Raw genomic sequence first — 144,179 nt, 5'->3', positions numbered from 1 at the left:
ACCATAACTGCTGCTGAAGCGCTTTCAACACATCTCACTCTCCTAATGTCCAATGTTTTTTTCCCCTTTTATCTCCAATAGGAGATCTCCTTTCTATAGGATGCAACAGCAATCACATACAGATGGGAGACAGAGCCATTCTGTGCTGTTCAAATATGAGGCATGTCAATGTGAATGACAACGTCAACAGTTTGTAGAACTTTAGCTTGTTTGCGCTGGAATTTTTGGAGTGAAGTTGCAAAGAGGAAAACTGTCCTCAAATTAACCCAGTGGAAATCCAGAGGAGAGACAAACATCTCTGCTCTTCCTGGATAGTCCACACCACCCTCAGTCTTCTTCCAAACCAGCCCTACCATGAACAAATAATAGGATCTGTTCTGCAGTCCAGCAACCATGTCCAAACTGTGGTACAGTGCATCTTTTGATTTTATGGGATTGTGGCATGCAATTCCCCCACCCTGTGTGTATTCCTCTCCCAAATAACAAGGCAGACGTTCACACAGAGGGGTGCTGCCTGGCACCAAGCCAGCCGGTGTCTCCTCTCTTGGACTCAGTTGGAAAGGACAGATTTATTTTCGGCAGGTCCGGTGGGGGGTCTGCTTTTTGGGCACCTCTACTCGACAGCGGCTCCGCTCGTCCAGCCAGGGCAGGTCAAAGCTCCTTCAAGGGTGAATAGAGAAACACAGGGGTTTAAGTTAGGAAGCAAGCACTCTGATCGTATTCAAGTGATGTTTAGCTTGGTGTAACTCAAGAACCAGTGCGTATGACTCAACTCACCGTCTTGACAGCTTTGGCAGAGGTCGGCCAAACACCGCCACTGGAAGGTGGGGGGTGATCATGAGGGACTCCACTGAGGAGAGAGAAATAACACTTTCATAAGCAATGAGTACAAGACCCTGCTCAGTATTTCTACTGACTACATTTAATCTCAACTGACATTCCTTATGGGATAGTTGATTTATGTCCATATCTAAAAATCAAATCAAATTTGATTGGTCACATACACATATTTAGCAGATGTTACTGCAGGTGTAGTGAAATGCTTGTGTTCCTAGCTCCAACAGTGTTAGTATCTAACAATTCAGTGCATAGGTGGACTTACCATCCTCAGCTTCTGGGTAGAAGGAGAACACTTCTGGCTCACTCTCTTGGATACCCTTCCTCTTGTTCATGCGCTGCTGCAGTCGCTGGAACATCCGCTGCTCACGGATCCGCTGGATGTCCCATCTATGGGAGGTGAATGAAGGAGAGTGAAGAACACAGCGACGGAAGGTAAAAATAAGGGACACACAAAAATAAGGAGAAAGGCAGAAAAGAGGTATGCCAGAGAAACAGACCGACTCATAGCAAGAGTTGGTCAGACGTGCAAACGAAGCATAGTGAAAACTCCAGCCCTCCCTTACCTCTTCCTTCTCTTCTCAACCAGTTCATGCTTCAAGTGGCGCTTCAGGAAGACATTGTCATCCAGATTCTGTAAGAGAAAACAGTTTCTTTAGACCTCCTGACCATGGGTCCAATCTGGACTTCCACCAGCCTAGGGCTTCACACAGCGCAAGACAAGTACCCACCTCAGGGATATCAGATGCCTCCTCCTCTCCCAGGGGCTCCATAAGGTTTTCCTTCCATGAGGGAACTGTGTACAAGAGGGAGAAGGTCATTCCACACCCATGCAATTTTACAAATCCTGTTTAGCACACATTTTCCAAAAGATAAAGCAACAAAAATAAATAACGTGGCCTATTCCAAAATACTTAAGCCCAAGTCTCAGCCTTCTTATGCGCTGTTCATACTTATTTTGCGCTTTCCCCTATTTATTTATTTTCCAAAACAACCATTTCATGACAGTTTGTAACACTCACTGGCCACAGGCTCCTCCTTCTTAGGCGAGGGCTCTCGCGAAGTTGGTGACGGGGGAGGCACATGCCAGCGACACAGGTACATGTCTGTGGTGGACAGGTAGTCCAGTTCCTCAGTGGCGGCCGAGCTGGTACCAGGAGACCCATCTGAAAACTCTTCCCCGTCCAGTGGCTTCTCTTTGGGGAGAAGCGCCTCCTTGTGTGGGGACTGGGAGGCCTTGGCACGTCGTTTGGCTGCCCTGGGGTCCTGGAAGAGGAAACGCCTATTGGAAAGAACAAAACAACAACCTTTAGAGGAATTGCGTGAGGGACAATAAGGGGCTTAATTAAAAAACAACATTGCTACCTCTAACTGAATGTGGAGCCCTACCGTTTGTGGCCCTTGCCTCCTCTGCCAAAATTCAGCGTTCGGGGTATATGGCTGCTGCGGCCCTCAGACAGCCCCTGCCCCTCTGGCGTCGCCGCCTGGTTTTCCTGCTGGCTTGGGGTGCGGGTGGGGCGCTGGTCACACCCATCCTTCTTACCCAGCTGCAGACGGCGCTCCATTCGCTCCATCCGCGCCATGAGCTGCGGTAGTGAAAAAACCTGTCACCTCAGTGGGGCTAAAGTGAGGTTTATACCCCCTTATGATTTGGCATTTAAATCGTAGCCTATTCTTTTCAACACTTGTGAGATTTACTGTGCATAAGAGTACAACAAAAAGATATTGAATGTGTTTGAGGCTGATTTAGTTGACTTCAATTACATTACACTTCATAGAAACAATGATGTCATAATAGTGCTGCACTGCTATTACATCCCAATACCACTGGTGGCATTGTGGAGCTATCCTAGGTTGGAGGGAAAATACCTGCTGCTGCTGGTTATTCTGGAAAATTCTATTTTTCACCAAATATACTGACCAGGATTGACAATTGAAATGTTATACATTTGTGTTTGGAGTGTTTGCTAGCATACCATTTCCTTCTCGACTTTGAGGTCATCTATCTCCTTGCTCTTGGACTGGAGCTGCTGTTGCTGTTGTTCAATGAGTTCCAGTTGGAGGAGGAGGATCTGGCGTATGCAGCTGGTCTGTGTAGGGGAGTGACCAGGTCCTTTCCTAATATTCCCTCTTTTGCCCTCTGGGCTGTGTTCTGATGACTGTGCTACCGTAGCAGCCCCTCTGACCTCCCTCCCACCCACTGCATCGTCCCGGGGCTGTTTGATAGTGTTGAGCACTGCAAGATCCGTCTTGCCCCTATTGCTGTTTGTCTGTCCTAGTAGTGTCTTGCTCTTGACTGGTGTGGTGCCTTCGCCCCCCATCGGTTTGCCCTGGGGAGTTTGGGCTCCAAAGCTCACCCAGTTCTCCTCTTGCCCCGACCCAAGCCCAGGGTTCTGTCCAGATCCAGGCCTGCAGGTAACGTGTCCCTGTCCTGGCACCACCTTGGCTTTCCCCTGGAGCTGCTGGCCGCTGCTGTTGTGGATACTGCCCAGCACATTTGGGACTCCGATGACATATTCACTTGGCTCCCTCCTCAGGCCGATGAAGGAATCGGGTGTTCCTCCCGATGGTGCTTTGACCAAATCAATCTTCCCTACTGTGTCCAGCTTATATCCTCCACTTGTGAAAACAGTGGATGTCATTGTTGTGGCAACCCCACCGCCAGAACCCTTGCCAACCAACGCCCACCAATGTCCTCCTGACAGGGGCGTTGGTGGCACAAAGAACTTGATCTCACACCGTGGATGCCGTTTTTCCTCAGCTGTGGGCTGTCTAGATATCCATGCAAGCCTGAAATACAAGGGTGGGATGTCAGATGGGCACACAGTTAATTCAACATAACCTTGTGTCTATCAGGCATAAACAAACTAAAATCAAATGTTGAAACAAACAGGAATCAGCCACATTTTAGCCACTTAGCTAGTAACGTCAGTGTTCTCAATCTCAGGTAGCTACTAACTACAATTTCCCAGTCACACATTTCTATACGCCATGAATAATCTGTATGATATTGACACACTAACCAACAAGCTGACACAATAACAACAAAAATCGATCTACCCAGAGATTAGCTGACGTGCATCTCAACAACACAGGCATGCCTATCAGACGAGGTAAGTTAGTTAGCTATCTTATACAATCATTAAATAGGAGTTGCGTTTACTCGGCTACCTAATGATGTGTATAATTGACCTAGCCGGTGTTTGAAAGAAAACAGATGATTGGAGAATACATTATGCAGCGACTGGCAATTGCTTGGTTACAAGGGAAACAGTTCTAGAATAACAAACGTTTCAGCTGAGCTGCAGTCGCATAGTTGGCTAGCTAGCTGGTTAGCCAGTCCTCCATTTTAGGTCCGCAGGAAAGAGCAAAACAATGACAGCCACTTTGCCTTCAACCAACCCGGTCTCATTTGACGCCATTTTAACTTTAAACGCTTTACAAAGTTTCGTTTTTCTCTCGAACGTTATAACACATTGTGCTTTACACCTATGACTAAATGCAACCTGTCTATTTGATATTATCTGTACTCATTCGAACTCACCTATCGCCTTGATGTCCCTCTTCTCAGGTCGTTTGAAAATAATGATATTGCGCATGCGTTCCCTGTATGTTCACCTCTGATTGGTCAATCGGCGAGCGGTTGCACTGAGCTCAAAGGATTTCCCAATAATAAAAATACCAAGACAAATGCATATTCCTACCTAATTTTTATGATTGTTGCAATTTGTTGTAGTTAATATATTTTGTACAATCATGCAACCATGATTAAATTATTATGGTCGAGAGAGTTCTTGTCATATTTTCTCTATTCACACTGGGATTAGTTGGAACCAATTGTCTACTGGCTCAGTCACCACCAATGATTTTTGTGGAATGGATACAGCATATGGCATTTAATCTGCTTGCTTGATATTAGATTGGGCTCTTCACTGTTTGGGGAGAGGCCAATTCTGGGCTCCCTAATTCACTATCTTGTAAGGGAGTTATATTAATTGAAGATTAGTTGAAGATAAACCATTACATGTTACCACTTTTCTTATAAATGAGTTAATATCTCTCAACATCTTCTAGACTAGAGACCACAGGCTGTTACATTGGTGTTAGTCACTGTGGATCAATGCTGCTCTTTTACCACAAGAGGGAATACTTTACTAACTGAAACGGGTGTCAGTCCCACCCAAAGATTCGGTCCCACCTTGTGATGCTCACTTCAGGCAACAGTGTTGTAGGCAATGGGTTTATACCAATTATGTATATAAACCCTGTGTCATTGGTTGTAGGTCTATCACATTCAGGTACAACACCTGTTTTTAGGAAACAGTTTTTCATAAGCATGCATGGATAAGCCTACTTCAACAGCCAAAAAGCTATAGCCTACTAAAATATTTTAACAATAACCTATTAATACAAAGAAACGTTAAAAAATAAAAAGTTATGCCTCCACGGTGCTAGGTCGTTTTTCCGAATAGGCTATAGCCTAGGCCTCTAATATGGAGATATAAAAATCCAAGATTATGTTGCGCTTCTTTCCTCACATGTCTCTATACCTCTCCTCTGAGAAGTGTTTACATTGATGTAGCCTATGGCTGAATGATGCTACAATCTAAAGTGGTATTTTGTCCACGAAAATAGCAGAGGATCGGCTACCACTCAAGTATGCCTGGTCGTAACAGCGCCCCCGTCACGTGGACAGGCCCGGTGACCATGCATATCCGCTGCAGTGTTTATTAATGCCGACTCTCCTCTCACGCTCCCGGGCTGGCAGAGCGGTCCTCTGTGCTACAGCGCTCACATGGCGCACGGGGACCCTGCGACAATATATGCACCTAAGGATTATATATATATTTTTTACATAATGCTATATAAAACCGAGAGGCAGTTAAATAGTCTTTACGTTGTTTTATTTATGGAATTCTTCTCAAGAATGGTAATGAACTCTGCCAGGTTTTAATGTTTTCTTCTGCATGGCATATGGATGCTGATCCAATTGAGGGTAGTGTGAGAGGTTTCCTCTATGCACTGTGCATTATGGCATCGTACAATGTTGTTATTTGATAGGAATAAATGAATTATAATTTTGCCTACGGTTATTGGGTAATTTTAAAATAAACTTGATGTCCCTAATATTTTGGGAGAAAAATAAGGACACATTGGATACGATCGTAAAACACTACAAGCTGGACTAATTACTTAGTATTTTGAGTATGAGACATGCTTGATTATATACCAGAGAAGAGAGCCATAACATTTGCACCATTTGACTATACAGTTGCCCAATGTCTGCAGTATGGTTGAGCCCACCCATTTACTGTCGGTGAGTCACGCGAACAGTAGGTTAGGAGGCTGCAAGACCTACTTTCACTTCAGTCACGTCTTCACTGAAACTTTTAAAGGATTCGAGTTTAACAATATACAAGTGGCGCTTTAGATGATGGAATGTTTAAGCAATTCAAAACTAGATTAGGCTTTTTCTAATTTTACAAAGGCTATGAAAAATATGATAGTCCTGTTGGCCAACTGTAGTCTACTATATACATTTACATTTTAGCAGATGCTCTTATCCAGAGCGACTTACAGTTAGTGAATACATATTTTTATTTTTTTATACTGGCCCCCCGTGGGAATCGAACCCACAACCCTGGCGTTGCAAACGCCATGCTCTATCAACTGAGCTACATCCCTGCAGGGCATTCCCTCCCCTACCCTGGACGACGCAGGGCCAATTGTGCGCCGCCCCATGAGTCTCCAGGTCGCGGTGCAGTGCCTTAGTCCACTGCGCCACTCAGGAGTACAATGTTTATATGGCTCCTCATGTGCAAACATGCATCTCTCATAAGTAGGTGTGGTTGGTAATAAGATATGGGCATAGAGGCCCTCCTCATTCACAAGGGGTAGGCTGTATGCCATGTCTCTCTCTCTCAAACCTACTGGAAGGTAGCTCTCCAGGAAGCGGGTTGGAGCCGGTCTCTACACACATAAACAGACAGAGACAGGCAGACACAGTTGATACATTAAATTAAGAAATAGTCCATTCACCTGACCATGCATAGGCTATAACAACTTTTTTTGTGTAACTTGACCACTGCTATATTTAGCATGGGAGGTCGCTGTTAGGTCACTGTTACATTTTGTGGCTCCGCAACACAGCAACATAACACTACACTTAAAGAAACAACAGCAATTGAATGGGCCACCGAAACATTGGTTAGGTGTGGGACCTGAGTATTGAAAAGGTAAATTGGTAGCATGTTGAAAAGTATAGCCAGAATTATGAAAAATGTATGCACTCACTAACTGTAAGTCGCTCTAGATAAGAGCGTCTGCTAAATGACTAAAATGTCAATTGGATCACTAAAATGTCAAAAATGTCAAAATAAAAATAAATTTGAAAAAAATAATGGTAGGCTGAATTCTCAACCTCATCAAGCAAAATATTTACATTTTTAAGGTGCAATGCCCAATACAGCGTGTAAATTAAGGCTGTCCAAAGTCATCATTTGGAGTGTCTCATAAAAGCCTTTATGGCAAGGTTCTCAAAGGAATCAAATCGTGAAGAAACCTTTTTCATTATGGTCTCATAAGTCTCCATGGCGTGCTGACAGTTCTTTCAAACGTCATTCATTCAAGGCGAGCCGGTGATAAAAGATCAACAGAGACGGAAACACGGAACTGCTGCAGCACAACGATGGACACTGTGCAAAAAACGTGCATCTCCCGATCATCCCCAAATATGGAGTTTGGCAACCTGCTCTGGGTTGCTTCGTCTCATCTCTGAGACAGATCTTGGAGAGCTGCTGACTATAGTACAGACCTTTATTGAAAACCAACTTTTCTACCCCAATAGATGAGATAGGCTTTTCAGGTCATGCTGTCTGGGAAACTAGCATGATGGGCACCTTGGCTCTCCAGGCCAAGGGCACACCTGCCCAAATAGGCAGACGGTGACAGGTAGTAAGAGATGGCTAAGAGGATAAGGAAGTCACAATTAAAGAGACAGATAGCATTACAAATATAGGCCACTTATCTCCCTGTGCTTATTTACGGTCACACAAGTGCTCATTACTCACACGTAAAAGACATGAGTGGTCCTCTGTAGCTCAGCTGGTAGAGCACGGCGCTTGTAACGCCAGGGTAGTGGGTTCGATCCCCGGGACCACCCATACACAAAAATGTATGCACGCATGACTGTAAGTCGCTTTGGATAAAAGTGTCTGCTAAATGGCATATTATTCATGTATAGGTCTAATTTTGATAACGTGTGTTCTCTCATGTTAATCAATTTAGTCAATACATAACTAATGTTAGTTTGGAGTACTCAAGGTGGATTTTGTTTATTAAGCAAACCTTTTGTATTTGATTCCCAGTTGTTGCACTTCAAATGTTACACATTTATTTAAGTGATAATGCCCGAGATTAATTTATTCATAAAATTTTATCCTTCCACAAGATATAGTCCCGTCACAAATCTAGGGTTGCTACCCAAGCCGGCTGGTCATTCCTTCTATCGGTTCGGTTGCTAGAGACACGACCCAGTTGTTCAGTCTTTTTGATCTGTATCTATGGACGCCACCCAGTCGTTTGTTCTAAGCAAGTTTTCATCAAGGATCTCTCTGTACTTTTCTCTGTTAATCTTTTCCTCGATCCTGACTAGTCTCCCAGTCCCTGCCGCTGAAAAACATCCCCACAGCATGATGCTGCCAACACCATGCTTCACCGTAGGGATGGTGCCAGGTTTCCTCCAGACGTGACGCTTGGCATTCAGGCCAAAGAGTTCAATCTTGGTTTCATCAGACCAGAGAATCATGTTTATTAGGTGCCTTTTGGCAAACTCCAAGCGGGCTGTCATGTGCCTTTTACTGAGGAGTGGCTTCCGTCTGGCCCCTCTACCATAAAGGCCTGATTGGTGGAGTGCTGCAGAGATGGTTGTCCTTCTGGAAGGTTCTCCCATCTCCACAGAGGAACTCTGAAGCTCTGTCAGAGTGACCATCGGGTTCTTAAGTCGCTCTGGATAAGAGCGTCTGCTAAATGACTAAAATGTAATGTAAAATGTTCTTGGTCACCTCCCTGACCAAGGCCCTTCTCCCCCGATTGCTCAGTTTGGAGGAAGAATCTTGGAAGAATCTTGGTGGTTCCAAACTTCTTCCATTTAAGAATGATGGACTCCACTGTGTTATTGGGGCCATTCAATGCTGCAGAAATCTTTTGGGACCCTTCCCCAGCTCTATGGACAATTCCTTCGACATCATGGTTTGGTTTTTGCTCTGACATGCACTGTCAACTGTGGGACCTTATATAGACAGCTGTGTGCCTTTCCAAATCATGTCCAATCAATTGAATTTACCACAGGTGGATGTAGAAACATCTCAAGAATGTTCAATGGCAACAGGATGCACCTGAACTTAATTTTCGAGTCTCATAGCAAAGGGTCTGAATATTTATATAAATAAGGTATTTCTGTTTATCAAATAACCTTTTTTTGCTTTGTCATTATGGGGTATTGTGTGTAGATTGATGAGGATTAAAAAAAAACTTAATCCACTTTAGAACAAGGCTGTAATGTAACAAAATGTGGAAAAAGGGAAGGGGTCTGAATACTTTCCGAATGCAATGTATGTAGGCTAGCTGTTTGAGCTCCTGTTAGACAGATTCGATGTGGTTTCTCAAGGGGAGGCTGTGCAGTCTTGCCCTCTACCTGTGTCTACCTGTGTCCCTGTTATGCCTGATACAGAGGTTATTTCTTTTGGGCTATTGCCCGTGTATATTTTGTATGATATGGTGATTTCAACATGGGATCACCAACACCTGTAAATAAATCTACACTCTTAGCACTTCAACCTGCCTTGTCTTCTGCTGATTTAATGCCCTTTGGACTGCTCCAAAGTCCATATTTTACAATTACATAATCAAAATGTGTTGTAGCCAAAATAATGAAAAGGGCTGTCTGATAGCCTCAATAAATAGACAAAGGTTTGTAGTTGAACAAGTCGTTGCATAAATACATATAAAAAAATACTTGACTTGAAAAAACGTGTGACTTGGCTTGCTCTTAGAATACACGACTTCGACTTGACTCGACCCGTTTTACTTGGGACTCGGCTGAGACTAGGACATTGTGACTCGAGACTTGCTTGTCACTCGAATCATAGGCTGGCCAATCATGTAAAGACACTAATATAGCCTATATCGAGTGATTGATCTAATTGTCTGCACGGTACACAGTGAGCAAAGAAATCTCCTATAATATTGTTCCAAATGTCCGTTTTGAATGCTTCAATAAGCCTGACCAATTATTAATAGCCCAATGATGTTCCCATGCACACTATTGGATGCAGCTATTGTAGCTTATGGTACAATGTGAAATGGTAGGCTGTATATTGTAAACACATACAGCAAACAACAGGATAGAATAGTTTCTGTTTATTTCCTCAACAGCTCTTTCTTCTCTGACAGAAGTTCGCAGTGATCTGTGCCTTCAAAACATCCGTGGTAAACTGCCAACCCTGTAGGCCTAATTGACTCGTGCGCGCACCCTGCTGTCTCGTGGTGGCTGGCCAGATCAGTAACGTGATGAGTAAACGTGACGAAAACGTAACACAATTCTCTAATCGCCGGAAGCCGCGTCTATCCGTTAGCCTTGATCTACCCCGGTCTACCAGAGTTGCAGAATGAATTACATCCGCTCATTAACTTTTCACAGCATATGCACCACTGTAGAGAAACCTCCCTAATGTACTCAGGGGTCTAAAGAGCCATGGCAATAAATAGCCTACTGGATATGTTTTTCTGCATGCAATAAAACAGTTTCTAAGAATTCCAAACCAACTACCATGAAGTCTTTCAATAACAAGTAAGACAACAATGGTCACCGGTGGAGCCACGTGCGCTTGGCATGTATCATTGGCCATGTACAGTATATCCAGACCAGATGCAAACGGATAATAAACTCACATTTCTGTTATTAATGAACTGCCATAATAATCACTGATAGGATACATGAAGTCGAATGGCTCGTTTGGTTATATTGATGTTAAGGCTATGACTCATGCACCTCTACAGATGCAAAATGAATCGACATTTACATTTGACAATGAGTGACTGCATTGTAAGTACGCCTACGCCTAAACAATTTATATTTTGAAGTGCGCCTATGTCCGCTCGACAGGCTTGCACGCATACATAATCAAGTTATTCCTCCCCTTGCTTGGTAATGCGCTATTTCAATTCACATTGCTCTCGGACACGAGTACAGCGAAGTTAAAGCTGGAATCCTTATATAGTTGCTACATCCATTTTTGGACTTATACATTAATTATATATACCCATTATTTCTTGAAGAATATAACTTATAAATGCCTCATGAGCTTAGTTCAACTATCGTACCCCATCAGAACCCATAATACAGACCTGATTTTGGTCTGTCCTTGCCTCGATAGCTCTGTCTATGAATTTGAGAGTGGTTACATTGGTTCAGGCCCATGCCTCAGCTTTTTACCAAAACACAGGGGGTAATCCATTTGTTATTGTTTCAATGAAGGATTCTAGCTTTGAAAATTAACGACAGTCTACCGAACTTGGATAACTGCCTTCGGCTTACTTTCTCTCCCGAACTATATGCAGCACCAGCACAGCGGGTAGCATAGGCCTACTCATTTTGGGTTAAAAATAATTTTGTCACTGTAGCTCAGCTGGTAGAGCACGGCGCTTGTAACGCCAAGGTAGTGGGTTCGAACCCCGGGACCACCCATACACAAAACAATTTATGCACGCATGACTGTAAGTCGCTTTGGATAAAAGCGTCTGCTAAATGGCATATTATTATTATTATTATTATTATTATTATTATTATTATTATTATCACCGGAAGTGCATTTACTAGATGCGTGGAGGTAGCCTACCTCTGCAGGTGCCAACAGCCTGGGCAGTGTGCTTGTTAAAGATTGTCGAACAGTCCCCAGCTAGCACATAACGTTCTGAGAACCATACGTTTTTTTAGCGCTTGGTGAGAGCCTGGTTGTCCTATGGTTATTTTGCATACAAGCTTCCCACAACTTTCTTGGAATGATGCAGGGTAGTTGCTTAGCTTTGGCACATTCTCAGCACATTTAAGGAACCTGAAAAAAACAAACATACTTTTCTTGGTATTTCATAACTTTAACAGAACTTTCCTAAAAGTTTAAACATGCTTTGACATTGGTAATGTTCTCAAATAGTTCAGACAACATTAAGAAACAACGTTCTTCTGTGGAAATGTCAGTACTTCAGCATAACGTTTCCTACAGGTTTCCTTATGGTTCTATTTAAAGTCAAATACATTTGCGTGTGCCCTATCTGTGCTTGGAGTATAAAAAAAGTTCACCCAAAATAAGCTAGCAGTGTTATTAAACGTCTTATTGAAATATTGCATGAAACGTTTAACCCTTTAGACCCCAATAGAATTCTAGAATGCTGCTGTAGATTACTGAGAATTTTCAAGATAAAGCTCATTTTCTCACACATTTCAAACAAACAGACATAGCTCAAAAACAAAGAACAAATGACAACTACAAGTTAACTTGCTTTTAAAGAGCACAACCTCTTCTTTAATATGACACAACATTCATGTCGATAGGAATAACCCTCATTTTGTCTTCCATTGTGTAAATACACTCTCTATCAAAAAAGTATTAACACTCAACACAACAACAAAAAAACAATACATTTTACTAAATTACTCACTCAAAATGTACCAAGTATAATATACTGAACAAAAATATAAACGCAACATGTAAAGTGTTGGTCTCGTGTTTTATGAGCTGAAATAAAAGATCCAATACATTTTCCATAGGTACAAAAAGCTTATTTCTCTTAAATTTTGGGCACAAATTTGTTTACATTCCTGTTAGTGAGCATTTCTCATTTGCCAAGATAATCCATCCACCTGACAGGTGTGGCATATCAAGAAGCTGATTAAACAGCATGATCATTACACAGGTGCACCTTGTGCTGGGGACAATAAAAGGCCACTCTAAAATGTGCAGTTTTGTCACACAACACAAGGCCACGGATGTCTCAAGTTTTGAGAGAGCGTGCAATTGGCATGCTGACTGCAGGAATGTCCACCAGAGCTGTTGCCAGAGAATTTAATGTTAATTTCTCTACCATAATGTCGTTTTAGAGAATTTGGCAGTACATCCAACCGGCCTCACAAACGCAGACCACATATAACCACGCCAGCCTAGGACCTCTACACCCGGCTTCTTCACCTGCGGGATTGTCTGAGGAGGGGGGTGCTGAGGAGTATTTCTGTCTGTAATAAAGCCCTTTTGTGGGGAAAAACTCATTCCGATTGGCTGGGCCTGGCTCCCCAGTGGGTGGGCCTATGCCCTCCCAGGCCCACCCATGGCTGCACCCCTGCCCAGTCATTTTAAATCCATAGAATAGGTCCTAATTAATTTATTTCAGTGGACTGATTTCCTTCTATGAACTGTAACTCAGTAAAATCTTTGAAATTGTTGCATGTTTAAATTTTTGTTCAGTTCTACTTATAAATATTATTTACAAATATATCCAAAATGTGACCAGAGGACAATATTCAGAAAGTATTTCAAAACCCACACAAAGTAGGCTATTTGATTGACAAGGATTCTTACTTCTGTAACAACATAAAAATGCAAACAACTATTCAGAGACTACTTCAAAATGTAGGTAACCTCTCTCAATAACATTTAATACAGACCAGGCCTGACATAAAATGTAAAAATAGTAGCCTACTTTGACAACAATTCAGTGAATGCAACAAGTATTAGATAAGAGAGATACAGAGAGGCAACTGTTCAGAGACAGAAGATTTGTAGGACATATTTCACACTGTCACTTTAGTGTTTGCATTTAGCCTACAATATATCATGGAACTTCTAGAAGCACGGCCCCATCCTGCAAAGTAGCACAGAACACGTAGAGCGCCCAAAGGAGGTTTCAACACATCTCCCACACTTTGCCTTGCGTCCACTCCGGATGCACACCACACACCCTCTCTTGTGCCCTTCAAACTTCACCTGCTTTCAAATGAGTTAAAACCCGGGCCACACACCCTCTTGGCTCCCCTCTTCCTGCCACTGTAGCCATATCACAAAGTGAATGCACAAGCTGCTTTTTGAATCCATTCAGGGACCAGCGTCTGTGGTTTCTGGGAAGGGGCCTTTGCAGGGTCCCCCACACAATGTACGCAATTATGATGTCAATGTTGAGCATCCCCCAAAGCACATACTTGCACCATTTTCTGCCTGTGCGTCCAATATTGTAATAAGTCCTCAGTTGGTCAAGATGGTCAACCCTGCCCAATTTCTTGTTGTAATCCATTACAAGCTCTGGAAAAGATATAAGTGTCACGGTTCTATAAGACAGAACCCAGAAGCAGACCAGGACACGGTGAGTTGAACGAAGGTGAGAGTTTATTTACAGATTCAAAAGATGCAGAATAATCCAGGAGACGGAGCGGGTGGCGGAGATGAGTAGATGGAGGTGAAGTGGCAGATTAAATGATGGCACGGCAGGGGTTGGGTGAAGGTTCCGGGAGAATGACTGTAGACAGAAAAAACTGAGGTAAGTACAAGGCAGGTCAACAAGGTGCAAAAACAACAAAACTAACGCTAGTACTCAGAGGCTGATACGCTGACAAAACATACTGTTAATGGCTAACGATCCGGCAGGGAATGGATGTCAGGTCAGAGCTTAAGAAGGGGTGATGATCAGGACCAGGTGTGCCGAGGCTGATGAGAAGCAGGTGCGGTTAATCGAGAGATCACCCGCCTAGCAACGTCGCCCGGCAACCGGACAGGGTGCGTTCAGGCACCTACAGGAAACAGGAGATACCGAGCAGAAAAACGGCAACACAGGCAGGAACAGACTCAGGACGCAGGGTTCATGACAGTACCCCCCCTCCGATGAACGCCACCGGGCGGACTACCAGGAGCGCCAGGATGGAGGCGGTAGAAGTCACGAAGGAGGTCAGCATTAAGGATCTGACGCCGAGGAATCCAACTCCTCTCCTCAGGACCATACCCCTCCCAGTCCACGAGATACTGGAAACCCCGGCCCCGCAAGTCTGGAATCCATGATGCGGCGCACCGTGTAGACAGGACCTTCTCCGATCATCCGAGGAGGAGGAGGCGGAGGGGGCAACAGAGGGCTGAGGAGAACAGGCTTGAGGCAGGAGACATGGAAGGTGGGATGGACTCTGAGCGTCCTAGGCAACTTGAGTCGAACCACAACCGGATTAATCACTCTCTCCACCACAAACGGACCAATGAACCTCGGCGACAGTTTCCTTGACTCAGTCCGCAGAGGAAGGTCCCATGTAGCCAACCAGACCCTATCTCCGATGGCATAAGCGGGTGCTGGAATACGGCGACGATTCGCCTGGAGCTGATACCGGTCAGAAACTCGAAGGAGGGCCTTTCTGGCCCGATGCCAGGTCCGGTGGCAACGACGAATGTGGGCCTGGACAGAGGGAACCGAGAGATCCTTCTCCTGAGAAGGAAACAAGGGGGGTTGGTAGCCGTATAGGCACTGGAAGGGAGACATTCCAGTGGCAGAAGTAGGGAGAGTATTGTGGGCATACTCAACCCAAGGCAACTGAGAGACCCAAGAGGTGGGGTTGGAGGAAACAAGGCAGCGCAGCGTGGATTCCATCTTCTGGTTGGCCCTCTCCGCCTGTCCATTGGATTGGGGGTGAAATCCAGATGTGAGACTGACTGTAGCTCCAATGGCCAAACAGAAGGACTTCCAGACAGCAGAGGTGAACTGAGGACCACGGTCGGAAACTATGTCACTGGGAAATCCGTGAACCCTGAAAACCTCCCTAACCAGGATCTTGGACGTCTCAGAGGCAGAGGGAAGCTTGGAGATGGGCACAAAGTGGGCGAACTTGCTGAATCTGTCCACAATAGTCAGAATGACCATGTTCCCCTCAGAAGAGGGCAACCCAGTGACAAAGTCCAGGGCCACATGCGACCATGGTCGCCGGGGGATAGGTAGGGGGTGAAGAAGTCCAGAGCTGGGCCGATTGGCACTCTTGTTCTGCGCACAAACTGGACAGGCAGCAACAAACCTCCGAGTATCCTCTCCCATGGCAGGCCACCAAAATCGTCTGCGTAGAAGCGCCATCGTCCGAGCCACGCCAGGGTGGCAAGCCATCTTGCTGGCGTGGGACCATTGGAGGACAGCCGAACGGACCGACTCAGGCACAAACAACCGACCGGGTGGACCGTTACCGGGGCCGGGCTGCGTCCGAAGGGCCGCCATAACCTCCTCCTCAATCCTCCACAAAACGGCTCCTACGACAAGGTTCCGGGGAAGAATCGTCTCAGTCTTGGCCCCACTCTCCTCCGTCTTGGAGAACATCTGGGACAAGGCGTCCGCCTTGCCGTTCTTAGACCCCGGTCGGAACGTCAAGGAAAAATTAAAGCGTCCAAAAAACAACGACCACCTGGCCTGACGGGAGTTGAGACGTTTAGCCGATTGCACGTAAGCAAGATTCTTGTGGTCAGTCCAGACAACAAACGGTTGCTCCGCCCCCTCCAACCAGTGGCGCCACTCCTCCAAGGCAAGTTTCACTGCGAGAAGCTCCCGGTTACCCACATTGTAGTTCCTCTCCGCAGACGAAAGATGACGAGAGTAGTAGGCGCAGGGATGGAGTTTACCGTCAGTGGAGCATCGCTAGGACAGGATGGCGCCAACCCCCACATCAGACGCATCCACCTCAACGACAAACTGACGGGAAGTCTCAGGTTGAGAGAGAATCGGAGCGTTGGTGAATCGCCTCTTCAAATCCAGAAATGCTCGGTCCGCCTCAGGATTCCAACTGAAGGTTCTGGTACTAGAAGTCAGGGCAGTTAAAGGAGCGGCCACCTGGCTGTAATCACGGATAAATCTACGATAGAAATTCGCAAACCCCAGAAACCTCTGAAGCTGCAATCTCGTACCGGGCTGGGCCCAATCCAGAACCGCCCTAACCTTCTCTTGGTCCATCCTAATCTCTCTCCTGGAGATGTACCCGAGGAAGGATGTAGTGTGGGCGTGAAATTCACATTTCTCGGCCTTCACAAACAGGCGATTCTCCAACAATCGTTGCAGAACCTGCTTGACATGCTGGACGTGGCTGGAAGGCTCCTTAGAGAAGATCAGAATGTCATCCAGGTAAACGAACACCAAAAGAACGATCATATCTCTCAGGACGTCATTCACCATACTCTGGAACACTGCTGGAGCATTGGTCAGTCCAAACAGCATCACCTGATACTCGAAATGACCCATCTGTGTATTGAAACCAGTCAACCACTCGTCACCCTCTCTGATCCGGACCAGATGATACGCATTGCGTAGGTCCAGCTTGGTGAACACCGTAGCACCCTGTAAGGAGTCGAAAGCAGAGCTCATCAAGGGCAGGGGATACTTGTTCTTGACCATGATATCATTCAACCCACGATAATCAATACAAGGTCGAAGAGAGCCATCCTTCTTACTCACAAAGAAGAATCCTGCCCCCAGGGGTGATGACGAGGGACGAATGAGACCAGCAGCTAGGGACTCCTATATGTAGGTCTCCAAAGCTTCACGTTCAGGTCGGGAGATGCTGTATAACCGTCCCTTGGGATAGACAGCTCCAGGGAACAGGTTTATGGCACAATCATATGGTCGGTGGGGAGGAAGTGACAGAGCCCTCTGCTTACTGAACACCTCCCCCAAATCGTGATATGTTTCGGGGACCAGGGACAAGTCTGGGGGGTTAGCCTCAATGACCTGACTGGGAACAGAATGGGAACAGGCAGTCTTGAGGCAGTTAGCATGACAATCAATGCTCCAACTAGTTACCTTGCCAGTCACCCAATCGAACGTGGGATTGTGTTCCTTCAGCCAGGGGTATCCAAGGACCAGAGGAACATGGGGAGAAGGCAGAATGAAGAATGAGAACCTCAGAATGATTCCCTGACAACAGCATCTTAACCGGTTCCGTCCTCATCGTGATACGTGCCAGACTACTGCCGTTCAGAGTGGTCGCTTCAATGGCTTCCGGTAGTCGCTCCTTGGGAAGCCCCAGCTGTTCCACCACGTCGGCATCAATAAAGCTGCCATCGGCACCTGAATCGATGAAAGCGTTAATCGCTAAACTCTGATTCCTGTTCATGAGGGTAACCGGGAAACAGGGTCTGACAGGGGTATTGAGAGGTTGAAACCGGCTCGCTAAAAGTCCTCCCAAACTTAGCGAGCCGGGCAGTTTGACGGCCGCTGGGAACAAGTGGAAATGTAATGTCCCGAACTACCACAGTAGAGGCAGCGGTTGGTCTCACGTCTATGTTGGCGCTCCTCCTTGGTTAACCCGTGCCGCCCCACTTGCATGGGTTCAGAATCTGGAGGCAGGACCTCTCCACTAATCCTGTGTGGTGGACAATGATCGACGCGTTCTGGTCCACCTCCTGACCCGACTGGGAACCGAGAAGGTGATTGATTGGACGGGCCCCATTGCTTCTCCCTCCTTCTCTCTCGAACTCTGTTATCCACCCGAATAGACAAAGCGACCAAACTGTCCAGGTCACTAGGCTCCGGATAGGAGATCAGCTCATCCTTGAGTTGCTCCGACAACCCCTGATAAAAGGCCGCTTGCAGTGACTCTTCATTCCACCCACTCTCCCCAGCCAATGTCCTGAATTCTATTACGAAGTCGGCAACTCTGCGAGCTCCTTGGCGAAGAGAAAACAGGCGCTTAGCTGTGTCCTTACCTCGGACAGGATGGTCAAACAGCTTCCTCATCTCTGCCGTGAACTCCTGGTATGAAGCCATGCAGGTGTCCTGTCGTTCCCATATGGCTGAAGCTCACTCCAGGGCTCTACCACGCAGCAATTCAATGACAAAGGCTATCCTAGCCTTGTCTGTGGCATAAGAGTGGGGCTGTAGATCGAACACTAATCCACACTGCATAAGAAAGGAATGGCATCTTCCCAAATCCCCCTCATATTTATCAGGCGTCGGAACCTTGGGCTCACGGAAGGGCACAGCTCCAGAAGCAGCAGGCGAGATGGGTGAAACCGGTGGTGGATTCTCCTCCGGCAAACTGAGCTGAGCCTGGATCTTCGTCAGACTGGTAGAAAAGTTCCAACTGACAACGCTATCTCCTGTAGCGCTGTGCTATGTTGTCCCAACATCTTCTCCTGATGGGTAATGGCATGGCGAACAGAGTCCAGGTCCACTGGGTTCATTTCTGGCCGGATCGTTCTGTCACGGTTCTCTAAGACAGAACCCAGAAGCAGACCACTACACGGTGAGTTGAACGAAGGTGAGAGTTTATTTACAGATTCAAAAGATGCAGAATAATCCAGGAGACGGAGCGGGTGGCGGAGATGAGTAGATGGAGGTGAAGTGGCAGATTAAATGATGGCACGGCAGGGGTTGGGTGAAGGTTCCGGGAGAATGACTGTAGACAGAAAAAACTGAGGTAAGTACAAGGCAGGTCAACAAGGTGCAAAAACAACAAAACTAACGCTAGTACTCAGAGGCTGATACGCTGACAAAACATACTGTTAATGGCTAACGATCCGGCAGGGAATGGATGTCAGGTCAGAGCTTAAGAAGGGGTGATGATCAGGACCAGGTGTGCCGAGGCTGATGAGAAGCAGGTGCGGTTAATCGAGAGATCACCCGCCTAGCAACGTCGCCCGGCAACCGGACAGGGTGCGTTCAGGCACCTACAGGAAACAGGAGATACCGAGCAGAAAAACGGCAACACAGGCAGGAACAGACTCAGTACGCAGGGTTCATGACAATAAGTTCATACCACTTTTAAAAACAACTCCAAAACCCCATGCCACTGTCACTTTAGGCCCTGGCTGTGTGGTACAAGGGTGAATGGTGGGACTTGGGGCGGACACACTCCATGGAAACGTAGTCTCCTCTCCCCTCTTGGGTGTGCTCTCCCTCTTCCCCTCCCTCTTCCTCCACCTCTCCCTCTTCCTCCTCCTCTCCCTCTGCTTCCTCCTTTCCCTCTGCTTCGTCCTCTCCAAGTTCCTCTCCCTCCACTCTCCTCTTCCTCTCTCTCTCCTCTCCTTCACTCTCCTCTTCCTATCTCCCTCTACTCCTCCCTCCTTGCTCCACATCTCTATCCATCCAATCAACTCTAACTCCTCTTCCTCCCTGCCTTTTGCTGCTGAGCCCTGACTCTCCACATCACTTCCCTCACTTTCACTGACGTAGAGAACAGAGTAACAGAGGGAGAGGAGCAACAAATAGGATACAATTGTAGTCAGGAACATAATCTCTCTCTCTCCCAGTCTCTCTCTTCCTTCCTCTCTTTCTTTCTTTTTCTCAACCATTCACATACTCTCTTCCTAATAAGAGGTTTCCATAATAATTTATGTGATACAGTTACAGGCCTCCCATTCCACACACACTCTCTCTCTCTCTCTCTCTCTCTCTCGCCTGACAGACTAACTACAGAGTTCGCCAATGTTAGCTGATTAGTTACGAAGCTGAGACAGTTTCCAAATTAATTGCAAAGGTAGAAACAGGACAAAACAAGCAACTTGTTAGCTGGCTATATAAACACATATCCAACTCATCATATGAGCTCCACTGTGCAGGCATCTACTACCCTAACACGACAGCTAAGCTGTCAAATAATAGGAAAATTAGGCAATGTATAGCCTATGAATACAGTGCATTCAGAAAGTATTTATATCCCTTGACTTTTTCCACATTTTGTTACATTACAACCTTATTCTAAAATTGATTAAATTAATGTTTTTCCTCATCAATCTACACACAATACCCCATAATGACAAAGCGAAAACAGGTTTTTAGAAATGTTAGCAGACCATTATTCCTCCTCCACCAAACTTTACAGTTGGCACTATGCATTGGGGCAGGTAGCGTTCTCCTGGCATCCGCCAAACCCAGATTTGTCCATCAGACTGCCAGATGGTGAAGCGTGATGGGCAGAGAACGCATTTCCACTGCTCTGGAGTCCAATGGTGGCAAGCTTTACACCACTCCAGCCGACGCTTGGCATTGCGCATGGTGATCTTAGGCTAGTGTGGGGCTGCTCAGCCATGGAAACCCATTTCATGAAGCTCCTGATAAAAATGTATTGTGCTGACGTTGCTTCCAGGGGCAGTTTGGAACTCGGTAGTGAGTGTTGCAACTGAGGACAGACGATTTTTACGCGCTACACGTTTCAGCACTCGGCGGTCTCATTCTGTGAGCTTGTGTGGCCTACCACTTTGCGGCTGAGCAGTTGTTGCTCCTAGACGTTTCCACTTCACAATAACAGCACTTACAGTTGACCGGGGAAGCTCTAGCAGGGTAGACATTTTCCGAACTGACTTGTTGGAAAGGTGGCATCCTATGCCGGTGCCACGTTGAAAGTCACTGAGCTCTTCAGTAAGGCCATTCTACTGCCAGTGTTTGTCTATGGAGATTGCATGGCTGTGTGCTCGATTTTTTTATACACCTGTTAGCAACGGGTGTGGCTGAAATAGCCAAAACCACTAATTTGAAGGAGTGTCCACATACTTTTGTATATATAGTGTATTATTTTTAGAAAAACAAGGCCGTTCGCGGCCGCAATAGTAATTCAAAGAAAGGCCGCCGACGGCTGCTATGGGTTCTAAAGGGTTTTAAGGAAGTTATTAAAAAACTCTAAATAACCTAGAATTTCCGTTCTCAGACCGTTAATAAAACCTCCCAGAAAACTTTCAAGAAACCAGAGCAACCTAAAAATAAATGTTCCCAGAATAGGCACAATTTTTGCTTCAGTTCACAGAATACTTACTAAACATTCAATTTTACCGGTCAGGACACGTATGGGTTCGTTCCCAGAACCAATGGGAAACCACAAACGTATATTCCCACCCACAACTTCCAATGGACCAAATGTGCTAGCTGCGTATAATGGGAAATAGATACGATTTTCAGGGGCAGTTGCAGAATGGGGCTAGGTGATCTTTACATGTACCCACAGCAGCACAATGTGGGGGCGTGAGGACAATGTGCACAGAGTAGAATAGAGTGGGGCGCTGTAAACAGTCTGGCAGAAATTGTGCGCATGGTATGGAGGCATATCATGTTCCTTTTGATCCTACAGAGTTTTCCTATTACAAAAACCCTGGTTATAAAATGGTAATAAGAAAGGTGTTATGATACTGTCTGCATTTATTCTGGAGAGTTCTTGGACAGTTTTATTTTTGTATTCTGTACCACCATCCCCAACCCTTCCCATCTCTTGCACTGCTGCCAGAAAAGCTGAATGAAAGCTAATAGTTGTTCTTGATGATATTAAGATTTTTGAAATGCCATGTTCCTCGCTTCACAACAGGTTGCACTAATCTTTTAATTTGTTCTAGTGAATGTCTGTGGTCACATCCACATTCCCACCATGAAAAGGGGAGCCCTTTGTGAGCCAGTATATCAATTGAATGAATCCCACTGTAGATACATTACAGACATCCGTTCCCTCCACTATTTATAATGGATTTTTAAATTTAGGGACTTAGGCTCAAGTTAACCAAAGAAAAGGGTGCTTGCTTGATAACCATTATATACCATATTTTCTAAATAAGGTTAGCGCAAATTGTTTGTACATGAGTACAGTCAGGGGGATACGGCTCATAACACCACACCATCTTACAACAAAGTCTGTAAAAAAAAGATTTGGGTAGAGCAATGAAAGGACAGGTCAGCCCTCTCACTCTCTTATCCTTCACAAACATACAATTCATGCAACAACCCTCACAATCAGCTGGCCTTTTTTCTAAAATATATGATGGTGTAATGGTTGAGCACATCCTCCCTTTTCAACTGCACTCCACATTATTCTCAACAACAGTAGCCTACTCTTGAAAATGACACGTCCAATTTGACCCAAATTAGACACCATTTGAATGATGGATGGAACATGTGCCATGGCATTGCGCAATGGCGTTGCTCAATTTGGCTACATTAAAATATTGTGCATATGTCTGTCCTATCCCCTATAGTTAAAAATGGTAGCGTTAAAATAGTATTTTCCCACATTTCCCACGTTTTCGTAGGCGGAGTTACCATCCATGTGCACAGCGTTTTTTTTTAAATGCTGGAGATGTGTTTGGAGAAAAAGTGTGTCACTGGGACACGAGGCACTCCCCGGGGGTCACATGGTCCCGTTTTCAGCCGCGTGCGGGCAGGCATGCAGTGCGTTCTCGTTTGTTTCCTAGGGATGAGGGAGACTGAGCAAAACCAGGCCGATTTGGAAACTGCGGTTCAGACCTACACGGATAGAGCCAGTGACAGCATAGACGCTTTTCGTTATTTTTTCACTGACACTGCTCACAGAGAAGTGATTCTCATTACGCGGGAACTTGGTCGATAGCAGATGCCTCCTTTGGTACAGTTTATTAACGTTGGTTCTAAGTATTTTAATGAGTATTCGAACTCAAACAGAGCTATTATTATAAAGAGGAACATCATGACATCGTTATAACAGAGAATAGATATTAAGGACCTGCTTTCTGCCAAGAAATTATCCTCTCCTAAGCTGTTTTCTATTTTCACCGATATCTATATGAATGTTTTGGAGTTCAGGATGGCAACAACAGCAATGGACACAAATAACAACAATACAGGTAAATATTCAGGATTATTTTGATGTGCGTGTGTAATGGATACCTTATTTGGGGTTATAATGTGTTTTACGCATATTGTTTTGGCTACCTGGCTTGCTGGCAGTCTGTTGAAGCTCTTTACAGTTTGTTGTTTATTAGTCCGAAATGCGTAAATCAATGATGAGTTGTATTGTATTGATGTGCACCTGTCGATTAAGTAGAGCCACTTTTGTATATGGGACTTAAGTGGCATCCCTGTGATGCAACTCTAGATGGGGAAAAGTTCAGGGGGTCTCTGTACAGTTCTCCTCATACCAAACCTCTGCCAAACCTCAGTGCATGACTGATGAGGCTTGAAGTAGGCCTATTCCTTATACCGTGTATTTTGCATTCACTGGTGATTGTGTGTTATCGTTACTGTAGCCTATAGATTTTACCCCAACCGTTCGACATACATGTCATTGTCAAGGTCGAATTATTGGCCTCAGTAAAAGTAAAATGAAGAAATATTGTATCGTGGAGTTTGTAATAGCCTATAAGTTATCTGTACATTTCCTTAAAGAAGTATTTAAAATACTATATATTGTTTGATGGTGTACGTGTGGTAGGTAGAAAATCATGGGTAAGACAGAGTGTTCTAAAATAGTTCGAGGGGGAGTAGGTCATGTCAGGTATACAGACATCCATTTGATGCAGGCATCCGCGCATGTTTTTGCACAATTCACATGGCCCGCCAAGCTAGCCATGTGCGTTTTGTTTTCAAGAGCAAGCTCATTACATAATTTCTCGTAAGAGTCGCATGGGGTGAAGCAGTATTGGATGCCATGTGCGCACTGCTATTGGATAGCTGGCGGGTGTAATTATTGCGATTCGATCAGGACATCTTTCAGTCACGTGTTAGATTGAAAAGTGGGACACATTTATGTAAGGCATCGTAACTTATTGTTTCTGACATAATTACACTGGCATAACCAAATACTTGCTGTGTGATTGGGGCATTGCCTTTCGATATCGAAGTTGTCCAAAATAATGGGCCTACCTTTATTATATTATTATTAGGGCAAGGCGATAGTAGGTATAATAAAGCATTTATAGGTTCATTCATTCGAATATAGGTTCAGAGTAAATACATTTCCAATACAGAAAATAATATTGTACAGCTACAACATAGCAAAGTGAAAACATTGATAGGTACCAAGCTTTTCAGTTCTATTCAGCAAGTATGCTGTAAACTACATTAGAATATCTAACGAGTATATTGTGGGAATTGACTGTCTATTAGGTACCATGGATAGCGCCAGGCGGGTGGGAACGTGAGGCTGTCCTAGAAACAGTTGGTGTGTTCTATGGGCGTGTATTGCGCAGCCAGTCAGGTTGCCAGTCTTTTTTCTTTTTTTTATTGACTGAGGTTGCCAGTCTCGTTGAACACCCTGATGTCGGAGGCGCGCACGTTGAGTAGGGGCGTGACTAGAATGTACTCTAGCCAGCCTACACTAGTGCTGCTCCTCGAGCAACACAAGTCTGCAGCCCAACCTGTTTTCATTCTACGGCTCTCCCACGCATAGCTTTCGATTAATTATTATATTTCTTTCAAATACCTCACTCTGAATGTATGTTTACTCACTAAGACTAATTCAATATTCAGAGCTATATCTATTGATATTGTTTCATCATTTCACATTGACTTTACAAGTGTTGGTTTAAATGGCAGGTTATTGGTTTTGATACAAAAGCAATCTTATTTTCCACTCATTGATTGGTTATTGTGGGTAATACATTTTTTTTTTAGATAGAAAGACAGGAGGTGGAAGACAGAGCAAACGGGACTGAAAACATGAGGTGGAGAGAGAGAGCATTAATACTATAGCACCAGGCAGGACAAGCAAGTGCATGTGTTGTGGATGTTGTGGTGACACTTGACACAGTGACCCTATAAGACCTTATGTTCCTGTCCACAGTGAATTGTGTTTCTCCCCCAGGGCTGCCTGGCTGGATTCTGAGATTGGAATGTCTCAAAAAGAACAGAACAGGACAGACAAACATTCTCTCACTGTTTGTGCAATCATCCAGTTTTAAATGTCAGGCTCATAGAACAGAAGTATAGAGTTTGGTTTTATTAAGAACAAAACAATGATCCCATCATACAATAGGCCCCACCCAAACATAGAGTAGGTGGGCAGCTTGCCATCAATGCATGGAAATTAAATCATAAAGACGGTTTTCAAGGGCATCATCAATTAAAGCCTCAACAACACCAATAAAATGTCTTGCAAAGGTATCAAAGACTCTGTAAAACAACATATTATCTCCTCACAACAACACATTATCTCCTTACAACAACACAATACAGTTGATCTGGTATTAGAGCACAGGTTAATTGGAGTCAACAGGAAGTGCAGAAAGTCTTTTGGTTTGGCTTTCGGCAGGGACGCTGTGTGTGGCAAAGGGCGGGGCACACCATTTGGCATTTAAAAAGCGATTAGCCATTCCCGGTAGCCTTATGCGTGGCACCCCCCGGCGACCGGGCACGAGTTGGTGTGTGGGTGGCCAGCTGTGGCGAAACGTGATCCTTGGACAGAACTTGTGAGAATTAGCCTTCACAGCGGGAGAAACTGAGACAGCTGGATTAGAACAAGAGGGAGGGAGAAAGAGAATGAAAGTGAGAGAGGGAGAGAAAGGGAAGTAGGGCAAGTGAACGTTGTCAGGAGAGTTCCAACAAAGAGAGAGAGAGAGAGCGCAAGAGTATCTACATCCACTCGTGTGGGTGGCTATGTCTGGCCAATGAGACTGCACAACAGCAATAGCACTGTCTGTGCTATTGGGCAGCATCCAAAAAGAACATGCTCATTCTTCATGCTGCATTAGCGTCTTCCCATAATGTAAAGAATGTTCTGTAGGTGATGCTTGCTCACGGGGCACAACCCACACAGGACAATCTTGCTCTTATGGCTTCCTATAAATGTACTACTCTGTGGTCAGGGCATCTGTTTTGGAAAGAGTGGTGGCCTCTGAACTAGAAAAATAAACGGAAAGCCAGTCAGGGCAGCCTTTCCTGCCAAAATTTCCTGGAAAGCAGTGTTATTTTCCAGCCACTTGTCTTCTTGGACTCTCCCCAGCCACTCTGTTGCTATGGGTATCCTAATATTGCTACGGTTTCCTTGCCTTGCATAATTGTCCTGTGTAGCTAAGGGAACATTTGGAATGTACAGAATGACACAAAGTTGCAGCCAGCCCCTCCTTTCTTTTGTCAGTGAACATGAATGGGCGCAATATCAACCTAACCAGTGGGCGTCCTTTCTCTAACCCTCTTCCTCTTTACCTCCTCTGTCAGTTGACTGATGTCCAGTGGTTAGAGAGTCAAAGAACGGAGCACTAAATGTGACAAATCAAATGATCTCACTGTTTTTAAACCACACATCCATTCTAACAAGTTGTCCTCTCGCTTTTGCATTTGTCCACCAGGGGGCGTAATCTCCTACATCGGCTCCAGTGGCTGCTCACCGAACCGCACCAGCCCATTGTCTATGTACAGCGAGAACTCCTTCGGGGCCTCCTTCCCTCCCTCCCCTAACGGCTCCCAGGGCTTCTCCAATGCCTACTCCGGCAGTGGCAGCTCCAGCTCCTCCAATGGTGATGATGGCAACTCCTCTTCCAGCTCCGGAGGGTCCCCAAGGCCTAGGGGTCATAATGACAACAGCATCTCTCGCTGCTCCCCCAGCAAGTCCGTGGCAAGCCTTACCAGTAAGTAGACCCCCATACCAGAACCTATCTGTCACTGCTGGAACTGCAGCTTTAAGTGTTTTTGGAGCTTGGACTCATTGTCTGACCTCCTCTTTATGTTTGTAACAGAACTAAATGGGATGGTGCTGCTGTGTAAAGTGTGTGGAGACGTCGCCTCAGGCTTCCACTATGGCGTCCATGCCTGTGAGGGCTGCAAGGGATTCTTCCGACGCAGTATCCAGCAGAACATCCAGTACAAAAAGTGCCTGAAGAACGAGACCTGCACCATCATGAGGATCAACCGCAACCGCTGCCAGCAGTGCCGCTTCAAAAAGTGTCTGTCCGTGGGCATGTCCCGCGATGGTAAGCATAGCTTTACATGCTAAAACATGACACATATAGCCACAAAATGGCTAATAGATCTATTACACTCTCATCCCTGTTTGGACTGTTGACTTGATATTGGTCTCTTTCTCACTCTCCAGCTGTTCGCTTTGGCAGAATACCTAAGCGTGAGAAGCAGCGCATGCTCGCAGAGATGCAGAGCACCATGAACAACATGCAAAACGAGTTCCAGCTGGCCAGCCTGACCCACAACTCTCCCCCTTCTCCCACTTCCTCCTCTCCCTGCCCGGGTCTGACTGTGGCACCCCAACCCCAGCCTCAGGCCCTGCCTTTCGCCCCTTCCCCCTCTCCTCCAGCACAAGCCCCTGCTTCCCCTCTGCCCCTACCATCCACCCAAAGCCCGCCACTGTTGGCCAGCTCTCCGCCCCTGTGCCCCAGCCCTGGGGTGGACAGCACCATAACGGCCATTACCCGGGCGCACCGTGAGACCTTCGTCTACGCCCACGATAAGCTGGGCGAGTCCACGAGACAGCATAACGGAGAGGTGGACAACTGGGGCTCCAACTACTGTCCTGCAGGCTACCATCAGAACGGCCTCGACACAATCTACCACCACAACAACAACGTGGCCCTCCAGCACCATGGCTTCCAGGCCATGTCTGACAGACATCATCAGAACAACGGCAAGCAGTTCCACAACAGCAACCTGTTTGGGAGCCACCAAGGCATTGAGACCAGCAGCGTCCCCCAGGGGCAGAACTTCCCATGGAAAAACCACAAGGACATTGTGCTGGTGAGTCATTAAACAGAGCTACAAAAGATCTTGATGTTAAAGATTGTCAATAATAGTGTCATGTAGTCATAGCATATAGGAAAATGCTGATTACGATTCTCCTCGCTCCTCCAGGCATGTCAAATGAACATGTGCCCCCAAGCCGAACCCAACAAGACCCCTCAGGAGATCTGGGAGGACTTCTCGCTCAGTTTCACGCCGGCTGTGCGTGAGGTGGTAGAGTTCGCCAAGCACATTCCAGGGTTCAGTGCACTCTCAGAGAACGACCAAGTCACCCTGCTCAAGGCCGGCACCTTTGAGGTAGGCATCCGTGAAATATGTGCAAACACAGATATGCAAAGAAACTTCACACAGTGATCAACAAAAATACACACAGCTTGAGAAGATACGATGACTCAACACTCACTCGCTTTTCCCTTGCTTCTGTTACAGGTCTTGATGGTGCGCTTTGCCTCCCTCTTTAACGTGAAGGAGCAGACGGTCACCTTCATCTCTGGTGCCTCCTACAGCCTGGAGAGCCTGAAGGGCATGGGCATGGGAGGCCTGCTAGACACCATGTTTGAATTCAGCGAGAAGCTCAACTCCCTGGAGCTCACGGCCGAGGAGCTGGGACTCTTCACCGCTGTAGTGCTAGTGTCTGCAGGTAAGAACAATGAGAAGCCTTATTTTTTTATTTAACAACTTATCTAAGCAGTCAGAGCTCAAGTACTGTACTTCTCCAGCCAAAAAATCACCATGACCAATGTACCCTCTAAGCTGTGTGCGGGATTTCCGCGCAGAAGAAATATCAGCCCACGCAGAGAAGCATGAGATTGAACTTCACTCAACTTTCTAGAGTTTTCCCCCTTAGTTGACACTATCAACGTGTCCCTTTACTGTGGGAATTGTGATCGAATCAACACAATATTAGCCACTTTCAATGCAACATACCAAAACAAAACGAACTATGCAAGAGATTTTGTTGTAGGCAAAATGCATCGGAGTGGACACGCACGACTCAGCCCATACACGACACAGACCGGTGCGGCATAACCAATCAGAGCTGCAGTAGGCCTATATATAAATAGACCATTGCCATATATGGATCTGTGCCATTCACTTTGAACTGGACTGGGTTTACAGCATGAGCGGTGGTCATATCCTTTGCTAGTTAGTGAGTTATTACCCAAGTTATAGATCATTTGTAGTCAGCAATGGGGGAGTGATTGCTTCCTACAAGAGCACAAAACGTGTAGATTTCTAGAGTTGGATAAAGAGCTTTTATTTCCTTGTATTTTGAGAGAGGCATGAATAAGCTACGTAGCAAAAAGGCAGTAGCATAATTTGTCTGATTCTCTGTAATAAGGGTATGGGAATAATAATGCATTTTATTTTCTAAAGTAGTTTCATCAAACAACACAACAACATTTTCAGTGTTGCATGCCCTGCATGTTTTTTTCAAAAGTCTCATGGAATGTAGGCCTACATTGAACACCACACATTATTTAGGCTGAATGATAGAACAGCTAGTTCCATGTTAAAATGTTATGGGATGCATTTTCTCCATTGTTTTTGATGGTAGGCCATTCTGGTAGGCCTACATTATGATAAAATAGCCACAGTAGACTACTTGACCACTGTCTGATACTGTTACTTAAAGCGGGTACAGCCTCAGTCTTCTGTTCCTTGAAAGTTGCACAGAATTTTCACAATGTTCAAGTTTGCACTCAGCAGGCCTGAAAATTAGAGGGAACATTGACCATGACACTTGAAACTTAAAAAATCACTCACTATTATGTCATAGTAATGGTCTGTACTAACGTGTAAAGTAGTCTAATGGTGCTCTCTTTCTTATCTGTCCTCTTTCAGATCGTTCAGGCATCGAGAACATAAACTCAGTGGAGCTGCTTCAGGAGTCTCTGATCAGAGCGCTGCGTGCTCTGCTCAGCAAGAGCAACCCCTGCGACGCCTCTCGCTTCACCAAGCTGCTGCTCAAGATGCCCGACCTGCGCACCCTCAACAATATGCACTCAGAGAAGCTGCTGTCCTTCCGCATCGACGTATAAGAATGTCGCAACTGATGACAAGAAAACCCGTCTGGACTCGTCGCCCATCTCCACCTCACAGACAGTGGTGGTTGGGCAGCTAAGGGGTGGGGCAAGTTGGGGGAGGTGACAGGGGATCTTATTCCCCTTCAGGGACACCCGCCCGCCTCCGAGTTGACTGATGTGCGCATCAGCCAATGACATGGCCGAGAGACAGTGACTGACAACTGAGAGGGGTAGGGCCAATAGACCCATGGAGAGGAGGGAGACGAAGCCCTCTACATAAATTATTTTGGTTGGTCGCAGCTCAAAACTGCCCAGAACAAGTGCCCCCTCTACACCAGCTGGTCTGAGGGGGCCAGAGACCACTTGTCGGTTGAGGTGAACCAAAACCAGCATGGGGCTTTACTACCCCACATGTCCAGCTAGGCCTGGTTCCTTCCAAGAGGCTGCTATATGCATATTAAACCATCTGCTCTCTGTTTTATCACAACTGTAAATAATCAGTAAAATATGTGCAGTGTTGTACACTTGATTCATACTGAAAACTGAGTTTGTACAAATTTGTAAATACAAACATCAATAGGCCTACTTCAAATGTTTGGAAAATGTGTATAATATATTTTTTTTTTGTTAAGATGAAAGGCTCAAAAGGTGCAAAGTTATAAATGTGTGGGTACAAATGTATAACATTCTATTTGAGTGTATGTGTATAAAAAAAACAATATCCTGTAGTTCAAAAATGTTTTATGTAAAGAAGGCATTATAAAAAAAATACTTATTGGAATTCCTTTGTGTGATCTTTTTCTGTAGTACAGATCTTGTTATTCTACTTCTGTCTGGGACTGGGTTGGAGAGACATCACCTAGCTTTTAGAGGGCTGTGCTATGTAATCAATTAGCCAAACGTCACCCACATGTCACAACACTCACTGAGGATGCCGACACAACACTAAAGTGGGAATAACACTTTGTACAGGCCCTCCTGTAGCTCAGTTGGTAGAGCATGGCGCTTGCAACGCCAGGGTTGTGGGTTCGTTTCCCACAGGGGGTCAGTATGAAAATGTATGCACTCACTAACTGTAAATCGCTCTGGATAAGAGCGTCTGCTAAATGACTAAAATGTAGTGACCAAGGCTGCACATTTACTTGGATAAGGTCTTAGTTATGGAATCAATTTCTAGTTTGAGTAACAAAGTCCACTTTGACCTTGAGATTAATTTATTTGAAAGGACATGCTGACAGTAATAATAACCCCTTCATTAGTAACAGATTATTGCCGTAGTTCAACGTCTTGTCTATAATTCTTGAAGGGTAGTGGGGTATCTTCAGTGGAAACAGACCATGTGAGTGTCAGGTCTGAGTGACAGTGTAGTGCCGAAAAGCATGCTCTCTTCAGAAAACCAAAATGCAATCTACTTTCATAGAACACACTACAAGCAGGTGTAAATCTTATCCATTAATAAAACCACTCAAAACATTTCTCATGTTCCTGTTTAGTTTCCTCACTGGGTCATGACAGCAACCACAAAGTACTGTATATGTTCTGCATTGTAGCCAATAGTCAAATATATTGTAGCTAACCAAAATGCAGAATTGTTGCGCTCTATCTGCCCGGTAATTGTTACCAAGTAAGGGTATGATGCTAGTGCTTAGATGAAAAACATACATAATGAAAGACGATGATTTGGTTATCAAAAGTCAATGAACTACAGTCCTGCAGACAAATCGTAGGTTAGAAACTGTATTATGTAATAAATATGTAGGGTAGGAACATTTCCAAGGACACCAGGTTCTTCATTTACTGTATACAACCATTATACACTTCTATAACATAAACAAGTAATTGTCTGTGTAAAACTGCCCTGAGGGAAGCTAGGGAGCTCCCAGTCCCTAGACATGGGTATTACTGGGGACAAAAACTAAGTAGGACTGATGCTGTTTGATGAGACTACTGTATCACATTTAAGACAGAAAAACAAGATCCCTTTCACTTCGGTCCACAGTGGAATGGAATGTGATCTATGAAGAGGATTATCAAACCACCCAATCCCTCTTCAACCACAAAGTGAGGAGAAGAGAATGTAACCTAATTACTGCAGAAGCTGCTGCCACATGTATCAGAAGTGGGTCAAACCGTCCACATAACCAACTTTTCACAGCTCCGACATTGGCCCAGCCTGCTGCATCCCCGGGAGCCAATTGAAAGGCAGTTGGTGAGGAGTGAAGCATGAAGGGTAACTGTGACAGGTATGAAAAGCGAGAGGGAGAGCAGGCTCTCAAGTCCATGCGCCAAGTAGCTCAGACAAACCACCAAAGGGCCTGTCTTTTCAAGAATATGAGTGCAGGTTTTGTAAACAGCTTGTACGTAAAGTTACAAAGGCAGGTGGAAATAAATATAACACATTGCTTGTGGAAGCCATTGAAGACCCATCTTAGATGGACTATTTCTCTTCAGGCTTTTGACAGCCTTCAGGGTTGACTTTGTCTGCCAACCCATAGATTATCTAACCACGTCAGCCAACGGGGAGCAAAATAACTCAGCACATTAACAGGATCTATGCAGTGTACATAGTTACTACACTCTAGTGGTGAAATTATGAAAATATGACAAACACCATATCCTATAGGGGTGCTGATGACTAAAATAGCCTAAACTTTGATAAAGAAATAAAAGTTGCACTCTTCATTCGCCACAACGTTTATTTATTTTGACAAGTTGAGTATAGAGAGTAGAGTGCACAACTTTCACCTCTTCTTTAAGTGAAAATATTAAGAAATACAAATGAAAAGTTAACAGAGAAAAGGTTTGTTATTTATTTACATGGAAGTGGTAAGACAAAACAGAGCAACATTAGAAAAGGTGTCATGAGATATTTACTAGGGATGTGTAGCTCTCCTTTCATGAATGATTCAATCCGCATCTAGATACATGGACTCTGATATACATTTACATTTTAGTCATTTAGCAGACGCTCTTATCCAGAGTGACTTACAGTTAGTGAGTGCATACATATATTTTTTTTCATACTGGCCCCCCATGGGAATCGAACCCACAACCTTGGCGTTTCAAACGCCATGCTCTACCAACTGAGCACAGTCGTTATCTGACTGTCATATGCAGTTACATGCATAAAAGTTCAATAGCCTACTGAACTGATGGAGAGGACGCATCAATTCAGTCACATCACCGACAAACTGAAATGGTCCACCCACACAGAGAGTGTGGTGAAGAAGGCGCAACAGAGCCTCTTCAACCTCAGGAGGCTGAAGAAATTCGGCTTAGCATCTAAAACCCTCAAACTTTTACAGATGCACAATCGAGAGCATCCTGTCGGGCTGTATCACTGCCTGGTACGGCAACTGCACCACCCACAACCGCAGGGCTCTCCAGAGGGTGGTGCGGTCTGCCGAAAGCATTACCGGGGACAACCTACCCGCCCTCCAAGACACATACAGCACCCGATGTCACAGGAAGGCCAAAAAGATCATCAAGGACATCAACTACCCAAGCCACTGCCTGTTCACCCCGCTATCATCTAGAAGGCGAGGTCAGTACAGGTGCATCAAAGCTGGGACCGAGAGAATGAAAAACAGCTTCTATCTCAAGGCCATCAGACTGTTAAATAGCCATCACTAGCACATAAGAGGCTGCTGCTGCCTATTGAAATCACTGGCCACTTGAAGAAATTGAACACTAGTCACTTTAATAATGTTCACATATCTTGCACTACTCATCTCATATGTATATACTGCATTTTATTCTTTAATATTCTATTGTATCTTAGTCCAGGCCGCTCTGTGCTTGTCCATATTTGTATATATTCTTAAATCCCATTCCTTACTAGTTTTGTGTGTATTGGGTATATGTTGTGAATTTGTTAGATATTACTACACTGTCGGAGCTAGAAGCACAAGCATTTCGCTACACCCGCTATAACATCTGCTAAACACGTGTATGTGACAAATACAATTTCATTTGATTTGAACACATTATGGCCGGCAGGGATGTAGCTCAGTTGATAGAGCATGGCGTTTGCAACGCCAGGGTTGTGGGTTCGATTCCCATGGGGGGCCAGTATAAAAAAAAAAAAAATTATTCACTAACTGTAAGTCGCTCTGGATAAGAGCGTCTGCTAAATGACTAAAATGTAAATGTAAATGTAAACACATAGGAGGTATATTCGGAATAAAACAAACTGAGTGAAAAACATTAGTGAACTGGCGATTGTAACGTTTGAATCGGTTTTCTGATTGATGCATGCTTCATTTGGATTGGGCTCCCGCAGAACCATGCACTAGTATCTTAAACATTTGAACCGGGACCGATGCATATCAGTGAATTGTTACATAACTAATATTTACATATTAGAGAGGCAAGGGCGCCCTTTAGTGACCATGGAGAGAAACAGCCACTTCCTCTGTGTAAACTAGAGAGAGGATGGTCAGATGTACGGACTGGAGGAGAGGAACTCCAGCCACTCTGTCAGAGAGGGGGTCTTCTGGGGAGGCTGTGAATTCAAACAACATACATGTCTCACATACATTGTAATGGAATGGACAAATCAACAACATCACTTACATGGTCGTATGTAGCTGTCGATTTCCGATTTTAAAGCGATCTCCAAAAAAGTACTGACCTCAGAGGGTAGAACTTGAACAAAATAATACCTTTTTAAGGGTAGATAATAACTAGAAGGGCAGTGCTCCCTCTTTGCTAAAAACGTTTTTACTAATACCATTTCTATGTGACTCGAATGGCCCTAAATACATAAATTAACAGGTAATGGCGGTGAATGTGTTACCTGTAGGACAGCGTTGTCAACCAGTTCTCCGTCCCTGCGTACAGAGATGAGTGTAGCTGTGCCTCTGGAGGGGTAGCCCTCCTCCACCCCCAGGTTACACACCCTAGAGGCAGTCTTCAGGAAGACTAGCAGTCTCTGGCCTGGACGCCAGTCTATAGCAAACCTACACACAGGAGACATTTTCACCATGTCAAACACAGGTGTTTAAGAATGAAAGAAGATTGTATGTTAGAAAACTTCATGTGTCATTGTGCTTGGAATATGAAAAAAGTCCACAGATTTGAATAAGCTCTCACACACTGTAATTCTTGCTTAGAAGTGTTGGAGTATAAGGTTATGAACATAAACAGTGTTCCAGTGTGATTGAGAATGCATGGGAAAGGTCCTGGATATTTGCTGACAACTTCTACTCACATTCAGTAGAACTGAGTAGTTCAGAAGTAATACTGTGAAGATATTCTATCGGGGGTCATTAAAAACATAGTCTTTGATGGGTTTGTAGCTGAGCAAGTTATGGTTTATCTGGGATGCTATCTATATATATAATGAATATGAAGAATTGGGTGGGTTAAGATTATTAAATATAAAAGTACTAAACCTCTCTCTAAAAGCATCACTTATTCAAAAGTTTTACTTGAACCCTAAATGGTTCTCAAGTAGATTACTAAGAAAAGCGCATCCCTTGTTTAAAAATTGTATTTTTGCCTTTGTGCAGATTGCCATGTCTCATTTTCGATTACTTGAAAATGATATTTTTTTCAAAGTATCTCTCTTTTTCAAACAAGCATTGCAGAGCTGGCTACAATTTCAATTTCATCCCCCTGAAAAGATAGAACAAATATTACAACAAATATTATGGCTGAACTCAAATGTGCTGGTTGATAAAATACCTGTATTTATGGGAAAGATGTTTGAAAAGGGTATTTTGTTTTTAAATGATATTGTAAATTGGAATGGTAGAGTTATGTCTTTCATGGAGTTATCAGAATTGTATGGGAAGGTCTGCTCAATCCAAGATAACAACCAATTGATTACAGCATTACCCCAAAAATTGAGGAGGCAGAGGGATGAGGTAGGGAACTGGTCTGTCTGCCCAATATAAAAGGATCAAAACTGGTGGAGGAATGAAAATAGCATAAATAGGAAATTATACCAGTTTCATTTGAGGACCAGGATGTTGACAGCTGTGCCATACAGATTGCAAAATAGTTGGGAAGAGATTTCTGATGTACCGATTCTATGGTACAGGGTGTATGAGTTGATATATAAAACGATGCAAGATTCAAGACTTCATGCTTTTCAGCTAAAAATATTATATAGAATTCTTGCCACCAACAAAATGTTGAATATTTGGGGCATACAATCATCGAAGCTCTGCAGATTTTGTTGTAAGGAAACAGAATCAATAGACCATTTATTTTGGTATTGTCCTCAGGTAGCCTGTTTCTGGTCTCAGGTATGGCTGAAAATGCTTAACATTGATCTAAAATTGACCTTAGAAATAGTACTGTTGGGAGATCTGATAAAGTTAAAAAAATAAAGTAAAAATAAAACATAACAAAAAGTAAGTTTGAATGACACTGAGGGGCAGTGTTGTTACAGCTAATGCCTGTTTGCCTGAGGCTGATGTCGTGCAGGTGTTTGTACACATGCATATACACACACACACTCATTCAAATGCACACACGTGCACATACACAGACACACACACGTAAATAGTGCCATACATGCATTCAAACATATTCAGTTGGCCTTGCTGTTATGAATTTTGTTGTCCTTGATGTCTTTAGTTTTTTGCATTGTTGTTTTCTGTTTTCCTTGGTCTTTTTTTCTCTTTTGTTGGTTGTTGGTGCATTGGAGACGGGGTCTTGGGGGTGGGGAATGGGATGGTTGAGGGGCAGCTCTCGGGGAACTGTGGGGCTGGTGGACGGGCGGTTGGGAGCTTGGGCCGGTGGCTCGCTGTTTCGGGTCCCCGTTTCTGACCTTGTGGGAGATCTGTCGACGAGCCCTTGAGCAGGGCTTTGACACTGGTTGCTTCTGTGTGTCGCTCTGGATGGGAGTCTGATAGATTACTAATGTGATGCAGTTGTTGAGCGGCTTCACTGCAAGTATATTGTATGTTTTAAATATAAAATAATAAAATAGGTTGTTGAGCGCTAATCCGCATGTTTTAGTTTGCAGAAATCGCTCCGTTTGACTGTGTTGATCTGATTGATTGTATACAGCTGTTTTATATGGGTTTTTGTTAGCGTGTGTGTCTCAATGATCCCTCTCCAAGAGAGAGGCAGTGGGATATATTCAGATGGCTTCTTTTAATGCTTCAGATCATGTGGTAAGGCCTTCAAACAGCAACAGGATTCAGTCTCAGAAAGAAACATAATTCCACTTTATCAATGAACATCAAGGGTCTCGATTCTATCATCACTGACTGATCTTTGTAGGCACTGTGTGTGTGTGTACCTGGAGTGCAGGGCCTGGATCTCAGCCAGCATCTCTCCCTGGCTGGTGTAGCACTGCATGACCTCCAGCAGGGCAGCACTGAGGTGAGAAAGGCGACCCTTCATTGACTCCTCTAACAGCCCTGCAGTACCCTGATACACCTAGAGGGAGGGAGAGGGACGGGGGAGAAAGTGGGGGTTGTGACTAATGGTGGCATAATATATATATTTTTTTCTCAATAGGTGCCAAAAACTGAGAAATAATGTAGATTGATACTTACTTGGCTAAATCTAACAATGATTCTCATCAAGGAGACAGGGACAGGAAAGGGGCTCAGGGGGAGCTAAGGAGAAGAGGTGTAGGAACTAGGATGGAACCGGAACAGGGGAAGGAGCTATGGAAAAGAGGCGAAGGGACCGGAAACCGAACCAGGAGTGTATTCATTACTCACACACCGTAGCAAAAACTTTTGCAACGGAAACCGATTACTCCAAACTGAAAACTTTTTGCAACTAAAACAAGAGTTTCTATTGGACAAATTCAGGTAGGTCCCTCCCCATGTTGTTTGCTTCCGTTTGGTTCCTAGTGAATACCACCCAGGTCGGAGGTCAGTTGTGTTGTTTACCTGGAGGTGGAAGTGGTCATCAGGGCTCCAAGTGACGGTCAGTCTGAGGGGCTCCAGCTGGCCAGAGGAGGAGGACCCACAGGAATGTGGCCTCAGTTCCACACACAGCTCTGAGGACCCCACCGACAGCAGCCTACACTGCATCACCCCCCGTGTCTCCTCCACATAGCTCTGCAGGCTGAGGACAGGAGACAATAGGGGAGAGCGGTGAGTACGGACTGGAGCAGGGCAGTCAGGTACCCACCCTCGTTTGCAATTACCAAGGAGCTAGGTTAGGGGATCAAGGTTGATTTGTCTTTCTCACGTTCATTAGGAAATGGGAAATTGAATGAGAGTTCTAATAGCTGAGTGAACAACATGGAAGTGTGGTAGCGCAAGACTAGTCAGGGCAAATTAGTGGAGGTGGGAGAGTAGAAATAGGACACGTTTCTGCAAGGACGTATGATTGGTGGATAGAGCTGCTTGTCACTCACGCTTCTCTCAGGTGCTGCCAGTCAGCCAAGCGGTCCAGTGCGGCGTCTGTCTCCGCCCTCAGCTGGGCCAGCTGCCCCTCACACACACGCAAGGCATTGTGGGCTCTCTGGAGGGCCTCCCCCATCTGCAGACTGAGCTCTTTCTATGGGAGAGATGTGGAAAGACAGATTACACATCCAAAACATGGCACAGGACTATTAAACAAAGTAACCATACGAAAGACCATGTCTGTCGAATGTCTGCAAATTGTGAGGGAACCGATTGCTTTCTTTTTCAAAGATGTGGAAAGTCACCGTACAGACTAAAGTGTGTGTGTGTCCGTGAGTGTGTATACCTTCTTCTCTAGTGCCGTGACCAGGTGTGTCAGTCTGTTCCGTTTGTGGTGCAGTTTATCCATCCTGTCCTGTAGGGTGCTGATGAGTGTCTCCACCTCCTGGACTCCCTCTTTATATTCACTCTTCAGGGCCTTCCAGCGTCTGTGAGCCTCGTTGCCTGAACAAGGCAGACCAGTCATTTACAAAAGTACTACACTGGGGTAGACCTGACCCCTCCGAGTACTATTACATGGTACTCAGATGCCATGGAAGTAAGGATATCTTGAGTGGCATTATTGCTGATTATGTGTTGGGTGTGTCTGTGTGTTACCGGGGTTTGGGGGGCAGGGTTCATTAAGCAGCTGGTCAGTTGACTCCAGTTTCTCCAGAAGCTGCATCATGTCATCCAGCACAAACAACTGTCTGCCCAAAATCTTCTGTTTGCTACGACTCTCCTGAACAACAACAACACACAGATAGTACTTATAAAAGTAATTAATGCCATGCATATATTTTTCTTTGACCATCTCCAACATTTTTGACGAGTTGTTTGGCCAAGCATTTCAAAGTGTCTAAAGTAGGTGATGTGTTAACCTACTCACAGTTAGGTAGGGCACCATCAACTCCGCTTCCCCACCCTCCTGATGCTCTGCCCCATCGTACAAATCCAAATGTACATGGTCGCATCTTTCAAGCAACCTGAAAACGATGGTTCAGAGTCAAACTCCGAATAGCTAGTTAACGTTAATAAGAAGCCTTACCTCGATTCATAATTTGACGAAAGGCACGATATTATGGAATAGGGCTGAAATACATTATATAAGAGTATTCAATTTGATACAAATGTTTAGGAAACTTACGCTTGAACAGCCCCAGTCGCCATTTTGGTTTTCAAAATTGAGCGGCCGCCGTACAACGTGGAGTGTGATTGGATAGATTATTGTCCAATTAGGTTGAAAGTAGGCGGTGCGTCAAGGAAAAGCGAGCGACTTCTCTCATAGAAGACACCATTTATAAGAAAATCTATGTAAAAGCCTAGAAATGGTCTGCTTTTTCATTTTCCTTCATTTAAAAAATATATATTAGCAGCAGAGGCTCCTGACTACCGAACTCAACAGTATTTTAGACGTAAAAACACACCACAGTGCTGGTCTTAAACAGGTATGATTAGTGACATTTCAATCAGGATACTACCCAGCTAGCACATTTGGTTCCTTGGAAGTTGTGGGAACGTACGTTTTTGGTTTCACATGGGTTCTGGGAACTAAGTCATACGTTTCCTGACCTTAAAACTGAAAGGTTTTAAACGTTCTGAGAACCAAAGTGAACATTTTGCTTGTTCTGAGAAAGTTCATTTTGAGGTTGCAGGAAGGTTCTGAGAATGTTTTACTATGGTTCCCTGAAAGATTTCCTGGGAGGTTTTATTAACATTCTGAGAGTGGAAATGATAGGTTATTTGGAGGTTTTAGAATAACTTCCTTAAAACTTTAACTGAATGTTTTAATAAGACTTTTAATAACACTGCTAGCTTAGTTTGGGTTAACTGTTTTGAACTTCAAGCACAGATTGGACACATGGAAATGATTTTGCTTAGGCATTAATCATGCAAAAACATTTCATTTTTTATTGTGGCATGGCGTCAGTTAGGCTCAAACCTATGATCTTCTGTTCTCTATCCATGGAATTAGTCCACAGCACCACCAGGATGGAGCTAGCATGACATGTGTTTTTAACTCATACAAAGCGGTTCATTTTAGTGTATTCTAACACACCCCATTTCAAAGGAAACAAGCACTCATTAAGATCAGGTGTCGCCAATTAGTGCTCTTGGCCAACACACGTGAACACACTTAACAAGATAGAGAATAGAGAGAGTTTTGTTGGAGCCGAGAACGGAATGTATATGTTTTAAAGTAACATTCTTAGAACGTTCTTTGAGCATTACTAATGTTTTCTTGTGGTTTTTATGGAATGTTTTCTTAATGTTCTGAGAACATTAACTTTAAATAGAACCATGAGGAAACCTGCAGAAAAAGATATGCTGAAGTACTGAAATTCCCACCTAAGAAACATATGGTTCTCAGAACGTTATGTGCTAGCTGGGTATCTTGCGCCCAGAAAGTTCTGGGAAGGCTGTATGCAAAATAACCATAGGACAACCAGGCTCTCACCAAGCTCTAAGAAACGTATGGTTCTCAGAACGTTATGTGCTAGCTGGGTATGTTTTTTACAAGAGGGGGCAATGTTACATTAATAGACCGTAAAAAATTAAATTATAGGACCTTGACCTAGCCAGGTGTGTACGTACCCATGATATAATTATGATATGTGTCAGAGGAACACATTGCCTCAGAAAGTAAAGCATTTTGGTAAACTCCTGTTGAGAGTGTCTCCAGATATAGGCTTAAAGAAGTAGATTTGTTAATACCAGTGTTTTAGGTTGCTTCTAAGAAATTCCAAGAAAGTTCAATACCTAAAGTGCATCCTCTTTGCAAATATTTGCAGAAAATGCAGATATAGCCATAGAGTCCCTAGACTTTTCATTGATATCTTTGATTGGAATTCCAAATGCTAGATCGAGGCCTCTGGTGTGATGATACACAGTGTTCCACTCAAAGAAATATAATGAATTATTCTAGTTATGTGGTTCATTGTAATTTTTCTGTAAAGACCACAGTGGGTGAAGAAGGCAGTGTGGTGGAGGTATTGTATAGAGTAAAAAGATAACACAGAAAACACACAAGACAGAAGCGGGTTCCGGTTTTCTCGTCTTTTAATAACACATTCATATCTATGCTCTGTTTTGTTTACAAGGAGTTTAAAACAAGTCTTGATGAGAACTAAGAAATCAGGCAGGCAGAAATAGAAAGGCCAAGGCCCCAGAGGTGGAGGAGGGCTGCCAGCAGAGCAGAGCCCGAAAGATGGGCCTCTCTCTCTCCATGTCCTCCTCCTCCAGCTTCTCCGGAGACTGCAGCTAAGCAGGTCCTTTCTTTTCAAATGAATCATAAAAAATAAAAATAAAAAATCTAATCGTTTAGACATCATGCTGCTCTGAAAAGGTTTCACCGAGTGTTATTATGTTGCAGTTCACAAAGAGAGAATCCTAATGCATCCAAACACAAGAAATACAATCCTATGTCATTTGAAAAAGCAATCAGAAAATAAATCAAACAAAAAAAGATGAAGAATTTTGAGGCTAAAAACTTAAGTCTAATGAAAGAACAAAAATGCAATTGGAAATTAAATCTCGTTATCTTGTTGTTGGAGAAAAAAAAGACTTCAGTTAATCTCTCCCCCTTGACTTTTTCCTTTTCATAATCCTTTCAAAACAATTTCTATTAATGGAGAAAACGAAATCATCTTTGGAAGAAGTAAAAGTTTTTATTTTCCTTTAATAGACTATGAACTACAGTATATGGCGATGCCGCTACCCAGTTATTTATTCATTTACTTAATTTTAATTTGAGCATTTTCAAATGTTAAACTTTTTTTGTGTCCTTTTTTAATTTGACCATTTACCTATTTTTTCCTAAGAGGTAGATCAACAAAAAAAGTACATGGTTACAGGTATCGTGTCCGTTGATCCAGGAAGTGAAGACAAAGGGAGGGATGGTGGAAGAGGGGCAGAGCTGGAGGAGGACTGTGAGGGGAGGAGGGTGGGACACTGGGCCTCAGGACCCCAAGGTGAGGGCCTCTGGGGGAGCTGGTTATCCAAAGTGGTCACGGAGAGAAATGTGCAACAGGCACAGAGTGTGGTTTATCTACTGAGGGACAGAAGACATTTCAGGGCCCTCAGGTTCTCATTCAAGAGAGACCGAACAACCCTGCCCCACCAAAAGAGCAACAAGGGTTTAGTTTCCCATTTATTAACTTTGTTCCAATCCTCGGTGGCCCCTTATCACTCAAACCAACATGTCCCAGGCCTACTAGAGGATGCCCATAATAGACCCAGTCGCTCCCCACACATAGACCTCTCCCTCCCTGCTCCTGCACCCCACTTCACCCTCTGTATTTCTATTTCATTTTTACAGTCCCAACTCTAAGCCGGAGAGGTAAAATGAAAAAAAAAAAAAAATTAAAGTGAATGAAAAAAAATACTGTAACATGCACTGTTCGCTCTTGTCTGGTTGATAAAAACAATCTTATGGCTAAGTCTTGAGGTAGCGTTCCCAGTTATGTGTGAGGTTTGTTTAATCTTTGTAGCACCCATCTATGATGTCTCGTTTAAGTGAAGACCAGAGTCTACCAATGAGGAAAAAAACATTGTGGTGTGCATCTTTGTTTCAATAATCATAGCCGTCATTACGAGAGCTTGAATCTGTTGTCAATATGCTAAGCTACAAGCTTTGATGGGAAGTTTCAAAAGAGTTTTGTCATATTGTTGTGGGTTTGTTTTATAAGTGGATAATCAACAGTCCACATGCCAAATGTCGGCCATGAATACAGCTTGTCAACATATCACTCAAATTGCATAAAAAAGGACTTCAGTTTAGAGATGAGAGGAATTTTGTTTGTGGACACAATAGTGAGCCATTCGCTTTGCCACAGACAACGAGCATGGATTTCATGTTATAGTGTTTTAAAGTGTGAGGACCAGAGAGTAAGCCACTCAGTGAACAGACCAGGTGTCATCCATTCCAGATAAAACCAAATTCTTATTATTTGTCTTTTTGAGTATAAAAACTTGTGTTTGGCACAGTTATTACTTACGTCATGTAATGCGTTACATGTTAGTATTTTTTATTTATTTAGTAGCTGTTTAAGAAATCTGTGCATTTAAAAAATTATCAGAAAAAAATGTAATCAACTATTTTTCCAAACTAAAGCAACGGAAATAAATTGAAAAAAGTATATGTAATAAAACTAGAAACATCTGAACAGAAGTGAGAAAACGAACACAATCGAGGCCAGCGTAAGAGAGGGTGGAGGACTCTGTAGTTCCCCTCAACTCCAAAAATCTTTTTTTTTAAAGGTACTCCTAGTCCTGTGGAGTACAGAAAAGTACAAATAAAATCCTGGTAGTAAGAGAGTGTGTGGGTAGAAGGATCTTAAACCAGGGTGATGAGATAGTGAAAGAAAACTGGAGGAGAGGAGGAGGTTACTTGTGTGATGGACTATATGGTCTACAGTTGCATTTCCAGTGACCTAACACAAATAGGTAATTCTTGTACGTCAATCAATGGTACACTATTTTTCTGTCAGTCTCTAACATAGTAGATAACAGTCCCTCCCGCGCTTTCCCCAAAAGATTGGCCCATCTCCCATCACTCTTCTACACCTCCCTTACTAAATTGCATCAAGTTTTTAAAAAGTCCTGGAGGTTCTCGGTCATTTCAATATTTAGTTGTTTACATTATTCAATTAGTGTAACAGTATTTAACCAGATGTCATGTCCAAATAAAGCTTGCTGTATACAAAAAAAAAAGAACAAAAAAAAGGCTGCAGTCTGAATAATCCAAAATAGTGTGTCTTGGTGTTTGTGAAAAGAGCTCTATGGGTCGGAAAGAGACGGAAACTTCTGAGGAGCATTTGTACCCCACATGATGATGGAGTTATACGCTCATTGCCAAGGAGACCTCTAAACATGTCAGGTTAGCTCTTGCCATGGGGAAACAAGAAGTTGCCGTCTCTTGAAAAAAAATGGAAGCATAAACAGTTGAATAGACTTTCACCTGTCAATGGTAAGAAAGTATGTTTCAAAGCCGCTGGCCAGCCTACTGGGAGTGTTTAGTGAGTAGCTCAGGTTGTGGAAATGATGTCAATCAATGACCTGGCACGTTTTACTCTTCGGCTTTTCCATCATTTTTCAAGATTTATTTCCCCATAGTTATTTCAAAAATACAAAAGTCTGGTTATCGGTTTCCTTTTACATCTTATGAACAGGTTAAATCTATTTATTTTATGCATTTTTCAACTTCCTTGCTTTTTGCTCCCATTTTTAAAAGGTTATTGAATTCCCTCTGTCTATTGAAAGACAAACCGAGGCCATAGGTTATCTTTCTACTTTTTTCTGCTTTTTTACACCCCACCACTTCCCCCACAAAAAATGTAACACTTAAAACCAATAAACAAAAAAACACTAACACACCCAAACCCACACGCAATCACACTCACAGTTCAAGAGCATGAGAAATGGGGAGGGCTGAGGCTTATTGGTCAGTGCACAGAGCTAATAAATATTCACATTCAGTGTTTTCAGAGCAAGGGGACAGATTGAACGCCCTTCAGTCTTACATCAACATTTCTCTGGCACAGCACTAAAGATGGACTGCAACATGTAAGTAAACATTCTGCGCATTAAGATGATGTCATCATGAAACAGACAAGAGGGCCTTGGATACACAGTGGTCAAAGTCATATCATGGGAGTTCTGCCTCAAAAACCTGGCCTGTCATGTTGTCAGTATTCTAGTTCAGCAGTATAACAAATTATAGCTTGTATGACAAACATATATAATCATAAATAACCTTTTGAACATGTCAAAAACATAATTACTGGGACCTGATCATAACCCACACCCATGGTGTGGTATGGACCAACATGTGCCCAGAGACCCTCTTGACTAACAGCGCCTTCCCCATTGGCCAATACTCTGATTTTAAAGACTGAATGCTCCAATCATACTTCAGCAAGAGCCAGAGGTTGCCCCCAAAGCAAGCACGACAACACATGTCCTCTATCACCTGGCCATTGTTGGCTAATTTCACTTTCTCTTCTGGGGCATCACCTCTGGGTCATTCTGATTTTCAAAATAAAAGTCACACCAAAAAAACAGAAAAAAATTACCAAAGCAACAAGACAAAACCTAAAAAAAATATTTTTTCCCTTAAAAAAATAAAAAATATTCAGGACTATCAGCTTTATATAAAACACCAGCAAGCAAAAAAAAGAAGTTAGGAATACTGAGGTAACAATACCCTGAGGTAGGTTTTTATTTTTAATTTCATTTGATCTAATCTTTTCTAGTAACGGTGAGAGCGCCCCATGCTTCTACCCCTCTTTCATTAGGTGGGGTCTGGAAGCGTCACCGGCAGGCCTTCAGCGGAGGGGGGAGAGAGAGAGGAAGCCATTCCCCACTAACTGTTATTACCTTTCCATCTAGAGGCAAGGACTGTGGATCAACCCACCTGACCCATGTAGTCTTGGTCCTCAAAGACCAATCCTGCTTGGTATCAAATTATGGATTTAGTTGGATTTAGTTTTTGACGTTTTCGTAGATCCAATAAAACGAAATCCAGAACACACAGGGGGTTCCAAAGAACCGGTTTGGGTCTAAATTGGGTCTGAGCATGAAAAGGCAATGAGCAAAATCAAATAAGACCTCTTGTCTGTCAGTCATTGCAGGACTGCTACATATCTGGCTCAACTGTCCACAGTATTTCTCCTTGCCCTCAATTCATTCTCCCGAGGGACCGGGTTAACTCACATATCATATATATATAATATATATAAAATATGCCATTTAGGCGTGGGCCGCTCGCCAGCGAGCATGGCTAGCTAGTTTACGGTCGTTCTCGTCCGCGTCTCGGAGCTAAGCCTCTGCAATAGAACTGCAGGACTAGCTGCGGCCTCCACGCACTTACTGAACTCTCACTGCTCCAACCACCAGACTCCTATCGGGACCTCAGGAACAAACAGTGCCTCGGAAACGAGGCAGACCTGAGTCTTGAGGCGACCCCAAAAGGCAAGGCGATCGAGCGCAGCATTTCATTACATTTCATGAAGATTATATTTACAACCTCATATTTTCTTTTTTTTCTTCGTAGTTTTCTATGAAGGAGTCAAAGAGCAATGTTAACAACTGCGGCCCCTCTGCTGAACTTTCATTGGCTGACGAAGGGTCACCTGATCCATGACCCTGCCCCCACCGCAATGGCTTCCCCACCCCATCTCCCGGCTCCCGATCACTGCATTCTATTAATAATACCTCTGAATAAACATTTCTATACATATATCTTTATCTTTTAAAAAAAACCACCCTTAAAATATAGGACTGGCTGGAGATGGTTAAGAGTTCAGTGTGGGTTTAGTATAAAGTAGGCTGGCCCATCCAAGTGTGATCAGGGAGAGTAGTCACTCTCCATATGAGGAGAAACAAATGCCCCCCATTGGTGTGAGAGAGAGACCCTCTCTGAAACACACAAGGAGGCCTCTACCTGCCACCTCCTCTTAACAACCCACCATTCCCAGTCAGTCGCTCTGGCCTGGCATCTGGTGTCTGTTTTCTCTACGTTTATTTTTCCTCTCTTTTTTTCCTCTCTAAACTTTGTCCTCTCTCAGGCGTTTCCTCTCTCTGACTCAGTTTGACTCGCATCTCTCCCTGTCTATCGCTGGGTCCGTGTGTCGCTCTCTTTTATCCGTCCGTTCATCTATCCTCCGTCCGTTTTTCTGTCTGTCCGTCCGGTAAGGTCCCTCTGCCGCGTCACTTTCTCTGGGGCCGGGGCTCCTGTGCCAGTCCCTGGGAGGACCCCATCTCAGATAGGGCCTGTGGGTGTGGCCCCTGGCGCTCCCCCTGGCGCTCCCCCATACCTCCCTTCTGCTGCTGCCTGACCTGCGTAAGAATGTCCCTGATCTTCCTTTGGGCCAACTGCAGGAGGAACAACAACATATGAGTGAGCAAGTGAAGAGACTGAAGAGTACTGGATAAACTGTTGATGGAGATGATGAGGAGAGGTTGGGGCCTCTTCAAATCTCGGTAGGTTCTATAGCCAACTTCTATAGGCAGCTTATGAAAGAGAGTGAGGACTAGGAGATCCTCACCTGGCTTGCGTAGAAGTGGCCGATGATCTTGACAATAACCTGGTCATTCTCGTCTGGGGTCTGTTCGCGAGGGACCACCACCTCAGCTGCAGTGAGGTTCTGTAGCTCATTCACCTGAGGAATAAGAAGGTTTTGTTAGTGATTTGCACTTAGATAAAACAAACATGACTGTTTGTAGTGATTAGTGGTCCTATGCTCAGTTATTCTAGCTCAGAAGAGGATCGCCACAAGGAAATAGAGGAACAGAATTGATTGTAATACAGGGTACAAGCTATGCCAAAAAGACAACGTGACGCAACCTGAACAGGACCCAGAGAAGACCCTCTACACTCACCGTTTTTCCGCCTTTTCCGATGACTCGGCCGGCAGCGGCAGCAGCTACCTTGATGTGCGTCTCCAGCTTCACTTCCTCCTTCGGCCCAAAGAAGTTTTCCTCCTTCAGTTTGCCATAAATCCTGCCCTGAGCCTGAGGTGGCGACAAAGAATCAGTCAGTTTGACATCGAAAAGTAACTACACCTCTGGCTTGACATGTGACTTGAACAGGGATATGGAGGGAAAAAGAGAGTAGGAAGGAGAGGAAGAGGGTAAGACTAAAAGTAGGGAAATACAGGGTGGAGGAGAAGAAATGGATGGAGGAAGAGAAGGAAGGACAGGCAAGCAGAGACCACACACAAAGAAAGATGCAAACCCCAAGAAGAGGGCTCCCAGTTTTGAACACTGATATGAACACTATGACAAACAGAGGCTGAAAAAGAGATGTCCGATCATGCTCCCATTCTACTGTACCTTGAACTGGGCCTCAGGTGGGCCGGTTACGATGACCATTCGCATCTTGGAGTCTGGAGCCTCAGCTGGGGCAATCTGGAGGGGAAAAGATATGAAGGTCGACTTAAACCACATAGATAGAGGTCTGGAAGGGATTAGGGAGATGTAGCACATGGGGATGTGTGAAACTTACTCCTCAGCCTGAAGTGTCCCCACTTGTGCCAGCGATTAGCTAGCTTTTCACGTGGCGCCGACTGGTAAGACGCCTCAGAAGGGCGATCATGTGTGCTAGCAAGGCAGAGGTCCCGAGATTGAGCCAGGTATGGGCCGAATCAGAAGGAAGTGGTACTCGCTAAACAAGCAGTGTGATGTCCTTTACAGTGGTGCCATGACCCGGATCTACAGTTGCGCTCAGCTCAACGCTGGGGTCGCTGTTGAGTAAGTTTGAGGGGTGAATGTAGCACATGGGGATGTGTGAAACTTACTCCTCAGCCTGAAGTGTCCCCACTTGCAACAGTGAATAGCAAGCTTTTCACGTGGCGCCGACTGGTAAGATGCTTCAGGAGGGCGGTCACGTGTGCAAGCAAGGCAGAGGTTCCGAGTTCGAGTCAGGTATGGGAGGAAGTGGTACTCGCTAAGCAAGCAGAGTGACGTCCTTTACAGAGACATGATAAGTACAAGTATAGGTGTCTCAAAAAGTCATCGTTTTTTTCTAATCAGTTTCAGAGCGGTGATGAAATGCACTATTTACTTTAGCTTGGTGCATGATCTTTCCTCATTGACCAATTTCCTTGTTTGAGTGAATGTCTGTGTTTACTAGTAAATCTCTCACCTTGATTGATGCTCCAGCGTAGCGGCTCAGCTGTTTTATATGCTGTCCCTTCTTGCCGATGATAGCTCCTACCGCCTGGGCCGGGATGTACACATGGACTGTCTCCTGCTCAGGGGCCTGTAGGGTGACATGAAACAGTTACAACTATATCACAACATGACCACAGCCCAACCAAGATGTAACCCACTGATCTAGAGGTTATTACCACACCACAACCCAACCCTACCACAGACAGAGGTCATGTTTGTGAGAGCTAGCATCAGCGTTTGTAAACACAGCTAACTAAACTAAAGCTCAATGACTGCAACCTAACTAGCTTCGATAGACGCCTGTGCACTTACCCCAAAAGAGCCGTAGGGGGCTCCGGATGCAGAGTTGCCTGGTGGGGGAAGGGGCATGGAACCGGAAGGGGGGAAAAGTCCAAGCGCTCCCAGGTTCAGTCCGGGAATCAGATGAGTCTGTTGCTGGAGACAAGAAGCAGGTAAGTGCCAAAGGAACTGATCTGAGAGTGCTTGATAGTTTGAGTGCACGTGACAATGACTGTATGTGCGTTTCTCTCTATTAAAGTCAACAAATACAGGTGGCAACCTAAAGTGCCAGGGGCAGGGGAAAGATCTATGTGAGAGACCATTGTGTTTTGAAGAGAATTGAAGGCCAGTAACCTTATTGAGCATTGACTCACATTCATGGCGGCCATGTCATTGTCATAGGCCTCACGCACTTTCTTCATGATCTCTGTCTCGGCCAGACAACAGGCCTCGATGGGTCCCTTCACTGTGATGGTCCTCTCTGGGTTGTACACGGTCAGGTCCTGCAGTCTGCAGACAGGAGCGGAGGGAAGGAAGAGACAGGGTGGGAGAGGTGAAAGAGGAGGAGGAGAGGAAAGAGGGAGAGGTCAGGTGGAAAAGGAGGAAGATAAGAAACAGGAAGAGCGGGTAGAATAAGAAAGAAGATGAAAGAAGAAACAGAAAGAAAGAAGAAGGGGAGAGGAGAAAAAGGGAGAAAAAGGAACGTTGTTAATCAACCATAGTTGATCATTGGCGACTACAATAATGAACAAACAACTCAGTACATTTCAACAGTCTCAGTCATTGGATATAGTCATAGGTTTCCATCACATGGTGCATGATCTTTCCTAATTGACCATGGCAACTCTGCGGAAACATACCCAGGGACCTGTGTGTTTCATGATGTGTGTAGATGTGTGTGTGTGTATGTATGTTTTTAGATGTGAGTGACTAACGGGGAGATGGTGATCTTGGTGTCGGTGTCCTGCTCCACTTTCTTCAGGTTGCGCCCCTCCTTGCCGATCAGTCGGCCTACAAAGTTATTGTGAGCCAGGATCTTCAGGGGTACTTCCTCAGCACTGAGAGGATGAGGAGAACACAGTATGAGATTAAACACAGAATAAAATAAAATATACAGTTTCCTAACTGCATGCATAAACATCCAGCCTTTGCAGAATTGGAGATACCGTTTTTCAATGGGAAATGTTACAAAATAGCCGGAGGGTCACTTTAAAGTTTTCACACTGTGCAGGTTTGACAGCTGCTTCATGGACACTGCACTCACGTCTTGGTGTCCTTAGCCTCCTGTTGCATGATGTCCAGGATCATACGGCAGGCAGAGGAGCAGCCCTCAGGGGTGGAGTGGATGCTGATTGGCTTCTCAGCTGCGCCGGCATTCTCTTTGCGATGGACGTCGATTCTAGAAACAGGGACGGAGAACGCAGGAAAGTCCATTTGGCCATACAGTATGGTGTCCACAAACAGGTGGACAGGGCGGAGACAGCAATTTCCACCACTTTTGGTTTGTTTGAATTCAATCGAAAGCCCTTTGGGTTGTGCAATGCTCCCAGTACATTTTCATATTCACTTTCAAAGCCTTAACAAAGATGGGATGTAAAGCCTTATATCAGTAATGGCTTTGCTCTGTCTATTCTAGCAACATGTTCTCTTTTAGAGGCCATATCGGTGACTTGCACTCACTTGATCTGGTTCTCTGGTACTCATCTGTTACTTATATTGGTCAACTCATATTGGTACTCACTTGCTCTGGGTTTGTTTGGTGATGTTGCGGATGGTGGCACCCTCCTTGCCGATGATGGCCCCCACGTATTGGGTGGGCACCAGGAGTCGGAGGGGGATGTCAGCGTGGTGGTGTTTTGAGGGCATGCCCGAGCCTGGGGAACCGCCACGTGGGCCGCGGGGTCCGTAACCGGGGCGACGACTGTTGTCTGGGCCGCGTTGGGAGTCGACATCGGACGTCTCATCTGGGATGTAGGAGACGCGCAAGGAGTTGTTCTCAAACTCATAGCCGTTCAGCTTCTGGATAGCCCTGGGAGAAAGAGGTGGATGTTAGATTTCACATTTAATCATACATCGACAATATCAGCAAAACTAGAAATTGTCATTTATGAAATGGTCATTTATAAGGATGACAAAAGAGAAAGAAAGAGTTCCCGTGGCTAGTGTCTTTCACCCATGAGGTTTTCTGAAAACCTTTCTATAATGATGAGTTTTATCTGTTTTTACTAAAATAAAATAGAACCTGGACTTTGAAAGCCAACAGTCTCAAAACAATGCTTTTCTTAAGTGAAATATTCTACTTTGGCCATATTCATCGGCTGCATGTGGTGTAGTTCATCTTTAATTTATTTGATAATTTTTCATGTTGCAGCACAATCCCCAACTGCAGTCCTACTATCATACCACTAGAGGTCACTATATTTACAAAAGTATGTGGACACCCCTTCAAATTAGTGGATTTCAGCCACACCCGTTGCTGACAGGTGTATAAAATCTAGCACACCGCCATGCAATCTCCATAGACAAACATTGGCAGTAGAATGGCCTTACTGAAGAGCTCAGTGACTTTCAACGTGGCACCGTCATAGGATGGCACCTTTCCAACAAGTCAGTTCATCAAATTTCCACCCTACTAGAGCTGCCCCGGTAAACTGTAAGTGCTGTTATTGTGAAGTGGAAACGTCTAGAAGCAACAATGGCTCAGCCGCGAAGTAGTAGGTTACACAAGCTCACAGAACGGGACCGCCGAGTGCTGAAGTGCGTAAAAATCGTCTGTCCTCGGTTGCAACACTCACTACTGAGTTCCAAACTGCCTCTGGAAGCAACGTCGGGAGCTTCATGAAATGAGTTTCCATGGCCGAGCAGCCGCACACAAGCCTAAGATCACCATGTGCAATGCCAAGCATCGGCTGGAGTGGTGTAAAGCTCGCCGCCATTGGACTCTGGAGCAGTGGAAACGCATTCTCTGGAGTGATGAATCACGCTTCACCATCTGGCAGTACGACGGATGTATCTGTGTTTGGCAGATGCCAGGAGAATGCTACCAGCCCCAATGCATAGAGCAAACTGTAAAGTTTGGTGGAGGAGGAATGGTCTGGGGTTGTTTTTCATGGTTCCAGCTCCTTAGTTCCAATGAAGGGAAATCTTAACGCTACAGCATACAATGACATTCTAGACGATTCTGTGCTTTCGACTTTGTGGCAACAGTTTGGGGAAGGCCCCCGTGCACAAACTGAGGTCCATACAAAAATGTTGTCGAGATCGTGAGGAATAACTTTACTGGCCTGCACAGAGCCCTGACCTCAACCCAATCGAACACCTTTGGGATGAATTGGAACGCCGACTGCGAGCCAGGCCTAATCGCCATACATCAGTGCCCAACCTCACTAATGCTCTTGTGGCTGAATGGAAGCAAATGCCCGCAGCAATGTTCCAACATCTAGTGGAAAGCCTTACCGGAAGAGTGGAGGCTGTTATAGAAGCAAAAGGGGGACCAACTCCATATTAATGCCCATGATTTTGGAATGAGATGTTCAACGAGCAGGTGTCCACATACTTTTGGTAATGTAGTGTTTCATGCATCAACATGTGGAGTTTGACAAAGATTCAAACAGCTGGGAGTCTTATCATGTATTACAGTGTTAAATATTGAGAAGAATTAGGGCATAATTTAGCACTATACACTTCATTCATATGGTCCTCTGTAGCACAGTTGGTAGAGCATGGTGCTTGCAATTCCCAAATAGTGTGTTTGATTCCTGGGACCACCCATATGTAAAATGTATGCACTCATGACTGTAAGTCCCTTTGGATAAATGCGTCTGCTAAATGGCATATATTATATGGACACAAAGACATGCAGATAAGCAAGGTGTGAAAGGATATGGAGTGGGTACATTTGGAAGTAGAGATATAGAAAAGATCAGGCACTATGGGAGACTTACTGTCTGGCATGTTCCCGAGTTCCATATGTGACGTTGACAACCGCAGTCTCACTGTCTGTGTTCACTAAGAAAAGGAGCCAGAGTGAGAGAGAGATGCAAGGAGAAGTTAGGAGAGAGGGGAGGAGAGAGATGAGAGAGATGCAAGGAGAGAGAGAGAGAGAGAGAGAGAGAGAGAGCGAGAGAGAGAGAGAGAGAGAGAGAGAGAGAAGAGAGAGAGAGAGAGAGAGAGAGAGAGAGAGAGAGAGAGAGAGAGAGAGAGAGAGAGAGAGAGAGAGAAATGCGAGGAGAGAGAGGAGGGGAGATTGCATAAGTCAGAGGCTATAAACCCACCTCCTTGATTGACCTATGACAGAGCATGGGCTATCCCATTGATCAAATCTGATTCGCTGACAGAGAAGGACTGAGAAGCAGCGATTTACCACTGACATAAAGACTTCCCTCTTGCAGGGTTTCCGGTAGACTGGTATACTCAATCTATTTCTTAATGAGCTGTATTCACGAAGGGAGGTGCTTGGACTACAGAAGGAATCTCAGATCTCTGATCAGGCCCCGTATTCATAAAGCGCCTCAGATTAGGAGGGATGATCTAGAATCAGTTTAGCCTTTTAGATCTTAATGATTAAGATTACCTGGACAGGTAGGACCTGATCCTAGATCAGCATTCCTACTATGAGACGCTTTATGAATATGTTTTTGTTTTGTAGCACAGATGGATAGGGAAAGCAGATCCGGTCAGGTCTCAGGGATAGAAAGCATTGTGCGACGTGCAAAAAATACTGTGAATCTCCTTGCATTATTATCTCGCCCAGTGAGTGTGTAAAGGAAGCCTTATCATCGGATTTGCAGATGAGATGTTCAGAGCGAAGTCTGACTGGTTATGAATAGAATAGAATAACTTTATATTTCCCAGAGGGAACTTCAGTATCTTACCTTGTTCGCAGTTCTCAACGGTTCCATATTGGGCCAGCAGACCATCCAGCACCTAGGGAGGGGAGAACACAATTTCATTATTGTTGTGTTTCAACATTTGCACCTGAACTGGGTTTCTCCAATGTTCTCCTATTTGTCTCCCTTGCTACAACACTTTAAAGCAGTTCCAGTCCTCAAGGGCCAAAGTGTCTGCATCATTTCAACCTGCCACTTAATCGATTAGTGTGACTGATTGGAAAGACAGCCTTCCCTGGTCTAAATCAGACACTGATGTCCTGTGTAGCTCAGCTGGTAGAGCATGGTGCTTACATTGCCAGGATAGTGGGTTTGATTCCCAGGACCACCCATACGTATAATTTATGCAGCCACTACTGTATGTCGCTTGGATAAAAGCGTCTGTTAAATGGCATATGTGGCCATCCAGAAGCTTGGTTTGACTGCCTTGGTGTAATGAGTTAGAAGTGTCTATAACAAGGTTTCTAATTCTGACGTTGGGCCAATTTTTTTACTCCTTGCTGACTGTGGCTCATGTTCAGGGCTATAATGTGGGTGGAGAAACGTCACCCTCGTGTGGCTAGCTAGGGAAGGACATGCTGCACTGCACGCAAGCGCTGGAAGGATGGAGTGGAGAGAGAGAGAGAGAGAGAGAGAGAGAGAGAAACTTCTGAGTGTAATGTTTACTGTTCATATTTATTGTTTATTTCACTTTTGTTTACTATCTACTTCACTTGCTTTGGCAATGTTAACACACGTTTCCCATGCCAATAAAGCCCTTAAATTGAATTGAAATTGAATTGAATTGAATTGAATTGAATTGAATTGAGAGAGAGAGAGAGAGAGAGAGAGAGAGAGAGAGAGAGAGAGAGAGAGAGAGAGAGAGAGAGAGAGAGAGAGAGAGAGAGCGAGAGAGAGAGAGAGAGAGAGAGAGAGAGAGAGAGAGCCCCGCCTTAGCAGAGCCATGTGACCTGTCTTCGTCCAGCTGTCAGTGGCAGCGTGCGCTGCTCAACGCCCACGCCAGCACACACTCACACAGACGTACACACACACACACACACACACACAATAAAGACACAAATGCACATATGAACACACATGCTCATGCCCGCAGCCGCAGTCAATCTAAATGCCTTTTACCCCCCTAACTCACTCTCATCTCAGATGACTACACAGAACATCCTGTTCTGAGCATATTTTTTTCTGATTACTTACCTTTGTTGTAGCAGGGACTAACCTATGCTTTTCCATATAAAAGTAACACTAACTGGTTGAGAGACGCTAACGGACCCATTGTTACATTTTGATATGGTGAAACTATGTTATGGTCAATCCAGGGGCACTCACCTCCCACTGCAGGTGTGGAGGAATGTTTCTGATCTGGAGTTTCCGGGTCCTAAGAGAGAGTGAAAGGGAGAAAGAGAGAGAGAGAAATACTATTAGAAAATATTCAACTCAAACATGGCTGTAAAACATTTACATATTTCATGCAGTCAAATGGATTTGGTCAAACCATTGCCTGGTGTGTGGTTAGACTACAGTGGGGAGAACAAGTATTTGATACACTGCCAATTTTGCAGGTTTTCCTACTTACAAAGCATGTAGAGGTCTGTAATTTTTATCATAGGTACACTTCAACTGTGAGAGACGGAATCTAAAACAAAAATCCAGAAAATCACATTGTATGATTTTTAAGTAATTTATTTTCATTTTATTGCATGACATAAGTATTTGATCACCTACCAACCAGTAAGAATTCCGGCTCTCACAGACCTGTTAGTTTTTCTTTAAGAAGCCCTCCTGTTCTCCACTCATTACCTGTATTAACTGCACCTGTTTGAACTCGTTACCTGTATAAAAGACACCTGTCCACACACTCAATCAAACAGACTCCAACCTCTCCACAATGGCCAAGACCAGAGAGCTGTGTAAGGACATCAGGGATAAAATTGTAGACCTGCACAAGGCTGGGATGGGCTACAGGACAATAGGCAAGCAGCTTGATGAGAAGGCAACAACTGTTGGCGCAATTATTAGAAAATTTAAGAAATTCAAGATGACGTTCAATCACCCTCGGTCTGGGGCTCCATGCAAGATCTCACCTTGTGGGGCATCAATGATCATGAGGAAAGTGAGGGATCAGCCCAGAACTACATGGCAGGACCTGGTCAATGACCTGAAGAGAGCTGGGACCACAGTCTCAAAGAAAACCATTAGTAACACACCACGCCGTCATGGATTAAAATCCTGCAGCGCACGCAAGGTCCCCCTGCTCAAGCCAGTGCATGTCCATGCCCGTCTGAAGTTTGCCAATAACCATCTGGATGATCCAGAGGAGGAATGGTAGTCTCCTGAGTGGCGCAGTGGTCTAAGGCACTGCATTGCAGTGCTAGCTGTGCCACTAGAGATCCTGGTTCGAATCCAGGCTCTGTCGTAGCCGGCCACGACCGGGAGACCCATGGGGCGGCGCACAATTGGCCCAGCGTCGTCCAGGGTAGGGGAGGGAATGGCCGGCAGGGATGTAGAGCATGACCTTTGCAACGCCAGGGTTGTGGGTTCGATTCCCACGGGGTCAGTATGAAAAATTAAAAAGATAATGTAAGTCGCTCTGGATAAGAGCGTCTGCTAAATGACTAAAATGTAAATGAATGGAAGAAGGTAATGTGGTCTGATGAGACAAAAATATAGCTTTTTGGTCTAAACTCCACTCGCCGTGTTTGGAGGAAGAAGAAGGCTGAGTACAACCTCAACAACACCATCCCAACCGTGAAGCATGGAGGTGGAAACATCATTCTTTGGGGATGCTTTTCTGCAAAGGGGACAGGACGACTGCACCGTATTGAGGGGAGGATGGATGGGGCCATGTATCGCGAAATCTTGGCCAACAACCTCCTTCCCTCAGTAAGAGCATTGAAGATGGGTCGTGGCTGGGTCTTCCAGCATGACAATGACCCGAAACACACAGCCAGGGCAACTAAGGAGTGGCTCCGTAAAAAGCATCTCAAGGTCCTGGAGTGGCCTAGCCAGTCTCCAGACCTGAACCCAATAGAAAATCTTTGGAGGGAGCTGAAAGTCCGTATTGCCCAGCGACAACCCCGAAACCTGAAGGATCTGGAGGTCTGTATGGAGGAGTGGGCCAAAATCCCTGCTGCAGTGTGTGCAAACCTGGTCAAGACCTACAGGAAACGTATGATCTCTGTAATTGCAAACAAAGGTTTCTGTACCAAATATTAAGTTCTGCTTTTCTGATGTATCAAATACTTATGTCATGCAATAAAATGCAAATTAATTACTTAAAAATCATACAATGTGATTTTCTGAATTTTTGTTTTAGATTCCGTCTCTCACAGTTGAAGTGTACCTATGATAAAAATTACAGACCTCTACATGCTTTGTAAGTAGGAAAACCTGCAAAATCGGCAGTGTATCAAATACTTGTTCTCCCCACTGTATAACGGGGTGGTTCTAATCCTGAATGCTGATTGGTTAAAACCGCATTCCAGCTGGTGTCTATTCCACAAGTTACTACAGGCTAAATCTATGAAGTTAAAATGCCTATTTACTCTGTTCCATCTGACGGCGCAATCCACTGTCTCATCAGCCGAGCCAGGCAAGTTATAAACTTGATCTCCACTATAAAAAGCATCTAGACATTATCTCACATTTCTTTTAGACTAACATTTAGTTTTCAACAGCAGAGATTTGTATAAACCTTGCTGTCTGTCTCTCTGACATTTGCAACATTGTTTCAATATTCAAATTCTTTCTCCAGCTGTCCCATAGTAATGAACGTTTCTGGAGTCGGGACGAGACAGACAGACAGGCAGGCAGCCAGTCTAAATCATGAATCAGCTGGCATCATTTTTATGGTTATAAACAAATGTCAATTGTAAAACAAAAAGAAGTCCAGCTAGTTTGCAGTCTTTCCAGGTTCAGTTTGAAGTGATTGTGTTAGCTGTGTTGTTGTCTAGCTCAACAGCAGTGTCCTGACGAATGAGCACATTTTCTATGCAAGGCGAAATCGCGCCTCATTATCTCATTGCTATGGATGTCTCCAAATAACTGTCACTAGAAAACAGCTTAACAAATGCAAATGCAGTTACTTTGCTGTTATCTGGCTGCAATTTTTGACGTGACTGTAAGATAACCATAGTTGGCTAGCTAGCAAGCAAGGGATAAGAACGTTGCCAGCCAGTACAGCAATGGAACATTTAGATACAGATCAAAAAGGCTGAACGACTGTGTCACGTCTCTAGCAACCGAACCGCCGGCTTGCTTGGGTAGCAACCCTAGATTTGTGTCAGGACTATATCTTGTGGAAGGATGAAATTGTATGAATAAATAAATCAAAATAACGTTTTTTAATGAAAATATGTAAATCATTATTTGAATATGTTGGTAACCCTTTGTAAAAAAGTGATAATGCCCTCAAAGCCGGTGTTTGGACGATATATTAGCACGGTTTGCCGGCCCTCAACGAATATATCCTCCAAACACCGGCTTCTCTGGCATTATCACTTAATTAACCATCCAATTCGGAAACGTTTTTACTGTAAACCTACATGAAAATTGACCAAACTGGGAGCAAAACATTATTTTTTTTTTGGGGGGGGGGGGGGGGGTCATTCTTTATTTTATTGAATCAGCAGCATGATTGAGTTCTCTGGTTCGCAGTTCAGCATCATAAAATACCAGTGTATCTCACAGTTTGCCTGCAGTGACAGTGAGAGGAAAGAGCATCGGTGTCACCACTCCATATATTTTATACTAGTTCACAAGTACAATTCCAATACTTTGAGCCTCTCAACTGAGAAGTCTGTGACCATAGAAAAACGATGAGCTCCATTGTACTGACCGCCAATGCACCATTGAAAGTTATGACAAGCTGTCAAGACAGATAGACATTTTTAATATTTTAGTCATTTAGCGAATGCTCTTATCCAGAGCGACTTACAGTTAGTGAGTGCATACATTTTTCATACTGACAGACACACACACACACACACACACGGCTGGCAGTCTTGTGTTTCAGGTCTTAACATCCTGGTTCAGTACACATGAACGATGCTGAAAGTGTGTGTGTGTGTGTGTGTCTCAGCTCATCAGCATCTGCCAGCTTGCATATCCCGCTGCCTGTTGCTGGCCTGGACTCAGAGAGAGCGAGAGAGAGAGAGCTCACAGACATTGCTCCTGCATTTTTCACAAAAAATCTAGATTTAGAGTTAGATAAAGTTGGATTTTTTGGCAGGAACATATACAGGATGCTACCCTCCACAACATAACCTTCATTCCAAACCAAAACTCCAAACCTACAACCTGATTTTGGACGGAATTACCTGGAATTACCTGGAAGGCTTTCTACTACCGAGGATTACTATTCCCAAACTATACAGCAAATGCTCTGGCAAACAAACAGAAACCTGAAAACACCATCCAACCTGGAACTGAGTGAGTAATGTTTAGTATGAAGCTATTTTTTACTTTCAAAAACCAAGAAGAAAAATACATTACAATGATATATTTTAATTTATAAGGACTGAATGCTAAGGCTACCAAGCTTGCTAGTACAAAGATATACAATTTCAATTAGCACTGACGTGTGAAGTGAGAGGTGTCAAAGCCCTTGAGCCCAACAATGGCAGGAGAGTCGCACAGTCTACCCCAAACAAATGGAGAGGCCATAGAAGCACCCCCCCCCCCCCCCCCCCCCCCCCCCGCTGTTCAGAGGTCATTAAAATACAGTACCCTCTGAATGTAAAGAACGATAAGACACGAAAAGAGTACAAAATAAAACTCCTTATGGGAATCAGTAGACACCTTTTGCTGATTTATATAAAAATGGGAACATAAGCAACCTTATCTTCCACACAGACCATCCCCTGGCATGGCACAGTGCGTGCTATACTAGCACACTACCCCTCTGTTAAGAGGGGGGGTGTTAGCGATGGGTGGAAACTCAGGATACTGGACAACGAGGACTCTGAGTTGTCTAATATAAATCTCTATAAATCTGGAACAGTTTTGGTTCAAGGCAACACCAAACAGTTCCAGCTGGACTTTCACCTAATCAAAGAAATAGCTCAGCAGGAGAAGCTCTCCCTTGAGAAACATACCCCCACCCCGAGCGGGTCAGACCAGACCTCTTCATTAAATAACCCCACAGAGCAACCCCAAGTGGAAAGTCAACTTCCCAGAACAGAGTACTACTCGCTCATTGAAATGAAGGATACATTCACCCAGCTGGAGGTAAGGCAGGTGGAGCTGGAACAGCAGGTGAACACACTCCAGTCAGCACAGACCCAGACAACAGTCCAGCACAACAACACCCCCTTAACTAGACCTGGAGAGTTGGAGGTAGAGAGAGACATGTCTGCACTCTGGACTGTGATGAGACAACATCAACAGGAGAAAGAGCAGGAGCAGGAGAAGAACAGAGCACTAGAGGAGAGGCTCAGAGTGCTGGAGGAAAAGGTGAGAACGATGACGGGTGACATAGAACAACCCATTAGAGAGCTGGCCACCCCCGCAGAGAAGCCAGCAGAACAGCCCACCTCAGATCCTGGCCAAAGTCACGACACCGTAGCAGAACATGACACCCTAGACCCTGACCATAGCCTTGACATCACAGCCAGACAAACAAATGAAGAACCCCAAGCCCTGGGGACCCCAACCCCTCTGAGCAACCCCCCTGTCAGACACCATGATAGCCCTCATGACGACCCTCCCACACCCACTGAGGACATACACAAGCCACAGATTGTACTCCTTATGGACTCAAATGGGAAATACATACAAGAAAATAAACTTTTTCCAAAACACACAGTGTCTAAACTCTGGTGTCCAAACACCCAGTAAGCCCTAGACCTTCTGCCTGAAGACCGACTAGGATCACCCAGCCACATAATAATACACACAGGCACAAACGACCTGAGAACACAGCAGGAAAGGGTGGCCACAGCACTCAAGGGAGTGATAGAAAAAGCTTCTTCTACTTTCTCCAACGCACAAGTGGTTATCTCAACCCTACTACCATGAAAAGACTTCCACCCTGCTACCATACAGCGGGGTAATGCAAGTATTTCCCGTGACTGTGCATCAAAACCAAATGTCTCCCTGGCCCACCACTCCACCCTTTATGACCAGGTCCACCTATACAAGGCACCAGTTCCCACCTTTGCCCAGACCCTAAAGGATATCGCCCTCAACCGCAGACCCAACACCTCACACAGGAGCAACAGGTCAACAGACACCCCGTCCAGACCAGCGAGACACTCTCCCAGACCTGTGGGACCCCCCCCAGGACCTACACATAGAGGACCCCCGCAGAGAGGACCTACATCCAGACCACAGCACCATCAGCCACATCTACACCCCCACCCCCACCCCCACCAATTATCACCCCCCCAAGTCAACCATGCCCACACCCCATTTAGGCCCCCTCAGATCAGACCTATGCCCCTCCTACCCACCCCAAGCCCCCCACTCCCACAAAGAGGGCCTCAACATGAAAGTCACACATACGCCCAGGCCGTGAGCAGGCAAACAGGCCCAACACCCACTCTTACACTAGCCCAAGCCAATGGCATGTACCAAATGCTCAGCAGGCTCTGCTCACAATTACTGGCCTGAGGCCAAACCACACAACCAACAACATTAGACACTTTATGGAACACAAAGCCTTCACTATTTCATCCTGGAATATCCAAGGCCTGAGGTCATCTGCCTTTGGCCTAAAGAGCAGGAATCTGGATTTAATAATATAATAATAATATGCCATTTAGCAGACGCTTTTATCCAAAGCGACTTAATAGTCATGTGTGCATACAAAGAAATCAGAAATACAGACATTGTCATCCTACAAGAAACATGTTATAGAGGAGATGGACCCACTGGTTGCCCTCTAGGTTACAGAGAGCTGGTAGTCCCATCCACCAAACTACCAGGTGTGAAACAGGGAAGGGACTCAGGGGGTATCCCCATACTTTAATGAAGACAGCTTCTCCATCCTGGAGGGGGGAATCAATCATTTCCAGACCTAGGGACATGTACTAGTCTGTGGCGACCTAAATGCCAGAACTGGACAAGAACCTGACATCCTCAGCACACAGGGGGACAAACACCTACCTGGAGGTGACAGCATTCCCTCCCCCATATGCCCCCCTAGGCACAACTACGACAACATAACCAACAAAAACGGGTCACAACTCCTGCAGCTCTGTCGCACAATGGGTATGTACATAGTCAATGGTAGGCTTCGAGGGGACTCCTATGGTAGGTACACCTATAGCTCATCTCCTGGCAGTAGTACTGTAGACTACTTTATCACTGACCTCAACCCAGAGTCTCTCAGAGCGTTCACAGTCAGCCCACTGACACCCCTATCAGACCACAGCAAAATCACAGTCTACTTGAACAGAGCAATACTCAATCATGAGGCATCAAAGCCAAAGGAACTGAATAATATTAAGAAATGCTATAGATGGAAGGAAAGTAGTGTCGAAACCTACCAGAAAACTACAAATTCAATCCATTCTAGACAACTTCATGGACAAAACGTTCCACTGTAATAGTGAAGGTGTAAACTTGGCAGTAGAAAACCTAAACAGTATATTTGACCTCTCAGCTTCCCTATCAAATCAAAAAATCTCTAACAGAAAAACAAAGAAAAGTAATAACAGTGATAAATGGTTTGATGAAGAATGCAAAAACCTAAGAAAGAAATTGAGAAACCTATCCAACCAAAAGAGACCCAGAAAACCTGAGCCTACGCCTTCACTATGGTGAATCACTAAAACAATACAGAAATACACTACGGAAAAAGAAGGAACAGCATGTCAGAAATCAGCTCAATGTAATTGAAGAATCCATAGACTCTAAACACTTCTGGGAAAATTGGAAAACACTAAACAAACAACAACACGAAGAGCTACAGTATCTATCCAAAACGGAGATGTATGGGTAAACCACTTCTCCAATATTTTTGGCCCTATAACAGAGAACAAATGCAAATCTTAGAATCAACTATTAAAGACTACCAGAACCTACTGGATTCTCCAATTACATTGAATGAACTACAGGACAAAATACAAACCTTCCAACCCCAAAAGGCCTGTGGTGTTGATGGTATCCTCAATGAAATGATAAAATATACAGACCACAAATTCCAATTAGCTATACTTAAACTCTTTAACATCATCCTTAGCTCTGGCATCTTCCCCAATATTTGGAACCAAGGACTGATCACCCCAATCCACAAAAGTGGAGACAAATTTGACCCCAATAACTACTGTGGGATATGCGTCAACAGCAACCTTGGGAAAATCCTCTGCATTATCATTAACAGCAGACTAGTTAATTTCCTCAGTGAAAACAATGTCCTGAGCAAATGTCAAATTGGCTTTTTACCAAATTACCGTACGACAGATCACGTATTCACCCTGCACACCCTAATTGACAAACAAACAAACAAACAAACAAACCAAAACAAAGGCAAAGTCTTCTCATGCTTTGTTGATTTCAAAAAAGCTTTTGACTCAATTTGGCATGAGGGTCTGCTATACAAATTGATGTAAAGTGGGGCTGGGGGAAAAACATACAACATTATAAAATCGTAAATGTAAATGTAAATAAAATCCATGTACACAAACAACAAGTGTGCGGATAAAATTGGTTAAAAAAAACACACACATTTCTTTCCACTGGGCCGTGGGGTGAGACAGGGATGCAGTTTAAGCCCCACCCTCTTCAACATATTTATCAACGAATTAGCGAGGGCACTAGAACAGTCTGCAGCACCTGGCCTCACCCTACTAGAATCTGAAGTCAAATGTCTACTGTTTGCTGATGATCTAGTGCTTCTGTCACCAACCAAGGAGGGCCTACAGCTGCACCTAGATCTTCTGCACAGATTCTGTCAGACATGGGACCTGACAGTAAATCTCAGTAAGACAAAAATAATGGTGTTCCAAAAAAGGTCCAGTTGCCAGGACCACAAATACAAATTCCATCTAGACACCGTTGCCCTAGAGCACACCATTTTGTTTATATACCTCGGCCTAAACATCAGCACCACAGGTAACTTCCACAAAGCTGTGAACGATCTGAGAGACAAGGCAAGAAGGGCCTTCCTTCTATGCCATCAAAAGGAACATCAAATTTGACATACCAATTAGGATCTGGCTAAAAATACTTGAATCAGTTATAGAACCCATTGCCCTTTATGGTTGTGAGGTCTGGGGTCCGCTCACCAACCAAGAATTCACAAAATGTGACAAACACCAAATTGAGACTGCATGCAGAATTCTGCAAAAATATCCTCTGTGTACAACGAAAAACACCTAATGCATGCAGAGCAGAATTAGGCCAATAGCCGCTAATTATCAAAATCCAGAAAAGAGCTGTTAAATTCTATAACCACTTAAAAGGAAGCGATTCCCAAACCTTCCATAACAAAGCCATCACCTACAGAGAGATGAACTTGGAGAAGAGTCCCCTAAGTAAGCTGGTCCTGGGGCTCTGTTCACAAACACAAACAGACCCCACAGAGCCCCAGGACAACAACAACACAATTAGACCCAACCAAATCATGAGAAAACTAAAAGAGAATTACTTGACACATTGGAAAGAACAAACAAAAAAACAGAGCAAACTTTAATGCTATTTGGCTCTAAACAGAGAATACACAGTGGCAGAATACCTGACCATTGTGACTGACCCAAACTTAAGGAAAGCTTTGACTATGTACAGACTCAGTGAGCATAGCCTTGCTATTGAGAAAGGCCGCCGTAGGCAGACCTGGCTCTCAAGAGAAGACAGGAAAACTGAGCTGCACTTCCTAACCTCCTGCCAAATGTATGACCATATTAGAGACACATATTTCCCTCAGATTACAGCGATCCACAAAGAATTCGAAAACAAACCCAATTTTGATAAACTCCCTTATCTACTGGGTGAAAAACCACAGTGTGCCATCACAGCTGCAAGATTTGTGACCTGTTGCCACAAGAAAAGGGCAACCAGTGAAGAACAAACACCATTGTAAATACAACCCATATTTATGTTTAAACCCATTTGTACTTTAACTATTGTTACAACACTGTATATATACATAATATGACATTTGAAATGTCTTTATTCTTTTGGAACTTCTGAGTGTAATGTTTACTGTTAATATTTATTGTTTATTTCACTTTTGTTTACTATCTACTTCACTTGCTTTGGCAATGTTAACATACATTTCCCATATTGAATTGAGAGAAGAGAGAGAGAGAGAGAGAGAGAGAGAGAGAGAGAGAGAGAGAGAGAGAGAGAGAGAGAGAGAGAGAGAGAGAGAGAGAGAGAGAGAGAGAGAGAGAGAGAGAGAGAGAGAAACCATGAGGGAGTAACCATGAGGGAGTATAGTAGAGGGGGAGAGCGTGTGAGGTTGGCATTAAGCGACAGAGAGAGTTGACTGCAGGGGAATGCATGCGAGAAAGGGACAGAGTGTGACAGAGTGCAAATAGGAGTGAGAGAGAAATAACTGGAGCAGGGGGAGGACAATCTCTATAACAACAACATCAAGGTTCTCCAAAATACAAGAATAAACAAACAAGCTGAATAACTTGTATATTGAACCACTCAGTACCAAAGTAGTACTCACAGATGTATTCAAAGATTTGGCCACAGAGAAGGCAAAGTGGAGGAGATCAGGGGAACATAGTGAGGAGAGAATAGAGGATAGGCAAAGGTAGCTGGTAGGTATTAGTAGCCTATCAAATCTTCCTGATTTAACCCCTTAGAATCTCTGGCTGGGAGTAGGATGACATCGCCCCTAGATGTACGGTCAGTTTTCGCATTTCCCACCAGATTTTAGAGGGTAAGCTGATGCTAGATCTGTATGCCTAAGGGCAACTGACACACAGAGCTGGGAATTGGTTGCCAGCGTCCTGATTGAAACTCTAGAGGGAGCTCTAATGATCTATGTGAGAGGTGAGGGGTTGTGTGTGTGTTGTGTGTGTGTGTAGAGGAGAGAATGGGCGCCAGGGGTCATAAGGGAGGGGCAGCTCACAACTCTGCTGGTTTGTAAAGGGTTAATATGTGGGAATCCCCTGGTGACCTCTGAACCCTAGTTTCCACACCCAGGAGAGACAAAACCCAATAAAAAATCCCTTGCCTCGCCTCTTGCGCCCTGCGCGACAAAACACATGGAAGGGCCAATCTAAGCTCATGGGCCTCAGGCAAACGGCATTCTATACATATATTACCATAAAGCAACCCAATGCAAACATGTCATGGGTTGTTTTCAAGAGCGGCAACATTCTGAAAGGTTCCAGGACATTTTGGAGATGAGGTTCCCGTTTCCTGTGCAACACTGTTAGATGGTAGTTCAGCAATATGTTGTATGTGCCGTAACAATTAAGGCACTAATTACTCTTTAGCCACATAGAACGATTCAGTCACTCGAAGGCCACCACAAAGTCTTGAAAACAAATCATTTTGGCCATTTTGGGGAAACGTGTGAAAGCCACCAAATCAACAGCCAACATCATGGCTGAGCTTCAGGCTTCAGCACCCACGGTTGGCTATTTGTGAGGGGAGCAAGTGAGGGGGATGGGTGGGCCTTTGAATTGGGGTTGAGATTTAGGCCTGGTTTGATGGGGGGCGTGCTGGTCTGGGGGGTTAGGGGAGAATGTGGGATGGTGCAGTGAGCAGAACTACCAAGGCCACCAAGCTCCTGGGACTTTTCCTCCTCGGCGAAAACCCTTCTTCATCCATCAAAGTCCCTGTCCCGCAAATCAATACATCAATAGACGTAACCATCCACCCAACCCCCACATCTACATCCCCTCCACCCAACACTTAACTCACATTTGCCCCTTCATCCCCCCTCAACCATCGGCCCCACACCCACACCAACTGTGAAATTAAATGAACCCAGACAACACTGACCGCCAACTCCCAGGCATCTCATTGGCTGACGCCATGACGACAGGGGAGGGGAGGATGGATGAGCGGTGAAGAGACAATATGGTTGCACCTGTTCATCTGTTGTTGGTCTTCCCTTCAGGGGTGGTCTTCCCTTCACATGCTCCCAACCTCACATAGCAAATACTCCAAAATGAACAAACATTTACAATTCTTGAAAAACGAAGCTCAGCTGAAGCTTAATGAATGTTTATATCTGCGTTACGGACTTTGTCCTTGAGGTAGCATCTAACGTATCTAGCGTGTGTTGGTACCAACAGGACAATGGGAGAAAGAAGAGGGGCCTGGTCACTTAGAAGCCTCAAGCCCACAGCTGTGCGCTTGTGGGGTCAAAAGTGAAGGGCCTTTAGACTGATCAGGAGACTCTATTGGTCTGAAGGTGGGGGGTGAGACCATAGCATTGTCTCATAGGAGGGGCTTGAAGGAGTTAATTTACCATGTGAAAGAATAGAATGGTCAGGGAATATAGGGTGGGGTGGGAGAAGCACAGCAGGTAGGAAGAATAGAGAGAGGGAATAGAGAGAGAGCACACCATAAAGGACAGACATCCCAAACATGGTTGAACATGAGGAAGAGTGAAAGTGTGAGGAAACACGTTTGCACAGACCTGTGAAGGAGAGTGAAGGTGTGTTTGGATGTACGTAAGTGTACACATGTTGTACAGACACTGGTTGGGAAAATGAACTTGCGGGAGGTTTCGAAAGGAGCTAACTGAATGGCTTGTCATCAATTTTGGTTCCCGTGTACCACTCCTTTAAAGATCTCTCCCGCAACATTTCACTCAAGGATAGGCCTCCACGGCAGGGGTCCCCAATTACATTCAGCCTTGGGCTGATTTTTCCTTAAGTGGATGGTCGGGGGCCGGAACAAATTGACCGCAAGAATCCTAAACAGATATAGTATTTTACAAAAACGGAATAATTTCAAACCTTGATAACATTGGGATACGATCACATATGTCTATATTTATGCCTCGGAATACTTAGGAACAGATTTCCTCAATTATAATCACTTTGAACTCACTCTGGATAAGAGCGTCTGCTAAATTACTAAAATGTAAATGTAATTTCCTGGTATTTTATATCCAAGAACGAAAATTATATAGAAAAAAACAATTGCTGCGGATACTTGCTTCCATTCAGCCACAAGAGCATTAGTGATGTCGGGCACTGATGTTGGGCGATTAGGCCTAACTTGCAGTCGGCAAACCAATTAATCCCAAAGGTGTTCATGGTCGAATTGCTGCAAAGAAACCACTACTAAAGTACACCAATAAGAAGAAGAGACTTGGTTGGGCCAAGAAACACGAGCAATGGACATTAGACCGGTGGAAATCTGTCCTTTGGTCCGATGAGTCCAAATTTGAGATTTTGGGTTCCAACTACCGTGTCTTTGTGAGACGCAGAGTAGGTGAATGGTTGATCTCCGCATGTGTGGTTCCCACCGTGAAGCATGGAGGAGGAGGTGTGATGGTGTGGGGGTGCTTTGCTGGTGACACTGTCTGTGATTTATTTAGAATTCAAGGCACACTTAACCAGCATGGCTACCACAGCATTCTGCAGCGATACGCCATCCTGGTTTGCGCTTAGTGGGACTATCATTTGTTTTTCACCAGGACAATGACCCAAAACACACCTCCAGGCTGTGTAAGGGCGCAGTGGTCTAAGGCACTGCATCACAGTGCTAGCTGTGCCACTAGAGATCCTGGTTCGAGTCCAGGCTTTGTCGCAGCCGGCCGCGACCGGGAGACCCATGGGCGGCGCACAATCGGTCTAGCGTCGTCCAAGGTAGGGGAGGGTTTGGCCGGCAGGGCTGTGGGTTTGTTTCCCACGGGGGGCCAGTATGATTAAAAACACACAAAAAAACCATGTATACATTCACTAACTGTAAGTCGCTCTGGATAAGAGCATCTGCTAAATGACTAAAATGTAAAAAATTAAAAATGTGTAAGGCCTATTTTGACCAATGAGAGTGATGGAGTGCTGTATCAGATGAGATGACCTGGCCTCCACCATCACCCGACCTCAACCCAATTGAGATGGTTTGGGATGAGTGATGGAAAAGCAGCCAACAAGTACTCAGCATATGTGGGAACTCCTTCAAGACTGTTGGAAAAGCATTCCTGATGAAGCTGGTTGTGAGAATGCCAAGAGTGTGCAAAGCTGTCATCAAGGCAAAAGGTGGCTACTTTGAAGAATCTCAAATATAAAATATATTTTGATTTGTTTAACACTTTTTTGGTTACTACATGATTCCATGTGTTATTTCATAGTTTTGATGTCTTCACTATTATTCTACAATGTAGAAAATAGTAAAAATAAAGAAAAACCCTTGAATGAGTAGGTGTGTCCAAACCTTTGACTGGTACTGTATATATATATATGTTTATGTATTTTTATTTATTTTTGCTCAGAAAACTTGGGGGGCAAATAAAATCACCCGCGGGCCGCCTATTGGAGAACCCTGCTCTACAGTGTCATCTCACCATTTAATAAACAAAGACAACTACAATACTCAAATCTTTACATTCATACTCTAGCCATTACAAATAGGGAACCACAAATGTATCAAAAAAGCCATTTCTGTGCCAAGATCAGGCTCAATTGCATAGCACAAACACCCTCAGGTCATTTTACATGGGGGTAAAATGTACACAACCTCACACACGCATACACAGAGGAGGAGCGATTTTCACAGTGAGCTGTTACACAGGCATGCATGTCGCCCTGGGAGGCTCACCTCCCCTTCCCATCATGCCGTCTGTTTAGCATTGGAAAGGTCCCTAGAGCGCCCCCACCGGTGGCTCACCGATGCATGATGGGCCAGTCTCAGCAGAGCTGGAAGACCCGGACGGCCTCCCGGTAGAAGGAAAAACAATGAGGAGCATTCCATAGCCCATAATCATAAACACACACCCAGACGCCCACAAGGAGCCCAGCACATAACACACTAAGTCGCACACCCACCAAGCAGATTGAAAACAAACACACCCACTCATCCGCACATGTGCACATTTGAACATACATCAGAATGAGTATTGTAAAAATAAAGTAAATACATAAACACCCATACAGTCATTTAGGCTCCACACATTCACGTTTGAACACACACACACACTATGTGTGTTGAAAACACATACACACCCACAACACACGCATCAAGTGCATACAGACTTTATAGATGCCCCTTGATTTACAAAATACAATCAAAAACACACAAAGGTACACCATCAATTTAGGTCTGAACACACTGGCCAAAATAAAAGGGCACATAGATAAAATACTCATCATCATACTAACATACTGTAAACGCCAACCAACACAAATACACACATACAAACTGTGATTCTGTGATTCACTTTTAAACTTAAATCAGTGGGTGGCCTAAGTAACCCTTACTGTCCTTTTCATTTGAGAGTTTAAGTACAACAGATCATGGAGTTTTGAAAATGGAGGCCAAAATCAGTTTTAGGGAAGATGGCGTAGCCGTAGAATGGCGACAATTACATACCAGCATTACATATACAGTCTACTACGCAAAGGGGCCCACGACAACTTAACCCACTCAGCGGAATGAAAGAAAGAAGTACACACACATGCTAACACACACACACACACACACACACACACATGCACCAGGGTAGCTGCAGACCTCCAAATCCCACCAAATGAACAATGTGTAGCCCATGGGCAAGGTGAAAGGTCAAGCAGGAAATGGAGCACACAGGAAGTCTCAGTCATGTAGCACCGCTTTGCTTTTTCTTTTTATCCAGAGCTACTTCCTGTCTAATTTCGCACACTCGTGGGCTTGGCCAATCAGCAACCAAGCTCAGAGAATGATGGGGGAGTGGGGAATGAAATGTATAGATAGAGAGCGAGCGAGAGAGCGAGAGAGAAAGCGAGAGAGAGAGAGAGATAGAGAGAGAGATAGAGAGGGAGAGAGAGAAGAAAAAAACCCCAATAGGCTTCAAAGACAGCAGCGCGCATTCTCTCAATTCAATTTTCAATTCAATTTCAATTCAATTTCAATTCCATTTCAATTCAATTTAAGGGCATTATTGGCATCATGGGAAATATATGTTTACATTGCCAAAGCAAGTGAAGTAGATAGTAAACAAAAGTGAAATAAATCTCTCTCCGAGCACTGCGCCCCTCCCCCACATGCACACCCCCCCACTCCCAGCTAACTTCCTCTCAATGCATGTGGAGAGCAGAGGAGAGGGGGGAGAGATGGAGGGGAAGAGAAAGGGCTACTGATTAACGGCTCCTATGTACACTCTTTTTGGTTCCTGGCAGAACTCTTTTGGGTTCCATGTAGAACCCTCTGGGGAAAGGGTTCTACCTTGAACCAAAAAGGTTTCTCAAATGGTTCTCCTATGGGGACAGCCAAATAACCCTTTTAGGTTCTAGATAGCAGCTTTTTTTTCTAAGAGTGTATAGAGCAGTAGGGTAACAAGATTAAGCACCGAACTGCCAAAGCCATGATATATGTTGGCACAGTACTACCGCTACAAAGCACTTCAGTCAAAATGCTCACGTCTTCTTCCTATAAGTTGAATGCACCAATTTGTAAGTCGCTCTGGATAAGAGCGTCTGCTAAATGATGTAAATGTAAAATGTATAGCTGTGATGGACCTTATGTGCGTAGACAACATAACGCATAGATTTTATCTGGTATTTACAGCTTGTTATCTGAAGCTTATTTCACTGCAACTATCCGGTGAATTTGACAATAAAACATTCTTGTTATTCTTATTATTTTATTTTTTATGAATGAATGTTTTGATTTCACATTAAAAAAGACCAGTCTGGCAACATTGACATTGAGAAATTATTTCAACACACATTTATTTTGGCTATACCCACAACCGGTGTGTGTTCGAACGGTGTATTCTACAAATGGTGCATTCAGAATGCCTAACGTTGCAATGTACGTATCAAACATTAAATTCAATACTGTTTTTGTTTTGAGAGATCATGCAACATTTCAGCCAAGCTGAATACACCTCACATCCCTACTAGCCATTATCTGATGTCTACGCCCTTCAAAAGAGGTAGCAGTTTTTCACAGGGATGCAATGGAACTCTAGCCTGAATCTCAACCCTAAAAGAAACCAAATCCACTTTCACCATACAAGGCTCAAAGGCTCCAGATAGTAACTGTTACAACATACAATAGCAAGGAATATAGCCTAGCAGCACCATAGCTTGTGCTCAGAGAGAACTATAGCGCTAATTGCGAATTGCAATCACTTAATTGAAAAGCTAATTCCCATAATTGACCTCAGTCATGGCGTCATGTTAGCTTGCCATTCAACGTACACCCCAAAGCCCCACACTCATCTTTCAATTGTCCCAAATTACATCAATTTGGTTGGTAGACACAGTTGTTGCACCTTCATTATGAGATTTTTACACAAAAAGACCAACAACTTGTTAATAGTAATGGAATAGTATGACATGCAGATATTGCTTATTATACAGTCATGCCTTGATATTTGGTAGTATTGATAGTGATACAAACAAATATATCTTTAAAAAAATACTTCAAATCATTAATCTCTTATTTCAGCAAAATTAACAAAGTTTAACATGTTAAAGGAATGTTTTTCTTTTCATGCTGTTTCTCCAATTGATTTAGCAAGCCTCAGGAGAGCACTACAGATGTAGGATCTTAATTTGATCACCATGTTGCAGGAGAACTTTCCTGCAATGCAGGACATTTTAAACTTGGAGTGTATTTGAGGTTTAAAAAGTATTCTAAAGTTTTTAATTTCCACTTTGAAATTTCAAACTTGATTTCCCCTTGAGAAAAATGCCGAATGAGAGAGACAGAAAGAGAGAGAGATTATGAGCGGGCTACTGAAGTAAATGAAAAGCCTAGTTAAGGAATTGGATCAGTGTCCACCTTGGTGTTGGTGAAGATGGGAAATGGAGAGCGACCCCACAAAAACAACCACCTTTACACATACGCACACACAGACACACACAGACACACGCACACACACACACACACACAGAGAAACACACACACACACATCAGATCAAAGTTTATTGGTCGCTTACACTGATTTGCAGATGGTATCGCAGGTGCAGCGAAATTGTTGTATTTCTAGCTCCAACAGTGCAGTAATACCTAGCAATAAATAAAAAATACACACATAATCCCCCAAAATACAAAAAAATAAGTAATAGGATGAGCCATGACTAGAATACAGTATATACATATAAAGTGGGTAAAACAGTATGTAAACATTATTAAAGTGACAAGTGTTCAATGACTCTATGTACATAGGGCAACAGTCTCTTAGGTGTAGGGTAGAGTACTGGGTGGTAGCCGGCTAGAACAGTGACTAAGGTTCAGGGCAGGGTACTGGGCGGAGGCCGGCTAGTGGTGACTGTTTAACAGTCTGATGGCCTGGAGATAGAAGCTGTTTCTCATTCTCTCGGTCCCAGCTTTGATGCACCTGTACTCTCTCTGCCTACCAGATGGTAGCGGGTTGCAGTTGCGGTTGCGGATGGTGCTATTGCCGTACTAGGCGATGATACAGTCCGACAGGATGCTCTCAATGGTGCATCTGTAGAAGTTAGTGAGGGTCTTAGGGGCCAAGCCACATTTCTTCAGCCTCCTGAGGTTGAAGAGGCGCTGTTGCGCCTTCGTCACCATGCTGTCTGTGTGAAGGGACCATTTCAGGTTGTCAGTGATGTGCACGCTGAGGAACATGAAGCTTTTGACCCTCTCCACTGCGGCCCTGTCGATATGGATGGGGCGTGCTCTCGGCCGTCAAGAAGTCCAGCACCCAGTTGCACAAGGAGGGGTTTAGACCCAGGGCCCTGAGCTTAGTGATGAGTTTGAAGGCTGAGCTGTAGTTGATGAACACCATTCTTACATAGTTATTTATCTGGTCCAGGTGGGATAGGGCAGTGTGTGCAGTGCAATGGTGATTGCGACGTCCGTGGATCTGTTGGGGAGATATGCTAATTGTAGTGGGTCTTGGGTGTCGGGTAAGGTGGAAGTGATCTGCCTCTCAAAGCACTTCATGATGACAGAAGTGAGTGCTACGGGACGATAGTCATTTAGTACAGTTACCTTCGCTTTTTTCGGTACAAGAACAATGGTGGACATCTTGAAGCAAGTGGGGACAACAGACTGGGATATGGAGAGATTTAATATGTCGATAAACACTCGAGCCAGCTGGTCTGCACATGTTCTGAAATTGCAGCTTGGGAGGCCGTCTGGGCCGGCAGCCTTGCGAGGGTTAACACGCTTAAATGTTTTACTCACGTCAGCCACGGAGAACGAGAGAACACAGTCCTCGTGAGGCTTGATGTTGTTTTCCTCAAGCGGGCGAAAAAAGTGTTTAGCTCGTCTGAGAGTGGCTGGCTTTCCCTTTATAATCTGTTACTGTCTGGAGTCCCTGCCACATACGTCCCACCGCCTGAGCCACTGTGTTTCATTGTTGTCTGTGATGAGGCCGACTATGGTGGTGTCGTCAGCATATTTAAAGACCTTAAATGTGATGTAAACTGGTTTGTGAAGAGGGAGAAGAGCAGAGGGGACAGCATGCAACCTTGTGGTGCACCATTACTGAGGGTCAGAGGGCGAGATGTCAGATTGTTTACCTTGACAGTGTGGCTTCTGTTCCTCAGGAAGTCCAGTATCCAGTGGCACATAGCTGGGTTGATGTTAATGTCCTGCAGCTTAGTGAATTGTTTGTGGGGGTTGATGGTATTGAAGGCCGAGCCAAAAGTATATGAACAAGAGGCGTAAGTAGTTGTTAGGTTTCTGCAAGTGTTGCAATGTGTGGTGGAATGCCAGGTTGACAGGGTCTTCAACAGGCCTATTAGCTCTCTAGCAAACTGGAGTGGATCCATCAATGGGGATGTGCATGATGTTAAGTAGGCTAGGACATTTTCATGGTTTCATGGCCACAGATGTCAGGGCGACGGGTCTGAAGTGTTTGAGGCAGGGTATTTTGGGTGATTTGGGGACAAGAATGATGGTGGATACTTTGAAGCACTGTGTTACTGTACAATGGCATAAGGAAGTGTTAAAAATGTCAGTGAACACTGGAGCCAGTTGTTCCGCACAGTGTTGGAGCACAGATGTGGCAAGTTGATCCGGCCCTTCGGCTTTACTTATGTTTAGCTTTTTGAAACAGTTCTCACCTCATCTTCCTGTATGGTGAATGGTGGCAGGAGGGGGGGGGGTTCCTGAAATGGGGGGGTTGAGTGTCTATGCGCTTGTTTCCTCAAAGCGCGCATAAAACCCATTGAGCTTGTCTGGGAGGTCAGGGTCCTCATTTGAAGGGGGGAGGATCGTTTTATAATTAATAATTTGTCATCTCCTGTAAGCTTTTGCAGACTGATCTGGAGTCATTGGCAGTGAATTGGGCTTCCAGTTTTTTTTTGTGGGTTGTTTCGGCCTTCCTTATTGCAGAGCGCAGTTCATATTTGGCTGATTTGTATTTTGTTAATAATTAAACAAACCCCTCCGCCTTTCTTTTTCCCTGAGAGTTTTTTCTTCTTGGCCATGAGATGGACGGAGAACCCCAGCTGAATGGACGGGGACAATATATCCGGAGAGAGCCATGATTCTGTAAAACAGAGTATGTTACAGTCCCTGATGTCTCTCTGGAAGGAGATCCTCGCCCTGAGCTCGTCTACTTTATTGTCCAAGGACTGAATGTTAGCGAGTAATATACTCGGAAGCGGTGGATGGTATGCACACCGCCTGAGTCTGACTAGGGACCCACTCCTTCTACCTCTTCTCCAGCATCAGCGTTTTGGTGCAGCCCCCCCAAACAAAGGATCCAGGTCAGGGAAGTCTAATTTATTCTCGAATTTCTGGTGAGTGACCGCCGATCTAATGTCCAAAAGTTATTTCTGGCTGTAGGTAATAATACAAGAAACGTTCTGAGAAAATAATGTATGAAATAACACCAAAAAATATATATACTGCAAAGTTGTCTCGGAGCTAGAGACAGGGTGACCATGGCTGTCGGCGCCATCTTGGCGGAGATTCCATGAGGTCCATACCTGGATGTTGTTGGTGCCCATGACTCCAGGAAGGCATTTCACAAGAGCCATGGAGCTAACTACTCAGAAACAAGTACATTACATTCAGCATCACTCCGTCAAGGGAAATATATCCATGTAAACATGACAGTTTTGAAAACATAGCTAGTCCAAAAATGTGGTCTCTTGGCACAACTTACCCCGGGTATTGGGCGGCAGGACAGAGTAAGTTAAGCCGCCTACAAATTTCTGTACTGAATGAAATATTATCACTAACTTTTTAAAACCATTAAAATCTTTATTTCCCATACACAATTCAACACAATCACAATCACTTTTTTGTCTTTTAATCATTTTAAGCATCTTTTAACACAGGCTTAACACCTAACAAACACTTGGTACTTTTTTAAACACTTTTAACATAGGCCAGGCCCTGTTGTTACTTCATATCCCAGCGATAATGCCTTGCATTACGCCTGGGAAGAAAACACTTCAATTTGGTCAACTTGCCATTGGCTCAACCATTGGCTCAACTTACCCAATGGCCATCGGCTCAACTTACCCCAAAGCAAGCATTTTGACTATATTAGCCCACACTGCTACAAGGATGCACTTTCATGCTAGGTTTATGACCTCATATTGAAGCTTATAGAGACCCCAACTGATCTATAGAACAATCTTTAAATGATCTACTTTGGTTTAGATACAAGCATCATGAAACCTATAACGCAATAAATTAATTTGAAATCGTAAATATCCATTTTTTTAAACTAACTTGCTTACCACTTTTTCCATGTGGTTTCTTCCTTCATAGACTCCATGAAATTATGATATCTTCCTAAATATTTGGTCAAATTATTAATTTTGTGTATGGTTTCCTAGAAACAAGGGTGGCTCAACTTATCCCTTTAGCTCAACTTAACCCACTCTCCCCTACACTGTATATTTACGACCCCCCCCCCCCACCTTCCCTTTTTTTCCCCTCCTCTCTCCACTCCACTCCCTGCCCTTCAACAGGGTGAAAGGTCACTCCGCTAGCCAGGTAATCAGGAGGCGCCGATGCAACATTAACCCTAAACGCGCCATGGACACCGGTGGGGAAGAGCCACCACAAACACAAAGAGGAGGGCCTTTCTGCTGCTATAGCAGGCTGTCTATGTCACTGCCTACGCCTGCCTACCGCTCGTATTCACCTAAATCTACAGTAGAACCTCCTACTAGAATATAAAGCTCTACTCTTTTATTCACTCTTGTCTCTTTGTCCTCGCTCTAATGCAAGTTGCTGTGAGGGGGAAGAAATCTGTTCTTCCATTTTGTCATTTCTCAGAAATCATTCCTATAGCAAACTATAGGGATTTAGTGTCATATGGAAATGCAAAAACAAGACATGCTAACAAAAAACAAACACAGGGAGATCTTGCATAGGTAGAGTCTAATTAGATCAAGGCTGTTGCATGGAGAGAACAGAGAGCAGGTGGAAAGACTGCCACTGTCTATATGATTACAATCTTCACCTGGTTCATTACACTTCAAAAACAGCGGTCAGGAATAGAGGCTCCAAATTTGCCCTTGTGGAGAGAATTGCTGAACATCAAAAGGGGAGAAATAGCATGCAGTAGTCTTATTTTCTCAGAGTGCTCTAAAGGTACGTACATATAGAACGCATTGAAAAAAACTACAGAGTGTGGTCCTCTGTAGCTCAGCTGGTAGAGCACGGCGCTTGTAACGCCAAGGTAGTGGGTTCGATCCCCGGGACCACCCATACACAAAAATGTATGCACGCATGACTGTAAGTCGCTTTGGATAAAAGCGTCTGCTAAATGGCATATTATTATTATTATTATTATTAAGACTTGTGGAAATGGTTATCATCCCAAATGCTACAACTGTGAACTGTAGTAGGCCTATTTGAATAAAAGAGACAGTTCCCACTGGGCACAAATTGGTTGAATCAACGTTGTTTCAGTGTAATTTGTCAACGTATTGTGACGTGGCATCTATGTGGAAAATACATAGAATTTGCAAAAAGTAATCAACTGTTGTTTTGAGGGAGAAATTTCAACCACAGAATATGTCATCATGGTAACCAATTTTCAACATTTTATGAAATATGTTGAATTTGTACCTTTGAAACAACATCAGATCTTCAACGTTATATCCACTATCTGTTCACAATGTTAACATCAGCAAACCGCTCGCCCACACGACACCATACACGTGGTCTACGGTTGTGAGGCCAGTTGGACGTACTGCCAAATTCTCTCAAATGACGTTGGAGTCGGCTTATGATAGAGAAATTAACATTCAGTTCTCTGGCAACAGCTCTGGTGGACATTCCTGCAGTCAGCATGCCAATAGCACGCTCCCTCAAAACTTGAGACATCTGTGGCATTGTGTTATGTGACAAAACTGCACATATTAGAGTGGCCTTTTATTGTCCCCAGCACAAGGTGCACGTGTGTAATGATCTTGCTGTTTAATCAGCTTCTTGTTATGCCACACCTGTCAGGTGGATGGATTATCTTGGCAAAGGAGAAATGCTCACTAACAGGGATGTAAACAACTTTGTGCACACCATTATAGAGAAATAAGCTTTCTGTGGTTATGGAAAATGTCTGGGATCTTTTATTTCATCTCATGAAACATGGGACCAACACTACATGTTGCATTTATATTTTTGTTCAGTGTAGCATATGCGAAGTCATCAACAGCTATTATTTCAATTCAACCCAGGGTTCAGCTAAAAATAGACAATACATATATGACTAGGGTTTCAAGCTTTGGTTGATGTCAAATTTAATCTTCAAGTTAATAATGAATATGTTGGATTCTCGTCTCCATTTCAACCAAACATCTAAGTTAATGAATAGGACTAAATCAAATCAAACTTTATTTAAAGTGCCTTTCAAGTTTGATTTGATTCGATTTTTGGTTGAGATTGGAGACCTGAATCCATCATATCAATTATTAATTTGTAGACAAACTGGAATTAAAGTCAGACCAAGTTAGTGGCACAAAATATACATCTCCTTCAAATGTTAAAATGTGGTTGTGTTGAAAACCAAACACAATTCAATACAGTAAATAGCCTATTAACTTGTCGACAAGTTAACAAATGATGTGTCTCCAAATAAACCAAAAATAAATGTTAAAGAATAGGATTAAGCCAGTGGCTCAGATTGAACTATCCAAGCATAACATATATATCCTTTAAATGTTTATATTTGGTTGCGTTATCAACCTAACACAATTCGATATGACTTTTGTAATACAGTAAATAGCTTAAAGTTAAGGCTATCTTACAAAGTAATGTAACAGTTTTTATTCAACCTTAAATGAGTAACTCATCCATGGCCACATTTTGAGGTTACTGTTACTATAAAAGTATTTATGTAATCACAGAAAGTGTGCATGTTCAAGATAGCATGCAAAGGTCGCAGGTCTGTGGAGATCTTCACAATCTGTGCAGAATCTCGAACAGCATTGATCACTTGCACTATGTACTTTTAATGTAACCTCAACTACAATCCAGGTCATTTGGTTTCGCTATTAGATGAAGCACAGTGATAACACATTAAGTTGTTGTATAAATAAAAAATATCTGACATTGTATTCCTATTTGAACTTTGTTGTGCTTTTAAATGGTTGAAAGTGCAGTGATAACACATTTAGATGACAACTAAACCAAAAATCAGACATTGTTTTTCCATTGGAATTTAGTTGTGCTTTTAGACGGTTGAGATGATAGTGATAATACACTGGGAATTCAACAAACTTATGGCTGTCTTTTTGAGTGGGTGAAAAAAGGTTGAAATATCATTGATTAATGTCTCAACCAAAAATGTCCCATATTTCCACGTTGAAATGACGTGGTGTGCCCAGTGGGTTGTGTCAGTTCAAAATCACATTCTCTTCACACTATGCCCAAAGGGAAGGAGATGGACACTTTCCAGGTACGAATCTAAGAAAATTGGGAGCCAAATCGAAAGTCGGCAGCAAAACTGGGAAACCCAAAAATCGTCCATCATGTCTAGGCACTCAAACACAATAAATGGTTGGCTTTCACGTCATCACACCAGTCAGTTTCTATCTACAAGCCATCAGCCTGCTGAACAGTCGAAGTGGACTGACCACCTGCTCTGATTCTTCGCACCTTAGCACACATGCACTCACTCATGCACACACCCACACAGACATACACACACATACATATACATTCATGCTACACACACGTCACAACTGCTGCTACCATACTCTTATTATACTGTGAAATGTATACACATGCCCCCCTTCCCCAATACACGTGTAAATGTTGGACTATAACTTGTTAACTTGTGCCGTCCTGTAAAATATTGCCATTTACTTTATGTTCGTATTCTTATATTTTATTATTTCTTATTGTTGTTGCATTTCGAGAAGGAACTTGCAAGTAAGCATTTCATTGGACGATGTATACCATGCGCTTCCTTACACAAAACTTGAAACTGAAACGGACTATTTGAAAGTCCTATTGAGGATGAAATCTCACATTCACACAACGTTCAGAGCAAAACAATGACACTAAGAGATGATTGGAGCTCTGTGCTCATCAGTAACAGATAAGCTACATGAATGTCAGAGGAGCTGACAACTGTTTTGATTAATCACATTAATGCAATGCATAATTATTTCCATAACAAACAAGGGATTGTACACAAGCTAGATCACACTTCCAACATGGATCCACGGCAACGGCCTGACGTTGTTAACCGACTGAAAACTACACTTGCATGGATTGGTTATGCTCGTAGAAATGTTTCAATGTGCAAATATTCACAAGGTGCCATAACAGCTTACCAAGACGCTCATTCACATTTTTCAAAGAGCAGAGAACCGAGTGAGGTAGGAAAGGAAAGAAAAAAGGAAGCTAGCAAGTTGACATTTTCCAAAAAATGAAAGACCCACACTGTCTACTATAGGAGCAGCTCTTACGTAGGAGAGATAAGTAGATAAGTACATATTTAATCGGGACTATCAAGCAAGCATAAAATCAGAGATGAATATTTCATTGTTAATGGGAAGGTGCAAAGGCAACCAAATATCATAACACTGTACGCTGGTTCGACTGAACTAGCTGCTAGAGCCGGAAGTGCCAATATTCCTCAGTGTGTCATTCAAAGACAGACACATGAACCCTTCTGTGGATGTAATACTGTACTTCGTGCTTTAAATAGCTAGAGTGCGCAAGAGAGGGAGGGAGAGAGGGAGGGAGAGAGGGAGGGAGGGAGAGAGGGAGGGAGAGAGGGAGGGAGAGAGGGAGGGGGTGGCGAAAGAGAGAGGGAGTGGAGAAGAGCGCAAAGTAAGTGGTAGGGGAGAAGAAGTAGGAGGCACAAGCACTTGGTGAGATTTCTTGAAGTCAACTGGCAGCATGCTGTCAACTGGCAGCATGCAGTCGTCAACTGGCAGCATGCAGTCGTCAACTGGCAGCATGGGTGACATGACATGACACGCTACCAGTGTGCACCTACCCAGATATGTATTATATAATGAAAAGACAATGAATTTACCTTACAAAGACCCTACAGTAGCAAGAATAGCAGGGAGAGTTCAAAGACGGACAACCTCATTGGCCGAGAAAACCTGCTGAGAGGGATGAATCTCTTCCAATCAAAAATGTATTGATATGTCACAATACATTTCCTCTGTGGTCGAACAGTACCGGTGGATGGAGGTGGTCAATGGGTTTGGGAGAGAGAGGGGCTAACAGGGCTACTGTGAGGAGCAGTGGTTGAAGGTAGATGAGTGATTCCCCTGGCACTGACCTTGTCCTGCTCCCTTTCACATATTAGTATTTCATGATTCATGATTAAAGACAGATCAAGAACAAACAAAACAATATATGAATAACTAATGCGATATACAGTGCCTTGCAAAAGTATTCAAACCCCTTGGATTTAATTGTCACTTTTTTGTCAACAATCTGCACAAAATACTCTGTAATGTCAAATTGGAAGAAATATTATTTAAATTGTTTAAATTCAAAATAAAAGTCATGACACAAATATAGTCGATGCATAAGTATTCAGCCACTTTGTTTAGGCAAGCCTAAATTAGTTCAGGAGTAGGATTTGGCTTAAAAAAATCACATAATAAGTTACATGGACTCACTCTATGTGAAATAATAGGGGTTGACATGATTTTTTAATGACTAACCCTTCCTCTCTCCACCATACATTCAACATTTGTAAGGTCCCTCAAGTCAATTATTGAATTTCAAGCACAGATTCAACTACAAAGACCAGGGAGCTTTTTGAAAGCCTCAAAGAAGGGCAGTGATTGGTAGACGGGCAACAATAACAAATCAGACATTGAATATATCTTTAAGCATGGTCAAGTTAATAATTATGCTGTGGATTATATATTAAACCACCTAGACACATCAAAGATACAGTCGTCCTTCTGAACTGAGCTGCAGGACAGGAATGCAACTGCTCAGGGATGTTACCATGAGGCCATTGGTTATTTTAAAGCAGCTACAGAGTTCTGTGATGGTAGAAAACGAAGGATGGATGAACAACATAGTAGAGACTCCACAATAATGACATGAATGACAGAGTGAAAAGATGAATACAAATAAATATACAGAATATTCAAAAACTTGCATCTTGTATGCAACAAGGCACTAAAGTAATACTGCAAAAACAACAGGAATACACTTTTTGGCCTAAATGCAAAGCCGTATGTTTGGGGCAAATCTATCACAACACATCACTGAGTAACTGCCTACTTATTTTCAAGCATGTTGTTGCTGCATCATGGTATGGGTATGCTTGACATCGGCAAATACTGGGGAGGTTTTCAAGATTAAAAGTGTGATGTAGCTAAGCACAGGCAAAATCCTAGAGGAAAATTTGCTTCAGTCTGCTTTACACCAGAGACTGGGAGAGGAATTCACCTTTCAGCAGGACAATAACCTACAACCTACAACAACCTACAAAGCCAAATCTACACTGGAGTTGCTTACTAAGAAGACAGTGAATGCTCCTGATTGGCCAAGTTACAGTTTTGACTTAAATCTGCTTGAAAATCTACAGCAAGACTTGAAAACGCTGCCTAGCCATGATCCCCAACATTTTGACAGAGATTGAAGAATTGTGAAAAGAATACATTTACATTTTAGTCATTTAGCAGACGCTCTTATCCAGAGCGACTTACAGTTAGTCAGTGCATACATTTTTCATACTGGCCCCCCGTGGGAAACGAACCCACAACCCTGGCGTTGCAAGCGCCATGCTCTACCAACTGAGCTACACAGGAATAATAGGCAAATATTGCACAATCCAGGTGTGCAAAGCTCTTATAGACTTACCCAAGAAGACTCACAGCTTTAATCGATGCCAAAGGTGTTTCTAACATGTATTGACGCAGGGAGCTGAATACTTTTTAAAAAAAATTAGAATTTTTCTTCCACTTTGACATTAGGCTACAGAGTATTTTGTGTAGATTGTTGACAATAAATTACAATTAAATACATTTTATTCCCACTTTGTAACAAAATAAAATGTGATGAAATCCAAGGGGTCTGAATACTTTTGCAAGGCACTGTAGCTTCCTCTTCTCTGGAGATCCCAAATATGTCATAGCATGATAAGATTTGTTTCTAATCACAATTTTATTAAAACAAAACTCAATCAATTCCAGAAAATGAGCAAATCTTACCTCAAGTAAAGGATGCTATTTTCTTTGCAATCAAGCATCCATGGCATTCTAGTTTTTTTAATAGCATTGATTGACTGTGTTGATTTGCTCCAGTACAATACAAGACGTTCAATCTAATCAATCATTTTATCTTCGAGTCCCATATATTTCAGAATCATAAAAGCTCATCTTTGAAAACGCATCCATAATAATCAAATATGACTACCATATTTTTGACAATGCCATGAAAACCAAATTGACTAATAAAGCATTCATAATACATTCATAAGCACTACAGAAACATAGCAGTTACAGGGTTACATAATACACATTTTATTACTCAGATACAGCATGAACATACTAGGCATTAAGGCATTAATACCCTAACACTTCATGACAAGGAAAATCATTAATGCCCAATGGTAGGTTTATAATGTTGCCTATACACTTTTACATTATGATTAATATACGGTACATTACTGTTGAGGTAATTTATGTAATTGCTCACTTAACCATTAAATAATGTGTGTGTGTGTGTGTGTGTGTGTGTGTGTGTGTGTGTGTGTGTGTGTGTGTGTGTGTGTGTGTGTGAGGTGCGGTCAGTCCTGACAGTTTGAGGCCCCTTGGAGCCTCTGTGTTTATGGTCGCCATCTCTCTCACGCATCACCGTGCTGCACCACACACACATGGATGGACTGAGGAAGAAAAGCTCTGCTCAGCTGAGGAATGTGGGGCTTCTGCCATGGCAACCAGCAGGGGAGGGAACACAGGTCCTCTCCTGCATTATCACGTTACGAGCTCCCCCTCCTCTCACTCACTCACTCCTCCCTCTCCCAGACGCCGAATTCCACAGTTCCCGAGCCCCAAAAAAATCTGGGTAGGCTTTCGATCCTAGCTCATTCCATCGCAGCAATGGCGGATTGACCCGAACCATACACCGCAACCCTTGACCCCGGAGCGGTTCTGGAATGCTGTATAGTTTAAGAGTTTGGAAAGGGCCACAGGGCAGGCATAGGCAGGGGGTAGCACTAGCAGCAAACAATTGAACTGTGCAGCCGCCATAGCGGGGGATGGGCTTCCCCTGACTTAAAATAGGCTGTGCAGGGTATGTGGAACACTATCAGACAGTCAACTACACACTACTGCTCATTTTACACAGAGCTTCCTCTGGCTCTCCTCTTACATGACATCATACATATTACTAGGCTACATAGGGATGTCATATGTGAGATTTTACGTAATTGCTTGAATCAAAATGCCACACAAAAACGACAAGTCAACCAACAACCGCACGAAAGCGGGAGATTGATAGCATCTGATATGCAGGCGTGTTGTTGCATTTTCAGAGCAGTTGAGTACCATTTGTGCGTTCGCCACCCTATTACAGAGTTGTGGCGTGCGTATGCTAAACCTATTCTATTGCAAAATGCTGAGGTACAGATGTAGGATTTGATCACTTTTTTGATGCTGAGAATTTTCCTGCATAGTAGGAAATGCAAACTTGTAGTATATTTGAGTTTCAAAAAGGCTCCTAAAGTTTGTAATTTCCACTTAGAAATTTCAGATTTGATTTGCCCTAACGAAAAATGTATCAGCCCCTACAAAAATGTCCATTAATTATAATCCACATAATAATTAACATTTCCTGTTTCTGCTCAAATTAAGATCCTACGTCCGTAAATACACTGTGCATATGAATGAATGATGCGAATCGCAGCCAAGAACCCTCTCCTTCACTGTAGAAATGAGCCTCCTCCACAGGTCTGGCCTACACAGTAGAGAGCGCATTCGCGCCATTGCCTTGAAGAGGTAGGGTGGTCGTTACGGTGGCTGGTATAGGGAGAAGAAGCTGAACCTGCGACAATAACAACTTTGGAGTTCATTAGCAGTGGAGAAGGAGAGACGTGCCTTTAGTCTGGCTCAAAGTTAATGCTTATCTCCACAATGACCCGTTCGCTATGAGAAGATGGCAGCCGCAAGGTCTCCATTTTGTGTGGCACAGTAGCCTAACAGTGCGTAATCTCCACGTTGTAGGTGAGACATTGATTTCCATCAAGTACATTTAGCCAGTGTCACTTTATTAACACATAACTTAATATATATTTTTTGTCATACCATTCTGAGTACTGAAATACACTTATTTAGCCTATATTTCCATTCTGATAAGAGCAAGGTTGCGAGAATCTAGCCATAGGCCTACGCATGCAGGGCGATGAGTGCCTTAATTTCATTCCAACATACGATATGGAATAATAAATAAATATTTATGCATGACAGTTGTTAATACTATTCCAATGCACGTTTTCTTTATACTGTAGATGTGCTACTGGAGTCTGGTCACTTTATGCCCTGTGCATATGGTTAGTCCCATAGCCTTGCAGTAGGCTATAGGTTGAGGGGTAAATCCGTGAACATAGACCACATTAGGAGAACAGAGAATGAACCTACGTAGTACCACTATGCCTTGATACTGCCTGCGCCCCTCGCTCACCACTCCCTCGTGCGCCATTTTGTGCGCAACAGTGGCCAACATTTTATGCACTTCATGGGTTCGAGAGAAATGCATGTCCACTTCACAGCATATAAAGTAAATTATTCTCCAGTTTTTATTAACTTTGATTGAAATGATTCCATATATTTATAATAGCTCAAGAATAGTCTATAGGCTACTCGTTTAATTACTTATAGTTTTATCATTAGGAAAAGTTGTCGCTCAGATTTGGGTTGAAGTTATTGAGAAGAGGAGGGTCAAATGTATTAATTTTGGTAGGAGCAGGTGGATGACCTTGCATGTGTTTCTCTTCCAAAACGATGATATTTCGTTGTCCCTTCCCCGGTAACCCACCCAATTTGACAGGCCCTATGCCCATATAGACCTATTGATTATATATTTTTATGCAATATTAATGCCCAAATAATTGCCAATTAATTTATATTGATCTAAAAATCAACAATAAACCCTGCAATACAGGTTTAAAACTAATATTCTTTCAACAGTTTATCCAATCAACTGATGGTCAAAAGACAAAAGTCTTTAGAAACCTTTATCCAGTTGTTGTATAGGCATAGGACTACTTATCGCCTAAAATAATCTCGACTGCCCAAAAGACAATAAAGAGAGAAGTAGGCTACTTAACTGAGGCCATAGGCCTCAACATTCCTCATACATTAGGCTATATGGACTATAACCTCATAATCAGAACCGAAGGCTATTTGCCTTATTTGCCTCTCCGTCCATATTCCATATTTGCCATGCAGAACCCAGCGTGTAAACATCTGAATCAGACAGATAAGAAAGCCATTCTTCAAATTAGAAGTAGTCTGGATTGGGATTAATTTGCGGTTAATGAGAATGCATTTGTTTAGAATATAAACAAAACCAAAACACTGCATGTAACTTGCGACGGTGGGAGTTAATAAACACTTACAGGGCTCTTACACACACACATGTCTGTAAAGCCGGATTTTCTAGTTCACTGCGAATGACACCACCCTAGATAAATCTGAACCATGTGAGGCCAGCAAGTAGGCAGCCATCTTTATTTGACAACGCCCAATTACCACAATGAAATACAGTCATGTGGCAGCGCAGAATATACCAGAACATGTAGAAACATCAGTGAGAGCACTATTCATCTGGGCATCACCTATTGAATTAATTGATATGGATGAGTGTCACAGTCAATCACCACGTTGAGAATTGTTGGCTAGGTTCCTGTATGGGCAAAACAAACGCTTGTAAAGATAAGATATTATTCATAATTTACACTAAAAACCCTAAACAGCTGCCATTTTATCACTATTGTTTAAAGGTTAAACAATAGGCGTTATATAGGCTATGCGACCATAGTCAAAGAAATGCACAATATTGTAAATGTACATATTATGAATGGACGTCTGGCTATATTTCATTCGAAAGGAAGGACTGTTCATTACATTCTATTGAGAATGCAAACACTCTTGCTTCTCTCTCTGTCTGTCGGTGCGGTGGCTACACACCTCCCCCCATCGCTCAGCTGCTAGCGCTCGCTTTACAGCCTAGTGCTGCTGTTAGGAGGAAAACCTGCCTTCATTCATAAAGTCTGTAAACTACTCGAGAGTACTACAGCATCGTGGAAGAGGCGGTTCTCCGAGTAGCTGCACCGCCCACCTAGAGAAGAGAAAGGGAGGGGAGGGGGAGAAGATAGAAGCAGTCATTGGATAGAAGAAAGGAGGGAGCGTGTGGCTACAATGTATGCCAGAGAGCACGCCTGACGCATACAGTGGATATAGCAAGGCTTTGGCCATGCTGGTGATATCGGGCAGTGGCACATTTCTGATACATATACACTGTTTTCGAAGAGTGCCTTACTTCAGATTAATCATTGCTACAGTTCACGTGGACGATGTGTTTCCCGTCGCTGCACTGTTCAGGAGAAGTCAAGCCTCATAGCCTATAGAATAGAACCACGTAGGCTGCTTGCTATAACGTTTAACATGACTCATGGAACAGATACATAACCCCACATCCTTACATTCGCTTTTAATTTAATGTCGACGTCTGCGGGGTCTAATGAGATCGAGATTAAGGGAGTGTTCAAACGGTTAGGCTACATTTTATATGCATTATAGCCTATACATTAAATAGGATTTATTTTTAAACCATTCATTATCAAAGCCTCATGCGTCCTCATCAACGTGCAGAATGTATTTCTTAATTGCCCATAATACGTCCGAGAAAGAAAAACCAAATCCATTCGGTCACACAAAGTGTGTCAGTTTTAATCAAAGCATGGGAGGAGATAAAACACTGTTTATTCCAAATAGGTAAGAAGTGAGAGGCCTGACAAAACCCCACTAAAAGCTCTACTTGAAATGGATCTAATAACCGAGTTATTTGCGTTGATAGAGAGAAAATAAATATGTAAATGTAAGGATTAACTCACAACTACACTCAAGAGTTTAATGGCTATTGAAATCCCATTATCAAGCACTGAAAAACATCTTATTAAGTTTCATTGAAATCATAATGTAGCATAAAGATGACAACAATATGTTCCATCTGAATCCAAACGTTAGATCTATGTTGTCAAAAGTTAGAGCATTCATATGGGAATCTCATTCATTTCGCATACAAACCACATGCCAATGATTGCAAACAAATAATTCAATACTAAGGGAGAATGCCTACTAGTTGAAAGAATTATAGTTAATATCAGTATTATATAAACCCAAATAAAATGCAAAATTCTCAAATGTATCCACATTGTTTTGCCAGAGTAACAACTTTAGTGTAGTCAACACATTGCTTTCCAATGTACACTATGAACAGAACTTCTAAATCTTTAAATTCTAAAATGAGAAATGTACATATTTCAAAACAAAATTCTTTAAGATAAACAATTCTTCCCACAAATAATATAAAGTATTACACCAAAGAAACAATTACATGAAACAAACACTGGTGAACATTTGTATTTTTGCATATCTGCTCATTCTCTTACAGCTCTATGCTCACTCTACCTAGTTGTATATAATGTATGGAAACTTTGTTTAAACTCCACTGTCTGTACTCTGTCTCTAAATGCTGTCTATCACTAGGAGCACCATGTGAACTTCTGAGTATGTGTAAATGTACTTGGCGAATGAAGGTGATTCTGATTCTGAAATAACTGCTATAGGCCTAGGCTTACTGCTATAAATCTGATCTCAATCACTGATAATTGTCTGAACTTAAATCTTAAAAAATTAACTTTGAAAACGGAATAACATTAAAGTTGGTGTAATGTCAAATGGTTATTTTGTTACTTTATTATATATCAAGATACATAATATTTTCAGTTTATCTCTGATGTAAAACAACTATCAAGAGGAACTTTAGGATGCACAGTAAATAAGGAGACAAATATTACTCCTAAATTAGAAAAATTAAAACATTATATTAAGCTAGTTGTCTTAAATCTTAAAAGCCCACATCCCAATGAAATAACAATGTTACCACTGCAATGTTCTGAATTCAATACAACTTGTCTACAAGTAAATTAAGCCCAGAAACCTTTACAATTAATTAACATAACATACTTAACAAAGTTATAACATATCTTTTCACATAAATGAACATAATTGAATACCAAAATAATTTCCATAGAGTAATAACATACATTATATTGTATTATACTCAATTATACAGTACTATTTCCAGTTAAACTTATAGGACCCTCTCCAAATGGTCAGTATTGGGGTAAATGCCTGTCCTTTGCCAGATTTGAATGTACAAAAATAAAATTGTGGAAAGAATGTCATTTTCTATCAAGTACACGCCGTGTTAAATGACGTCCAATTGCTCAAAGAGTTTGGTTTTCCAGCACTACAATAGATACTGTTTTCTATTTTCAAAAACATCATTTTTGTTTCTAAATTCTCCAACCACAAAGTTCTATGCCATCAACACCATCATCTTTAGTTAACTATAAACTTGGTCCAAACAGAAGCCTTCTGTGAGTTCCACTTTAGAAGAATAGAGAAGTTATTCTTCCAGTTTACCTTTAAAAAGGTAAATAAGGATTTGACTAAATAAGATTTTCCTAATTTTAGAGAATTTCGAGTCCTTGAACAAATTGGAACACTTCAAAAGTAACAAAGTGTGAGGTAATCATTCACTACAATGCTCATGTATAGATCTCTGTTTCCCCCAGTCACATATCAACAGATGAACACAAATAAACACTAAAACCTGCCTCTAAAAACAGCTACCAAAATATCCATATTCATCAATATGACCTGGAGGCTCCATTTTAACTGATTCAGAGTCAGAGCTGTGAGACTGAGGGAAAGAGCGAGAAGGAGCAATACAGGGGGAAATAATGGAGGGGAGAAAATGGGTCTTCACTGGGCTCTGTAAGGCCTCATAAGAGAAGAAGAAGAAGAAGAAGAAGAAGAAGAAGAAGAAGACATATCATTTCTGTCAAGCATTTTGCTCAATACTTTAACATTGAAGCTAGGGCCCACTTCATCATAAGTCCATTGCATGGTTTCAGATTGCAATCTTTTTTAACATTTACTTGAGGTATCAGAAGTTCTTCTAAGAAATTAGCAAACTGCAGGGATTCTCTGTACAGGTGTGTTTTATCAACATTCAACAAATATATAAAATTTGCGGACTCAAAATATTGACATTTACATTTTAGTTATTCAGCAGATGCTCTTATCCAGAACAACTTACATTTAGTGCATTCATCTTAAGATAGCTAGGTGAGACAACCACATATCACAGTCATAGTAAGTACATTTTCCCTCAATAAAGAAGCTATCAGCAAAGCCTTATAACAGAAAAGTACATTTTCCCTCAATAAAGAAGCTATCAGCAAAGCCTTATAACAGAAGTATTACTAGAAGTGAAGAGCAATTGAAGCATATTTAAACTCACTATGCAGAGATCAATCAACACCGTGGTTAATAAACCTACAGGTAACTGCCAAAATAAAGGAAACACCAATAAAGTGTCTCAATAGGGCGTTAGGCCACCACAAGTCACCAGATCAGCTTCAATGCACCTTGGCATAGTGTCTGGAACTCTATTGGAGGGATGCAACACCATTCTTCCACAAGAAATTCCATTATTTGGTGTTTTATTGATGATGGTGGAAAACGCTGTCTCAGCTGCCGCTCCAGAATCTCCCATAAGTGTTCAATTGGGTTGAGATCTGGCGACTGAGACGGCCATGGCATATGGTTTACATCGTTTTCATGCTCATCAAACCAATCAGTGACCACTCGTGCCCTGTGGATCGGGGCGTTGTCATCCTGGAAGAGGCCACTCCCATCAGGATAGAAATGCGTCACCACAGGTTGAAGGTGATCACACAGAATGGCTGGCTGTGTATTTATTGGCGTTTACCTTGCCTTCTAAGGGGATGAGTGGACCTAAACCATGCCAGGAAAAGGCACCCCACACCATAACAGAGCCGCCAGAACCCTCATTTACTCAAGTGTTTCCTTTATTTTGGCAGCTATCTGTATATGGATAATGAAGACAAGGATTACATGTTGACCCAATGGCATCCCATCATGTCAGTCATTTTAATTACATTTACATTTACATTTTAGTCATTTAGCAGACGCTCTTATCCAGAGCGACTTACAAATTGGTGCATTCACCCTATAGCCAGTGGGATAACCACTTTACAATTTTTTTTTTTTTTTTTTTGGGGTGGGGTAGAATGATTAATTTATCCTATCCCAGGTATTCCTTAAAGAGGTGGGGTTTCAAATGTCTCCGGAAGGTGGTGAGTGACTCCGCTGTCCTGGCGTCGTGAGGGAGCTTGTTCCACCATTGGGGTGCCAGAGCAGCGAACAGTTTTGACTGGGCTGAGCGGGAACTATGCTTCCGCAGAGGAAGGGGAGCCAGCAGGCCAGAGGTGGATGAACGCAATGCCCTCGTTTGGGTGTAGGGACCCTTAACTGAAAACCTGACCCTTCATTTAAAACAACATCGGTCAGTGTATTCAATCTCATCCTTTATGTGTGAGACTGAAATGGCGCCTGCAACCACAACCGTTTTCACAACAGTTGTACATTCTCAAATAACAAAGCAACCATCCATGTTTGGCTTTGCCTGCATGCTGGACAAAATAATATCAATATGAAACATATTTCAATAGATTTAGATCTCATCGCTCCTTGATCCATGTGCTCAGCAACTCTGTAAATAATCTTAATCCAGAAATCCAACACCACACTCACATCCATGTGAGCATGTATCCTGTGTGTGATAGGGAACACACTCCCAGTATGATGAAGTGACTAGTATGAGGGGGAGAGGTATGAGGTGGCTCACTCAGGGTATGGGGGAGGGGGGTTGAGCAAGGGTGGAGGCTTGTAAGCTGCCCTCGCTCCCTCTGCCTTGTAGTGTGTGTGTGTGTGTGTGCAAGGGGATAGCATGGCCATACCAGCACATGCCTGTTTGGCAGACATGTGACCTGGAGGCTCCATTTTAACTGATTCATAGTCAGAGCTATGAGACTGAGGGAAAGAACGAGAAGGAGCGATAGAGGGGGAAAGAATGGAGGGGAGAAAATGGGTCTTCACTGGGCTCTGTAAGGCCTCATAAGAGAAGAAGAAGAAGAAGAAGAAGAAGAAGAAGAAGAAGAAGAAGAAGAAGAAGAAGAAGAAGAAGAAGAAGAATTTGACACAACCACTTCTTACCACCTTATATCCACATTTGAATTGCAGCAGAGACGTGTCTACATCAAATTACCTAAACACATCTTCATACATCTAAAGTTATCATGCTCACTGATATTATACTATTTCTATATTTTTCCGTTGATGTTGCACTCTAATTATACACATTTTAAAGCTTGACATAGGCTTATTTCTTTATATATATTTGTGTATTTCCTTTATACTGCAGTGGGCTAAATCAGGGTCACACAGAGTGTTTCTTGGCAGTCTTAAACAAATCTACTTTGAAACAAAAGTATACACCTCACACACATGGTTATGGCTTTAAAAAGGAGAAGACACCTGTACAATGTCAGATATAGACTTGGAATGTATAACATTTTGAGTTTGCATCCCAATATTATGACATAGAAACACTGAATTTTCGGCAGTTAAAAATAATAATATTTATTCATTATGAAGATATTAAAAATATTAATAACATTCCACCCATGAGGCCACTAGGTCATTTGACTGCAGAAAAGGGATACAAAAACCCTCAAACTGTCACCAAGGTCAATGGATCTGGTAAGGGAAACCCCATGAACACATCACTGTTAACAAATATTAAGCCATCCTTGCATGTGCCTCAGATACAACACAACCTTCTTAAATGTATGGGAAGGTTTACATGGAGTAGTCCAGTCCTTCAGTAACTAGTTGGGAAAATGGTGATGACTTCAAGGCACTGATAGAGCATGGTACTACCAAGAGTGTTGACCCATTAAGGCCAGAGCTATTTGGTCACTAAGACATACTTTAAAATACAGATAAATGACCTGTAAACCTATACTCTGTTCAGTCACAATTATTTTCAATCAATTGATCATTTTGGATGTCTAAAATAACAATGCTTTCTCACCTGTGATGCAACAAAATAATTAGTTTATAAACCATAGTTTATTAAGGTTCAGTAACACTTTTATGTGTGATGTCATATTACACACTTTAAAGACATCCATTATTTTCCTTTTCAATTCAATACTATGAAAAATGTAAGTAAGATTTAATTCATTCATTTGAAGACAGTTTTCAAAAAGTACTAACAACTTCTCCATTGAGGCCGAACATGTTTACAGCATTAGAGAATTATTCATATGAAAACAATATTTCATAAATCAATATTTATTCATTACAAAAAGGTAAACATTCTGATTAGCGTCTAAGAACCCCATCGTAAGTTAATATAAGAACATAATACAATTATGAATCTTTGGCACACACAACTCCACAATCCTTAGATCATGGTGCTTGCCTACGGAGCTGTGAGGGGAACGGCACCTCCTTACGTTCAGGCTCTGATCAGACCCTACACCCAAAAGAGGGCACTACGTTCATCCACCTCTGACCTGCTAGCTCCCCTACCTCTACAGAAGCACAGTTCCCGCTCAGCCCAGTCAAAGCTATTTGCTGCTCTGGCACCACAATGTTGGAACAAGCTCCCCCACGACGCCATGACAGCGGAGTCACTGACCACCTTCCGGAGACACTTGAAACCCTACATCTTTAAGGAATACCTGGAATAGTATAAAGTAATCCTTCTACCCCCCCCCCCCCCCATAAAAAAATAAGAAAGAAAGTGGTTGTCCCACTTGCTATATCATAAGTTGAATGCACCAATTTGTAAGTCGCTCTGGATAAGAGCGTCTGCTGAATGATGTAAATGTAAATGTAAAAATGCTGCTACTGCTACTACCATGAATCGCATAACATTATGTTCACACTTCAAACTGTCTTTTCAGACAGAAACACTGCAGACAATCTTTCAATCATTTCATTGAACTATTTGAAATGTATTATGAAAATGGAACAAATGCTCAACAGTCCATTAACTTAGAAAACTTAGAAAGCAACTTGCCAAAGTACATGCCGTCTACAAAAGCTTTATCTTTCTCAGCGCTTTGATGACCTACAGTACATAAAATATGTGCACTGGAATTTCATCTGTTGCTTGTCCTTAAAAAGGTTTACAGCACCTATGCTTTCCACACCTGGGATCTGCAAACTCTCCCCCGCTTGTGTCAATGATGAGAGCAAGGCTCTGAGTAGGAATCCACTCATATGAAACAGGATTTGGATGTTGAAGACATGCAAACAATGATTTTTGTTGCTGTTGAAAATGTATAGAAATTGGCAGACAATTTAGAGCTCCACTACTTTGGAACCCCTGGACTACATCACTGAAAAGTGGGCCAAGGTTTTCTGAAGACAAGCAAAAAATACCCTCTCTCTCCCGAACGAAACCTTCCCCATTCTGGCACTTTTGGGTGCCGAGCCCCACTGTGACACCCACAGAAAGGAGATGGGAAAACGGTCGCAAAATCCACATGAGGAGACACAACACCTCTTAAAGCAGAGCAGAACAGCAAGGGGACTGACTGGGGGAGCTCCGCCCACTAGGCTCTCTGCTCTTTGGTGTCCAAGTATACAGGGAGCACTCTGGAACAAAATCGCTGCTCTGGCTGATCAACCAGGTGGATGATGAAGCACATTCATGACAAGCAACATTTGGGTCCTTGATGAGAAGAGGTGATTAAATGCAACAGAGCTGGTGAAAAGTGACTATTTTACTGCTGTGAACTAACTCTAGGGAGAGAAATACTGTTGACACCACACAAATTGTCAACATTGGTGGCTATGAAATGCAAATACATTCAAACGTATCTGTGAACTATGCAAGCAAAAAAATGACACAAATAGTCAACATCAGAATAGCTCAGTCACTTTGAAAGGAATAATCAACATCTTGGCATACAAGATTTAGCCACTCAAACTGTAAAGTCATTCATGTTCAATTTCAACTGTGAAATATGTTCAATTTCAACTGTTAAATAAATTAAGAGCAAAGTCTTGAGAAAATAAATGCTATGATTTCATTTAAACTTTCAAGAGAAACAAGTGTTTCTGTCTACAACGTGGTTCATAAACTTAATGTGAATTCCATGTGAAGTGTCTAAATGATATTCAGCAATCTTTTGATGATGCCTAAATGTAACTACATTAAAACTTTGTGCAGCACAGAAAGTGGTAATAGGATGTTAACAAGATGCTCGTTTCTGAAAACATTACTTGAATATCCTTTGATGTAATAAATAGACTACAGAAATAAAGACCAGTCACACCTTTATAAAAATGTATCCAGTTGGAATTTCCACACAGTGAAATGAAACAAGACATTTAGCAGAAGGTGTAGCTTCTGATTGTCTATCACCCGTTTGTTCTAACGCCCTTCGATTTTCAATGAATCGGTATAGAGAACCAGTCATGTACTGTGACACCCTGGTCTTGCCTTTTGACCCACTGTGGATTGACTGTGGCCAAAGGTGCTGAGAGACGCAGCATACCATCTAGCGCTGCAGCCCGGAGGCTTATCTTAGCTTCCTTTGGGTTTGCAGATGTAGAATACAGAGGCTCTGTCCTGTTCCCTCTGGCCTTGCTTTTCCATATCAATTCGGATACAAAGGAACAGGCGTGATAGACACAGCAGTGATAGACAATTTCATAACAAGCCATAACAAGGCAACAAGACAAGCTTGTCTGCATTGAGTTTGGAAAGACAACAAAGTCAAGGAAAAATCCAATAAGGACCTCCAGACGGATTCAATTTGATGGGTCAAACTTGCAAAATGAAGAAGATGGCACAAGATGCACACCCATGATGTTATTCATCTTTTAACTTTCTACACATTTAGAGGGGAGATGATATTCAGTGTTAAAGGAGCCTTTGTCCTTGAATACATTTTTACAGTTCGGTCATTTAGCAGACACACTTATCCAGAGAGACTTACAGTCAGTGCATTCAACTAGGGAAGACAATCACATATATTCCACAGACCACAGTAAACATACTGATAGTGTAATACATTTTAATACAAAGGTACTACATATGAGGATGTCAGTCGGATCTAGCTATTACTGTCTCAGGTTAACTTATTTACAAAAAGCTGCATCATATTGGAGCAGAAGCTATTTGTGACAACTTAAAGAGGGAAAATATCAAATCAAATCAAATTGTATTTGCCACATGCACCGAATACAACCTTACAGTGAAATGCTTAGTTACAAGCCCTAAACCAACAATGCAGTTTTAAGAAAAAAAGTGTTAAGTAAAAAATAGATAAGTAAAACAAACACTATACACTACCGGTCAAAAGTTTTAGAACACCTACTCATTCACAGATTTTTCTTTATTTTTACTATTTTCTACATTGTAGAATACATTTACATTTACATTTTAGTCATTTAGCAGACACTCTTATCCAGAGCAACTTACAGTTAGTGATAGCATACATTTTTTTCTTCATAAAAACTATGAAATAACACATATGGAATCATGTAGTAACCAAAAAAGTTTTAAACAAATCAAATATATTTTATATTTGAGATTCTTCAAATAGCCACCCTTTGCCTTGATGACAGCTTTGCACACTCTTGGCATTCTCTCAACCAGCTTCACCTGGAATGCTTTTCCAACAGTCTTGAAGGAGTTCCCACATATGCTGAGCAGTTGTTGGCTGCTTTTACTTCACTCTGCGGTCCGACTCATCCCAAACCATCTCAATTTGGTTGAGGTCGGGGGATCGTGGAGGCCAGGTCATCTGATGCAGCACTCCATCACTCTCCTTCTTGGTAAAATAGCCCTTACACAGCCTGGAGGTGTGTTGGGTCATTGTCCTGTTGAAAAACAAATGATAGTCCCACTAAGCCCAAACCAGATGGGATGACGTATTGCTGCAGAATGCTGTGGTAGCCATGCTGGTTAAGTGTGCCTAGAATTCTAAATAAATCACGGACTGTGTCACCAGCAAAGCACCCCCACACCATAACACCTCCTCCTCCATCCTTTACGGTGGGAAATACACATGCGGAGGTCATCCGTTCACCCACACCGCGTCTCACAAAGACACGGCGGTTGAAACCAAAAATCTCCAATTTGGACTCCAGACCAAAGGACACATTTCCACCAGTCTAATGTCCATTGCTCGTGTTTCTTGGCCCAAGCAAGTCTCTTCTTCTTATTGGTGTCCTTTAGTAGTGGTTTCATTGCAGCAATTCGACCATGAAGGCCTGATTCACACAGTCTCCTCTGAACAGTTGATGTTGAGATGTGTGAGTTACTTGAACTCTGTGAAACATTTATTTGGTCTGCAATTTCTGAGGCTGGTAACTCTAATGAACTTATCCTCTGCAGCAGAGGTAACGCTGGGCCTTCCATTCCTGTGGCGGTCCTCATGAGAGCCAGTTTCATCATAGTGCTTGATCGTTTTTGCGACTGCACTTGAAGAAACTTTCAAAGTTCTTGAAATGTTTCGTATTGACTGACCTTCATGTCTTAAAGTAATGATGGACTGTCATTCCTGAGTGGCGCAGTGGTTTAAGGCACTGCATCGCAGTGCTAACTGTGCCACTAGAGATCCTGGTTCGAATCCAGGCTCTGTCGCAGCCGGCCGCGACCGGGAGACTCATGGGCGGCGCACAATTGGTCCAGGGTAGGGGAGGGAATGGCCGGCAGGGATGTAGCTCAGTTGATAGAGCATGGCGTTTGCAACGCCAGGGTTGTGGGTTTGATTCCAACGGGGGGCCAGTATAAAAAAAAAAAATGTATTCACTAACTGTAAGTCGCTCTGGATAAGAGCGTCTGCTAAATGACTAAAATGTAATGTAAATGTAATTTCTCTTTGCTTATTTATAATATGGACTTGGTCTTTTGACAAATAGGGCTATCTTCTATATACCCTCCTACCTTGTCACAACACAACTGATTGGCTCAAACGCATTCCAGGTGACTACCTCATGAAGCTGGTTGAGAGAATGCCATGAGTGTGGCTACTTGAAGAATCTCAAATCAAAATATAATTTTGATTTGTTTAACACTTTTTTGGTTACTGCATGATTCCATATGTGTTATTTCATAGTTTTGATATCTTCACTATTATTCTACAATGTAGAAAGTAGGTGTTCTAAAACCTTTGACTGGTAGTGTATATGTTTTTTTTTTTTTAGGTCCAAGGGGCAGTGCCTGCCATCCCCCTGCCCCTTCATGCACACACACCCCTCCCCTCCTCCCCTTTGCCCCGGGGGAAACTTTGGGAGTGTTTACTGTGTTTCTCACCCAACCGAGCGTCCAGAGAGGCCGGTTCACAAGGCACACAAAGAGAGGTCAGGGGTGAGGGGGGCGGGAGGCCCCTAACACAGGGAAGTAAAAACTTTTTGGGGGGGGTGAAGACGTTCTGCTAGACTGAGCAAGGCTGAAGACTTTGTATTCCAGGAACAGTGAGGTAAGTAAGTAAACATCAGTGTGACACAGGGTAAATAAATGTGATAAATAAAAACAAATGAACAAACGCCCTTTAGTCGTGTAAGCTCTTCAGATTCAGGCCAGACATCACAAAAGGACCACTTACTTTCAGTTCTACTCCATTCATAAATGTTATATAGGGCATTTATTTAACCCTATGTTGATGTTTTTATTCAAACCAAATTGAACCATCTGTAAAATATCATAAAGGAGAGTAAAGGAACGGATTTAACATAACAAAGTACTTTCAAAATGTATGGGCATAACCTAAAGCATGAATCACACCGAAAATCTCCCTGCCGATAGATTGCCGATATATATTTATCACAGTGGGAGGCCGTTCCTTCTCTTGCTAGAAGAAAACTGGTACCTGCTTCGTGCCGACCCAGTAGCAACAAATCTGCCGTTTCTACTTGTAGAATCGCAATGCTCGTCAGTGGCCAACAACTTGACTTTGAGCCAATCAGGGAGCTCAAACCCCCACGTGAGGAAGCCAACAGGAGTGAGAACAAAAATGAAAAAAATAGAGCATTTTTCATCCACGGTTAAATGTCATGAGCCAGTCACACTTCATATGCAATGTAGTCTATGGGATGGTAGCTAGCGAAGTGCACAGGTGCAATGCGCACAATACAAAATACTTCCTCCAAGCTAGCTAACTAGTATTGACACTATAATTCAATCACAATGGATTAGTTTACATGAAACAGCTGCCTGTGTTAGCTGCCGAGATAGCTGTGCTGTGCTAGCTAGAGAATACGCTAACGTTAGCTAGCTAAACGTTTGGCTATGGGGTGGCACTGGCTGTATGGGATTATGGAGAGTGAATTAAATTGTTTCTTCATCATCTTGCTAGGTAGTTATCTAGCTGTGGCCATCTGGCCAGTATCAACTATGGCTTTCTACAAAATAGCAACATTAGCGCAGCTAGCTATCTAGCTAGCTAACATTGGAATCTAGACCATAAAATAAGCAACACACGCGGACATGCATTGCCAAACAACTCTACTGCCACCTTCTGGTTTGGAGTATTTTAACAAGGCTGAGTGGCTGACGACTTCAAGGTCTTTGCTGGATGAACACAAAAGTGATTGACTGTCAACACTGTTCAGAGGTGCTAAGTACTGTCGGCAGGCAGATGTTTGACAAGCCTACCAGTGTGTCTGAGCTATAAGAAAGTGTTTCTCACACTTCAACTGTTCTTAGGAAACTATATTTAACTTTCAGAATGAATCTAGAGAAAGTTAAATCAAAAGTATATCTAAGATCATTTTGAGACATTGTACCATTCACATTTTACAATGCAAAAGAATTGCATCTAGGTTCATAATCATCTAATTGTTTAGATTGTCTTGAATTCATCCACAATAACCCGTCTATTAATCATTGCAAAAAACGGTTAATTTTGTGCTTATCTGCCCCATCAACTGCCTTTTCTATCCAGCTGTTTGGTGCAGAGCCACCCCTGGACACATCCACTCTCCATGAGGCTTCTTCTGGGTGACGTGCCCTTGGATGGGTGGGGTGGAGTGGGATGGTGAGGCGAGCCTCCAAAATGGATGCCCCCCTTCCTCTCTGTCCCCCCACACAGGGACAACTCAACTCTACCCCAGGGCCTCCCTGCTATGTGTGTGTGTGTGTGTGTGTGTTTGTGTGGGAAGGGTTGGTTTCCCTTGCATTTCAATTGCAGCTCGGAAAAGCCTGACTCTCACACATGGAGAGGAATCCATTTGGCCGCACATTGATCCCAGCCGAGTGGATCGCTCCTTTCCCTACTCCACCATCATATAGGCTCTCCCATTCAACACAAAACCCAAAGATCTCCTCTTTTCTTCTGTCCTCTCCCTCTCTTTTTTTTTCTTTTCACCCTTGGCTTCTTCCAGGTCAACGGTTCACATTTTTACCAAAATTTATGAGACACGTTGCCAATCCCTCTGCATTTTTCCCACAGTATTCATGGTTGGTTGATGTGTGTGTTGGGAGGGGGACAGGGTTGGGGTGGATTTAGAGGTTAGTGGTGTCCATGGCAAGTCCAAAGCTGTGAGAAGATCTGAAGGGAGTGGGACTCAGCCCCTTTAAAAACAGGACAGATGGTTCAAACCAGAGAGGGGGAAGAACTCACATTAGCAAGGGGTTGGGGGTTTCTTAAAGAGACGGTGCACATTTCCCCCCAGCTAGCCCCCTCCAACAGATTCCCTTCACTCTCTCCAATCCATATACACAGAAATGGACACGTCTCTCTCGCCATCTCCACAACCCACACAACCCCCCACTAGATTTTATTTCCTTCTGAAAGCCCATAAGGAAGTCCTTCCATGCAACGCCCCTGCCTCTCCTCCCTCCACTATATTCCGCAACTGAAGCCCCGGAAAGAGAGAGAGCAGCTAATCATATGACCCTGTAGAGGAGCATGCGTGCATGTTTGCGACGGCTCTCTTTCTTTCTCTCTCTCTTTTTCTCTTGCTTTCTCTCATTCACTCATTCACTCAGCCGCTCGCACGCACGCACACTCATTCTTTCCTCATTCTGCTGGGCTGGCAAAAAGTTATGTATCAGGAATGTAATAGAGCACAGAACATGCCTTTCTGCTGTGGGTGTGTGAGAGGTCGGGTGTGTGTGCCTGCTGTGAGTGGATGTGTGTGTGTGAGAAAGAGCGAGGGAGGGAGCGAGGGACTGCCTTTTTGTGTGCTGCAGCGTCAACGGCCTCTCGGCGCTGCACACAGGTGTTCCAGCCAGCTGATTGGTCGCACCCCCTCTCTCCCAACGCCCCCGCCCTCGCCTTTGGTAGTACAACAATTGTGAGAGGAAGAAACAGTGAGTTTGCTGGCTGCTAGCTTGAGACAGGCAATGGGAGCAATACTACAGCACTACTAGGGGCTTGATTAATGCAGATCAATGACTTTTCATATGTGCCACATATTTCAAGGCAGTTTGTTTGCAATGCGGGAAAGAAAAAATATATAGGACCTGTTTTACATACACATTTGGACTCCTTCTTTCAATTTACATTTAAAAGAAATTTCAAGCATTTTCAATGAAACTTTGTGAAACATTATTTGAATAATCATATACTGGGCTTTTCCCTCATAATAAAACCACACTTGTAACGTCCCTGCATCCCACTGGGCATAGACAAGTGGCCTGGCGGCCAGCAAACACTGGTCATGATGTCACAATAGGAAGCCAACCTTTCTTTTTTCATTTCAGGTTCTCTCAGGGTGGTATTGGGTGCAGTGGCGGCTCCTGAAAAAATTCTCAGGGGGGGCAATTTTTCTGATGATTTAGGTGACCTACACACATTTTAAAAAAGATATGTCCAGCAACAACATGAAGACAGGGGCAGCATATAAGTCAATACCAGAAGCATTTATTGACTGATCTCAAAAGTGTTGGCTTACCAGGGTTGGTGGAGCCCTCAGTTTCATCTTTGCCTCGCAAAGCTAACTCAAACACTCCGCAAAACTTCACACACTGGATTAGCCGGCTGAGGATGTGGCGGTTCTTGCTAATGTCGTAGTAAATATATTTGTTATAGTGAATATGGAATATGATATGTTGAGTAAAATGTTGTGCTAAGATCTATTTAGGTCAGGAGCTGGTTATAAGTTATGTTCCTATCCAATAACAATGGACAAAAGGGTCCTATCTTGTCAGCCTTGTCAGTTTCAGTTCTCCAGTAAACTTGTGATTATCAACACTAACCTCATCGTTGTGGCGGCGGACAGCTAGCCTGTATCCCTCATCCAGTTGAGTGGGAATGTTCACTCTCCCCAAAGCAGACAATCTCAAACAGCTATCCATGTGGGTCTTTGACAGCTCATGTTTCTTAATCTTTCCTGAAAGATGGTGCATGTCCGTTACACACCAGTTGCTGTCCAAGCGGTGCTGTCTGCCGTGCCGCCTTCAGGGTGAAAGAGTAAGCAGGGGGTAGCAGAAGACTGCATTAGCTACATCGCAGCCTGCTAGCCAGGTTTTTCGTTCGTACCAATTTTTGGAAAATCCTCGGGTGTAGGACTTCCCCCCTTTAGTAGAAACCTGTTGAATTATTAAATTTGGTCTGGGAGGTCCTAATTGTTTCGTTGCCAATTTATCTTCATTTGTTCGCCGACAAAAAGGAACTTCTTTCAAAGACACAATCGAGTTGCACTGAAGCCTAGCCATTTTGATAGTAGTAGTGAATTGATTGACGTTGCTACCCGCTCTTTTCTTAGTTACGTTCATGGTTATGTTACGTATGACGAAAGCGCGTAAGTGCAAGCCCTCAGAAACCCATAGAGATTGTATTGAAAGCTCTGATATTTGAAAAAAATAGATTTTACATGGGAGTCTATGACAGACTTCTGGGCGATTTTCAACCTGACTGAAATCGCCCCAAAAGGGGGGGGGGGCCATTTGAAGCACGACTTTAGCCTGATTGGACATTTAGTGGCACTGTGGCAGATCAGACGTCTAGATTACAACACTGATAACTACTGTTGCCGTGATATAATTGATTAGAAAAAAAATCCCTTCCTTTTCCCGTTTGGCAGTGCGTCGCCCATATCGCCCTATTGAACACACCGCCCCTGATTGGGTGATACTAGTGGGTGATACTAGAGGATGATACTAGAGGGTGATACTAGAGGGTGATACTAGACGGTGATACTAGAGGGTGATACTAGAGTGTGATACTAGAGGGTGATACTAGAGGGTGATACTAGACGGTGATACTAGAGGGTGATACTAGAGGGTGAAACTAGAGGGTGATACTAGAGGATGATACTAGAGGGTGATACTAGAGGGTGATACTAGAGGGTGATACTAGACGGTGATACTAGAGGGTGATACTAGACGGTGATACTAGAGGGTGATACTAGACGGTGATACTAGACGGTGATACTAGACGGTGATACTAGAGGGTGATACTAGACGGTGATACTAGACGGTGATACTAGAGGGTGATACTAGACGGTGATACTAGAGGGTGAAACTAGAGGGTGATACTAGAGGGGGGTGTGACATGCACCTGGCATTTAAGAGTGGGTCTGGAACTTCCCATTATTTCAACATCTCTCAGAAGTGTAGGCACATCAAAACAGGCCCAACACGGCATTGCAAACAGCCATACTCAAGCTAATTTGGCATTCCTCATTAAGCTTAAAGCAGTGAAGCAGGGCCAGGGGTTTCTGTGCAAGTGTGAGTGGAAGAGGTGTTGTACACACAAAAGCTGTACTCACCCACACCAACACACATATATTAAAAGAGTAGTTCACTATTGTACAACGTGATGTTAGACGGTTCCTCACCCTGAAAGTAGTCTATGGGCTAAGAAAAACTGTAATCCAGGGTTCAGCTTTCTTTAAACAGCCACAACAAACTTCAGCTAACCTTACCCACCACAAGCTAACAATCAATGGAAGTGATTGGGGCATAACATATGCCATTCAGCAGACGTGACTTACAGTCATGCGTGCATACATTTTGCATATGGGTGGTGCCAGGAATTGAATCCACTATCCTGCCGTTGCAATCAGCATGCTCTACCAACTGAGCTACAGTGGACCATGTGAGCATGTTCTAAAAAAGTATGTCCAAATCACCTGAAATCAGTTCAAATCAACTCCATATTTGGGTTGATGTTACTTAAAGGTGATTTGGCCATTTTTAAAAGAAATGCTCACATGCTCCCATCACTTCCATTGATCGTTAGCTTGTGGTGGCTAAAGTTAGCGGAACTTTGTAGTGGCTTTTTAATAAAGAGAACTGAACCATGGATTACAGTTTCTCCTGGCCCATAGACTACTTTCAGGGAGTGGAACCATCTAACATCAAATTGTAAAATAGTGCACTACTCCGTTAAATCAAAAACATTCACACACAAAAACATAATGTTCCACAGTTGCTTTTTAGAGTAGATAACATTTAAAGCTGCTATAAGTAACTTTTTGGGTGACCCCGCCAAATTCACATAGAAATGTGAGTAACAGATATTTCATTCTCATTGAAAGCAAGTCTAAGATGCGGTAGATCTGTTCTATGTGCGCTATTTCTATGCTTCCTGTTCTTAAGTTTCATTTTTGGATCTTTTACTTTCGGTTTTGTACACCAGCTTCAAGCAGTTGAAAATACAATATTTTTGGTTATGGAAAATATATTTCATAGCGGTTTAGATGGTACAAAGATTCTCTACACTTGCTTTTTTTTGTCACATAAACTGAAATCAGGTGAACTGTTAGAATTTTAGCAACCAGGAAATGCCAGAGCGATTTCTACATATTGCACAATGTCTCCCATTTTTTCTCAAAACATCAGACACAAACTAGGAGTTGTCACAACAGCTTAATTCTAATAGTAAGTAAACATTTAACTGTTAGTCTACACCTGTTGTTTACAAGCATGTGACAAATAGCATTTGATTTGATTTTGTAGGCCATTTCAATGCCCAGGGCCACATCAACAGATTACTTGCAGGGAGGGGTTCTATCCCCTCCCTGCATACATTTCTCATTTATAGTGTATGCACTTATGTCAGCAGGTACAGAGTTATGTCTGCAGATCCTTCCTCTCTCACCCCTCCCCCTCACCCCTCTCTATATCCTACACTAGGTTGTATGTCACTCACAGGCTTTAGCCCACCTCAATATTTAGGAAGCTGCAGAAAGGACACAACTTGTGAAGATATATATATATATATTTGTATTAATCAACAAGGGTGGCAATGTAAGCCAATACAAAGAAACAATTATAAATATACAATATAGTTTGAATATTGGAGAGTAGGCTAATTTAAGCACTAGTATGCAGAAAACAAACGAGATCAAGAGAAAATGCTGAAGTGATTTCAAATAGCCTACAGTGAGTGGAATGTAGCCTAGATTAGATATATGTTAAAATTAGTGCTTTTACAGTAGGCGAAATAAGATGGAACAATGAGTTGGTGTTGCACTCGAGTCACATGGTTTCTCTAGTAGAGGCATGAGCCAAAGGAGCAAGAGTTTGAACCATTTTCTAATACCTCATAAAATGACCACTTTCTTCAAATGATTTTTTTATTTATTAAACCATCTATGCCTGGGCTTCTCATCAAAATCAAATGAGGCTTTGCGTAGCATATTCATTGAAATCTAAAACAACACAACTCGGCATAGGCTACTGTGGTAGCGTTTACAGAATTCCCAAATAATTGATAGGCCTACTATTTCTATTTTCAGGTGACAACGAGAGAACTATAAAAATGTATTTATGTTAATTTTAATTCCTAATGCTGGTTTTAGCAGAATTTGGCCACTGCTAGTTGAATTGTTGCGGCCATTTTGAGTGTGAGCAAGATATTAGGCCTAGTAGAAACATTAATGTATAGCCTATTTTTAACTTCATGGTAAAGCCTATAAAGGCCTAAGATAAGCGGAAAACAAAACTTCAACAGCTTTGCTACATTAATAGAGAGGAATGAGGGCTTTGCAGCAGTGAATGAACGAAAGAAAAATAACACCCTTTGCCATTCATGATGAGGCTCGCCATTTTTCCCACTCAAGTGACGTTGGATGACTTCTCTCAGTGGGGGCGACCACGTGTTGTGTATTACCAAAGGTAGGCCTCTCCAGTAGCTCTGAAATGTAGGCTATTCCATGGGCGAAAACCTCAACGCAACTATATTTCTCTATGCCATTCAAGGTTGGTAATTTAGGACATATAGCCTCGTTCAAATTACCCATAGGCCTATGCATATCCGTGCATTTGTTATTCAGACAAAGGTTGTAAAAAGGCTTTATGCATCAATTGGTGTTATAATTGTTTTTCACAGTTAGGCATATAATCCATCAATGAATGGCACTTGAATGGTAGGCTACAAAACATATTTATATTATTATTGCAACACAGCCATGACTTTTCCTTGTTAGGGCTACCGTCTATTACAGACTTGTATGTAGTCTATACGCTTACATCAGCCTCCATACATAACACTTTTACAGATAGGGCCTAACATATGTTTGAATATATTTAGTAAGTCAAAATGAATTGCCTTTGATTCAATGTTTTCTTGACAAAAGGCTGGCAAAAATAAATAAAGAAAATACGCCTACACCTGAATTAAAAACTGTTAACCTAATCTCAAACCCGTCCTTTCATAGCCTAATAATTTCAAATAACCTACGTGTGTTAAAAGGTTAATGGTAATTAATATTTTTTAAACTAAGCTAAAATGTCGTAATATTTTTAACTGGGTCAACTGTAATGGAGGGAGGGCGCCATGTCCCCATTTTGTTATAGCGTGTAAATAGACAGGATAAATAACCTAGTCTACTCAAATTATTTTTGACGAACGGTCCATTGAATTGATGTGAGTATTGCATTACATTTCAGCACAATATGTGTTTACTGCCATACACACATACATATGTCTGTTTAATGACAATATACGAATTTCTACAGGCCTACTTCATGATTAATGACCAGAAACAGTATTTTTCACATTTCTAACCCAGAGACCAAATGTATTGCTTATTCAACATTATAAAACAACGCCCAGACAACACCAAAACAACGTTCGTGTGCAATAAAAGCAAAAACGTAATTAAAAGGTTTCGCTCTTCATAATGAATAATCGCATTGCAACAAATTACTGAAGTTTCAGTAGTTGTCGTGACGTGAATTAAACACATTTCAATCCCACATATTGACATAGCACATCGATTGTCACTAGGCTGTGCATGAAAATATAGTGCCAACATACACGTAACTAATGCCACTAAACTTCATAACATGAAACTTCAAATGTGAAAAGTATCTATGGCCTACACATTTTTTTAAATAAATAAATAAATAATTCTGCACACAGGAAGGCCTAGGCCTATGACCAGGCCTTCGGGAGGTAAAATGAACATGTGGTATTTAAGTGATGACGTTGCAACCAATCTTCTCTTCAATGTGACAAATACGTGTCCCAATAATTAATGGACATCCATCATTTTCGTTTTAAGAGTAGCCTTTAGTGCACACGTAGACAAGACTCGTGACACCACATACTCCACACATGAGTAGGCCACATCGTTTACAGCAATGTAATTAAAGAGTAGCCTAAATACAAAAACTTCATTCAAATATTGGATTTGCGAGTCTTACTACTACATCCACACACCAGGCATATAATTCGACATCTAATGCGTGCATTAAAGTAAATAGCAACATGTCCCTTCTCCAGCAAAATCCAGACATTACCAGATGCAACAATTGAAGTGTTATTGGGGGAGGGGTGCTAAATACCTTTGCTTCTTAGGGACAGAGTGTTCGACCTCAATATGTTTCCCATGGAGCTCCACTTTACCTGTAAAATAAATGTTTATGTTGAAAAAAAAATGAGGCCTTGTCCTCCATTACATTTACATTTTAGTCATTTAGCAGACGCTCTTATCCAGAGCCACTTACAGTTAGTGAGTGCATACACTTTTTTTTTCTTCCCCGTGGGAAACGAACCCACAACCCTGGCGTTGCAAGCGCCATGCTCTACCAACTGAGCTACAAGGGACCCATTCAGAGTGTAGAAAATGTATTGTATTTATTTGCCATATGGAAATAATATTTACCATGTGACTGAGTTGTGTGTTCCTTAATTGTGTCTTATGTTGTCTTAATGCACTAATAAATGTTCAAGATAAGTAGTTAGGGCCTAATAACGGAATATGCCTGTCATTGAAAGATGAGGGGCAAGAAGTTACCTTCCTGGCTCAACTGGAAAGCCATTCAACAATTGCGTTGTGTATTAACTCATCAACTCCCTAGAGTTCTTAGTGATCTATTTCAGGCTTAACACACGAGCAGCATTGCGACCTTCGTGCTATATAGAACACACATCACACGCTACATATTTAGGAAATCATGAAAATACATTGAAGGAAATCAAGCCCGTTCGTGACTTGTGAGAAGAATGGGAGAGTAATTTGGCAATGTAATGGTCAAGGCAATCAAAGCCATTCATCTATGAAAGAATAGTGTCGATGTATGCTTTTAAACTACACATACAACGCATTTTTATCTTACCTATAGTGGCCTATTCGTCAAAAGGGGGAGGTGTGCGATTTGATTATATAGCTCTACCGAGTACACAGAACCTAGTAATACAAGGCACCAGAGAGCAAGGCTTCGGTAAGTGCAATAAAAGCGTGTGGCCATAAGGCCGAAATATAGGTATCTGGCTATCATATCCAGGACTAAACATGCGTTTAGTATATGTAAATAGACCTCAAATAGAATACGATTCGAGAAATCTGGATATCTTGATGTTCACATTCAAATAGGTAGGCCTATGTGATGGGCCCCCTCTCCCTGTAAAAGTTGAGTATCTTGTTGTTCGGCTAAGCACTTCATAAACCTCTCCTCGATTATTATAGGCCTATGGAATATATTTGCTACGAAGTGTCTCTTAATTCTATCATGTCTTCTACCGGACATGAACATTGGGACGCGTGAGGGAAGTGGGCAAGCCCTAATATATTTGAGCCTAGGTGGTTTCCCCATTGAATTAAATTACATAAAGGTAAGACGCTACTGAAGTGCTCATTTACGTTCAATTACTTACCAGAAAATGCTTCAATGGCTTTCATAGCCCATTGGTCGTCCGGACAATCAACAAACGCGTAGCCAGTTTTCATAAGAAACTGCCCAGAGTATGGAATCTTGTTGTCATCAAAGGTTTTAACCAAGTCCTCTGCGGTCACGTTTTCATTGAGATTTCCAATGTATAGCTTGTTCATGTTGAAAAATAGAGGTCCTCCAATTGAAATGAAAATATTAGAGAAACAAAACTTTTTTTTCTTTGAAAACGCAACAAGATAGATCTACACAGGATGATCACAGGTTGAAAACACTTACAAATGTCCACAAGCAGTAAAAGAAAACGAAATACATTTATTTTCAAAGGAAAACTAAAAGAAAAAGGAAAAAAAGTTCAAAGTAATGGTAATATTGTAGTTTGATTAAGTCCAATACTGAAGTGGAGACACCTTGACTGCAGCAACCCAAGCGAATGTATCGCACAATGTAGAAATTGATCAATTTGAATTAATTTGATGGTGGTTATGGTGGAATAGTGGTAGAAGTATGGCGGGATCTGGAGAAATGTTTTCCTCTCTCTGCCCCTCAACCTCGAGTTGTACCCTGCACTGTCACAGATCCTTCTGCCTGGCGATGGCACCGCCTCTAAACCGACTCGAATTCACTATTTTTTTTGTTTGCAAAGAGGAAACCACGTGGTATCGGAGTAGCTAGAGAAAGGGCCAGCCTCCTGGCCGCGTAGCTCACCAGATGAGTGTACGAAGCGAACCTTCGTGCTATGCCACCGTGCTGTGTGCGTATAGGCTTTATGCATACGTAGCCCACACATGCGCGAGTGTGCTTGGCTTGTGTGCGGAGCACACTCAGTCACCGGGAGGGGAGACTTCCTTCAAGATGCGGATGTGTGTTTTGTCCTTTAAAAATATATATATATAATTTGCAGGTTTTGGATAGGAACACAATGGATGACTATGGTGGCGGACGTGTGCGAGTTGTGATCTACTTAGTATAATATACGGTTTTAGCTTAAATACCATTTGGTCATGACATTCTCTCTTCAGCCCAGCTCTTGAAGTCATCCCGCCTCTCTAATGAATATGCATTGTGATAAAGAATTTGGTTGCCAGGAGGACGTTACATTAATAAAAAATAATGAACTTCACGTCATTTTTGAAAGGCTCTAACAAAAGGTTGTGACATAGGCAACGAGGCCACCAGCAGTCAATCAAGATACATTGTAACAAACTGCCGAGCGTGGAAGGAAATTGTTACATTGTATCATTGTTTAGGTTCAGATCATTGTAGCACTTGTAACATTGTTGCATTCGCCTGCAACTATGAAAAATGTATGCACTCACTAACTGTAAGTCGCTCTGGATAAGAGCGTCTGCTAAATGACTAAAATGTCAATGTAAAATGTAACTAGAAGGCCTCGCTGGAGCAACGAGTCCTTGTTTTGAAGACATTCTTTGGCCTTATAGCCAGCCTTACAAGTTTCTTATCGATTTGTATCAATATTCAAGGTGTGAATGACAATAGTCATGGTATGCAATTACGCCCAAGCCTCTTGGGTTAACACAACTCGGCAAAATAGGCCATCAAAGCCAAAGAAGAGCTTGGTTTCTTCCGTTTTCATCATATTTCTGTATAGGGCTTTGGGGAAACTGACAGCTCGTTGCACATGGTGCACACTACTCTACCAGGCAAAAGACGCCCAATCCCCTGATTTAATTTTCAAAATGGAGGATCCAGTGGTGCAGGCCCCAAACGCGCAAAGAACAGCTTTTCATTGAAAGGGAAATGGTAGAGCTTCTGCTGCAGTCAGTTTTCGTAGTGTGCTCCACCGAAAGTCGTGTACTTCATCATGAACAGTCACGAACTTACGTTATAGTTAGTTAAGTGTGTTTAATATAATAATGCAATTATCTCTACAGACAGAACACGTTGTATAAATCATACGACAATGAAGCTGCATTGAGCCATTCAGTTGACTACTGAGACAGCAGCATATACTGTATTCAACGTGGCATACAGGCAAACTGTATCGCTTAGTTGTAAAATGGCTCGCCTACCTACATTGGAGGGTTAAAAACTCAAAATACGGGATCTTCCAACAATTTCATTATCCATAACACATGGCAACGAATCACGTTATAACACATGTGTTATGGAACTCTTGATTTATTGCGAATTTATTAATTAAAATAACAATAATATCACAATAATCACAATAATGAATGCTATACGAAAGATGCAAGTCGTGGGCTTGAGAACCAACAGCAAAATTATTTTTAGGCTAATTAAAAGTTTAACATTTTATCATTAATGACACATTAAGACAAAACCTTACAGTAGGCTAAGTTTCGCTTACATAAAGCTACTCTAGAACCTATTTGATATTAATAACAGAATCTATAGCCTATACCACTTCAGCTTCACACAGTAACTGCAGATAGAACAATGGCCGAATTGTACTGAAAGGAAACTGACCAAATTCTGTTTCAAATTAGCAACTAGTAAGCCTATAGAATAGGTACTGTGTAGGTACATAGTTATTATAACAAGAACTTGAAATTCCATGTAACCACATTATATCTGTTCACTATTTATCTTAAAAAAAACTTTTTGTGAACCCACATATGCACATAATAAAAGTAAGTTATAAGATAAAAAAACGTAAAATACAAAAATAACATACATTTTGAAAGTGCATATGGCCAAAACATACCATAACATTAGAAAAACAACATAGCAAACACTTACAATACATACAGTAATGCACAAAACAACTGAATAATGAACACATTGGGATAATTTAGTTGATCATGAGGACTTGGACTTCACACCAGGTTAAAAAGATTCACAAATACTAATGTAAGGAGGAACTGCCTCAGCCTTTGGCCCACTCTATATAATGTGTTAGTAACAGTGTAATAGTATATGCACTGTTTATGTTGAAGATATGAACAATGGCACCAATCACTCCAAAAAACTAATGGTAGATGTCACTCAATATTGAGTCAACCCACAAATAACAAGTGCATGTTTTGTGTTGTATCATTGATGTCATTTGTTGGCTGCAAAATGTATTACAGTGCCTTGCAAAAGTATTTATCCCCCTTGGCATTTTCCTATTTTTTTGCAATACAACCTGTAATTTAAATAGATTTTTATTTGGATTTCATGTAATGGACATACACAACATAGTCCAAATTGGTGAAGTGAAATGAAAAAAATTTGTTTAAATTGTTTAAAAAAATTCTAAAAAATAAATTACGGAAAAGTAGTGCATGCATATGTATTTACCCCCTTTGCTATGAAGCCCCAAAATAAGATCTGGTGCAACCAATTACCTTCAGAAGTCACATAATTAGTTAAATAAAGTCCACCTGTGTGCAATCTAAGTGTCACATGATCTGTCACATGATCTCAGTATATATACACCTGTTCTGAAAGGCCCCAGAGTCTGCAACACCACTAAGCAAGGGGCACCACCAAGCAAGCGGCACCATGAAGACCAAGGAGCTCTCCAAACAGGTCAGGGACAAAGTTGTGGAGAAGGACAGATCAGGGTTGGGTTATAAAAAAATATCAGAAACTTTGAACATCCCACGGAGCACAATTAAATACATTATTAAAAAAATGAAAAGAATATGGCACCACAACAAACCTGCCAAGAGAGGGCCCCTCACCAAAACTCACGGATCAGGCAAGGAGGGCATTAATCAGAGACGCAACAAAGAGACCATAGATAACCCTGAAGGAGCTGCAAAGCTCCACAGCAGAGATTGGAGTATCTGTCCATAGGACCACTTTAAGCCGTACACTCCACAGAGCTGGGCTTTACGGAAGAGTGGCCAGAAAAAAACCATTGCTTAAAGAAAAAAATAATCAAACACGTTTGGTGTTCGCCAAAAGCCATGTGGGAGACTCCCCAAACATATGGAAGAAGGTACTCTTCAGATGAGACTAAAATTGAGCTTTTTGGCCATCAAGGAAAACGCTATGTCTGGCACAAACCCATCACCCCGAGAACACCATCCCCACAGTGAAGCATGGTGGTGGCAGCATCATGCTGTGGGGATGTTTTTCATCGGCAGGGACTGGGAAACTGGTCAGAATTGAAGGAATGATGGATGGCGCTAAATACAGGGAAATTCTTGAGGGAAACCTGTTTCAGTCTTCCAGAGATTTGAGACTGGGACAGAGGTTCACCTTCCAGCAGGACAATGACCCTATGCATACTGCTAAAGCAACAAACACTCAAGTGGTTTAAGGGGAAACATTTAAATGTCTTGGAATGGCCTAGTCAAAGCCCAGATCTCAATCCAATTGAGAATCTGTGGTATGACTTAAAGATTGCTGTACACCAGCGGAACCCATCCAACTTGAAGGAGCTGGAGTAGTTTTGCCTTGAAGAATGGGCAAAAATCCCAGTGGCTAGATGTGCCAAGCTTATAGAGACATACCCCAAGAGACTTGCAGCTGTAATTGCTGCAAAAGGTGGCTCTACAAAGTATTGACTTTGGGGGGGGGGGGGGGGGGGGGGGGTGAATAGTTATGCACGCTCAAGTTTTCAGTTTTTTTGTCTTATTTCTTGTTTGCTTCACAGTGGTAGGCATGTTGTGTAAATCAAATGATACAAACCCCCCAAAAATCCATTTTAATTCCAGGTTGTAAGGCAACAAAATAGGAAAAATGCCAAGGGGGGTGAATACTTTCGCAAGCCACTGTACATTCTAGAACAAACTGTCTGTTCAAAGCTTAATTGGTTCAGTGATTCCTATATTCTCATACTTAATGTAAACAGGCTATTCAGTCTGGCACAGTGTGGAAGTATTAGTCACTAGGGAATTGAAGTTGTAACCCTGGAGGTTGCTAGGTCAAATCACAAAACACTTAACATAAATTGCAGAAAATACCCTGAGGACAACAAAATAAATAACTTGAGCTACTTGTAATGGTCTAAATGGAAAGGTTGCAAAGTCATGTTTTTTGTGCTTAGGTCTTACAATGTGTTTTGTATCAATATGTTGCACTCACTAAAACGATCAATGCAGTTATTATGGAGATCCACACACAACTGTGCTTGATAGGGAACTAGTATGTACAGATGTAGGATCTTCATTTGATCACCCTGTTGCAGGAGAACTTTCCTGCAATGCGGAAAATGTCAAATGTGTAGTGTATTTGAGGTTTTAAAAGGCTTCTGAAGTTTGTAATTTCCACTGAAATTTCAGACTTGATTTTCCCTTAAGAAAAATGTATTAACCTCTATAAAAATGTCCATTAATTATAATCCACATAATAATTCACATTTCCTGTCGTTGCATGATACTTTTTCTGCTGTACCAAACTGGCTCAAATTAAGATCCTACATCTGTATGGGATCACTGGTATGTAAAGCACACACTGGTAATGGAATAGATTGAACCTAGCTAAAAGGTTTGATAACTTAATGAAACAAATGAGGTTCTGATAACTTCATCATCAAATCAAATTTTATTTGTCACATGTGCCAAATACAACAGGTGTAGACTTTACCGTGAAATGCTTATTTACGAGGTCTTTCCCAACAACGCAGAGTTAAAAAGTAAAAAATAATTCTAATAATTAGCAAATAAGAAAAAAAGCAATAAAATAACAATAATGAGGCTGTATACAAGGAGTACCGGTACCGAGTCAATGTGCAGGGGTAGGAGGTCATTGAGGTAATATGTAGGGTAACGTGGCATAACTATCCCCCCAGGGTAGATGTAGTTCTCACAGAAACCACTTTGTCACCTATTATTTTATTTTTTAAACACTTTCCCAGGCTGCCACTACTGTTGCTTAACTAAAAATATTATCTGTCTCATCAAAAAAAGTTAAGTAATTCTAACAAAACGATTCTGAGGAAAATTATTATATATTTGTTTTGGGTCTGTAGGAAATTCTGAGGTAATTTGATCAATATTACGCCAGTGTTGTGGATTCGTTTCCCATGGGGGGCCAGTATGAAAATGTATGCACTCACTAACTGTAAGTCGCTCTGGATAAGAGCGTCTGCTAAATGACTAAAATTTAATGTTAAGGTAAGTGTGTTGGGGCTAACGTCCCCCCACTCCAATGGGGCAACTTGTCCCCCCGGCAATCCAATGCAAGTCAATGGTACATAAATGTGCATTTTCCAAATCATTGATATGATTTGCCGCAAAAATTAAAAGAGGGACCTTACATCAAAACCTCATCATAGTGAGTATATTAATAGTGAGATGTGCAATGCCTACTTTGACTTTCACCAAATCAGCTCACCTCCCCTTCTTCACTGGTAGTGGTGGTTCTGTGTGTGTGTATGTTTTGGGGGAGGTGCAAAGAAGGAGGTCAAGAGGTTAGGATAAGCAGGGGTTAAATTGGGCGGGAATGCAGAAGTAGAAGAATGGTGTCTCACCACTTTTTGCATGATGGGAAAAACCTGGTAAACACTGGTGATGAATACCAGACTACATTTTTAAATAGAGCCATTAGTTAGGTTGGGTGCTATACCCTCAAAATACCATGGGATGATTAGGTGTACTATCCTCAAAATACCATGGAATGATTATCCAGAGCGACTTACAAATTGGTGCATTCAACTTATGATATAGCAAGTGGGACAACCACTTTCTTTCTTATTTTTTTATGGGGGGGGGGGGGGGGGGGGGGGGGGGGGGTTGGGGTAAGGGGGGGGTAGAAGGATTACTTTATCCTATCCCAGGTATTCCTTAAAGAGGTGGGGTTTCAAATGTCTCCGGAAGGTGATTAGGTGTACTATCCTCAAAATACCATGGAATGATTAGGTGTACTATCCTCAAAAGTCCATGGTGGAATACCTTCAAAATATCATGGAAATCCCTGTGAATAAGCAACACAAACTTAATATTGTTGAATTAAAAAAGGGTGAGACTCCCATTTCCAAGTTACATTGCCTAACACACAACATATTTGTAGGGAGAACTTTGTGGATGGAAAGAACACGGAAAGGCGATGAAAGAAAGCTCAACTGTATAGATCTAAAATGGTAGCTAGTTTCTTTTGAGTTTGAATTAACTTTATCCTTGTCACTCCACCTGTCTTGAAAAGTGATGTCCTCTCAACCCCTTTCTATGGACCCTTTTCTGATTTCTCTGTATTCTTCATTTTATATCTGAGAGATACAGACATCTAAGTAGGAAACTAAAACCCAAGCTGCACGAAACATATGCAGTGGGTCAGCAACGAGGAAGACTATATGGAGATCAGCAATCGTACAAGGTCTTATGGAGTTCCCACTCTTACACTGGTATAATGGCTGCATTGTACATGAGTAAGAATGTTTCTATTCAATGATTCAATGATGTTGGTGATATTCTATTTACCAAGATGTCCTCTCTTTTTCTTGATACATTCAATGAAAATGTAGCTTCACAAGCTACAGCATAAACCTTTGGGCTCACATAACATAGCCTCAGTGGTGTAAAGTACTTAAGTAAAAATACTTTAAAGTACTACTTAAGTCGTTTTTTGGGGTATCTGTACTTTACATTACTATTTATATTTTTTACAACTTTTACTCCACTACATTCCTAATCAAAATAATGTACTTTTTACTCCCATACATATTCCCTGACACCCAAAAGTACTCGTTACATTTCGAATGCTCAGGCAGGATAGGAACATGGTCCAATTCACACACCTATCAATATAACATGTCATCCCTACTGCCTCTGATCTGGCAGACTCACTAGACACAAATACTGGCTTTTGTAAATTATGTCTGAGTGTTGGAGTGTGCCCCTGGCTGTCTGTAAATTTAAAAAAACTAGAAAAATTCTTAATATAAGAAATTTGATGTATAGCATTTTCTTTTACTTTTAATCAAGTATGACTATTGAGTACTTTTCCCACCACTGTACTTAAGTACATTTAAACCAGATCGTTTTATACTTTTACTCAAGTACTATTTTACTGGGTGACTTTCACTTTTACTTGAGTCATTTTCTATTAAGGTATCTTTACTTTTACTCAAGTAGGACAATTTAGTACTTTTCCCACCACTGCATAACCTCTGCATAAAACGGTTCAAAGTACCATTTTCACAGGCATCAAAACACGAGGTGATAGTAGTAGTAGATCAAGTTGAAAAAAGGATAGAATAGTTTAGTTATAAGCAATTCCAGTAAAATAATAGTAGTAATAATATATGTAATGTAGTGCCAGTGTAGTGTTTCCCTCAGTAAAAGCCGCTGCAGTTGATTAACCGGCTACTGATCAAGTTAGTTAAACAAAACACAGCTCAAGAGAATTCAAATGCAATTTTCTCAATGAAGATGAGAAATGAGACTGCATGCCAAACAACGACACTAGGCTACACTGCTGCTGCCGCAGCCAAAGAGGCAATACAGTACGGCCGCCCAAAACTGTTTGACAGTTTGTCTTTAGAGTGTGTTCTACACTTTTGTTTTAGTGGGATAATCATAACAAGAGATTGATACCTAGAAGGAGGAAAGAAACATGTAGTAAACATAGTGAAGCGTTATTGTAAATAGCCAAGAGGGACACCATGTTGACATGCAAGATGCAGTCAAGAGCAGGAAGGGAAGTGGCATACTGCTAACATGGTATTACTACATGTATACATACTATACTACATGGTATTACGTTTGAGAATGTACAATATAGTGTGTGATTTAGGCGGAACACCTGAGGGGAGAACATATTGGTTCTGCATCTATCCAATATTGTCACAGAACACATCATCTTGTATTTATTGTTTCCACCTTTGAAGAAAATACATGACACATCCAATGAGAATGTGCCATATCTACCATCATATTGATTGCTGTTTATGATACCGGTAGAGGTTGACTGACTGACTTCGGAGATGGAGTGTTTGCGTGATGGCATTGCCTACACAGCCAAACTATTCCAAGATAAAAAGACAACTTCATTCATACCGTCTTACTGGCATTGTTAGCTGGATAACTTGATATTGAACCATCTGAATACCCTGGATATTCATATCCACTCTCAACTACAATAGATACATAATACTACAGTATGTAAGGATTCCAAAGGTAGTTTAGACAATGATTGACTGTACACATCAGGTCTATGTCTGTGAATTGGTCCGACCTGCACAAGGTAATGAGGATGTTCATCACTCTCAGTGGGCGTCACAGTCTTGGGCTATGTCCCAAATATTCCCACATAGTGCACTACTTTTGACCAGAGCCATATGGGTCCTGGCCAAAAGTAGTGCACTATATAGGGATTAGGGTGCCATTTGGGATGTATCCTTGGGTTTCCCATAAGGCCAAGTGTATGAGCACCTTTCTGCTGTCTCTGCAGATACATGACATAATCTATTATACTGAGGACCCCCATCCTAATCCAGATGTACTTATCTCAGGGGACAGTAGGACACGTTAGAGTCCCAAAGTGTGCTACCTTTTCAGGGGCTTGTATAGGATATCAGTGGGTCAGGGTGCTGTTTGTTAAGTGTTTTTTTCTGTTTGTGTTTTCCCTCTGGTTGTCAGTCACTCTTACTTCTGCGGTTGTGTGGTACTACACACTTCCTAAAGGAAAGGTTGGCTACATGAATGTATTAGGAATACATGGTACTGTATATGAATGATAGTGTGCTTTCGACAACATTTTTAATGCAGTTTAAATTTCCAAGGTGACTTACCTTTCTACCCATTTAGAGAATTACAGGGTTAAATGAGAATGTGGACAGATTTTGTACATGGTATCTCTTTTCCCAAATTGATTGTAACACAATAAGTCAAATCAAACTGGAAGTGAGAATACTTGTCTAAAAAGTAATAAAACATCAGCTTTAATGTCTGGAAAACAAACTTGTAATGTTGTAAAGTAGTTATGGCTTAAAGGGTATACATTCCTGTTCTTCAATTAGCCTGCAACAGCCATGGGTGTATAAACACAATTATTCAAAAGTTTGTCTTACTTGATACAGCTTTTGTGGAACTAAAACATAAAACGATATATATTTTTTCAAGGCACATATTTAGGAAATTAAGTGCAAGAAGTTCACAGTAAATTCAGACAGAAGTTGAACAACAACAACAACAACAACAACATTATGAAGGTAAAGCTTCATGCTTGATACATTGATTCGTAGGCTATAAAACATTTACAACCAAATATTTGTGAAAATGTTTAATTCAACCTCAATTTCATGACAGGAAGAACTGTTAAAACTCTATCACCATTTCAGTCATATTGATCCATGTTTGTAACAAAAATACAGAAAAACAAATACTTATGTATGATACTTCATAATTCTGTTCATTACAGAAACAAAGAAAACTTTGGCAGATAAACAGTTACTAAAGAAGTTTTTAGAAACATTAAGGGATGTATTTTGTAATTGAATTGTAATCAAAACAATCATGTTAGAGACTTTACAGGTTATATACTGGATATTTATATTCACCAAATAAATTCTTACACAATTTATATAAATCAAAACATTATATGAGGTTATTGTATTCTCTATGAGAGATGTTAGTCAGTGATCAAAACATTGTTGTATGATCTTTGAGGTAGAAGGACAAGGTAGAAATTACTAGGTTTGCTCATATTAAGTCAAAGGCTACGAAACAGACCCGCGCCCAATTAAAGTAAATAAAAACGTTTCAAAAATTGTACTTATTGAAAATCTTAGTAATTCTTACCATTGACTTGTTCAGAAAATCCTCATGTGTCGTTCTCTGATACGATAGTTTCTGTTGTTTCAGTCAATGCTCAAAATGGAGAGAGAGAGAGAGAGAAAGAGGGAGGGAGGGAGGGAGAGGGAGAGAGAAGAGAGCGAAGTTATTTCCAACGAGAAAAGCGCCAACAGGAACAAAAAAAATACCACTGAAGAGGATACTGAGTTATTTCCTGAACGAATATTAAAAGAAATAAACGGTGTTAATTTTTTTTCAATATCCTTACGTTTTAGGTAGCCTAATTGCAATAGCCACTTTCAATCAATTATGAACTTGCCTTGCACAAAATGTTCAGGTTTACACGAATGTCTGAAATATTTCTTTGAAAAACACAAATATGATTTGGAATTTTACAGCATGTGATTTTGATTGCTACTTCATTGACCCATAACTTATTGTTCGTTTGTCATAGTATCTCGCAATATCAGTAAATCTGCCCAACATTTCGTTCACTAATGAACTGCTACAGAATATCTTTGAGAAGATAAACAGTTCTGTGTTCAGAATAATTATTGATTAAGAGGTGGTCCTAAATGACGTTTCACCCACCAAGATTGTTCTGCTCGTAGCTACCCCCACCAAGTGGACATGTTGAGATAACGCATCGCATGTGCACATACATGAACTAAAATGGTTCAGATGTATAATAATTTTCATCAACTCACAACATAGCCCACCGTGAACATTATTTTTTATGTTGTATTATCCTTCATTCAACTGTAATCCGTTAAACAGGCCTGTAAGGGAAATTATAAAATGATCATAGAATGCAGCACTTTATCTTCAAATTAAGATGTGTTTTTTATACTGAATGCAGGCTACTGCAGCTCAGTAAACATTTGAAATATAATACTTTATTATAGCCTACCAAACAATACACAATTAAACATGTACAATACATGCACATATAGGCTACACTGTTAAGTATGCTGGCTAAAGCCAAACTATTCATTCTTCAGCATATCGAAATAGCCTATATCTTATCAAACATGACAAGAGGCATGCCTGGTGACTACAATGACGTTAGCTTACTTTCACGGGAACATTTCACAACAAATTTGTGAATGAACTGTAGTGAGCTATCTGGTTAAATCCCTTTGTTTTTTAAATGGTAAATTATTCAATTTATTAGAAGAATTACAGAGAATCTTGTTTGAGTCATCGTCAATTATTGTGTAATAAAATTGTTAAATCATGTTTTGGAACGATAGAACAATTCTTCAAATTTCTCATCAAAAGTTGTACTGAAAGCACAAACGAAAAGCTATCGAAAAGGTATATAATTACAAATCAACGCTCACCTTAAACTAAATCAGAACATCACAAGGGCAAAACATTACATGAAATAGCTTTCCAGGTATAAATGTGAACATGTCATTGAATACACCTTTGTTTTCCTTGATTTTATATTGTATAAATTGTGTAGTAATAATAATGATACTAATATGAATAATAGGATACAAATAATATTAATTATATCAATGAATAATAGGCTACAATAGACATCTGAATTGGTGTCAAGACTGCCTACTAACTATCGATGAATGTTTACAGAGTATATTCCGTTTAAAATTCAACACACATGCCATATGAATAATTACAAAACATCTCAAGAGACATGATCAGTTACTAAATCGAAAAAAACAAGGAACTGTATGGAGCGACCTTTGGAAGCCCATCAGAGTCATATTGAATCTTGTAAAATTTTGAAATGACAAAAATATACTGGATCTCTGTATCAAAAATTGTATTTCATACCAATTCACTATGTTGTTGTGTCGGTTGTGTTGCAGCAACATGTTGAGTTGAAACAAAGCGTCTCCTGCAATATTAGGCTGTGTGTGAGGGAGGGTCGATTGAATTTTGTCCGTGTTCCATGGCATGCATGACAACGAAGTAGCAGCTTTTACTAAACTAACATTGTGACTATTGAACAAGAATACTGTAGAAAACGTATGTCAAAAAGTAGTTTAAAAAATGGATACATTATAAATAATACAAATACTGAGCTACTGTATATTGAATGCACATTTTTTTTTGCAAATTAGATTATTTTATACTAATACAATTACTCAGATAAAGAGATTTTGTTTAAGAAGTCATATTTTTTATCTAAAAAAGATAGGGGTCAAAATTATTGGCACCACTGTTTTTGGTACTTTTCAATACCTCACCTTGCGAGGATAAAGATACTGAGCCTTTAACATTTTTTAAAAATGAGATTGGAGAACACATTGGGAGGGAGCTTAGACCATTCCTCAATACAGAATATTTCCAGATCATTGATATCCTTCTTCTGTGCTTATGGACTGCCCTCTTCAATTCAAACCACAGGTTTTCAATGGTGTTCAAGTCCGGAGACTAAGATGGCCATTGCACAATTAAGATTTTATGGTCAATTAACAATTTCTTGTGGATTTTGATGTGTCCTTGGGGTTATTGTGTTGCCGGAAGATCCACTTGCGGCTAAGTTTCAGCCTCCTGGCAGAGGCAACCAGGTTTTTGGTTAAAATGTCCTGGTACTGGGTAAAGTTCATGATGCCGTTGACCAAAGAAGGGCCCCAGGACTAGTGGAGACAAAATAGCCCCAAAACATCAAAGATCCACCACCATATTTTACAGTAGGTATGGGGTTCTTTTCTGATTATGCATACTTATTTAGATGCCAAACCTACCACTGGTGTGCGTGCTGAGTGCGAACTATACCGGGTTTTTTTTACATACAAATTTTTTCACGGGACCTCCTACATTTTTATGGGCCTAATAGTAAAAAGGTTAAGGGAAAGGGAAATGGGGATACCTAGTCAGTTGAACAACTAAATGGATTCAACCGAAATGTGACTTCCGCCTTTAACCCCTCGACATCCACGTCATTGGCGCCTGGGGAGCAGTTGTTGTTGGGGGTTAACTGCCTTGGTCAAGGGCAGAACTGCAGATTTTTTCCACCTTGCTGGCTCGGGGATTTGAACCAGCAACCTTTTTATTTGGAATGAAAACAACCAGTCATGATGTTTTCATCTTATTGTGAAACAAAAAGTGTAATGACATTCAGCAATTGTCATTGGGTCTTCAGTCTTGTAGCCTGAATTAATTGATTTGTCTTGCTGACAGAAGGACCTTTTTTGTAGAAAGAAAAGTTGGGACACCTGAAAAGGGGCTGAGATACGGGACTGTTCCGGGTGCAGCCACATGGGGAAAACATTGTTTAAACCATGACACAGATGTGGGGGTGTTCATTTAATTTGGAATAAGCTTTAATTTTAATATTTATTTACTGTCGCAGTACAAATTACATTTGAAACAAATAGGAGAATGGTTAAATTAGCATTCATTATTTAGAGATCCCCCCCCAAAGTTTTTTAGTTTAGTATTTTATCCCCTTTTTTGATCTTGTCTCATCACTGCAACTCCCCCAATGGGCTCAGAAGGCGAAGGTCGAGTCATGTGTCCTCCGAAACCGCGCTTCTTAACACCCGCCCACTTAACCCGGAAGCCAGCTTTACCAATGTGTCAGAGGAAACCCCATTCAATTGACGACTGAAGTCAGCCTGCAGGCGCACAAGGAGTTGCTAGAGCAAGGAGTTGCTAGAGCGCGATGAGCCAAGTAAAGCCCCCCAGGCCAAACCCTCCCCTAACCCGGACGATGCTGGGCAAATTGTGCACTGCCCTATGGGACTCCTGATCACAGCCGGTTGTGACACAGGCTGGGATTGAACCTGGGTCTGTAGTGACGCATCAAGCACTGCGATGCAGTGCCTTAGACCGCTGCGCCACTTGGGAGGCCCAACCCCCCCCCCCCCCAAATTTTGACTTTGTTTTATTTAGGGGGACTCATGTCTCATTCAGGGGTTCTGAGACTCCCTGGAACCCCATAATTCGCACTCTGTGTGCGTGGCCAAAGAGCTCTATCTTCATGTCATCCGCCTGGAGTTTGCTAAACGGCATTGGCACTTGGATTGGAACCGGTGCTATGGTCAGATGACATGAAAATAGAGCTCTTTGGCCATGCACACCAGTGGTGGGTTTGGCGTCGAAATTAGGATGCATAAGCAGGAAAGAACCACATACCTACTGTAAAATATGGTGGTGGATCTTTGATGTTATGGGGCTATTTTTCTTTCACTGGTCCTGGGGCCCTTGTTATGGTCAACGGCATCATTAACTTTACCCAGTACCAGGATATTTTAGCCAAAAACCTGGATGCCTCTTGCTTGATGACTCAAACTGAATTATTCCGCTGCTCTATGATCGCGAATCGTTCGTGGGCGTGGCTGGGCATTTGCCCAGAGCAATGTGGTTGGGTAGCCAGGCAAGGTTGCCTCTGCCAGGAGGCTGAAACTTGGCTGCAAGTGGATCTTCCAGCAAGCCAATAACCTCAAGCACGCATCAAAATCCACAAAGAAACGTTTAATTGACCACAAAATCAACATTATGCAATGTCTCCGGAGGGCAGTGCATAAGCGCAGATGAAAGATAATAAAGGATCTGGAAAGATTCTGTATAAAATCCCTCCCAATGTGTTCTCCAATCTCATAAAACATTCTAGAAAAAGGCTCAATACTGTTATCCTTGCAAGGTGAGGTATTGAAAGGTATTTAAAACAGGGGTGCCAATCATTTTGACCCATATCTTTTTGAGAGGAAAAAATATTACTTTAAAAAAAAAATCTCTTCATCTGAGAAATTGTATTAGTATAAAATGTAATTTGTATTATTTATTTTATAGTATTTTTTGCTAATCTTTATCAAGGGTGCCAACAATTTTGAAAATGATTGTATATGGGGCTTTTTTGTCGTTGTACTTTCACCCCTTTCCGTGATATACAATTTGTAGTTACAGTCTTGTCCCATCACTGCAACTCCCCTATGGACTCGGGAGAGGCGAAGGTCGAGAGCCATGCGTCCTCCGAAACACGACCCTGCCAAGCCGCACTGCTTCTTGACACACTGCTCGCTTAACCAGGAAGCCAGCCGCACCAATGTGTCGGAGGAAACACAGTCCAGCTGGCGACCAGCCTGCCACAAGGAGTCGCTAGAGCGTGATGGGACAAGGAAGTCCCCCCTGCCAAACCCTCCCCTAACCCAGAAGACGCTGGGCCAATTGTGCACTGCCTCATGGGTCTCCCGGTCACGGCCATGACACAGACGGGGATCGAACCCGGGTCTGTAGAGACGCCACAAGCACTGCGATGCAGTGCCTTAAACCGCTGCGCCACTCGGGAGGCCGGGCTTATGGAACTTGTAGTCCTCCTTGGCATTACCAACGCAACGGTGGCTGGGCTGAAGCTCTCAACGGAATGCCTATAAAATTGTCACTATTAACAATATAACACTTGCACTAAAACAGAATGCCACAGATCAAAATAGCCATTGTTATATTTTATTAGTCTTTTTCTTTTACATAGATAATGAAAACAGAAATGAAGTCAGATGAAAATAGTCTTGCATAAACTTGGCAGTCAAAGTTTTGGGACTAATGCCTTGGCCTGGAACGTTGAATCAAGGCCTAAAATGGGTCCCACATCTTCTGTCAATTGAAACATGTAAACCATTCACTTACCATTAACTGAGACAGAGTGAATGGCCATTAGTGTTGAGAGCCCCTGTGGGAATGTACTGTAGAGCACTTGGTCCTGGGGGCCCCTCCCTGGGTGCACATTTAGCACTACACAGCTGATTCAAATAATCAAAGCTTGATGATGAGTTGGTTATTTGAATCAGCTGTGTAGTGCTAGGGCAAAAACCAAAACGTGCACCGAGGGGGGTGGGGTCACATTCTCATCGCATGAAAAATTACATAGATTGAAGGTCTGGACATACTATGAATGGGACTCAATACAAATGTTACTCATCTCATTGAGAAGGCTGACAGATGAGTTCTCCCTGTTTGTGTATATATATATATATTTTTTTTTACTATGCCATGGCCTTGCTAACATTTATTCTCGAAGTTTCTACGCTTTACATACTTCACTTCCTGAAAACACCTAAATGCAAATCCATACCATTATGGATTGAAGATGCCTTAATAAAAGCGATTCAGATAATACTCTGGGTTGGGGGCACAAACCCAAAATAAACCATCAGACAAGGGACACACTAGAAGGTTCACATCAGAATGCTACATGAATATACACACCAAACCAAAACAAGGCTTCAAACTATTGAGCATGAAGTGTCATCTCATACCTACTCCTTTGCAGCTGGCCAGGAGGATATTTGCTTTAAAGTTTCATTTGCAGTAGATTCATACATTTTAAATATTTTATTTTTCTTCAAACTTTGCAAACAAAGTTAGCAGTATTATCTCAAACATGAGATCTATTAAATCCAACATTATTTCCTGTGAGAGGAAGTCCCAGTCCCTGTCGACTGAGCAGAAATGCACCCAGATGGGAGGGAATAGAAAAACATGTCCATGAGAAGGAAAATAAGGGTGTGGTGCGGTCCTGTTTGGGTGCCACTCTGCACTGGAGCTTGCCTCCTTAATTAGACAGTAGATTGTGGTCCAGACAGGCCATTACAAAGCAAGAGGTTTTGCTGTATCCTGAGTGGGTAGTTTCAAAATGCAATAAGGACCAAAGACAGAAGAGTAGAATTATTCGTTGCTCCAAATGTCACATCTTGCTAGATAGGATTACAAACCAAGTGACATGGTAGAGGTGTTTAGCCCCCTCTACCTTTAAGCAGTTTGATAAAACCAGAAAGATGGAAAGCCTCTACTGAGGCCTCAGTCCAGGTTCTTGTTGAGCTGCTCTGGCTGATAGGCACGATGTTTTGTGACACTTTGAAGAGGGACGATTCAAGAGACAAACAATTGTGCCTCGGGCAGAAGTCTCGAAGGGGCATCTGACTTAACGGCTGTCAAAGCAGGAATAACAACTCCACATCAATATGAAAAAAATTACATCTACCTCTTACAGCAGACAAGACCACTGGTTATAATGGGGCATACAGTTTATCGTACGTTTTTTAAATCCTCCTTGATCACTTGATGTCCATTTGAAGTTTGTGTTGTCAGTCTGACTGCCAGGTTAGGTTTATATAGAACCTGTACCTAAGACTGTGCCAACCTGTGGAACGCACTTCTGACACCATTTATGTAAGCCAATTTAGAACTTTTAGCGCCAAACCAACATAAAATCATTCTACAAACCAATCTACAGAAACCCATCGCAGGCAAAAACTCAGTTCCCAGAGAAAAACTAAATGACAGAAAGTTGACACTGCATTGAAGCAGGTGTCAGGTATTTTTGTAAAAAAAAAAAAAAAAACATTTCCTGTGGCTTGTTTGAAATCTTGGTGGTGGCTTTCAGATGACTGAAAAGGTGACACCATGGAGGTCTAACACAGATCTGTGCCTGTTTGGTACCGGCTGATGCCGCTATATGGACCTGAAGAGGCACCAGTCCACTGCTCCCAATGAAAAATGCTATGGAAAACATGGCAATGGTTAAATGGGACAGGTCAAATGACAAATCCGGCTTTCTAGGTGTTTTCTAGTGAAACCAAACCAAATGTCCATGGACCATTTAGTCTGAATGGAGATATTAGGATCCCCATTACTCCCTACCAGCATTTTAGCATCATAGAAGAAAAACATATCTTGAAGGTTTAATCCACACCACCATAGCTGAATGATAATCATGAACATCAAACATTGATTCAGAGAGCATCGTTTTCATGCAGAAAAAACTGTGTTGCCATGCAGGCTTTAGCATTCAGTCAACATACAATTATTTGAAGACACTGCCCATAGACCATAATTAAATCTCTTGTTGTGCATCATATACATATATATATATATATATGCAGTTGCGGACAAATATATTGGCACCCTTGAATGATTCACTATTTCTTCTCAAATAAGTTGGAGAAAAAAACATGTACACACGTGCATTTGTTTGATTTACATCTGCACAGGATCAAGAAAAAAACTGATCAAAACTGAAATTTAGATTTTTCCAAGTCAAAATATGGCCTGGACTACATTATCGAAAATCCTAATTAATTTGGATGGAGGCAAGTGATTCACATTTTGTCATAAGTTGCAGGTGCCTACAGGGTAAGAAATAGCCATCCAACCAGTTTTGAAAAGAATAAACATTACAATCTGCTCGATTGTAAAGTGCAAAGGTGCCAATATATTTGACCACAACTGTACATATTTTGTACTAGGCATTAACTGAGTTTTTTTTATTTTTACTAATGCAATTCATTATGAATTCATAATGTAATTATGACTCAGTTCATAATTTTATTAAGTACTGTTCAGATTAAGGAAAGAACATCATAAGAGACAATGGGACTTTAGAAGTGGATAGTCTGAGGTATGTGTACCGATGTATGAATGAATAGAAGTTTGGTGATCTGATTAAGAGGATTGATGTGGTTGTACTGACTGTGAATATTGAGAATGGTCAATCTCAGATGTCACCTCTACTTCCTAATCCAGTCGGGCGTGGAAAACAAAGACAACAAAAAGGCAGAGGCTATGACAAATTGCTTTCAAACAAACTGTCCATTTCTACAAGCCAAACTCCCCCAACACCAACTAAGTGTACACTAGCATTGTTTACTTACATCAGTTGAAAATAATCATCAAAAGGCAGTCATTGGGGGAGGGGGGGGGGAGGAAAAAGAACAACCAATCAAAACAGACATTAGCTATCCCATGCCTTTGCATCATAAGTGCTTCCTGAAAATCAGGCCTTTCCCCTCCCCAACATCTCGCTTACGCCAAAAGCATCCTGCAAAAACAGAATGTGGGAAACAGAAAAATAAAAGGTAGTGTGGCGCCATCTGGTGGCTAAGGCTGGGAGCTGCCCTGGCTATCTGGGTCTGTGCCTGAGGAGCTGGTGTCAGAGTCTGAGTGGTCATCGTTGTCCTCCGGTGGGCACTTCTCCCGTATGCGCCTCTGGGTGGCACTCAGGCGTGCCAGTAGGCCCTGGTAGTCGAAGCGACCCCTCTTCTCCCCAAAAGGGTCCTGGAGGTGTGTAAGGAGAGAAAGAGTGTGTGTGGGATGATCTAATATTTCCACATCTCATATTTTCCACTGTTGTGGTGCAGGTTTAAAGCATGTGGGAGCAGTGTATACTGTGTTTTTTTTATTTATTTTGTATATGTGTACAAAGAGACCTTATTTATACATGTATAGATAGCATTTCTTCATATGTGTATTAGAGAACCTTCTGTAAATAAACAAATTATTTTGGCAATGAAGAGTCAGATGAACTTGTGAACAGTGGCGTGTTTTCATGGATGCCAAGGGAAGTCTGGCTTACCAAAAAACTGACCAAGAAAAAATAATAATAATAAATATTTCCTCTCTGTTTCATAATTTTCCTTCAACTTGCAAGAGGCTGAATGTATCTCACCGGAGAACGCATCCAAGCGAGCAAAACAGTGCCCCTCTTTCTCTGATGCTGTCTGGTCCAAAAGAGTATTACATTGTTGCCGCCCATAGCCTTGAATGCATTTGGCCCCCCTTGATTAAAAAAAAAGGTATAAAATAACAGCCAATCAGCATTTAGATAAACTGAGCGAGCTCAACTGAGAATGGTCCTGGCGCAACTAAAAAAAAAGTGTCAAGGGAAGCCAGTTTGGATTTGGCCTCACTCCTATCAAATCACATAGAGCGCATACGTCATTGACAGAAACAACTTGAATTGTTGCATCTGGTTGTGTTGTCGTCCTCCGGTGGCTATCTAGCTAACAAAAATTGTCCCTTTCCTAAATTAGCCATGGATGGAGATAGGGATTTGGACTTGTGGTTTTACTTAATTCTCCTTACTGGCCAATGATTATAACGGTGATTCTGATCCAACCATTCATTCATACATTGTTGTGCCCTGGGCCTGAGAGGATGGAAGTTCAACATGTAGCTAGATGTAGAAGGCTAATGTTAACTAGCTAATGTTGCCCATGAAAGGAAGTTAGGCTAGCGAGCAAGCATTTTAGCCAGGTAGCCTAGGACAAAAAAAATAAAGGTGTGTACTGTATGACAGTGATAGGCCGTTTAGTCAACATGAGGAGGATGGCATTGGTGTTTCTCTACAAGTAGGGTGAGTCAACATGTTTTTCTACTTGCACAAATAGAAATCAGAACCATGGACAACCACATATTTAGCTTACGTTGATTGGAATAAATTGTTTTTGGACTCTTTTAGTTGTAATTGTATTAGAATAAGCATGGGTGATTTAATGATGTTGAAATCTTGCTGGAATAATGGAGGCAAGCTTCTGTTTTCTTGCGGTAACTCTCCGTGGTTCTAAATCAATAGTTGTTTAGTGGTCCGAAAATGTTGGAAACATTAACTTGCTTGACCATGCTGCAGGTCATGTAATTGTTTGTTACATGCAATATGTTTTGTGAACTTCACCGGACAGATGACGCTCTCCGGTTTTGTGATGAAACAAAGGTGTGGTTGAATTTATTCTGCCACTGTCTTCTTATTGTCTCGGCCTTAGACCTATATATCATGGTCGCAAGGCATATGAACTAAGAGGTTATAGAGCAAACAACGCAATTATCACAACACATAGGTTGTAATATGGCTCCCCCCTCTTGCTTCCCCAGTGATTTTACCCACGCATCACTCCTACTCATGGATATCATTATTATGTCTCTGCGTACAGTTTGAAGGAAGTTGCTAACTAGTGTTAGCGCAGTTGCTAACTAGCGTTAGCACAATGACAAGGCATCTACGCTAACAGCTAGCATGCTAGCTGTTACCATTGACATCCAGTCATTGTGCTAATGTTTGTCAGCATTAGCTCGCGAAACTACCTTCAACTTCCTTCATAAAAACATAAAAAAACATACAAATGGTATCCATAAGTTCATCTGACTCTGGGGAAGTAGATAAAGGGCTTAATTGCCAAAATCCTGAAGTATCCCTTTAAATGTTTGGGCATGTAAATCCCTCAGTCTTCCTCTAACCCAGGGTTTCCCAAACTCGGTCCTCAGGAACCCAAGGGGTGCACGTTTTGGTTTTCGCCCTAGCACTACACAGCTGATTAAAATAACCAACTAATCATCAAGCTTTGATCATTTAAATCAGCTGTGTATGCTAGGGCAAAAACCAAAACGTGCACCCATTGGCGTCCAGAGGACCGAGTTTGGGAAACGCTGCCTAACCCCAGGGCAGATGCAGTGCATTAGTCATCAGGATGTGTGATGCATTATAACCTGTGTGTTCTGCTTCTCCAAGGTGCATAAAGAAACATGTGTACAGTATACACACACACACAGACAGACAGAGAATGAGGTCTCTGGCAATACCTGCATGTTCTGTCCCTGTTGGTGTAGTCTCTCTTTGCAGACCCCCTCGTAGAAGTCATAGTACTCCAGGAATGATTTCTCCATCACACTCCTGCAACACAGGAACATTCATGAGGTCAACCACAAAAACAAATGCTAAACATCTACAAATGAAATGACTCACCATTGGAAGCTGTGTTCTAAATGTATTGTGGGTCAGTGGCTTTGAACATGTCTCTTGCAAACTATTAAGAAGATTCAACTATGTGCCTCATATAGAATAAGGATATTAGACTTTCAGGCATATACAGCGCCTTTAGAAAGTATTCACACCCCTTGACTTTTTCAACTTTTTTTGTGTGTTACAAAGTGGGATTAAAATAGATTTAATTTTCATTTTTGACAACACAAAATACTCAAACTTTTGTAAATTTATTAATGGAAAATAAAACACTAATATATTTTGATTAGATAAGTATTCAACCCCGAGTCAACACGTTAGTCACCTTTGGCAGCGATTACAGCTGTGTCTTTCTGGGTAAGTCTCTAAGAGCTTTGAAAACCTGGATTGTACAATATTTCCCATTATTCTTTTTTTAAATCTTCAAGCTCTGTCAAGTTAGATGTTGACCATTGCTAGACAGCCATTTTCAAGTCTTGCCATAGATTCAAGACAATTTAAGTCAAAACTGCAACTAGGCCACTCAGGAACATACAATGTCGTCTTGGTAAGTAATAACTAAACTGGTGTTTTAGGTATTATCCTGCTGAAAGGTGGATTTGTCTCCCAGTGTCTGTAGGAAAGCAGACTGAAATAGGGTTTCCTTTAGGATTTTGCCTGTTCTTAGCTTTATCCTTTTATTTTTATGCTAAAAAACTCCCTAGTCCCTGCTGATGACAAGCATACCCATAACATGATGCAGCCACCACCATGCTTGAAAATATGGAGTGGTACTCAGTGATGTGTTGGATTTGCCCCAAACATAAAACTTTGTATTCAGGACAAAAAGTTCATTTTTCTTGCCACATTTTTTGCAGTATTACTTTAGTACCTTATTACAAACAGGATGCATGTTTTGGAATATTTTCTATTCTGTACAGGCTTCCTTCTTTTCACTCTGTCATTTAGGTTAGTATTGTGGAGTAACTACAATGTTGTTGATCCATCCTCAGTTGTTTTCTCCTATCACAACCATTTAAGTCTAACTGGTTTAAAAATCACCATTGGCCTCATGGTGAAATCCCTGAGCAGTTTCCTTCCTCTCCGTCAAACGAGTTAGGAAGAACGCCTGTATCTTTGTAGTGAATGGGAGTATCGACACACCATCCAAAGCGTAAATAATAACTTTACCATTGTTGGGTTCTAGCTTGAAATATACTATTTCATGTTACCATACTAGAACGTATTGATTACTTTACATGTATAAGGAATGTATATGTTGGGGTCAATGGAGGGTGAATAAGAACTAGGTGTATGGAAAGTAAGGGGAGTGCAGAGAGTTTACATTCTGTCAAAACATGGTATTGTTAAATCTCATGGCTCCTAATGAGGGAGGCAAAAGGCAACAGTTTGGTTTCAGTCACTGATAAAGGACAGTCGTGGGTTAGGGAGGAGCAAGGAATTCTGCCCGAGGTCAGGTCAGATGAAGTGAGAAGGAACAGTCCTATCCTACACACATATACTTCCATGCCCACGAAGGTTCTAGCAGGAGGCAGGGCCATGACTACACGAGTGAGGAACCAATTAAGATCCTGACTTAGCAACAGAGATGTGTTGGCTTTCTAGATGTGCAAGGAATTGACTCCACCTAGGAGGAGGGTATAAATACACTGCTCAAAAAAATAAAGGGAACACTTAAACAACACATCCTAGATCTGAATGAATGAAATAATCTTATTAAATACTTTTTTCTTTACATAGTTGAATGTGCTGACAACAAAATCACACAAAAATTATCAATGGAAATCAAATTGATCAACCCATGGAGGTCTGGATTTGGAGTCACCCTCAAAATTAAAGTGGAAAACCACACTACAGGCTGATCCAACTTTGATGTAATGTCCTTAAAACAAGTCAAAATGAGGCTCAGTAGTGTGTGTGGCCTCCACGTGCCTGTATGACCTCCCTACAACGCCCGGGCATGCTCCTGATGAGGTGCCGGATGGTCTCCTGAGGGATCTCCTCCCAGACCTGGACTAAAGCATCCGCCAACTCCTGGACAGTCTGTGGTGCAACGTGGCGTTGGTGGATGGAGCGAGACATGATGTCCCAGATGTGCTCAATTGGATTCAGGTCTGGGGAACGGGCGGGCCAGTCCATAGCATCAATGCCTTCCTCTTGCAGGAACTGCTGACACACTCCAGCCACATGAGGTCTAGCATTGTCTTGCATTAGGAGGAACCCAGGGCCAACCGCACCAGCATATGGTCTCACAAGGGGTCTGAGGATCTCATCTCGGTACCTAATGGCAGTCAGGCTACCTCTGGCGAGCACATGGAGGGCTGTGCGGCCCCCCAAAGAAATGCCACCCCACACCATGACTGACCCACCGCCAAACCGGTCATGCTGGAGGATGTTGCAGGCAGCAGAACGTTCTCCACGGCGTCTCCAGACTCTGTCACGTCTGTCATGTGCTCAGTGTGAACCTGCTTTCATCTGTGAAGAGCACAGGGCGCCAGTGGCGAATTTGCCAATCTTGGTGTTCTCTGGCAAATGCCAAACGTCCTGCACGGTGTTGGGCTGTAAGCACAACCCCCACCTGTGGACGTCGGGCCCTCATACCACCCTCATGGAGTCTGTTTCTGACCGTTTGAGCAGACACATGCACATTTGTGGCCTGCTGGAGGTCATTTTGCAGGGCTCTGGCAGTGCTCCTCCTGCTCCTCCTTGCACAAAGGCGGAGGTAGCGGTCCTGCTGCTGGGTTGTTGCCCTCCTACGGCCTCCTCCACGTCTCCTGATGTACTGGCCTGTCTCCTGGTAGCGCCTCCATGCTCTGGACCCTACGCTGACAGACACAGCAAACCTTCTTGCCACAGCTCGCATTGATGTGCCATCCTGGATGAGCTGCACTACCGGAGCCACTTGTGTGGGTTGTAGACTCTGTCTCATGCTACCACTAGAGTGAAAGCACCGCCAGCATTCAAAAGTGACCAAAACATCAGCCAGGAAGCATAGGAACTGAGAAGTGGTCTGTGGTCACCACCTGCAGAACCACTTCTTTATTGGGGGTGTCTTGCTAATTGCCTATAATTTCCACCTGTTGTCTATTCCATTTGCACAACAGCATGTGAAATGTATTGTCAATCAGTGTTGCTTCCTAAGTGGACAGTTTGATTTCACAGAAGTGTGATTGACTTGGAGTTACATTGTGTTGTTTAAGTGTTCCCTATATTTTTTTGAGCAGTGTATATGTGCTTGTGTAAACATGTCTGTCTGTGCAGCTTTATGACCCAGTGGGTGAATAAACTTGGTTTGAGCTTTTTCTAGTTGTCTGTGAGTTTTTACTCTGTTTGTTCAGAACCTAACACCATGCTCAAAGGGGTATTCAATGTCTGCTTTTTTATTTTTACCCATCTACCAATAGGTGCTCTTCTTTGCGAGGCTTTGGAAAACCTTTCTGGTGTTTGTCATTTAATCTGTGCTTGAAATTCACTGCTTGACTGAGGGACCTTACAAATAATGGTTTGTGCGGGGTACAGAGATGGGGTAGTCATTTTAAAAGTCATGTTAAACACCATTATTGCACACCGAGTTAGTCCATTCAACTTATTATCCAAGTTGTTAAGCAAATTCTTACTCCTGAATTTATTTAGGCTTGCCATAACAAAGGGGTTGAATACTTATTGACTCAAGACATTTCTAAAGGCATAATTCCACTTTGACACTATGGGGTATTGTGTGTAGATCAGTGACACAACATCTAAATGTAATCCATTTTAAACTCAGGCTGTAACAACAAAATGTGGAGAAAGTCAAGGTGTGGGAATACTTTCTGAAGGCTAGGCTCAGATCTAGACAATAGATGCCGTGGAACATTGCCTCATCTCGACATCGGTCCACTTTTGAGGTTTGAAAAGACTCAAACTTTTATTTTGGAGTGAACAATCAAGACTAACTCACCACAGGGCTTCTGGACAGGGCACCTTCCCATCCAGCATGTCACAGACAGCCACGCGCATGGTCTCATGGCGGATGCACTCATTGTAGTTCTTGCTGTCCCCCGGGTGTCTCTCCTGGCAAAGGGAGTGTCAGATGGAGCAGGTGTAAGGGGGTCAATTCTCAAGACACAAAGTGACAAATTCCACACTGATATGGTCAGTCTCTAGCTGATGACAGAAATAAATGATTTTCACACACACGTTTACACAAACATCTGCAAATGGGGAAGAAATGGCAAACAGCGGACTAAATAGACACATAGAACAACGGCTGAAGACTTCTGGAAGTCAGACAACACAATCAGTCATATTTCATCACAATATCATATCCCAAAAACACAGTAGCTTTGTTGATCAAAATGGCTGCATTGCTTCAGTTAACCACATTTCCCATAAGGCAGTGGGATTGAACTACATTCTGGGGATTGTGGATTGGCTTTCCAGCTAAATTAGAGGCCAACTTGCCTCTTACCTGTTCAAAGCCTGGCTCATTGTGGTAGGGGTTCTCAGTCATCAGGGACTGGATGGAGATCAGAACTGAGGAGATGCTTTGGGCCGGGCTCCATGCTGGCCCTGTCCAAGTCCTACACAACAACCCAGAACAAAGAGGAAAGGTTAAAGCACAAAAGATTCAGGATCCCGCGCACCAAGCAAAATATAAAGTTTAAGTTGCATATGAGCTACGGTGCTTCACCCAAAAAAGTATTGAAGACTGAATAGCAGATCCATTTTATTCTTGGGAGTGCAAGCATTTGAACTCCCTGTAGGTTCTCGAGACTGACCAACACTACTATAAAGGTAACGAGAGGAAGTACTTCAAAGCTGCTTCAAGGAGCCATAGGTGCAAAATAGCCTTACGATACATGGGCACGTTATTGCAAGAAAAATAAAAAAAAAAGTATTATTGAAACCGGGCAAATGATGGCATCGCATCCTCTGGGCCAAAGTCACCCACACATCGACAGCGAGACCTGGACCGAGTCTGGGAGGAAGTGCTGAAATGCAATAAATTATCTGTGTCTCTACATAGAGAGCTGCCATAAATAGCCGTGTTCTGCCAAAGAATGACCACTACCTGCATCTACCCCTTACAGTTGTGATCAGACCAGGTCAGGCATGAGTAATACTGACTGATTTGCAACTATAGGGCAGCACTGTCTGCTGTTTTTCATTCTCTGTGTTTAATTAAGTGGAATCATGATATTGATTGCAGGTCACATCACACAGTGTCCCAAGTATATAATTTGTAAGAGCTGCTATTCTTGGCCTGGGTTTAATAGGTTGACTTTTTATTTTTATTTATTTCACCTTTATTTAACCAGGTAAGCCAGTTGAGAACAAGTTCTCATTTACAACTGCGACCTGGACAAGATATAGCAAAGCAGTGCGATAAAAACAACACAGAGTTACATATGGGGTAAAACAAAACATAAAGTCAAAAAATACAACAGAAATATATATACAGTGTGTGCAAATGTAGCAAGTTATGGAGGTAAGGCAATAAATAGGCCATAGTGCAAAATAATTACAATTAGTATTAACACTGGAAATGATAGATGTGCAAGAGATGATGACTGATGAATGCCTTGTCCCATTTCGACCCCTAGTCACCCCATCCCCTAGTTAGAAAGGGAACTGGGCATAGATGCATGGGTTGCTCAGGTGCAGCAGGTTTCCCCTGAGCTGCAGGACCCTGGCTTACCCGAGGATGCTGAGGCATACTTTGCCGTTACGGTAAAAGTTGGGGTTGAAGCGCACAGTGTTTTGGCCGGTGGTGATGAGCTTGACCCGTGGAGGGTGGATGGGGTAGTCCGGGGGGCAGCGGAACAGAAAGAGGAAGAAGCCTCCCTCGTAGGGCGTGTCGAAGGGTCCTGTGATGAGGGCATGAATCTGAGGAGGGAAGACTAGAGTCAGGACTAATATATAGTGAGGGTTTTGATGCGTTGAATTTCTCCATAATTCTCATGGTTGCCATAATAATCCTCATAATAGTTGTGCGAAGACTAATTCCAAGATGGCTGTGGTTCCTCTTGCCACAACAAAAGTTATTCAATGGCTGTATTGTTTGTTTGTTTAGTAAGTCCAATTTCATTGATTTTTTTTGACCTAGTACAAACATTGAGTCTGTGGGTTATAATTTGGAAGACAAAACAAGGGTAAATTAACTGGTAAATGCTTAAGTAAATTGGGGCCTGACTAAATTAATAATGTTCATTTTCTTTCAACTTGAGCCTGGGAAAGGGGTTGCTTAAACTTTAACTCTGCATCAGCATTTGAAGGACAGCCCCTGTCTTTCAAGTCCCAAATAGGATTGTTTCATACGCCAGTCAAATACTTCACATAGTCTGGCTAGCTCAATGTACAACAGTAAGGTCTAAGGCTCATATTTCATCATCATAGCCAAATGACAATGCCCATTCATGAAACCCACACTGCTGTCTGACTTGGTACAGTTGTACCAGAACAGACCCCATGGACCTAGGGAGTGGTGGTGGAAGTCTGGGCGCTTTACCTTAGTCATGTCGTGAGGGTCAGGAACCACAAACATACCCGGGGGAGGCTCCTTATAGATGGACATGATATCCCTGAGGAGAGAGTAAGAAGACACAAACTTGAGAAAATATGCAAATACACAATGATAGCAGCCTGGTCCCAGATCTGTTTGTGCTCTTGCCAACTTGACATGATAGCACAAGCAGACTGGCACTTGGGGCACATTTATTAAAGAGACAGGTGGCACCTTTTATGTCAAATCAAATCAAATTCTATTGGCAACATGAGCCGAATACAACAGGTGCAGACATTACAGTGAAATGCTTACTTACAGCCCTTAACCAACAGTGCATTTATTTTTTATAAAAAAGTAAAATAAAACAACAACAAAAAGTGTTGAGAAAAAAAAGCAGAGGTAAAATAACAGTAGGGAGGCTATATATACAGGGGGGTACCGGTGCAGAGTCAATGTGCGGGGGCACCGGCTAGTTGAAGTAATATGTACATGTGGGTAGAGTTAAAGTGACTATGCATAAATAATTAACAGAGTATCAGCAGCGTAAAAAGATGGGGTGGGGGGGCAGTGCAAATAGTCCAGGTAGCCATGATTAGCTGTTCAGGAGTCTTATGGCTTGGAGGTAGAAGCTGTTGAGAAGTCTTTTGGACCTAGACTTGGCACTCGGGTACCGCTTGCCGTGCGGTAGCAGAGAGAACAGTCTATGACTAGGGTGGCTGGAGTCTGACAATTTTGAGGGCCTTCCTCTGACACCGCCTGGTATAGAGGTCCTGGATAGCAGGAAGCTTGGCCCCAGTGATGTACTGGGCCGTACGCACTACCCTCTGTAGTGCCTTGCGGTCGGAGGCCAAGCAGTTGCCATACCAGGCGGTGATGCAACCAGTCAGGATGCTCTCGATGGTGCAGCTGTAGAATTTTTTGAGGATCTGAGGACCCATGCCAAATCTTTTCAGTCTCCTGAGGGGGAATAGGCTTTGTCGTGCCCTCTTCATGACTGTCTTGGTGTGTTTGGACCATGATAGTTTGTTGGTGATGTGGACACCATGTCAACAATGTAACATTGACAATGTTGTGTTTATACGTTTCATAATATATGGTCAATATATTTCTTACAGAGTCACATCATAGTAAACTAACGTTATGAAATCAGTAACTCTGACCAATTAATACTAACTATTGGCCTAACTAATAGCCTAAGTAACCATTTTCTTAGGGCACATTTTCCTACAGGATGTTTCACCCAAAAGGCTCAGACTTTTCTGTTTCCACCTACGCGGGCCAGCACCAGTGTCTCACTGGGTCATGGCTCCGATGGACCTGCTCTCACTTGGGACCAAAGCCAGGCCTCTTGTACTTTTCAGCTTGCATTTACATAACAATGGCTAACTGTTAACACCTTCTCACAAAGCAACTGTTTTGATTATGCAGAGGTTGTTGATTCTGCTCTTTTCAAATCCTCACTGTCAGCCCTAGCTCCCTAGTTTTTAGCCATTACTAGCTTCGCCAAAGACTACCTCTTTTGAACTACAATCCTGACGCTGTGTTTTAACGTTTAGAAACGTCATTAATCATCAATTACGAAAGGGCTTTCGAACCATAAGGCCATTATCTTTCATCAGCGGGAAAGAATCCTTCAACTAAAAAATATATACACTTACTGTAGACGTTTTGCTCAGGTCCATATACCTATGGGTGCCTCCATCCGACGAAACTACACTTCTGCTACACTTCCCGAGTTATGCTTAGACACAGGTGTTCGGAGAATGCTATATAGCTAATTAAACAAGCGCTGTAACATTGAGATATGGCCGTGTGGGAACACTAACCCTATGAAGGTGTGAATCAATTTAACCTTTTGTTTTTGGAAATTATTTCCCCGATATGAAAGGTGCTTTTCAGCATTCCATATGTTATAACAGGCAAGCCCATAAGGGTATATCTAGATACTCAAATGTTTACCTTTTGATTCGGAGAATGCATTGCTGGGACGTCTTCTCGTTGTCCCAGTCGGTACTTAGTGTTGGGTCCCAGGACGTTGCGTGAATCTGGGACAGGAGGCCCGCTCCGGCCACCCCCAAACCAATACCGCCTGGAAGAGCATTGGTGGCCGAATAGGGGGGTACTGGAATGGCAGCGCCCACTACCGTGCTAAGAACACCTGCAACTCCAAACCCGCTCCCAGTCCCTACGGTTGATGTGGTTGTGGCTCCAGGGGCCATGACGGCTAGGCCAGTCTCCGCCGCCGCTGCAGGAGGTGGTGAGGCCGGGTTAGCTCCGCTCGTTGAGTGGCCCGGCAGAGAATTACCCAAACTCGGTAACAACGGAGCTCCATTTCCCTGACTACCGACACCTAACCCAATTTCACCATTAACACCCTCTCCTACGCTATCCGCCATTGTAAATTAGCACTTGTTCGGGTTATAGCTAGCTAGCTTGCTAGCTACAGTTATTGACACTTGTCGATACAGTAGTTTCTGGTTTGAGTCCGTCCTCACGCAGTCGGTAAACGAGGAAGACGAGCAAGGAGAGTCGAAGATGAGAAAAAGCGCTCCCTCGGCATTGTATGCCTTTCTTCTCGCCTCCAAAAGTAGCTAATCGTGTTTAGCTATGTCTTATAAAACTACAAACTGTCAGTCTAAAAGTTAATGCTACCCGTCACAAATTCTTAGTTTTACCTGTCTTCAACGCAGTTTGCGGTTTCAGCCTGTTTATCGCTTTGCTTTTTCTTCTGTTTTCCATAACCACTTCCTCTCCACAGAATACCGTTACTGCCACCTGGCGGCGATCATCGGAATTGTAGTTGGACTCAGTGCGTCCATGTTATGAGACTGTCAAATCAAATCAAATGTTATTTTATTTGTCAGGGACAGTAGCAACAAACAGCAGTAGGCCTACAAAGTCAGTATTTCACCTTTTCTTTAGAACACCATACCTTGACGTGGATTATAACTTAAATGAGTTGGCTGTAAAAAAAATAAAAAAATATATAGATATGTTGACTAGTAATTTATGGAAGACTGCTTTAATTTAACTCAGGGTTCTAGAACACATTTAACTGTCTCCTACCAGAAAATCTTTAACAGTTCAATTCTTCCGTTCAGATAGTCACTTTTTCTATTAGTGATTGAAGTTGTATATTACCACCAGTATAGTGAATGCACATAGCAGTTTGACTTGGGAGCACTAGTGCAGGTCAAATAATACATTAAATTGCACATGGTTACATATGTATCGTGGTTTCAAGTCCAGTGTGCTCAGACTATTGTTACATTTGTATTTGAGGTTCGTGCACCACGAGCAAAATCATTTGTATCATTTTACTTTGTCTGCAAAAACCATTAGCACATGAAAGTCTGAATAGGTTTAGACATTTCTTTCTTAATATATGGCTGGGCTAAACTGTAGAACAGCGTCTGCCATAGAAACAAACAGAGTATTGCTTTGTGTCTGTGGTTGCACCTTTAAAATGCAGAAAACCGCTCCTCTGTAGCCCAAACCGTTCAAAACTAAAGACCTACAGTCGTGGTCAAAAGTTTTGAGAATGACACAAGTATTGGTCTTCACAAAGTTCGCTGCTTCAGTGTTATGAGATATTTTTGTCAGATGTTACTATGGTATACTGAAGTATAATTACAAGCATTCCATAAGTGTCAAAGGCTTTTATTGACAATTACATTAAGATTATGCAAAGAGTCAATATTTGCAGTGTTGACCCTTCCTTTTCAAGACCTCTGCAATCCGCCCTGGCATGCTGTCAATTAACTTCTGGGCCACATCCTGACTGATGGCAGCCCATTCTTGCATAATCGATGCTTGGAGTGTGTCAGAATTTGTGGGTTTTTGTTTGTCCACCTTCCTCTTGAGGATCGACCACAAGTTCTCAATGGGATTAAGGTCTGGGGAGTTTCCTGGCCATGGACCCAACATTTCGATGTTTTGTTCCCGAGCCACTTAGTTATCACTTTTGCCTTATGGCAAGGTGCTCCATCATGCTGGAAAAGGCATTGGTCGTCACCAAACTGTTCTTGGATGGTTGGGAGAAGTAGCTCTCGGAGGATGTGTTGGTACCATTCTTTATTCATGGCTGTGTTCTTAGGCAAAATTGTGAGTGAGCCCACTCCCTTGGCTGAGAAGCAACCCCACACATGAATGGTCTCAGGATGCTTTACTGTTGGCATGACACAGGACTGATGGTAGCGCTCACCTTGTCACTCACATCTGCCTGCTGCCATTCCTGAGCAAGCTCTGCACTGGTGGTGCCCCGATCCCGCAGCTGAATCAACTTTAGGAGACGGTCCTGGCACTTGCTGGACTTTCTTGGGCGCCCTGACGCCTTCTTCACAACAATTGAACCTCTCTCCTTGAAGTTCTTGATGATCCGATAAATGGTTGATTTAGGTGCAATCTTACTAGCAGCAATATCCTTGCCTGTGAAGCACTTTTTGTGCAAAGCAATGATGACGGCACGCGTTTCCATGCAGGTAACCATGGTTAACAGAGGAAGAACAATGATTTCAAGCACCACCCTCCTTTTAAAGCTTCCAGTCTGTTATTCTAACTCAATCAGCATGACAGAGTGATCTCCAGCCTTGTCCTCGTCAACACTGTCACCTGTGTTAATGAGAGAATCACTGACATGATGGCAGCTGGTCCTTTTGTGGCAGGGCTGAAATGCAGTGGAAATGTTTTTTGGGGATTAAGTTCATTTTCATGGCAAAGAGGGACTTTGCAATTAATTGCAATTCATCTGATCACTCGTCATGACATTCTGGAGTATATGCAAATTGCCATCATCAAAACTGAGGCAGCAGACTTTGTGAAAATTAGTATTTGTGTCATTCTCAAAACTTTTGACTACGACTGTACTTTACCTGAGAAAAAAATAAATAAAGAATCTCTCCCAGATTGGCGGGACACACTTAAACGGCTACACACAAATGAACCATCATGAGTAAGGAACTATCAAAACTATGAAATATTTATAATAAACCCTATTTAATCTATCAAAAACGTTTGTCACAGAAAATAGATCATTTGCAGTATGGATCAGATGAGATGGAGGTCATTACCAAGAAATACATTTATAGGGACATTTTTAGGTGTGTCACAGAATTTTACAGCCCATCAAAGTGTGCCACAGTTCAAAAAAAGTTGAGAACTACTGCCGTAGAGAATAAAACTACACCCCCCTCCATATTTATATATACAGTGAAGCTACAACTTTTAACTTGGCTCTATACTCCAGCATTCTGGATTTGAGCTAAAATGTTTTATATGAGGCGACAGTACAGAACTTCACCTTTCATTTGAG

At 42.6% G+C, this 144,179-nt stretch overlaps 5 protein-coding genes across 9 annotated transcripts in view; 1 reads left to right on the top strand and 4 right to left on the bottom strand.

The window, feature by feature from the left end:
* The window catches only part of LOC311103957 (male-specific lethal 1-like 1), a 4,479-nt gene extending 68 nt beyond the window's left edge, over positions 1-4,411 (bottom strand). The window contains exons 1-9 of the mRNA XM_084145597.1: positions 4,382-4,411; positions 2,814-3,627; positions 2,227-2,423; positions 1,860-2,119; positions 1,569-1,633; positions 1,404-1,471; positions 1,103-1,227; positions 778-850; positions 1-660 (exon numbers count right to left, since the gene is read on the bottom strand). The exon at positions 1-660 is cut by the window's left edge and continues 68 nt beyond it. Of these exons, the coding sequence (XP_084001723.1) occupies positions 570-660; positions 778-850; positions 1,103-1,227; positions 1,404-1,471; positions 1,569-1,633; positions 1,860-2,119; positions 2,227-2,423; positions 2,814-3,479 (1,545 nt within the window). The 5' untranslated portion in view covers positions 3,480-3,627; positions 4,382-4,411 and the 3' untranslated portion in view covers positions 1-569. The remainder of the gene's footprint in view (positions 661-777; positions 851-1,102; positions 1,228-1,403; positions 1,472-1,568; positions 1,634-1,859; positions 2,120-2,226; positions 2,424-2,813; positions 3,628-4,381) is intronic.
* An 18,697-nt stretch (positions 4,412-23,108) lies between these two features.
* On the top strand, positions 23,109-31,116 carry LOC311103639 (nuclear receptor subfamily 1 group D member 1-like). Its single transcript, XM_084145245.1, has 7 exons — positions 23,109-23,468; positions 26,910-27,188; positions 27,297-27,530; positions 27,653-28,305; positions 28,420-28,605; positions 28,738-28,948; positions 30,154-31,116. The coding sequence occupies exons 1-7, from the start codon at positions 23,408-23,410 to the stop codon at positions 30,348-30,350; spliced, it is 1,821 nt and encodes a 606-aa protein (XP_084001371.1). The 5' UTR covers positions 23,109-23,407; the 3' UTR covers positions 30,351-31,116.
* A 1,903-nt stretch (positions 31,117-33,019) lies between these two features.
* Positions 33,020-39,889, bottom strand: LOC311104486 (uncharacterized protein). Its single transcript, XM_084146337.1, has 10 exons — positions 39,846-39,889; positions 39,588-39,684; positions 39,317-39,440; positions 39,006-39,163; positions 38,671-38,813; positions 38,198-38,375; positions 37,594-37,733; positions 35,134-35,296; positions 34,551-34,839; positions 33,020-33,358 (listed from the first exon to the last, which is right to left on the bottom strand). Exons 1-9 carry the CDS (start codon positions 39,866-39,868, stop codon positions 34,774-34,776), a joined length of 1,092 nt encoding a protein of 363 aa, XP_084002463.1. The 5' UTR covers positions 39,869-39,889; the 3' UTR covers positions 33,020-33,358; positions 34,551-34,773.
* A 6,856-nt stretch (positions 39,890-46,745) lies between these two features.
* LOC311103405 (insulin-like growth factor 2 mRNA-binding protein 1) lies at positions 46,746-110,998 on the bottom strand. Of its 4 annotated transcripts, none has more exons than XM_084144970.1 (15): positions 110,231-110,998; positions 108,919-108,979; positions 55,867-55,915; positions 54,526-54,577; positions 53,596-53,659; positions 51,393-51,680; positions 50,916-51,050; positions 50,587-50,709; positions 50,026-50,161; positions 49,685-49,801; positions 49,344-49,460; positions 48,533-48,607; positions 48,080-48,211; positions 47,746-47,859; positions 46,746-47,572 (listed from the first exon to the last, which is right to left on the bottom strand). In XM_084144970.1, the coding sequence occupies exons 1-15, from the start codon at positions 110,403-110,405 to the stop codon at positions 47,408-47,410; spliced, it is 1,803 nt and encodes a 600-aa protein (XP_084001096.1). In that variant the 5' UTR covers positions 110,406-110,998; the 3' UTR covers positions 46,746-47,407. The 4 variants fall into 4 exon arrangements, with proteins under 4 accessions (XP_084001096.1, XP_084001095.1, XP_084001097.1 ...); XM_084144969.1 differs by having other exon boundaries at positions 46,747-47,572; positions 49,685-49,807; positions 110,231-110,857; XM_084144971.1 differs by having other exon boundaries at positions 46,747-47,572; positions 49,685-49,807; positions 53,596-53,650; positions 110,231-110,857.
* Positions 110,999-129,180: 18,182 nt separating this feature from the next.
* Positions 129,181-141,617, bottom strand: LOC311103307 (ubiquitin-conjugating enzyme E2 Z-like). Of its 2 annotated transcripts, none has more exons than XM_084144842.1 (7): positions 140,828-141,617; positions 138,872-138,944; positions 138,062-138,249; positions 136,832-136,943; positions 136,322-136,434; positions 132,222-132,312; positions 129,181-129,923 (listed from the first exon to the last, which is right to left on the bottom strand). In XM_084144842.1, exons 1-7 carry the CDS (start codon positions 141,262-141,264, stop codon positions 129,747-129,749), a joined length of 1,191 nt encoding a protein of 396 aa, XP_084000968.1. In that variant the 5' UTR covers positions 141,265-141,617; the 3' UTR covers positions 129,181-129,746. The 2 variants fall into 2 exon arrangements, with proteins under 2 accessions (XP_084000968.1, XP_084000969.1); XM_084144843.1 differs by having other exon boundaries at positions 129,181-130,424; positions 140,828-141,605.
* Positions 141,618-144,179: the final 2,562 nt, after the last annotated feature.

Source organism: Coregonus lavaretus (assembly GCF_964263955.1).
Source record: "Coregonus lavaretus genome assembly, chromosome: 28".
Lineage (NCBI taxonomy): Eukaryota > Metazoa > Chordata > Actinopteri > Salmoniformes > Salmonidae > Coregonus > Coregonus lavaretus.
Note: the sequence above shows the minus strand (reverse complement) of the source record. Positions and strands in the feature narration are given on the sequence as shown.

Excerpts from the sequence above, each read along its gene's own strand:
- LOC311104486 (XM_084146337.1), bottom strand. The coding sequence starts at position 39,868 with ATGGCGACTGGGGCTGTTCAAGC. Across the intron at positions 38,814-39,005 it reads TCACGGCACTAGAGAAGAAG|AAAGAGCTCAGTCTGCAGAT; the intron begins GTATACACACTC and ends TCTCTCCCATAG. Across the intron at positions 37,734-38,197 it reads ATGACCACTTCCACCTCCAG|GTGTATCAGGGTACTGCAGG; the intron begins GTAAACAACACA and ends CCCTCCCTCTAG.
- LOC311103405 (XM_084144969.1), bottom strand. The coding sequence starts at position 110,405 with ATGAACAAGCTATACATTGGAAATCTCAATGAAAACGTGACCGCAGAG. Across the intron at positions 50,162-50,586 it reads ACCAAGATCACCATCTCCCC|ACTGCAGGACCTGACCGTGT; the intron begins GTTAGTCACTCA and ends TCCTGTCTGCAG. Across the intron at positions 49,461-49,684 it reads CCCCCTACGGCTCTTTTGGG|GCCCCTGAGCAGGAGACAGT; the intron begins GTAAGTGCACAG and ends GTCACCCTACAG.
- LOC311103307 (XM_084144842.1), bottom strand. The coding sequence starts at position 141,264 with ATGGCGGATAGCGTAGGAGAGGGTGTTAATGGTGAAATTGGGTTAGGT. Across the intron at positions 138,945-140,827 it reads TGCATTCTCCGAATCAAAAG|GGATATCATGTCCATCTATA; the intron begins GTAAACATTTGA and ends CTCTCTCCTCAG. Across the intron at positions 136,944-138,061 it reads GTATGCCTCAGCATCCTCGG|GACTTGGACAGGGCCAGCAT; the intron begins GTAAGCCAGGGT and ends GTTGTTGTGTAG.
- LOC311103639 (XM_084145245.1), top strand. The coding sequence starts at position 23,408 with ATGAATGTTTTGGAGTTCAGGATGGCAACAACAGCAATGGACACAAAT. Across the intron at positions 28,306-28,419 it reads ACCACAAGGACATTGTGCTG|GCATGTCAAATGAACATGTG; the intron begins GTGAGTCATTAA and ends TCGCTCCTCCAG. Across the intron at positions 28,949-30,153 it reads TGTAGTGCTAGTGTCTGCAG|ATCGTTCAGGCATCGAGAAC; the intron begins GTAAGAACAATG and ends GTCCTCTTTCAG.